Source organism: Anser cygnoides, chromosome 3 (assembly GCF_040182565.1).
Source record: "Anser cygnoides isolate HZ-2024a breed goose chromosome 3, Taihu_goose_T2T_genome, whole genome shotgun sequence".
In the NCBI taxonomy this organism is placed as follows: domain Eukaryota; kingdom Metazoa; phylum Chordata; class Aves; order Anseriformes; family Anatidae; genus Anser; species Anser cygnoides.
The window spans coordinates 85,857,974-86,002,152 of record NC_089875.1 but is presented as its reverse complement, the minus strand read 5'-3'; the positions used below and the strand labels follow the sequence as shown (position 1 = coordinate 86,002,152).

The window sequence follows — 144,179 nt, the reverse complement described above, 5'->3', positions numbered from 1 at the left end:
AGCTTTGCACACCCTATACAGGTCTATTGCCTTTTTTTTTCGTTTTTTCACTTGTCTGTAGTGTACCGAACTTCATTCATGGCAGTGCTTGGAAAAGAGTGGGAAACAAACAAACAAACAGAGTTGTCACACCAAAATTTCATTATCTAATTCAAAGCATTTCTGGGGCAGGAAGTGCTGTATGGCCAGAACAGGAGAGGCCACAACTGAAGGATAAAGGGAGGATGTGGTCCTCCCAGGTCTAAGTGGGTTGTTCAGATACAGTACAAACAGCCTGGAACTGGGGATTGGACCAAGGTGGACCAGGCAATGACATAAGGAGGACCAGGCAGAGGCAAAGCAACTCACAGCCTGCCACAGGCACTTACACAAAGCACCTGGAGTCCTTCTGGTTGAGTCCCTATCCCTGGTAGAGCAGCAGTCACAATACAGACCAATAAAACAGATCAACAGTCTGAAACCAGTTTGCAGGATGATTCACTCTGACCTTTTTTTTTCTTGCCTTTTCCTCAAGGTCTCACCACCTCTTAGAAGCTCTCCTCCCATGCAGGAGGTCAGTCCTTGCCTGGCTGGGAGAAAATAGCTCATGGTGTATGTCTCAATACATGAATTGAAGGAGGACCTCAAATTTGGATCGAGCCCACAGGATCTTAGATTATCTGAACTGAATACATGCTCAGGTTTCACACAGCAAGCCCCCCAGCTGCGTGTTCATCTCTCCTGGGAACAATCCAATTCAATACAAAAGTGAAGATGAATAAGATGAATTCCAAAATGATTCACAATGAAGTGTTTCATTCGTTCTGAACAAAGAGTTTTCAGAACTCTTTTTTCCCATGGGGAAGGGGAGAAGAGGTATTTCAGCTTTCTATCCCCACTCAGGGTGGAAGCAAGCACTGAAACATTTCCCCAGAAATATAATGGGTGGGATGTTTTTTTGTTGTTTTTTTTTTTTTTTTCCAGCTCTGATTTTCTATTTGTAGGTGAGAAAGAAGGTGGGAGAAGGGCAGAAGACAGATATGGTGATGGGAAATGGAAAAGAATTGAAAAGGATTGGGTTAGCATTGTCCATCCAGTTTGAACTATAGACTTTGCCATGAACTTTTACAAACTAAAACATTACAGATGTGTACAGTGCATGCACCTACACAAGCAGAAGAGATCTCTTGCTAGATTTTTCTTCCCTTTTTCCTATCAGCACCAAAAATGTGAGTTTTGCCCCTAGTCAGAGGCCTGAACTCCTGTTCTGATGAGCATTCTTCAGTGCAATTCAGAAAAAGTTCTTTTTTTGTCACTGGCCCCATTACCTAATGCTTTGCAGCCCTGCCCAATAAAGATTTATTCATCTCATATGTTCCTGGTTGTGACCTTATGTTCAGCCGCAGTTGGACGACTCCACACTCCAGGGCTCTCATCTCGGCGTTCCCAACCCAGGAGCTGCTGCGCCTGGGAAGACCAGCCTGCAAAGCCTCACCGGGCAATAAATCCAGCCTTGAAGGCCCAACCTTTTTAAATCAAGCATTCAGCCTCATCGGTTTTGTTACTGCATTAATACCACCCCGAGGAAAACCAAGAATAAGAGTCCAGTATATTTCCAATATGTTACTTTACTGGCAAGTTTTGTACTGAGTTCTGTCTGAATATTTCATTTCTTAACTTTTCTTTGAATCCTCTTTCTCAAGGTGCTGTTTATGAAGAATGTCCCTGAATTAGCTTCTGTACTGAAAATAGGAGCCCACCGTGAGGGTTTACATGACTGAAGTCAGCACTGTGCTCAGCTCTCCCCTCATCCAGACTTGTTTCACAAGTTTTCTGCAGTTAAAACTTATTCTTCCACAAGCTACATGCAGCTATGCAGTTCAGAAAAGTGAATCAAAAGTTTTCTTTCAGACTATTACCCTCTTTCCCTACCCCCTGCTGTCCAGAAGTCCATAGTTTCTGGGACAGTCCAATTAAAAAAAAGTGAGCATCCCCCCTCCCAAAACATGTTTCTCTTAATTCGTTCAGTATTGAGTCTCTCACTCCAGCTGAGCCCAACATTTCTTTCCTGCTGAATCCCCCTGGCAATTCCTGTGCTGAGTGCTAACAGCGGTGCTACTTTCTCTGCTAAGGGAAACTCTGAATAACAGAGGAGGGGCTCTTGTAAATAGGCAAAAAAAAAAGGTAAAACATTCACTGCTGGTACTTCCTAGAAAAAGTAGTGTTTCAGTATTACAAGAGCAGTCCAGAGCTATGCACCTTCTAATAGTTATTTAACAATGATCAGAAGATCTTTGGTCTTAATTACAGCTAAATTTTCCCACTCCCTGTGCTGACAGTGACATTGAAATTCTGCCAGATTAATGGCCTTTTCCTACTTGTATGGTCACTTATGGCTAATTTGTCACCATCCATGAGGCTTTGTTCATGCATTTACACAACAAAATGAACTGGGCTTTAACCAGACAAGGTAAGAGATTTAGTTAATAAAAAATAATGAAGGATATTTCTGAGACACTCTGGTGAACTCAGCACTTGAACCTTTCAACATTCATTTACCCAAGAGAGCATTTGATGAGATCTACTGATTTTCAGTAATTAGTTCACTCAGTGTATTTCTTTTTCATATATTTGACCATTTGTAATGAGAACTAAGACACCAAGCACGTAATGAAAAAAAGCTGTCAGTATTACAGCAGTGGTTTTGACGGTGGTGCTAATAAGTTATTTTATCTGCACTTATTCACTGTGGACTTTTCAAAGGATCTATCTCTTGCTCTTGGCTTAAGTAACAGAAAGTTGTGGTTGATGTACTGCTGATATGTGAAAAATACTTTTCACTGATTTGAGGAGGATCACATGTGAAACTGGAATCACTGTGTTTCTTCAGGAATCAAAAGTTGACAATAATATTGAGCCTTGCCTTTACCTTTTTGCAGTGAGAGAGAAATCAGCTGCATTTGACCTAAAAACCTCAGGCCTAATTTTGAATAACTACAGAAAAACAGTTTTTAACAGGATCGCATTTCACTGTTTCAGACAAATGTGAATTCCTTTCCCTTTGCGTGGATTTCTCTAAGCAGGGAAATCCAATTCCCTCTGGATTCTTCCCCTCTGAGTGAAGGATGAGACTGAGTCATCCTCCGTTTGTTTGTCTTTGATGACGAATATTACTCGCAACTTCCAAACAATGTCAGCAACAAAAACAGGGCATCTGGGGCTTGGTTCATTTATGCTTAAACCCTTCCAAAACATTACATAGAAAATATGCATATGCTTAATTTTAAACACCTGAATAACTCCATTGGCCTTAACTGAAATATTTCTGACATTAACATTTGCTGGATTAAGAACTTCGTATTTATTAAAGCTGTGCCCCATTTGCAATAGGAATATGGTGCTGGTGCAGCTGTGCCATTCCTGGCAGTGAAACACGCTTAATAATTTATTTGTTTAGACATATTCTTCTGGGAGCACCGTGACATTCATGATCTAACACAACTACTTAGGCTGCAGGTGCCACTTATGTCCAGATAGATAGCTCTTTGGTGAGGCCATGCATCATGATTCCCCTGCAGAGAGCACTACAAAGGTGATTCCTTGTCAGACTTGCCTTTGAAAACTGCTAATTCCATTCATTCACCTGTGAATGCAAAATGCAAGGTGTGTGATGGAAACTGATGGAAAGCATAGCACACACTGCCGTAAGCAGTCTGAGATCTAGTCTAAGATCTAGTCTGGAATTCTTTGTCTTCTTCAGAGGTAAAAGCATGGTTTAGTATAAAGCAGTGGCAAAAGCACAGGGCTGCAACTCCTATTTACCTATCTCAATTAAAGGCAAATAATTCTCTAGCAGACTGCAAAAATCTGCACACAGAAAATATAAATATTCATGTATTACAGTTACTGTTGTCAGTCTTTTCTCCTTGCCATCTTTTTCCCTGCTCTGCAATGACAGAGGAGTTCTGTTGAGCCAGGCTCTTCTTACAACAGACAGGATGAAATTGTTTCCTTGGTTAGACAGCTCACCCTTGAGGTATGCTCAAATATATCCTCTTTTGCACATCTATGCTGCAGCTTCCAATTAGGGAGGCAATATAAGCAGCAAGCAGCAGCAGGGGAGAGAATAAGATGTTCTTTCTCTCCAGATAGAAAATCCCATGCTGACAAAAAAGTTAGGATTCAGCAGCTCAGAAAGTTTCTTTGCTTTCTTGTGCATTCATGTGAGAGAATTCACATACGTGTACACTCCTTTCCTGAAGGTTGGAACTGTAGCTCTCAGACCTTGAACTATTCAGAGAGCTGGAAATGTTTGTCTGATCCTCTGCAGTAACAGTTTATGGAGAAAAGCTCTTTTCTCCCAAGAATATTCTCATCTGGAAATGCAAGACAGCCTCTTCTCCATCTGATAGTGGTTTTCCACTGAATTCTGTCTGGGCAAAATAACTAAGCAAATCCTGCTGTTATTTCTACTTGCTGCTGAATGTTGATCTTTTGAAGTCATTCCTAATGCAATATAAGATGAGAACAAATAAATTATTTTTTTTAATAGGGACAAAATAAATACACTCCAAAAAAAGATTATTTCCAAGTTGCTGCTCATCATCACCAAAGTCTGAGATGGTCTGATAGTGAGGAGGCATCACCAAGCAATAAACACCTCAGGTTAGATAACCCAGAAAAACTCTATCTCAGCTGAGATCCTAAACAAAGCCTTTGAGCAAATCTTTGGGAAAATCCCCAGGGACACTCCCTTCCCCATAGTCTGTGGCGTTGTTTTGCTGTTGTTGCTGTTTTTTTATTTTTTTGAGAATAAAATGCTGACTTGATTATTTTCGGGCTTGATATTATACTGCCACAATGTTCTTACATTTGCAACAGATTGAAATGTTTTAATGATATACCTGGTGTTTATCTGGAAGCAGAGAGGCTAAGCACCACCCAGCTCAGTCCAGCATGAAGGCTGAAGCAGGTTTGTGTTAATTTTGAGCTCTTCATGCTGCCTTTGCATTTACTTAGTTTTTCTTTAACTTTTGGCTTTATAGCCTCAAAGTAACTTCAGTCAAAATAGCTGAACTTTGCCAGGTTTCAGGTCAAAAATATGTCAAAAGTAGAGTTTTACGTGATTTCCACCCAACAGTAAATCCCTCCCTGTATCTGATATTCAGCCTAAGCTCACTTGAAAAGTTTTAGGTTTTGCAGGGTACGTTTCTCACAGCTCTACGTTGAAGAAAGCTGGAATGTTATACTGCTCTCAGAGGGCTTCATCCAAATCCCAGCTAATTTGATGGGCGTCTTCAAGACTATCAGGAGAGGTGGATCAAGGAAAAGATTTTGCTGATCTGCAGAATCAGATTTTCAAACAGCGTGCACAGAACAGTGCCAGACAGAACAATAAAACAAGATAAAAGTGTTTTTTTTTCACTTGCTAGTTTCAAGTAGCAAACATTGAGGGCAAAGTTCCTGGGAAACACCTCATGAAACACATTTCTTCTTCTACACTCATTACTGCAATAAACATCATTTTAGAGTCACAGCAATAAACATTTTGTTGAGACTCTTTAAAACGGACAATTTTGCACCCTCAAAGATAGTGAATCCCAAAACAAGATTGACACCTCCAGATACATGCTTCTTGCCTGCAAGTATGCACTCTGGCATATTCTGGAAAAGCAGCAGCATACAGCTTGCCTCACTAGTGCCTCATTATATTTTTCTAATATCTAAAGGACACAAGTTCAGCACCAGCTATGAGGGATACAGGCAAGGATATTTCTGGAGCGTCTTGTTTAAAATCATACAGGGGTAGTCCACAAAGAGATTTAGACCCCTAAGAGTCTCAGCACCACAGTTCAAGTACTACCTACCTTCAGGCATGTCCTAAGACCCTTCCACTACAACACATTTCATGAAGAAAAAAGGAAATCACTTAGTTTATTTCTTTTCCTTTTCCTTTCCTGTATTTCCTTGCCTTTTCCTTCACAGCTGTTATTCAAAGGCCATCAAAACAAAAGTAGCTCAATACTAAGTTATTTTTCACCCTATTTTATAAGAACTTTATGCAGCATCACTTTTATTTATTATGCAAAGCAGATTAAAAAAAAAAAGTGAAGAAATTGCATTGAAAACAATGCAAAACAGAAAACAAAGTTTACACCAGTCCTTGTTTAAATGTTTTCTAACATAACACCTCATACTGCAAGCTCCCTGGTACCCTATCTGTATGCTTGATCACTGGAGACAAAGATTCTCCTCCAAGGAAGAGGAAATTCCAGGTTTCTCATCACCCATTGTGTCCTACAAGAAGAACGACAGACCTGATGTCAACCTGATGGTAATTTCTGGGTAGACACATGGTCTGTTAAGCTGCATTCATTTCCTGATACTTACAGGCTTAACAAAGAAGAAAGCCTGCTACACTGCTTGAAAATGAGGTCCTGTGGGTCAGTTCTGAAAAACCACAAACATACCAACATATAGAAAATATTACTAACCTCTGTTTAAACAGGGCTATCTTGGCAGGTTGTTACGCAACTTTTCCAAAAGTATGTTAGATATTGGCAGACACTGAGAAATATCATCCAAGTCCTTTTCTCTCTCTCACACTCTTTTTCTTCTTTCTTTAATAGTCTGTCAATTTGGTGTCCTGGAGAGAGAAAAAAAATGTTCCATGAAGAAATCACTTTGAAGCTTAATTTTTCACTGCCAAAAAACTTGGGACACTCGTTTTTTCCAGTCTTTCTCTAACTCTTGTTATCACTACTGCTGACTCATCTCCTGATGCTGAAGGAAAAACAGTTTTATGGGAACATGAAGAGGTCACAACTGAATTATTCTGGCTTTTATAAATGGCTCTGCAAATCATTCTCCACATTGCTATGAGACAGATTTTCATAATTTCTGGGTCAAAGCTTGTGCTTCAGAGCAGGGGGATGCCCAGAGTGGTGGTGAAGTGTGCAGTCTTACCTCTTGGGCACAAAGACCACTTCTTACCCAGCTTCAGTGAACTATTGCTCTCCTGCACACTGTTGGAGCAGTACCACACAGGAATCTCATTCAGCTTTCCCCAGTAGGGGAAAAATAAATAATAAATAAATAAATAAATAATCTCTCACCTCCCCTGTAAATGCTTACAAGGTGCAGTAAATCAGGACTGATTCCTCAAGAAGCTTCTGGAGAATATAAAGGCTCTACTCTACTCTACCTCTAAAACTTGCATGGGGATTTTTATTTTTAAGTGTGTTTGTTTGTTTGTGTATAGAAACAAATCATTGAATTACTTCTCCCTTCTTCATAAAATCCCTTGTGCTTTTCACACATATAAGTACACCAATATACTTGAAAGCAAGTTAAATAATCCCAATAAATACTATTGCAGTGAGTTTCACCTGCACTTGCTATCTACAAATCTTTCATACATAAGTTATGAAATTAGCACTTTTAGCAGAGGTTATTTGTAAATTCTTCTAGCAAAAAGATGCTTGGAAATTATGCTGTCTGTGAATAGTTCACTGTACATGTTTCCAATGACTTTGTATATAATTACATACCATTAATCAGTCAGATGGTTGTACGTCTGCTCTCTTTTCAGAGGCAGAACACTGTGTAATGAGAATATGAATATGATATGCATATCAGCCTATGCAGCTGAACATAGCATTGACCGGGGCATATCTGTAAGAGTTTCTGCTTTTTTCAAGATTTTTCAAGATTATTAAACAAGTGTGTGTGTGTGTGTGTGTGTGTGTGTGTGTATGTGTTTGTAAAGATGGCAGAGATAGGCCAGTAACAGACATAAAACTGAAAAATCACTTCTGGCTTTCAAGAACCACTCTGAGATATTTTCCATACTGAGAAATACACTTTACAAGCCATGATGCATATGTGAGCTAATAGACTGTTTGGTTATTCCTCATCTGGTGAAATTAAAGAGCATCTCATAGACTGCATGTTAAAATGAGTCTCCAGTTATTTTTAAGCAGAATGATAGTCTTAGTAGAAGAGGGTAAGCTTGCTTCCTCTCATGAAATAGGTTTGCCTTGCAGTACTCATACTCATCAGACAAGATATCCAACAAGCAGACTGAGCAAGCAATGCATCCACTGGACTGCTGCATTACAGGAGCATGGTACCAGCATGAAGACAAAGGCCACTGCTGCTGCACGTTGAGCATGATACCATCCTGGGGCAAGTGTGCCATATTCCCATCACTTCCTGCATTAACACCTTCAAGCACGGCAGACAGAGGAAGGCTGCCCATGTTCGATGTCTACATAGGTTTCAGGCATGAGATAGCTGCTAAATGTTTACCATTACCACAAAGAAGGTTGTTCAGGGCAGAGCAGAAGACAAATTTCAGCTGCTTAGGAAGTCAAAGTCTAGGGTGCCAACATTCAAATCATCTCCAGTTTTATGCTGCAACTGAGAGGTATTGAGGTTTGCAGTGTTGGAGGTAAGAACCTTCATCTCTCCTCAGTCCTTGAAATAGATGCCCTCTTCTTTGGATCAAATTCTTGGTGAAGTTTGTTCCTTCTCAATTGGTTATTTGGAATTGCCACCGAAATTTGCTGTTGAAAGGCTGGAATAAGCTTAATAAAAAAAACAAAAAAAAAAAAAAAAAAAAAAAAAAAAAACAAGAATAAATCTTCTTGGGACGTGAGGGTTGAAATTATTGTTAGCATCATCTGCTTCTGAACATTTTCAGTCCTAGAATTCATGAGAGTAGTGATAAAATATAGCTAATGTCTGACAATCCCTATTTCAACAGTGAAATTCACAGACAAATAAACATGCTTCTAAGTACTATAGCTTGATTTGCTTTGTAAGCATGTACCTTCTTTATCCCTGCACATGGAAATGGCTTTCATAGGAAATTTAAGATAAATAGAAGAGAAACTTCAGTATAGACATGTGGTGTTCATCAAGGAGAACTTCCAAATCAGCAGGAGTTCTCCATAGTTGGAAACCTTCACCATACCATCATTATCTGCTCATTAGGAACCCTCCAGCATCCATGGCTGAAAGCCAGTAACCCCCTTGCCTGCCAGTTTGACCAACAACACTTTTAGGACTTGAGTTCCCAGAACTTGATAACATCGGAGAAAATAAATAAATAAATAAATAAATGAACCTCTAATGATGATTACTTGCTTACCTGTATTCCCAGGCCTGAGTCTATAGCTGGTTACTCATTGAGTTGCTATTAATATGTCAAATCAGCATAGCAATCACAGTCAAAAAAAATAATTAATGATGGCAATAATAGTTTTTGTTGACCATGAACCTGTACAGAAACAAAGGTTACATTTACCTTCTCCCATGAGATGGGTACACACTTTGCCACTTAAAATATCCAGTGATATGCAGTCTCCTTAAGCAGGGATGGCTTGTTTTGAATCTAGTCAGGATAAGCAGTAGCACCTCTACAAGAGATCACTGTATGTCTTCTGTCTTATCTGTAGAAAACATGAGGGAAAAATGACTTCTCTTTCTCATATGTAACATTACACAGAATCGTCAAATGCCCTGTAAAGAAATAAAAGTGTCACTGGTTCATAACATTACTTCAGAGCATCTTTATTTCTAATAAAAACCAGTGTGTCCTTCTGATATACTTATCCATTCCTGTATGTTTCTGAAATCTTTTGCTGTCTTGCCCTGATGTTTTGGCTTAATTTTCTTGTTCTTTCTTTTTTTTTTTTTTTTTTCTGACTATACTAGCTCCTGTCCATTTTCAATTAGTTGTTTTCTGTGTCCATACTGAAAAGCTGTAATGATTTTTTTTTCTATTACATTCCTTTCCTAGTTTGCACATTGGGTATATTTACATTAATCTCGTAGAGGTTTCATACATTGCAATCCTCCATGTGATGCAGTCTGAGTTATGGGATACCTGACGGGCCTCTACAGAACTGGGAGACATGCTATAGATGGCAATTTCACTAGTCATTGAGAGAGAAGCATTCCATGGCCCTGTTGTGTGAAACAGGTTTGGATGTGCCAGGTGACATCCTGGCTCTGAGGAGGGTGTTTGTTGCAGAGCTACAATTTCTCCATTTATCTCCTCTCACCACAACTCTGTCTTGAAAGTCACAGAGTGAACTCTTCCATTCTCTAAAACACCACATTTTCTAATGTCATTTCAGAGCGTGGTGAATCCCTTGTTTCCTGAGGCCATGGAATGACCCCTGTTGTATACACCAAGCCAGTCCTTGTGCCTGGACCAGTTTGCCTTTGTACCACTACAGTGAGTCTGCATCCAGAGCTCCTTCCAAGGATAGTTACTCTATTTGCATCCTGCACAGCATCCTGACCGCTAATCTATAGCTCCCTGTCGTAGAAACATCTCTAAAGGCCCCTTTCACAGAAAGTTGCCAGGAGACAGCTCTTTCCAACCATCTACAACTATGAGGAGATTTTCTCTCCACCTTTGATTTTTTTTTTCCTAGTCAACATATTGTAGTTTGTTCCCAGCACAGGTAAACCCTGACCTAAAGCAGATTCAAGAAGTCCAAAGGAAGTGGATTTGTAAATATAATAACAGCTCCATACCTGCTAGGGGATTTCACTGCAAGCCCACAGAAAATGCTGTGAAAGCTTCCAAGATTGATTTCTATCCTGTTTTTTTTCCCAGTTTCCATTTCTCTCACTCTGATAATATTCATTATCCAATAGGAATTCTTCCTGTGGTATTATTTTTAAATTAATTTTACAGGCTACCTGTATCATTTGTGTGTATAAGGAAAATCCCAAAATCTGTAAAGCTGTTTGTAACTTTTGGCAACAAAATAGTGTTCTTCCATGTTTATAACATATAGCCAGCTATACCTAATTCCTGAAGAAATTAAGCTTGAAAGAAGCTTTGATATCAATACATTTCCATTTGAAATACTCCTTTGAGCATTTCAAAGCCCGTGGACATTATGGTGATAACTTACAATATGTTCATGAATATGTTCATGAAGATTTTAACCCAGGATGTCAATACCAGAGAAGCTTGCTAGGATAAATAACAATGAACTTAATACCAAACAAAGGTTGTTATCACTTTCCCTTTCAAGTTTTGATAGCTAAAGGACACAAGCAAAGTGATTGTGTCACAGCCCCAGGCATATGGGTTTCCCTTGTCTAGTTACCTTGCTAATGAGACAAATTAAAAATGGTAAAAAACATGTCAGAACTTAGCTTTTTGTTTGAGCAATGTTCACTCCCACGGACATAACAGCTATTTCCCATTTCAAAAGTCATTAGCATGATCCTTTGGAAGAAAATTCAAAACCTTTCAGCATCTGAAACTAATTAATGCTGTGACTGAGCTGTGGCAGGGTGTAAAGAAAAATCTCTCTGCAATTGCTCATTTGTACTCAAAATAACCTTCGCTACTTGTGTATATCTTTACTGTCAGTGGGAAACTGAAACACTGATCGCAGAAAAGTAATTGCCATTTATAGTCCAGCAGAGCAACAGATATACCTACACCAAAACCGTTTCTATTCATATGGATCCCTGTTCATGCTTTCTGTTGGTTTGCAAGGCAGAAGACTCAAACATGGATATCTTGGCGACATGAACTTGGCAACTTGGGGCCGTTTTGAATACACAGGAAGTCCACAAACCTTTACTATGTCACGTCTCTAAGAGAAGACAGTAGGGGAACAGTACAGTCTGTTAATGAAGATTGAGGCTTGATTTCAAAGCATGCTAGTGTCCATGATTGTGAGCATGACACTTAAATTTTCAGTGTTTTTTGTTCTCTTGCTCCATGCTAAACACTCATATTGCCCACTTCACAGATCTTTTTTGAAGATTAGTTGATTTTGATTTCTACCATGTTCAGCTACTACAGTCAAAAAGGCATCAGGGGAGATTATATATATATATCATTATGTTTGTAATCTTTAGTCTAAGCTAGTTAAATAAAACCAAATATATTTATGCCCCTTATTAAGGAGTTGACCACAGCACTTATAAAGGAGCAGTATTTTCATGAAGAAGTTCAGCTGACTGTATTAGAACTTCCTCCATAATTAGCTTGTTCACCTTCATTGAGGATATTATTGATATCTTCTAGAACGAATGACAACCTGTGGTGCAGGCTTTGCACATGCATAACTCTGTGAAAACTCCCAATACTGATATACACAGCACACCATCAAAAGTACATGTCAAAAGAGCAAGAGATAAGTTATTCCTTTGAGATGATAAATAGCAATGCAGTTTATTTGAAAATGTCTACATTTGGATAGTCTCATATTTCCCTTTTCAAAGATAGAGGTTTTATTTCTCCAGGTTCTGTGAGGTTTTTTTTCCAAATGTCAGGAGAAAATTTGTTAAACATCTCATTCTCTTTCATTTTTACTCCATTTATTATTTATAAAACAATGAATCACTAAAACTTGGATTTATCAAGGACTATAGTTCATTTTTTTGCTATGAGACATCATTTAAAGGTCAATTATGGACTTTGCATTTGCTCATGCACTTAATTTGCCTGATGCAGTGCCAGTTTTTGAAGAACTCACTTATACATGCCTTTCTTACATTTCATCTGGAACTAACACCAGAAAAAAAAAAAAAAAGAAAAAAAAAAAGAGGATAAAATAAAATTGTTGAAATAAATGGCCTGCATTTGTCTTTAATGGAAAAGGCTAACTAAGGTAAGAAAGATTAGATTTGTGACTAAATGACACAATTAATGCTTAAGAGAAGTGAGATGCTGATTCTGCCAGATCCTTAGAATCAAATGGTGAAATTAGGTGCTTCTCTACTGATTCAAACAAGCATTTATCTATTCACACAAATGGAAAATTTGTCTCTGAGATTGCAGGTGCATCTGGCTAGCAAAGATTCAGATTAAACTGCCTTCTCAGGAGTTGGCACATGTTGGTATGTTATATAAGGAAAAGTAAACTCAGTGCTCTCTTAGGTGCAAGAATATTCATGTGGATAAAAAACGTCATTTCAAAAGGATATTAAGCTGACAGAAACAGGCCTGGAAAGGGTGTTCATTTGCAGTTCTCAAGGACAGTCTCTGAAGTTGTGATTATGACACCAAATACATTTGGTGACCTTGCTAGACAAACTACATGTGTTCAGATGACTGAGTAGGGAATCAAGGAAACATGGTGAGTTCACATGGCTTTGGGTGGTTATTTTTTGGTAGGTGAAAGAAGAGAAGGGTAAAAAAAAAAAAAAAAAAAAAAAAAACCTCAGGATCAGTTACCAAATGTATTATATGATAAGCAGAAAAAGAAAGCATTTTTTTTCTATGCCTTCCTAAAAAGATAATGTTCACTGTGGGATACAGAACAAAGTGCCTGAAGTATAAGGACACTGAGAATGTTTTCTACAGTGTTTAGAAAGCAGAGAGTTTATCAATAAGATTTATAAGATGAAGTGATATACCAGCTTTTTCAGAAAGAAAAAGAAAAATAATCAGAAATATCTTTTTTTTCCCCCTGCTGTGCCATTATCTTTAAATATAGTGTTTTCTCACAAGTAATATATGCTATACTGAGAGCTTGCCTGCAATCCATTACATGACAATGGGGAAACCTCCTGGCATACTTCATTCTTAGATATCAAACTGAAATCACTAAAAAGCAGTATGTAGAACTTCATATAAAAAGCATCCACCCTTAATTTGCATATATTAGTTTGGATTAAATTCTAGCAATGCATGACCATATACTTCCTTCATTATCTTACTGGAGAAACAACCTTTGAAAGATTTAGAGCAAAAGCAAGCTGGGTCAGCTGGAAAGTTCATGTCAGTGTGGATGCATTTTCCCAGGGCTCTTCTCTCCACATCAGCTCCACAACAAGAATCCAAGCTTTGTTTAAAGACCAGGTCTTAACATGCAAATCATCTCATAAGGTTGGCCTAAGAAATTTCCTGTCTCCAAAACCAGTATCACTACTGTCACCTTTGCTGTGATGTGATATGGCATTTTCAGCTCAGCAGAAAACAGTTGCCAGGGCCAGAGATATAACTTCTATTGCATATCTAAAAGTAACATTTATTGTACTTACATTTACTACACACTCACACTAAAATAGAAGGATATAAAAGAAGACCAGCAAGCATACAAAGTCATTTATCTCATAGAATGTGGGAAATGAGTTAAAATTTCAAATTAAAAAACAAACAAACAAACAAAAACCTGCTAATTCTGAAAGACATTCAGATGTTATAGGTGATGCAAAACCATGCAGATCTTAAATGGCCTCATTAGAGATCCCTCCTCCTGCTCCCTTCCTCCCCTTTTCTTAAAATGATTCAAGTACAAAGTAAAAACAAATCTAGCAGCTATGTTTTCATGTGCCAATTAACATTCGTAGTTACTGTGAGCAAAACCAGACCAAATGTACCTGGGAACCAAACTTACACTGCAGTAACCTGAGCACTCAAGAATGCTTTTGCAAATCTTTTCACTTGACAAGTTACTTTGTTAAAGTAACTTTTACTATTGCGTTATGTTAATCTGAATTAGAATTCCTGAGATGCCTTTAAATTCTTATTGTATTGTTAGCATCAGATTAAGATTTTTATAGGGATCCTTCAGAAAAACCTGCTGTCCACTCACTACTGCCTTCTTTTTCTTTGCTTCTCACCTGCAGATAAGTTCTAGTGGCACACTGTCTTATTATATTGTGGATCAATCCTAACTAAAACTTGGCTTTAAAAGAATCAAATTCTACTGCAAGTTTGTAGATTTATTGCTGCTACAAATGTGGTACATATCTGGGTTTCCAACACCTCCACATGAAGACATCTGAATCAAGGAGTCTCAGTCAGGACCCTTCTCAGACTTTAACTTCTATGGGAAAGCTTACAGAATTTACTGCAGATAAATCTGTTCTCCAGCATTTACAATCACAGGCACAAAAGCTACACCTTCTGCTACCGAACAAGACTGCTATAAAAAGAGTGGTATCATTTAACAAGCATTGCTCCCTTTGGAGAGCATGAAAAGTGTAATGGTTTTGAAAACCTGCTGTAAGCACATGGACATTCAATGGCCATGTTTGAAAATTTGGGTCTTCATTTTTATTTGCAGCCATAACACTTGTAAATTCTTTATTCCTCCAGCTGCTGAAAACACGTTATATAAACCAAACTCTGGCACTTGCTAACTGTGTGGAAGGAAGGCATATATGCCCCGAGACTGCCGCAAGCCTGGTCTTCACTGCCTCTCCTGGAACTGCCTGGCAAGCTGCAGAGAAGGCTTTTGGAGGAGATCTTGGAAGAGATGTCCCTCTGCTGAGCATGGAGAAGGGAGAGCTGAACTCCAGCTTGTTATCTCCACTTCTTACCACTTCTGAAGTGATTTATGCTTCAGAAGTGATAAGAAAGATAACAACTGCTTTTGATCTCTCAATGGGAGGCTAGATCTAGAGGTTATAAACAGGCACTAAACAGGATATGAGTTATTGTACATGAATGAATTAGTGCCCCTTACTAGGAAGACAAATTTGTTCAGGACATATTCCCATATAGATGGTTATTTTGGTAGAACAGGCCTCAGCAGTCAGCAGTCGGGATCTAACAACCAGGAAGATACTGAGGAGCACTACGTGTCCATGTCCAGGCACAGGCAAGATAGCTCTGTGGAAATGGATTTAAGAAAGGGCAGTAAATGCAAAATTTAATAAATAAATAAATAAGGAACACCAGGTTCAGAAAAGCTAGAGGCTCCTATGTCACCTTCAACGCACTTTATAACTGGGACATTATCATCTTGTGTATGTTTGTGCAGATATTAGTTTTGAAGAGAGAAGAATCCTGATTCACCACTGCCATTCAGCCACACGTGATACATCTGAGATCTGAGAAGTCAAAACAGGTGAAAGCTGTTTTCAATAACACTGAGACAAAACCACCACACAATCCTCAACCTGTGAGATACTTATCTGCCACACGCTCCTGATTATCATTGGCTGCATGTGCACAGTATCTCAAAGGATCAGATCAAAGAACAAAGCTAGAAGCATTGATTGTGAGTCTAACTGCCGACTATTTTTGTGCTCTGTGCAGCCAGCTAATTTACTCTATGCACTTCAATTAACCGAGCCAAACAGCCTTTGCCAGATAACCGCAAATATGATTTCTGTCTAATTGAGCAAGTATCACTTGCAATTCATTCTTGATTATAAATCCGAAATGAGGCTCCCAAACCTGTTTTCATACAAATTCATGTGAAAAGCAAAGTCTCCAATGAGCTTCAAATTATACAGTCCTGATTTGCACCTCTCAATTTACATTTCCTTTAATTTAGGGATGATATTGCCTGGGAGTTTGTTCCCACATCCAAAATGGAAGAAGGAAATGCATAAGCAATAATTCATCTTCAATGACAGATGCAATTTTTATAGAGCAAACACTGCTTTATTTGCTTTAGACAGCATATAAAAAGCAAGAGAATTCTCTAAAGGAGATGTCATATCTTTTTTTGGACTCACTGTAGTGTCTAGATAATAGGTACCTTTTGAAGCACAAGAACACTTCTTCAGGTGTGCCCAAAATATTTATCCCTTTTTCCCTAATCTGTCACTAGTGGTCCCTGAACATACACATGTAAAGAACAGGTTCCAAAGTCACAGAACTAGCACAGACCATTGCAGGTGGCTGGTACCCAGGACTCAGAAGGCAGTGGGGCAGACGATGAGATGTTTGTCATTCAGATCCCATGGACAGTGAGATTTCTTTAGACCTCACAACTCAGGCAGTAACGCCTCAACTATAAATCATAGTAGACCTCTTGATTAAGGTGAATGCCATACTAGAGGTTATGATTTTTCCAACTGGTGTTGAAAAATAAGTTTAACACACTCTTGGCTTAGCCAGAACCAAGCTGGTTTCTAAAACAATTTGACCTGTCAGCGTTGCAGTGGCTGAAAGAATTAGTGTAGCTGGGCTGCAATAACCCTGCTAGCAGCTCTCATCCACTCATCTAAGCACAGAAAGCCCTTTAAATACATTTGTGGGGGTTCTTCAGCGTTTTTATTAAAAGGGAAATAAAAAGGGAAAATGTCAATAGGACACTTTGTGGAAACGTGCTGTTTAATTATAAAATACCTCATGCTGAGAAGGCACACAAAAGGAATAATTTCAATTCAGGTAAAACAGAAGAGCATTTCTAAACCCAAACACACAATATTCATTAACTGCAGTCAAACATAAGCCATGACTAGGCAAGAAAAAAATATCAACTTTGGACATTATGCAGAGTATTTCAAAAGAACAAGAATTCAGCATCTAGAAGGAATTTATTTACACCAGATGTTACAGATGAATTTCAGCCTTGCAAGAGAAGATGGATGCTCTCCAAGTGCTCAAACGTCAGTGATGTTTTTTGAGGTGTGACCAGAGTGTGGGAATCACAAGGAAAAAAAAAAAAAAATCACCACCACCAACCACCTACTGCACATCTTTTTTTCCTGGAAGTGTAGATCACGACTGTAAAAAACTTAGCTGAATATTTTACATTTAGACATGTCTTGTAAGTGAAAATACCAAGCTGAACCCTAAAACTTTATCAGTGTAAACCATTATCACACTAAGAAATATTTCTATCAGCATTACATTATATATGTGGGCATAGAATGAAATAAATACACCAGACATCTCAGACCCCCATGGTCTGAGATACCCTGTACTTACTAATTGTAGGCAGAACTCTGAATCTTCTTTTAGTTTGCCACAAATACCATTAGTCTAAAACATTTTAAATGGAAGAAAAACCCTGGTACAATAAAGCTCTGTTCAACATGAGCATCTCTCAGATGATAGCACTGGTGCATACACCCTTCGTCAAGAAGAGCTGCTCTGCTAAAATTAGAGTTACAAAGGAAAAAGGATAGTGGGAAGATGATGAAAAATGTCAATTCTCCTGATACTATTTTCTCTCCTTTAGCTGTCTGGAGAGGAACTTGGTTGTCTGAAAGGGAAAAAAAAATCCTCTCTGTATTATTGGAGACAGTGAATGGATACACGTGTAGCCAGTGCACTGTGTTCTCCCTTGATAGCCCCAAACTAGAAAAAAATCAACCAATAAACTCCATTTAGTAGCTGCTAAAAGCATGTTTTTTTTTTCTTCTACTTCTTCTTTTGTAAGTAAACACAAACTATAACTTTATTCTCTGCCTTGTAAACCATATGAACCATATGTTTTGTTAAACATGAGGAGCCTGATTCAATTCTTCTGGGCTCCATGGATGTTTTTCAACTAACTTGCTTTGACAGGAGTTGGATAGTAGAAAACTCGTTGGACCTCTGGCATAACCATCACTTTTTTAATTGACTAGCAAAGACTTTTCCATATACACACACAAAAAAAAAAAATCTTCAGAACTGTTCAAGAATACACTAGGTACAAAAGAAAAAAATCCTGAAAGGGTATTTATAGTAAAATTTAGGTTAGCTACATTTTATGTTCACTAAGCTGTTGCCCTGGAGGATTTTAAGCACAAAAGCCTGCAAAGAGATTTAAGGGACTTAAGTGTTTAGAGAGAAGGCAAAATCACACTAATATATCAGAAGTAGGTTTTTGTGAAGCCTTCTATCTTCGACTTAAGTTGCAGTCTGCTCAAGGCCAGCAAAAGGGAACACAATGCTTCAAAGAAAAAGAAAAAAAAGAAAAAGAAAAAGAAAAAGAAAAAGAAAAAGAAAAAGAAAAAGAAAAAAAAGAAAAAGAAAAAGAAAAAGAAAAAGAAAAAGAAAAAGAAAAAGAAAAAGAAAAAGAAAAAGAAAAAGAAAAAGAAAAAGAAAAAGAAAAAGAAAAAGAAAAAGAAAAAGAAAAAGAAAAAGAAAAGAAAAAGAAAAAGAAAAAGAAAAAGAAAGAAAAGGAAAAAGAAAAAGAAAAAGAAAAAGAAAAAGAAAAAGAAAAAGAAAAAGAAAAAGAAAAAGAAAAAGAAAAAGAAAAAGAAAAAGAAAAAGAAAAAGAAAAAGAAAAAGAAAAAGAAAAAGAAAAAGAAAAAGAAAAAGAAAAAGAAAAAGAAAAAGAAAAAGAAAAAGAAAAAGAAAAAGAAAAAGAAAAAAAAGAAAAAAGAAAGTCATTATTTGCTATTAAAATGAGCACAAGATGGTGAAACCAAGCTGTGTCTCAGATTACAACTGTAGTTTGTTATGTTTGTTATACGGTCACTAGGCTAGCATTTGAGTGTCAACAAACTGCTGACCGCTCATAAAAATATTCTATTTAGCAACAGTTTTGCTCATACTGTATAACAGATTTGCTGTATTTTCTCTTCCTTTCACTTTATTGCAAAGGATATTTATACCGAAATAGAAAGCTTATTTCTGAGGAGTTCATCTGTTCCCTCTGGCATTTCCACCCCTGTTATCAGAAACAGATGATCAAGACCTGAGATGGAGTATCAGCTGAGAGAGCTGATAAACTCTGCTGGAGCAAAAGGCTTTGCACGTGATTCAGAACAGAATATTCTCTCCGGAGGACTAATGGACCAAGACTTCTGTACGCTGCCCTAAGTTTGCCTTTAATTTAACAAGTAATCTGTCAGCTCCACCTGTATGTATATGTAATGTGTGTGTACATACACACAAATTTTCTAATCCATATGCGCACCACATGTAGTCATTTCTTATTATCAATACTAATAATAAAAATAACAAGGACATGTTTGGGTTATTGTCACTGTCATTAATCCTGCCACAGTGTAAGGAAAAAGGCTACTCAGATCTATCTCAAATTAGTTGTACAGTGGATTTGCCTTTGTCCATTGCGTGCACTCCCCACCCCACCACAGTCATCTTCCACTGAGTTACCTTTGACAGCCACATCTGTTTGTATTCTTTTGATTTTACGTGCTGGTGCTGCTAACCAGAAGCCTGGCAATAAAATGGATAACACCTGATTACAAATACATGTCAATAGCAATCTCCATAGGATACCTCACCATCTACTTGCTGTCTGCCTGTCATGAAAATAACGGGAGTTGTAGGTTCTGAAATGATAATTACATTGTCATAAATTGTCTTCTTGCAGAAATGCTTATCTAATTTTAAAAGATACTGAAGGTACAATCAAAGTAGCTGGACACCTCCTGAACAAATTCAGATGCATATTTTAAAACAAAGAAACGTCTGATTTTGATTGTCACTGAGAAACTGAAGTAAGGCAACACAGAGAAGATATCCTCAAGCCAATGTAAAGCAAGCTTAGTTGGAAGTCTGCTATTACACTAATTTAAATTGCAACTGCAGAATGACATAGACCATTGGAAGAGTTTTTGCTATAAAAACCCAGACCCAAGTTCTCAGATATCAGGGACTGCTGCACAGAACAACCCAGAGCAGTTAGATTATGGGTAACAGCTGGATTACTGATGAAAAAAAAAAAAAAGTCTAATTTCACAAACTTGCCAAAACCAAAAACTCCCACTGATGTCTCATTTTCTAAAGTCAGTAGTGATTCATCACGGATATTTGACCCACAGTTTTTGCCCTTTTAAGCTTGAAAATTGCCTGCTGCAGCCACTATCTTAGCACAACAGCCCAGTTGCCTAGAAGAAAGGATTAAGGGCTGCATTGATTTCCAGAAATACAGAATCCAGCAGGGAAAAAGCACTACTGAAAACAAGGAAAGCAAAGGCCAGACTAAAATTTGTTGATTTTATGTATGTTTGGCAATGTTTTGTGGTATTTTCTGTTGAAATCAGCTACATTTCACCAGTGACAGAAGTTGATAAAAATATAAAAACAACCACTGGAAACCCAAATACACCAATAGTATGTGGCACTATAGTAATAGTAGCCAACTTGGTCAATAATGTTATCAATACCATGACTAAAAAATAATAATAATTAAAAAAAAAAAAGAACTTCTTGAGCAAAGGAGGTTCACCAAACCTGACTTTTTTTTTCTGCAAAGAGAATAAGAATCATCCTTTTTGGGACAAACTCTGAAGATCCCATTTCTTATTCTACCTCATTCAAAGGACCAGAAACTTACTAAAGAGCACTGTAAGCTGAAGCCCAGCATGGACCAGTAGCAGGCCCAGCTAGCTGCAATGGCTAGAAAAGAGCCATGAAAGTAAGAGACTGCTTCAGACTGGAGGGAGCTGCATGGGCTCCAGAAAGCCTCATCCTTTTTTATCTGTTAAAATCCTCTGAGGCAGCCAACAGGCTCCAAGGGATACTAATTTGAGCAGAAACAACTGACTGCTCCAGCAGAGCTCCACAGCCTTATGAGGAGGTCAGCACACTCTAGGTGAGGGAAAAGGAACAGCACAGAAGTTAATCAGGCTTCACAAATTGCACTATAGCTTTTCTGCATTCTTCCTCCTTCAGTAAAAATCTGCTCAGTTATGGTCTTTTATTTCTCTCAGTGCTGGCAAAAGGTAATGTGCTGCTCCTGGGAAGCCAAGCCTGTCTGATTTTATAGCAAAGGCTTTGGGATGAAGTAAGTGAGCTGCAGTAGTTTATGTTTTTTTAATTAAACTGCCTGTAAAGCAGAGCTCTGCCCTGCCATTCAGTGCTTGGGAGAGGGTTACATCTTGTCTTTATCTTTGCATTTTAACAGTTTTCACCAAACAGGCAATTGCTTCTGCTACTTTCTCAGTAAAACTAATGGAGGTTTACACAACTAAAACAGAATACAAAATTTCAACAACACGGTGCTTAGCATATCATTGCTTACTCCTGATGTATTTGTGGGAAAATAATGGAAATCTAGCATGAGATCTAAAGTTACACAGATGTGGTGTGGAGGCCTGAGCACTGGGATTCAAACAGGGATGTGACCCCGAGGGAGACCGTCAGAAGCCTGTTCTGAGAAGATAGGGATACTGTGTTGGAGCTATGACACATGTGATGACAAATTTCAGGGTCACCAGAGAATCTGACTCAGTTATCACATCTGTCATGCTTGTATGGGATCCAGCAAAACAGATTAGCACTTGCAAACTAGTTGCTAGATATGTAGGTGGGCAGCAGATTACAGTTGCCACCTTAGAATAAGTTTCATCTTTGGAGGATAATTTTTATTCTCAAATTACATATGCATAATGCCTGAAGTGTAAACTGTGCTGGTCCTGCCATATAAAAACCGTGCAACTGCATTGCTAACACTCTCTCTTACGAATGCATCGCTATAGTCTAGGATTAAGCAACACCAAAAGAAGACGACGGATGTACCAAACAACAGTCACTGGATAACATGGTCTTCTTCCATCATCTCAAGACGTGATCTACTCCCGAAAGGTCAGATGGTTCAAGTCTCCAAGGAAAACATGAGAAGAGGTGTGGGTGACTTAATGTGTATGACTTTTCCTTCTGAGTAATGGTTCTTCAGTGGTTCTTTCAAAAAGAACAGTCGTTGAGCTGATGTCAACAGAAGTTGACCATCATGCCCTAAGGCAGAGATGGGGAAACTTCTTGGTCTTTGTGGTTGTAATTGTTAACAGACCAGTTCCCGTTCTGGTGACTCCAGGGCAATACTCTGTCACTGGTGTGAGTGGTTTGCCATGTCTGAGGAGGAGTCCAACCTGTGCAGCAGGTCCAGTGCCTTTCAGAAGGTCATTGCAAATTTTCTAAACAAGCTTACTGCTATTTAGTGGTGCAGTTACGCTCAAGGAGAAGAAGGCAAGTGCTGCACAGCACTTTCCTTCAAGGAAAGGAAACCATGGAAAGAAAGTGCAGAAATTTTGGAAGTAAAGGAAAGTAGTTCTATATAGAGTTTCTTCACGAAGCCTCTTTAAGCAAAGATGCAAGTGAGTCTGACCTGTACCTCACTAAAACTAGCAAGATGCTTTCAAGTAAACATATTGATCAAAGGCTACAACTACACAGGAAAATAGAGCAGAATGGCATTTTCTGGTCCAGAATAAACACTTTAGTGTGGCTCACATCCTTCTCTCATACCCCATCTCCCTCTCTTTATCCCCACAAAAGACAATCCCTGTCCAAGCTGCTCATCAGGAATAATCCTGGGCCATGCTGTGCCTGAACCTCATCAAACCACTACATGGACACACACCCATTGCCATTGACCAAAACCATGTCTGGGAGCATGCTAGCAGTTGAATGCACTCAGGACAGTGTCCTAATTTGTGCCCTGCCCTAGCCCTCCTCTCATATGCTCATATGGCCATAAACAGATAAATAAATAAATAAATAAATAAATAAATAAAAGGATAAGAGCCTCGTGAAGACTGAATATGTCAGTCCTCACTTCTCATTATTAGATGTCAAAAATGTACTGCTGTCTGCCCTGCAGGAGCATCTAGTCCATTCATTTAGAAGCTGTGTTAATGTGGAATGAGATTATTAAAACAAAATGACATTTTCACACATTAAAAACTTCGAGGATAAATAAAATTCTACTCAGCACATACATCATGTAGAAAAAAACATTTCAAAATGTGCAGTTGGACAAAAGACCTTTTGTGGACATAGATTAAGCATGGGCTCCTGCTTCTGTGGAACTGTATAGCATGGATCACTGTGGTTACATACACAAATCTAAGCTTACTGGGCAGCATCTTTAACCGGCTGTTTGAGCTATATGAGAAAAAAAAATACAGAAAGCATAGTTCTAGAAATTACATATATTATCCTACAATGATAAGCTCTGTTTTGAATTTTCATCTTTTTCTATGGGAATAGAAAGGAAAGACAAGAACTGTGAAGACAAAGCAGAACTGGAGTTTCCATTTCCATGACACTTTATAAATGCTGCCATTCCATAGGGTGACTTTTTATAAACTGCTTTGAAAGGAAAACCTTCAAAACAAATGTAGTAGCCATGTTCCAAGCAGAGGAAGCAAGGAGTCTTCAAGGTATATTTTAGGTTTACAGCTCTCTCTTTGGTACAACTCACAGCTTCTCCCTGCTTACCCCCCTCCTTTTTTTTCTTTTCTTTTTTTTTTTTTTTTTTAACAGAACTATCAGTTTGAGGTTCTTTGGTTCTTGGTTTGATTTTTCCTTCTAAAGCTCTCTCATGACACAGTAATATTACCTTTCTATTCCTTCGTTAGCAGTTTTGAAAAGCATATGACAGTTACAAAAATTGACAGACATTAAACCTGACACTGGGGAAAAAAAAATTTGAAGACTGATGTCAAGATGAAGTAAATTTTCAGGGCAGAAGGAGTGTCTGCTACCGTGCATAATTTACCATGACCTGCTGTTTCGGCACTGTTTCATTGTTTGCATTTGCTCAGCTGTGTTTGATCTCTTATCACAGCTGGCTATCAGCCTGCTGCAGCTGCTCCTTCTTGACCTTTTGCTTGAAATATATTTTCCTCCCCAAACGTGCTAGAACACACAGGGCTGAGCTGTGCTTCCTTGAGAATGATGAATTGCATTGGTAAGGCCTTCAGTACCTGCAAGTAAGATCATTTCTTAAGCAATGTGCAACCAGAGCACAGAGGGAAAGAGGTATGATCTACCCTTTCTTACAGTCTGTGAGTATACTGGTGGAACTGATGAATTATATTAGACTAAATACTTGTGTGTTGACATTTTATAATATATCTATATATTAGAACTATATTTAAGGCTATATTGTTGAAGAAGAGAAGTACAACTATCATGCTATCCTTACAATCAGTACAGTAAACTCCCATAAATATTCAATGGGTCTCCAACCCTTAGACTCAATAACAAAAGAAAAATTTGAAAGAGGATCCTGTGGCTATACTAGACCTGTGAGGATCAATTATTTCCTCTTCTGCAAATAATCTAATTCCTAATTTTCTTCTTGCTGGCTCTGAGATTGCTACACAGCATCTAAGGCAGAAGAAATCTAGCAGACCAAATACACAGTTCTCTAGATTTTCTTTACCCAAACTGGTGGGACTGCGAGGGGTCATTCATGTCATTGTAGTGTTGTCTGGAGAGCAGTAAAGCAGATGACAGAGGCTATTGGAAGCAAACAAAGCAGAACACCACTTCTGCCGGAGTTACAACCATTTTTCCCTTGGATTTCTCCTGACCTTCTTCATGTCCTGTGAGTGAGAACCCATGACCACATTCACTGTATCCCTGATCTCTACCAGATGCAGCAGAGACTGAGGAAATAAGTAGCTCATCGTCTTGTAATTGTTTTTTTTTTTTTTTTAAACAAGGTTAAACATGCAATTTAGGTTTTTAGTTCCTACCCATGGAAAACAAATATTTTGCGTATAGCTGGGACCAAGCTAGGCAGTCACTCTAGCAAACAGATCTACAAATCTCAATCTCCCTTGGCATTTCCAAGTCAGGCAGGGAATACAAAAGGCCCAAGCTCAGCATGTTTGCAGCTGTGAACAGGTACAAAGCGAGTTCACGTTACAACACTTCAGCCCATGAACTGCATGTAGCTGTGTGCATTTGTGAGGGAGGGAGCAGGCAAGGAGTGAACATCTTTCCATGCCAGCATGGAAGAGCAGCAGAACTACCAGCCATTGCCTTGGGGGGTTTTGAGGATTACCTTGTTTGTGCGTTTAGCTAATAGGCCTGCCTTCCACACTCAGGAGTTTCTCCAGGGCTGAACTCAGTGTTGAAGACTTTTCTCCAGAGTCAAGGGGCTGGACAAGAGACCGGCAAGAGCCCTGGACTTCCCGCATAACCCACCTTATCCACTGGGGCCACCGAGCAACCCCAGTGTAATGACCACCCTGCCCAGCTGCAGGCACTGCTTGCACGTACCTCTGCCACTCTCTGCCAAGCTTCACAAAGCCTACATTTCACCAGCTTCATCTAGGGTGAGACTTAATGTCCCACAAAGTTCAGGCTGTGTGATGTTCAGATTGCAGCTTTTCTGTCTATAAAATGGAGGGGCAAGTAATGACTGTCTGGAGAAACCCAGGAAGCAGATACTGGAAAACAAGTGGTAAGCACGATGCTGACACAGGGCCTATGGGAACGCAGTATTTCCCACCAGATGATTAATTAGCCACAGCCTAGTAGGATGGAGGAAAAGGAATTTGGACTGCAATACTGATGGGGTCACCTCCTTCTTTCTTCTCCTCACACTGGCTGTCTCTTCCCTTTCTGCCTGCCACGAAGGCTCTTTCCCCCCTGGTGAATGCATGGCAGCTCACGGCTGATGCCTTCAGAAATTTTCTTTTTTTGTCATCAAGCTCAAATCAGCTCTGCTCTTTTTGTTACAGCTGGAATCCCCCTCAAGGACACAGTGCAACCGATGGAAACATTGAGATTTCTCTCTTTGGGAGACAGAATAATAATCTGCTCTGTAAACAGCAGTCACTAATCTGAGCATTACCAGCAGCTAAAACCAAAACTCGGGTCAAGTCTGCTGAGGGTGCTGCAACATTTCCCATTTTGTACTCCAGAGGGGAACTAACGCAGGCCAGTATAGCCCTGCTTGTTTCCAGGCTCCTCGGTTTAGAAGGCTCCTAAAGTGACTCAGTGGCCAGTCTAGCCATAAACCAATAACTCATAAACCACACCAAGAATTTTGGCATGAGCACCAAAGAACACACACATGTGTGCTGCGTGCACACATCTGTATTTTGTAACTGAGACACCGTTAGCTGGGGAACAAATGTTAAATGTCAAATACTGCCTCAATTCCAAAAGCAGAAATTGCTGTGACTTGTAGCAGCCTCTGCCACCATAATAACCATGCTGGAGAGCTCCTGCTAACTTACCCATGCAACAAAAGACCACTCACATGAGGGAGGAACAAGATGTAGATCCCAGTCATGTCCCTATCAGGCAGTCCAAGAGCAGGCCCACTACATGCTTGTGGGGCCAGGCTGGGGCTATAGTAGCCACAGCCCAGACCCTTTTGCCACCAGCCAGTCCATGGGCAAGGGGCCATCCGCAGCCAGGCCAGGAAATCCCATCAGCAAGTGATGTGGGGGACAGGGACATACCTGCAGGACCACTCAGGGGAGGCCAAGGATGATAGCCCTAGCTGAAAGGCAGCTCTCTGGGGAAGGAGAGGGAGCTGCTGAGGTGTCCTCAGCTATCATCAACCCCCAGCTCTTTAATGATGCCCACACAAAGCCTTTGCAGCTTTTAGGGAGTGGTTCCAAACTTTCTCTGTTTGGCAGTTTTTTTCACTGTTTTCTATGCTAGGTATATTCCAAGCGTTTTGAAATAATTGCACGCTGTCTAGCCCAGGTCACCAGGCAGCAGGAATAGCAGATGCTCAGCTTCGAACTCACTTTAGCAGTAAGCGCCTGTTGTGATTTAACCCGGCACCCAGCTAAGCACCCCATAGCCCTTTGCTCATTTCCTCAGGGGAGAGGCTTGGGGGGGGGGGGGGGGGGGGGGGGGGAAGAAAAAAAAAAGTAAAACTCATGGTCTGAGGTAAAGACAGTTTAATAGAAAAGGAAATAAATAAATAAATAAATAAAAAATAACACAAAACAAGTGATGCACAATGAAATTTTTCACCACCAGCCAACCAATGCCCAGCCAGTTCCCAAGCAATGGCAGCCCCCCAGCCCAACTCCCCAATTTTTATTCTTTGCCATGACATCATATGTTAGGAAATATTTCTTTGGCTAGTTTGGGTCAGCTGTCCTGGTTGTGTTCCCTCCAGCTTCTGGTGCACCCCACGCTTACTTGCTGTCAAGGCACTGTGAGGAGCCAAAAAGTTCTCAATTCAGTGTAAGCACTGCTCAGCAACAACTAAAACATTGCTGTGTTATCAACATTATTTTCCTCCTAAATCCAAAACATAGCACCATACCAGCCAATATGAAGTAAATTAACTCCATCCCAGGTGAAAACAGCTTTTCAACTCATAGCTGTGAAGACAGACTCTGCCATATACAGGTTTCTTTTGTAGAAAATTGAAATGCAAATATCACAACTTGTACTTTTTCTTGATTTCACTTTTCCATGGACAGCTAGCTACCACAGTAGAAGAAGCAAATATTATGCTGCAGCACTAGAGAACCATAGTTTTATGGGCGCAGAGGAGCAAGTGACCACTGAATCCAGACAGCAACCTACATATATTTCACTTCTGTTGACTCAATCACTGGTAATCTGGTCTTGCTGTTTAACCATTCCCCTAAATATTAGGTTACTAATGAACTTGTGTCTCTTCAGTGATTGCAAAACACTGATGACGGAGATATTAGAAGTCACTGTTATTCCACATTTCTCACAGTTTCCACAATTTGCTCGAGATCACACTAGAAATCTGTGCTGAGAACAGAAGAAAAATTCAAATTCTCATGCTATCAGTCTTTCAGATTACTCAAAAGTAAATATAAAGATAAACAGGGAGAAGTGAGCCAAGTTTTGAGGGAGGGAGAAGGTGAGGGGGTGGGTTATTCAAGCTTTTGCTTTTGAGTATTCTGACTGTAATTCAGCAAGACAGCTAAGCACATTACAGAACAGCAATATGAGGCTACATATATGCTGAGAATTAAATGCAGCCATAAAGAGTTTCCAAAACTAGAAGACATAACACTATAACTCCAACAAACAATGAAATGCAGGAAGCAAAAATGCATTTTATGATTCAGTTTTTTTTTTCCTGTCAGCATCCCAGGAGGAAGAGGCAAGACTAAGGAATGTGGGAAAGATGAAGTGCTAAAGCATCCTTAGAAAGAGGGGTTTGTCTTTAAAGAAAAAATGTGTATCTTCTCAAATAAAATAAATAGATAACACAGCTTTATCACTCCAACATTACCCTGTAGACATTTCTTGATCATTTAAGTTAAATGTAATTTTCTGAAAAGCACAAAGGTCTACATGGCTGGGAGACTGGGAGACAAAAGCATTTTTAGTTATACAGGAGACCTAGTTTAAGATGAATGTTAAAAAAATAAATCCATCTTAGAAAGAGTAAAGTGTTTTTTGTTTGTTTGTTTAAATAATCTATTTGAAAATATCTAACCTGCTACACAAAGTTAAATTTTTAGACCAGTAAATCACAGGGAGTGGGTTTTTTTAAGGAATTTCTACAGGAAATTCAAAGCAAAGGCCATATGCCACTAAGAACATTATGAGTTTCCTGGCATTAGCTTGGCTGTTGCCAACAGACAAGCTTATAAATGCTGCTATTGCAAACGAGTTGGATTGAAAGCAACTCATTTCTCCAAGACAATAAAGTCTCTCCAGCATAATAGATAAGAGCAAGGTCTCTTGCTCAACGTGCAGACCTATATATGTTCTTGTCCAAGTGGTGGGCTGGAAATCTCAAGCTATCAGTTTGCTCCATTCCAAAACCCCATAAAGTTCCAAGAAATCTCACTGGAGCTCTAACTCACAAACAGAATCCCCAAGCAGAATAGAGGAGAATTTGGAATTTCCTTTGCCAACATATGTAACATCACTTTATTCTGTAGCTAACATGGCCTGCTTTCCTATTGGCAGTATGTACAGACAGTAAGACAACACAAAAGATTACAGAAAAGCATTTTTTTTTCCTTTGATTAAACAATGCTTGACTTACTTCCTTTTCTGAAGCCAAATAAATAACAGTTAGTAGCAATGACCATGATGGAGCTCTGTTGAGCCCCCAGTCACATTTTTTTTTAAAGGTACTGATTGCACAAGAGAACAATATCACAAAAATTATACATAAACATGCTGGAAAAAAAAATCCAACTTTTCTCTTACGAAAACAATCAACATCATGGATGCTTTATTTCTGCCTACATTTAGTTATTTCCCCCTTATTTATTCTTCAAATTTTTGAGTGTAGTTTAGATTTTACGTAAAATGTTAGGAATAACAGGTAGGTAGAGATTCTGCCCTTTCTTACAGAAAGACGTACAACAGATTCACAAAAAAAATCTTCCTTGAATTTTGAGCAGAGACTTGAGTTTTCTGTAGACCTCCATCATGTTGGAGCAATTCATCCATCATGTCCTGGCTTGTGCATGGATAGAGAACTATGGCTGCAAGAGCTCACAAGGGGAAGAGGTGAAATGTGACTGCTCACAGACAAACACTGAGCAGTTTTGTCCCTGAAAGAGCTGTCTGGGAAGAAGGGCAACACTGAACATAGTGCATTAGGCCTTCATATTAACTATGCATTGCTCATAGTTCTTCCTGCCACACAGTGGCTAGGTTCATCTGAGGAAAATATACAAATTTACCTGTCTTCAAAACTTACGTGGTGATTACTTATGGAATATCTGGACCACTTGCTATCAGTTACATATATCTCATATATCTTGCATGACCTCCATGAACTAGGTAATGCTTTTATACTCATCCCACAAAAAAAAAAAAAAAAAAAAAAAAAAAAAAAAACACTCCTAGTTCCTCTGTAGCCATAGCATTGCAATCCTCAGCTTGGGCAAAATATTAACTAGTCATGTTTAAAGCATACCTCAAATTCCTGTAGGAAACCTGAGAGTAGAACAGGGAAATCAACTCGTTTCATCCAGATCTCAGGGTAGTTCTTCAGCCATCAGGCCTTCCTGACTGTTTCTCTGAGTTTAAAAACTAGTTTGATTATATGACAAAGTCTACCACGAAAGCCCTTCACTTCATTTTCTGTATCCACACAGGGGATGGAATACATTTGACTAAACCAACTTTCTCAACCACTTTAAACTAGGATAACTCCCAAGAACATAGAACTGTCTTCAGAGTCCATCCCAATAAACTCAGCCCCAAATAGAGTGGATTGAGGTATCATAGAATCATTAAGGTTGGAAGAGACCTCCAAGATCAGCTGGTCCAACCATCCCCCTACCACCAATGTCACCCACTAAACCCTGTCCCTAAGCACCACGTCCAACCTTTCCTTGAACACCCCCAGGGACGGTGACTCCACCACCTCCCTGGGCAACCCGTCCCAGTGCCTGACTGCTCTTTCTGAGAAGAAATGTCTCCTCATTTCTAACCTGAAAATACATCATGTTACTGACAGTAAGAGCTAACTTTGTCTCCAGATGAAGTTATTGCATGTGGATAGCCATATGAACATCTGTAATGAATTTCAGGAGCCTGTGAACAAGAAGACTGTACACAGTTCACCAGGAAACTGCTGTGCAGTGGGCACCATCGATAGTCAGAAGAGGCGACTGCAGCCCAGCACACAGCTAAGGTTACACACATGGATGGAGCTGTTGAATTGAGTGGTTGCATTCGAATGTTTATCTATTTAATGTTCAAGTGGGTGCGGGCCAGAACAAGAACAAACAGTGAAATCCTGATGTGTTGTAATCAACAACAAAGGTCCCACTGAAGTCAACACTGTAAGCATGCCACCTGTATTAGCAACAGTTACACTTGTTAATGCCTGCAGGTTTGGGGTGATGTCTTTTGCACTACTGTTCCAGTCTGTGCCAGCAATACCAAGTAGGGGCTTCGTTTCATTACTTAATTAATTCTTTTTCAGTGAACTGATGCAACTGAGGAACGCAATATAGGTTATTATATGTAGCTGAAGTGGAGGAACTGTCCAGGGATTTTCTGTAGTCCTGCAGCAAGTAATGCAAGTTATACTAAAGAACTCCTCCATTAGGTACTCTGCATTATCTTATGTTTGCCACAGGCTTATAGTATACACATGACCTGTCTCAGTGACTCAGATGCTCACTGTTAACTTACATTAATGTTATGTACACTGGCAGAAGGTAGATCTCTCCCCTTGTACATAAAGGTGCCATCTGTCACTCTGCCCATCAGCTACATGCTGACAAATACCCTAGGTACAACAACCATTTTACGGGAGGGGGTCAGAGGACTTTTTAAAGTGTCACAGAAGAGTAACAGGAACAGCCAGGGAACACAGCAGGTCCATCAAGTCCAATAAAGAGCCTTCAGCATGTGACTCCTCAGTGACCATATTTGTTCTTCTCTTACTTATTCTCTATAATGAATTGTGTCACAAATCTACTTTCTGAATCCAGTGAGGCTCCAATATTTCTATCTGCTGGGCAAGGCATTCTTCCAGCTACAAAACAAGCAATGATGCAGTTGCTAATTAACCACAACTCTCCAAGCCAGCTAGCCATTAGTGTGCAAACAGCATGCAGCTGGCTTGTCTGCAGCCTCACGAACAGACACAACAAGGTATCATGTTCTGGTAGTCCATATTCTGCATTCGGGGACATCCCTACAGATTTTCAGCTCAAAATGCATTCCAGACATTGGCTGAGTAGCCAAGGAAAGCAGAGCTTCACAGAGCTGATGTTCCTTGTTCACTTGATTTATTTTACACACATGCATGCATAAGAAAATCAGCAGATAATAACTCCAACCATATCCCTGTTCATCTGCAGTCAAGAAAAAAAAAAAAAGATGGATTTAAGTATCACATGAAATTTTTCCACTGGAGCAATCTTCATCATACCTCCACAAGCAAAAGATCTGCTCAAAATGACAGTGCTGGAAGCTTAGAACAGATGCAATCCAAACAGCACAACACTGCATAGATAATAATCTCCTAAACTTACACATTTTCTAATAAAAAATAAACCCTTTTTCCATCATCAGACCCACTCATCTTTTAAATAATTTGAATAATTAACCAGGAATGAGAATGGCCATCAGCAGTTAATGCTTCAGAATAACTAACCAATCTAAAATCTAAGCCCATGTTTTCTGATGTTTGAAACTTTCTGACAATTCCAGCTTTGGAATAAAAAAAATATTTTTCATGTTCTGCAGAAACAGAAAAATCCATGCATCTCACACTTATTCCTGCCACATGATTTGTCAAACATTTAGGAATCATTTGATCTCTGTGTTTCCTTCCAAAGAGGAATGGGATCTTCAAAGCAGCACAGGCAACCTTATGCTTAAGTAGCATTACTAGAGGTATGTAGTCATAAACAGGATGATCTAGTACAAACTATGATACCAGTGCTAGACGCATTAAAAGAACATATCTATAACTCCTGTGAAAATGTTGTCCCATGATAGGCTCAGTTGTCCTCTCAATTTCCATTTCTCCCCAGTGGCACTGGGGATCTCAGGGAGCACACAGCACAACCTCTCACGGCCCCAAATGATGACCACGCTGCTCAATCCATTTCTGCTCTGTGGACATACTCCCTGTTTAATCTGCTGATTCCTGTTCTGACACACAGTAGCAGTTCGCTTCAAACTACATCTCAGTGCTGCAGAGTCTACAAAGCATGGTGGTATATCAACATAAATCAGCAGAGATATGCTGATAGTTGTTAAGAATTACAGCCAGCATCTGAACTCACAAAAATTCAGCAATCCACACACAAACAACAGCAATATTTCCTAGTTTTATGTTTTCTTAAGTTAATGAAGAGAGATTTGTTTCCACAACAGGTGCTGAAGCTCCACAAAGTATTATTTGCCCTTCTTTTCAAAGCATTATTTTTGTCAATGGAAATTACTCAGAATGCAGTAAAACGTGTTTTTCTAACAAAGCCCAAATCCTGCTTCTTGCGCCAACATGAACTTTCCAATGGTGGACAATAAAGTTACCCTTTAGACTAGAGAAAATGTTTTTTAGGCCTTTCTTTTAATCATAAAACAGTGCTAAATAAATATAGAGAGAGACCCAATAAATATATAGAGAGATACTCATTATGGTTTGGTTTATGGGTAACACAAACATTCCTTAATGATCTCAGTTTGATTTTGTGTAAAGCCTGGTACATGCTGAAAAGTTTTCCCTGGTTCACTAATCCCAATCAAGTACTGGCTGAATGTCATTAAACTAGATCACTCCCACCTTTCTCAGTCCTTTCAAAGAATCAGCTACAGATCAAGCTAGTTAAACAGAGCTAAAATAAATGAATATATAAATAAAATAAAACATAAGACGACTGCTTGCTGGCCTGTACATTTTTAAAGCTGTGAAATAGTTATTTCATGGTTCATACAGTGATAGTGTTTTTATTACTAGTGTATCTGCCTCTACTCTGTTTTCCTCTAACTGCATCATCCCAGGTCTGCACTAGATTTTTTTACCACTTTGTACTGCAGGGTGTGGATGGGACGATCTATTTCTTTTTTAAGTGACAAAATCATAATGACTTTTCAGTCATATCATGAGCGGGAAAGGTCATTCAGTTATGCATTGCTTTGTTTGTACTTGCAGCGCTGTGAAGTTCTGCCAGCAAAATTGTTCTGCTGTCATCATAAACTATGTTTACATTAGATGAGTTCAGCATTCAGGTTACAGACGGAGATGTTCTAATGAGACTAGGAGGCCATTAAATTTTTTTCTTCCAAATGAATGGCTGCACTGTTTTTAAACAGAAATTTCCTTCTCTTCAAATGGATTCATTGCAGAGCATTTTCCCATATTACAATGTTAGACTTCATCCCAACAAGGAATAAAATCCTATGTATATTTTGTTCATACAACTTCACAAAGAAAGACATATGAAGTTATGTTATTATTTTTTTAAAGTTCAAAATCCTAAGAAACAAGCAAAGTCATAGGAAGTCTCTAGCAGTAGAAAGGACCAACAGAGAGGACCAGAAACAACTTTTTTTAATGCACAAATATCACCATTACTAATTAAAAGGCAAAGAAAATTATTCATATATAGTTGACAGCCATTGAATATATAATTGTTACAATTCTTTAGGAAGAAAAAAAAATAATAATAAAAAAATATATCTCAATAGGAAGTGTGTCATATTAATGCAATTGTCTCAAACTTCACTGCCACCAAAGCTCACTGCTCCTAGTGGAACTGGAAAAGGCAGGACAAACACAGCTTTTGCACCACAATAAAAAATGGTGGTTAAACAAAAATGGTGTGTCATCTGCCACAGGCTGAATGAAATCTTTTACACAGATGCCAACTCTGGCCTGGATTTCTAGCCTTTAAATTGTTTGACTTGTGTTTTAAAAATATGTACTTAGATGCAGACTGATGCAACAGTGGGAAGAAGAGATTCTACCTGAATAAACACCCACAAGGACCTCTGAAATGACAAACGTTTGAAAACTCCATAGAAAATCTAATTATCCAAAAGTTATGGCTTCAGTTGGACTCCAAGTTATGCTAAGCCAATTCAGCAGTAATCATGGTGGCAAACCAAGTCTTGCCTTTTGCAGCCATTTGCAACGACTCCTGATAGTATTTTTGTTACTGCTAGGCTTTTTGACAGAATGGGTAAAGTTCTCCAAACATCACCAGAAAAGTCATGGGTGCAAGTTTTCCGAGAATTTAGTGCTGAATTTGGGCTGAGATAGGTGCCCACGTGATATGTGATGTATAGCACTACATGTCATAGTCATTCACAAATGCCGTACGGTAGAATCTTGGCCCTGACAGAATCCCACCTACACTTCACAGGTTCACTGCACAAATGGTTAAGTACGCCTTCTGTATTCTTTCAGAAATTACACATATGGATCCCACCTACCAGTTATTGTGATGCATAACTCCAAACACATGAAGATTTCCTTAAACACGATATTATGAAATAGGCATCTAATCTAGGACAGGCCACATGAGGAGTGTTCAGAATTTGGACCAAGTTACCTTGGAAATTTCAGGACAGTAGATGTCCTTCAAAACAGGTAAGAGATGCTCTACAAAGGCTATATCCATTTCCAAGTTTGTCTATCCTGCCTGCCATGTTTGATTTACCAAGATATTCTAAAGACCAAGACGCCACCAGTTTCAGAACCATTCAGCCTCCAGAATGGAGCTCCTTGTCATCTTTGATGCAATGTAACATTGCCTGTCAGTGCTGCTCTGTCGTCAGACAGAGAGGGACACTCACCAATTAGGCAGGCAGGTTTTATGTCTTGGATACTGGTAGGAAAACTAGGTGGCTGAAGGAAGTCTATCCCTGGCTCCTGAAAAACATGTTAAAGAACTCTCCATTTATGGCAGACATTTTTTCAGAATAGAGCTAAATCTAGGCAAAAGTTTTAAGAGATATGTTGTGTAAATTACTGAAATTATCTTGAAAACATCATGATCATAAGAAAGGCCACATAAATGAAAAATAATATACTAATTAGCTAACGCAACTGAACTTTAAGCTCTCTAGGACCATACTCACCACAGTTGCATTGATTGGCAGCATCATCTGCCCTAAGAGTAAAAGCAGGATCAGTCTTCCAAGTTTGTGGACTCAGGTGAGAGATGGAATATATTCTATAACAAATATCTTGTAACATTTCCAGTAATTGTTTCTGAATAATTTTCAAAGAATAAGATTATTTTTTTTTGTAAGTGTATTCAGTTTTGCTGCAGACTTGCTAAGTATGTTGGAAGAATACAGAGGTATTCAAGTCAAAATGGGAACAATCTTAAAACAATAAGAGTGAATAAATAAGAATAAGAATAAATAAGAATAAATAAGACCTACTCATTGGAAAAAAAAATAAAAAATCCAAATGACCGAAAGGGTCTGATAAATCAAACAGTTTACTGCTTGAAAGAGAATTTTAGAGTCTTATTCGCGCTAAATTTTTCAATGCCCAGTTAGCCATTACTTCATCAAAATTACAAGTGGAAGAATTACTGGTGTTTTCAAACTGTCTTCAGTTTTCCTGGTAATTTTTGTTTGCTTTTTAATGCTAATATGGCGTTGGAACATTCTATATTTGAGTTAGTGGCTCACGACATTAGACATAGCACTAAAGGACTAAAAAGTGTCACAGATATCTCACAGCACACTTTATTAGCAATGCCCAGTAAAATATCTTTTGCATTTGAAATTCATCACTTCCTAAAGAACCTAATAAAAATGGTAAGTTTAGAGATGCCTATAGCAATGTGGGCTGTACACAAGCCTGTTCTTCCACACATCACTTCACAGTGCTGCTATTAACATTCATGAGTAGTAAAGCTGGCTGGTAGGGAGCTAAGCATTGGCTGTCAGCTCGTCATGTTGAATCAGTCACTGCTGATATGAGCTTGTGAATAATGCAGTATTAAAGTGAGCACTTCTGCAGATAATGACAAAACATCAAAACAACAGTAAGGTCATTATTGAGTGTAAAGCATGAGACTCATTTCACAGTGTGTTTTATTTAATAACACTGACAGTGAATAGGGCCTTTTAAAACCAATAAAAATAACTGTGCCATCTGGATATGAGGCATTATAAAACTCTAGCCTTGCAGGTGAAAGAGGAAGAGAGAGAGTTAGATTTGCTGAGATCATTGCACTGCTGCTCTGAATGCTACACCAGACGAGTTATTTGGTTTCATCTAAGGGAGACCTAATGTTCAGGGTGAACATATAGAGAACACGATTACTGAAAGTCCTCCTCAAGTGCTATATTTTGTATTCCATTAATTATTTCTATTCCACTGAAAGTCTTATTTTTTTTTGCCTCAATTTAGAGAGATTCCTGAATGTCTGTTTGAAAGACAGAGGTAGAGCCATAAACTATGTTTATGAAAACATAGTTTATGAAAAAGGTGTAAGACTACCAAGTATGAGATATCTTTGATGGGGAAAAAAGAACATAAAAACATCTCCATCTGTATGTGATGTTACCAACTGTTGAATACTAAACTACATGGAAAAGGAGATTAGAAGATGTTATCTATACATCTGCCAATCACACAGCTTTCCCCAGGCTCTACTATTTTTTGTTTACATGCAAAGATTATTTTTCTTTCAGTACTCATTCCACTAACATTATCAGCAATAATGTTGGTCTGTAAGGTAATTTATCATTGCACACTCACCCACCTGCAGAGCACCCACTCCATGCACACACATTTTCCCACAGAGTACCAAATCTGATATGGAAATAAAAGGGATTCCCAAATTATGTGACAAAAGAAAGGAATGAAGTTTAAAGAAATCTAAGAGATGTGTGTTGTGCAGGAAGAAATGTTCTCAAAGCATGTTTACCACATTAATCAAGTCTTTCCATGTGGGAGGACAAATTCTCTCCCATAAAATACGAAGCTCTTCTTGGGGCTTTTCTCTCTAAGCAGTAGAAATCCTACAGTGATTTCATGTAGAGAGTTTGATGGCTTGGTACTGCATGAACTTCATCAAGATTAATCTGACTCCAAACCACGTAATGTTCTTTCAGTACTCATTTGCCCAGAATGTTGTGGTGAGGAAAGAAATTTTTGATGCCTAGCTTGATTGAATATCAGCCTTTCATCTGACAATTGACAAGGCACTGAAAATAAACCATGGTTAATAAATACAAAAATGTAGTTTATGAACATGACCATTGTAGGTGGGTATGACTCAGTATCTTCACTTTTTCAGAAATGCAAACTTTGATAGAAGCCTACACAAATGACTGGCAGGTTATTTCCTTCTTGATGCAAATAAAAGAGCTGGACAAGAAACCAGTTATTAGACCCTTAAGTGGTAGGGATTACAGATAGTCTCAGAGCTGTGGATCTCTTAGCAACCCCAGGGAGCTGATGGGAGCTTTAGACACAGCCCTTCTCCGTGGAATATATTCTTAGTCTGTAATTTATGGCTTTGCAATGTGGTTTGCTATAAATTAACACATGACACAGAACATTCAGAAAATATGGCTTTGCTTTCAGACCCAACCTTGACTATTCCTGCCCAGAGCTAGTGATGAGGGTGCTAGGTACATCATGACAGGGATATGACCTACAAGCCAAAGGCGATCCATTCTTTCCTGGGACCTTCCCTGTCCAATCCATGTTTCTGAGAAACACAGACAGCAGATGCTGAGAGGATGCTTCTTGTTTGCTCGAGACCTCAGCATGGGATGAATTGGCATAAACATAAACAAAAGATGTTGTCACTCCATTTGGCAATAAAAGCTAAGAAGAAACATTCCTCCCCCAGACATTCAAACTGCTCCACATGCTCTTAGTGGCAAGCTGAGTGGCTGCAAACCCCTTGCCCAGTCAGAGAGCCGCTGAGCAGGGGAACAGCCATGACTTTCCATGGCTTCCAGCTGCTACCCTATGCTCTGACATTTCTGGAGAAGGTGCACAATTTATGAAATAATAACTCTAGGTATTATGCAGAGAGTAAGGTTGTTTTCAAGAGCAACTACCATCAGTCTCTGCACATACCGCAAAAACACTTTGATCCTCGTTCTATGTGACTGCCTCAGACTTAGTAAAACCACTTTGGTTATATCGAATGAACATGAGCATCTTAAACATACCTGCTGAGGTGCTAGAGATGAGAGATATAAGATGTAACATGCAGAAAAGCAGCGAGGAGGAAGCAATGAGGGACCTTTGAAAACTGCAGCATATTTTCTGTCTATAAAACACATTTCTGAAAATAAAACAAAGATGAAGCATTTCATGCAACACTGTGACAAGAAATTGTAAAAGAAAAGACACTGCATTGGAAAGAGGAAAAAAATAGAGCAGGAAGAAAGAGGAGGGAGCACAGCAGAACTCTTTTTTGCAAGAATCTGTAAGAGGTTTAGATTCCAGAGGTAATGCTCATGGTCAGGTTAAAACAGAAATAGATGCAAAATGTATTCAGACTTTGTTCATCCACAATGATCAAAATTATGCTAGCTTTCCTTCCAAGAGTTATTAATAGCTGTTAATACACAGGGTCTTACCTCTGCGCAAGGCTTGTACAGATACCCACATCTTAACCACCGTCTGAATCTTTCCTCTGCTGATTTAGAGGATAGAGCTATGGAAAAACATTTGTAAGAATTAAGCCTGTACCTTTTACAGGCATTAACTAGAGTGGTGATTTCTGAGGTGCATGTCTGCGTGTGGGGGGGCAGGGAGTAATGGGAGCACATAGCAAAAAGCCCTTGTTCTGGGCTGGCTTGGCTGATCCAGTTTCTATTCCAGTTTCCAGACCAAGAACACACTGCTTGTTCGTGGTCTGTGGACAGCTGACTGGTTAAAGGCTTTTTTGGCTCGCCTCCTCATTTCCACTTGCTAAATTGCCGTATGCAGCAGTTATGCTATGGCAGGAACTTTTACTTTTGGCATTTCAGAAATGTCTAGCCTTCAGCTTTCTTGTTTGTCTCAGTACTTCCCTGTGTCAACAACTGGGGTAACTTCAAGACACGTGGTATAGCCAGGATTAACAGAGAAACAGTCCTAAAGCACTGTGAACTGGTAGGCCAAGAAGTAAATGTGATCCATTTACTGGTATGAAAAATATCCCTGCTTAACCATTATGCCTTTGAGGCAACCTTGCTTAAAAGAAGAGGACCCCTAAAAGAAAATTCTGCTTTCTCAGTCCTATTGGTGTGTGTCAGAGGTGCTGGCACAGGGAGACTCAGACCCTTCACCAGATCCATGCTCCAGCCCCTGACCCTTCTTCACCTTATACAGAGGTTTACCTCCAAGTTCACTGCCTAGACTCAGTAGAAGCTCCTGACCCAGAGGTCTGCTTAAATCTCCTCACAAGAGCAGAGGGCACAAACAATGTGATGGGGCACCATAGGAAACTTCATCATGTAACCCTCCACACAGACACCTTGATCAGACAAATCAGGCAATAAATAAATCTCTCCAGAGTTTTCAACTAGCATTACTCTAACAATAGAGGGGGGGGAAAAAATTAGGGCTGCAAAGCACAGACACAGGAGATGCTCTTAATGGTAAAATGTAAGTACTGGAGGTATCTGGAGTGAGAAGAAAAGATATCTGAAGGCAGAACAGAAGCTTTCCTCAAGATGGAGAAGGTTCCTTTTAGAGTAGCTTTTGCCTTTTTTTCCAAATTGTTTTCTGTTGTGCATGTTGTTTAGCTCTCCCTGTTATTCACAAACTTGCCTTGTCCGTAGGCCAGCACAACATGCAGCTGTACAGTAAGGTCTAAATGCCCTCTCTGTACTGCACTGTGACTGTTCCTTCACCCCCTTTGAGATCAAGCACAAGTGGATCACATAACGTGGGGCTAATACTAGTTGTACTTGTAAAAACCAAACCTATAACACCAATGCATACAGGTGCTACATACTGGACAGTTCTTGCTACGGTCTCTAGCTGGAACAATCTCCAAATAAAACGATGTGTTCCTTCAGTACCTTCTCAGCTTTGCTCTTGCTTTTCTCATGAAATATTAATTTATTTCCCTCGTGTAGATTTCATTTCTTTTCATTTCCATAATAATATTTCAAAGGAAGAAGTGAACCAGGCTACAGTTACTTTGACTGAGCTAACCATAAATGCTACCAAGTACAAAAAACTTCAGGAAACCATCACCACAAGAAATGAAGTTACAGTAAAAATATCACAATAAAGTGTGATTGGGACTAAATCACTGTGTTTATATATATATATATATTTTCTCTTTTTTTGATTGTTTTCATGCAAAGGTCGCCAGAAAGTCAACTATGATGTCCTGTAAGCATAAACTCTGAAAGACCTCACGATTTCTTACCAAAACAGTATCATACCCTGTGTTTTTCTTGGGGAAGGTTTATTTAATCTGAAACACACAGTTACAATTCCTAATTAAGAGGCTGGGCACTCCAGGGCACTTTTCACAACATGGTTTATTTTCTGCTTCTGTAGATGATTTGACACAAAAGAAGGTGTTAACAAGGTGTCTAGTAATTAATACTCTGTAACTGAGGGAGTTGGGGGTGGTATATGAAAAAGGTCAGGGCTAAAGAGATCATGCAGTAAACTATGTAAAACAGAGCAGATGCATTCTGTTGTTTGCATCAACCTCCTTTACTTTTCCATATGCACTTCCACATTCATATTGTTATTGAACATTTCCACTAAAAGCCAGGTACTTGCATTCTACACTTTTGCATCAGATTCCCAAGATAAAAGCATCCGTCTCTCTCTACAGTCACCAGATTTTCCAAATCACAATCACCCTTTTTAGGAATATAATGGGTTTTAAAAATGAGTGTTTTACATAAATTCACACAGGCATAGTAGTGTTAGTACATTATTTTCATTGAGACAACACCAAGCTCTAGCTGCTTTGAATGGCACTTCCAGTGCATAGATGCATATTAAAAGCCACTTGCTGAAATAAATTGAAATAATCATAATAATTCCTGATTACGCTTAAAGAAAAGCAGTTTCAGAGCAGTAAAAATTGGTAGGCCAGTCAAATCTTGTTATTCAACCATGACACATTGGATTTATGTTTTGATGTCTATTAGTTCTTTAATTGTTTTCCCCTCAAGCATATATTTGTGGAGGTTTGATAGCTCTCTAGGGTTGTTATCAATTACTCTAAAATAATTTGTCCTAAAAAAATTGTCAGTGTTCTTAATAAGCGGTGAGTCTGAATGCCTAGCTGCATGATTCATGAATATCAACTGTTATTAAAACTCCTCACAAAAAATACTAAAAGTTCATTGTAGTAATAACAATCTTTAATGCAGAAGCTTTTCTCATAATAACTATCTTTATGCAAAAGTCTCTGTTTCATACAGATGTCTGCACAGGCAGAAAGTTCTTCCTTTTGGGGAGGATTTTGGCCATGATTTCAGGCTTACTGCTAATCAGGAGGGTATCTGCACGAGAAATTGAATAAATGGTTTGGGTTTGTACCTCTCCCACTTTATCCTGAGGTTGGCTTAATTACACCTGCCTTAATCCAGCCTGTTTTTAAAGACTTCAGTGATTAAGACAGCCTTGCAAAGTCATGGCAAGACTTCACCATCCTTGCTATTATAATGATTTTACCACTGTTTAACCATGGTCCTTCATGCTCCAGCATATTTATTCCTATTTCACCATGGACATCAATGAGAGGTGTTGCTTTTCCCACAGTGCAGTATATTCCCGTTGCCCATTACCATTCAAAGAAAATGTTGAGGTTAAACTACTTCAATATCTCCACCCTTTCCCCAGTTGTGAAATCTTCAACACCTGAAATAATTCTTGATAGCCAACATGTCCATCTCAGCCAGAGAAACTCCACGGAAAAGCAAGTCCAGCCAACTTCCACCATTTTGCTGCGGAGGCATAGCAGGAGGTGCTCCAAAAGCCCCGTGTGCTACCTGAATGTAGCAGGTGCTCTGTGTGGGTGCTCCTGTGCAGAGCCAGGGGTTGGACCTGATGATCCTTGTGGGACCCTTCCAACTGGGGAGATTTTAAGATTCTATGAATTATCCCCCAATGTCATATGCAAACACACTGAACAGATAGAGAATAATTAATAAAACAGCGATGACAGGAAACAAAAGCATTACAGGATCTGACTCCAGCCTCCACCTAAATCACAAACAAAACCTTAATATGAGCCTTGCTGATAACCAACACAGCTTCACTAGTGCGCCTTTCATTTCCCTGTTGCAGTCTGCTGTGATCCTCAATTTCTTCTTGGACCAGGAAAAAAAAATAAAAAAAAAAAAAAAAAAAAAATAGCGTCTCTGACCTCCTCTGGAGTATCCCATTGTACAGAAGAAAGCTACACCTTGCAGTCAGGCCCAGAAGAAGAGAAAACCCAGCAGAGACCTTCTGAACTACTTGTTTCTGCACACCAGAATGGCCAGGCACCATTTCTGAGACAGAAATATGCTGTTGTGCTTCCCATAACAATTTTAACATATGCTCCTCCAGTATCAGCTCATAAAATCCTGGCTCTCCTTTCTCCAAAATTATGTCAGTTCGTACAAGAATCAGGATGCAGGAATCAGTCTTGGTGCTGGCAATTTTCTAATAGAAGTTGCTGAAAGATTGTTTTAGTTTCCTGGGCTGGCAGGGTTCCTCTATTGATTCACGTTATCTCAATTAAATGTCTTTGACTTCTCTTAATTTCATTTCACGTAAACTTAATTAAGTTACTAAAACCATTAGCACTAACTACTGAAAACATATGTGTGAGATAGTATAGTAAAGGGATAGTAAAGGGTATGAGGGAAGGGGGATTGCCAGGTGGATGTACTTCTGAAATGGCTTTGACTGTCCAGTGTGCTGGATTGTCATCAGCAAAATACTGTGGGAACAGAAAATTGCTTCCAAGACATGTCCAACTGCAGTTGTACAGACCTCTACAGAGGACAGAATAGATAGCAAAATTTAATCCAGTTTCTAAATTGTGTTAAAAAAAAAAAAAAAAAAAAAAAAAACAAAAACAAAACAAAACACCTTTAATATGGGCTAAAATGGGGGGGAGGAGAATTGCTTTAGAAAAAAGCTGGCATATGATTTTGGCTTCACAATGGATCAAAGCTAGAAATACAGCTAGATACAACATTGCAGAAGTCCCAGAAACACTCATGAAATCAGACATTATGAATACTGCAAAGGCATATGTAAATAAAATATAACCAATGAGAATCTGGTAGCAGATCTGATAATTGCTACCGAGCAGATGAACTTTACAGGGAAAATGTTTAATAAGTAAGTTTTCCCTAGCTAATGGCAGACACTATGAAACTGCAGAAAGAGGAGATAAAAAGAGAGGGGGAGGCAAACACAGTGGAAGAAGGAGCAGCAGTTTAAAAATGCTGCTACACAACACCAGATCATTTAAATAAACCAGGAGATAGCAGGGGGTAAGGGAGGGGAACCCTGGGATTTCTCCAAAAGCAGTTTAAATCCACAAAAAATGGCATGCATGAAAGACTTTTTTGAACAGTGTAATCAAGAAGCTGAAGGAACCACACAATAATATTTCACCAAGCTACATGAAATGGCTGACTCATGTAATTACCCAGTTTTCAGAGATGAACAGATGGCATTAGTAACAGAAATGGAAAAGGCAGTAGCTGAAATGAAAGCACAGAAAGCTCATCCAAACTCTACCAAACACCAGAGTATCAAGCCAGCTTGATAAACAAGCTTACATGCAAACACAAGCCACAAATCAAACAGAGGCAGAGACAATACACTGAGGAGGAGGCAGCAAGCAAATGAAAATAAACTAGCATGGAAAATAAATTGGCACTCACTCAGTACCAAATGTACGAGATACAAAGAGAGCACAAGAAGAAAACCAGTGATGCTCTTGCTCTAAAGAAACCTTAATGAGAATAATCTTTACACAGAGTCATTCTGTAAAGGGTTTCAAAAAAAAAAAAAAAAAGTCAGTGACTTAGAAATTTCTCAAGTAGGATAATGCAAAAATAAAAGGTAAAGGTTTGTCAGCCCCAAATAAAGAAAATAAAAAATTAAAAAATAAAAAATGAAAACAGCAGCAAATGAATCAGAAGGCAAAGAGAGAAAAATGGCATGCTGAAACCTGTACCAAATAGTGTATATTAAAATTGCACAACAAGACGCTAAAGGGATCTTCAGACAACTACTAGACACGTCAAAAGGTAAAATGATTGAGATTTCATAAAGGGTGGAGGAGAAGTCAAACCTTCCAACAAAAACAAAGTGCATATATTAACTTGCACTAAACTTAATATAAGACAAATAAAAGACAAAGGCAAGATGGTGAGTCAGTCACAAATTCAGAAGTGAAAGATTTGTTGCTCATCAACCCTGAAGAAGTAAAAGTGCTACTGTGGGTACCCGTCCTGAGCGTTATCAGTGCAATAATCACCCGGGTTTTCAAGCTCTCTGATACTCAAAGACGTCCAAGCACATTCTCCACCTGTGACAACAAATGGAGTAATCTTCTACAAGATACTACCTCAGCATGCTGCAACTTGCGTATTGAAAGGAGATGGAAGCCAGCTACCACATCCTGAAAAATAAGGCGGTGAGTGAAAAGGCAACGAGCACGCAGCGTGAAGTCAGCCCGGCAGAGCAGAAGTACCGCGCCACTAAGAGGCAGCGACTTGCTGGCTTGCACCTCCGTTTCCTTATCAACTGATGATCAAGAAATACATGAACATTTTGAAACAACTGCCTGCTTGAGGAAAGCTTTGCCAGAATTTTAAAAACTACCACATAAGGAGCATAGCCGGTGGAAGAAAGGTTGGGTTTTGTTGTTTTTGTGTTGTTGTTTTCATTGTTTTCTCATTTAGTTGATTACTGGGTTTGGGCGGAAGGGCAGGAGGGGGTGGTAGGAGGGGTTGTTTGTTTGTTGTGGGTTTTTAGTTGTTTTTAACAAAAATACCACAAACAAAACAAGTACTTCACTAAAGGAGCTGAGAGGTACCTAGCTGACTGCTGAGACTGAGCGGCCCTGCTATATGAAAATGCATCAACTGAGCAAGAACATGAAACTCTCAATCAAAAAGAAAGCACCAACCATCCCACTTCAGTAAGAGTTTTAAGGCTGGTGCCGGAAGGAAACAGGAAAATAAAGCAGAGGTATCCATGTGCTTGTATTCATCGCTCTGTCTGGCTGACCCTGCAGGGGAAGGAAGCCTTGTCTGTTCCCATAAACACATGAACTGTAGGGACACACTGAGCCACCTTGAAAGCATTACGTAAAAGGTAGAGTAGATCATCGAGAACAGAAGTATCGTAAAAAGAGACACTGTCCTGAAAAACCAGAGTTACCAAATTGTAATGAGGCCGTGGGGATGGAGTGGGCATGGTACTTGCAGAAGTCAAGCTAAGTGGCAAAGAGAGAGTGACAACTCATAGCACCAGCAGCAGGTCGGGGGTGGGGGGGAAATGAAGTGGGATTTTGCAGCACTATGGATTCATTTTCTGTCTCTCTCTGACATTTGAACTTCACAAACCTTAAGCTTTAGCTTCTCTCCCCATGAACTGTTCAACAAGGCTAAAAGGAATTTAACATCCAGCAACTGAAATTAATCACCATGAGACTGTCAGCAGTAAAGTCCAAAGAGATGCTATTAAAAATTAGAAATATTTAGACAAGATGGGAACCAAAATGCTAATTCCACAGTCTCTTGGATGTGAGCATACTGCATTACAAACATCCAACCCTGAGCATAGCGATGTGACTTTTAATGAGTTAATTAAAGAAATATTAAATATCTATTCATAAAATCTTCCTCCTTCCAGAATGGGCTTTGATTAATTAGTTTTCAATAAACAAAAGATCATCAGCTTTTATTCTATGATAAATCTTTTAACTGCAGTGAGTTCACAGTCTCCTCTGCTACCCACTGCATCCCCTCTAGCTGCTCTGAGCTCTCAGTAGTGTCTGCAGAATGAAAACATGCAGCAGCTCCTTTCTCTTCCCAAATGTCAGAACTGACAAAATGAAACAGAATGACATCACCAGTGGTTTACACCTGCTCCCATTATCCTTCCTGAAAATCAGTGTACAAGTAATAACGCAAGGCATAACTCAATCCCACTCCTACTTAAGCTAGCCAATTTTTTTTTTCCTTCAGCTGAAAGGGGAGGAGACTCTTCATATGCCAATACACAACCCCTAACCAGAGCAGATATCTCTCACTCATTTCTCATCTGTAATTTCATTTGGGGTGAGAAGGCTGACTAACAGCTTCCAGTATCTCACAAATAGCAAAAGCCTTTTGATACTACCTGTAGTGGCTCTAAGGATGCCCACTACACTCCAATGGCATTTCTAGTAGTGGTTCAGCTTGCAGCAGGTAGAGATCTCAACTGGAAATTTCCTGATAGATTTACGTGTATGTGTGTGTTCCCACACATATGCTCATGCATGAAAATAATGCAGCTGAGCTACAGGAACACAGTATCATACAAACAAGGACCGAAAAGTTTATTCATTAGGAAGGTAACACTATAGCAGGAGGGAAATATTTGGTTGTTATCCAGTTAAGAGCAGAAAAGAAGTCCATTACCTCATGAAGGCTGTGTAACTTCCACTTCCAAGCCTCCTGTTCGTGTTCTGCCCAAGCACTGAGGGCCACTGCACAAGTGCAGAAACACTTCAGCATTCTGCAAGGTTTGAGAGCATTGGCACAAATTTATGCATGGAAACATAAAAACTCTATTGCGTTACACCACCACTGCACAAAACAACAACAAAAAACATTAGGTTTGTGATGTTGTGATGGAGATGGTCTCCACTGCACTCAGGGCAGAAACTGCCCCTTTTGATTTCTTTGCCTTCCTCCAGCAAGAATCAGCAAGCACCTCCTGTATTGCAGATTGAAAGCATCAGAGCTTTCAGAAGAAAACTACTAAGCCACAAATTGACAGAGCTAATTTGAAATATCCAGCACTGCAGACACCGCACCAAGGCTATCAGCTCTAGAGTGACAAGGAGAAAGGCAGCTTTGAGAGCCAGGAGGTAGTTACACTGCCTCTGATCCTGTAAGTTTTTGCTTCTTTGTTTTCATAAAGGCTTTCCTCTGCTTAGTGTAAATGTCACTCTATATAGCTCCTTTATTTTTTATTTTTTTAATCTCATCCCCTTAACGAGCTAAATTTTTGATCTTCAAAGCAGGAGACTTCGTTATGCTTTAAGTATATGATGAATGAAAGCACATCCCAGGAGAAATTAAATCCAGCTTCTGAGCCGTATGCAGTTGGACATTACTGAAATTGAAGTGGTAATTTCGGTTTCTGAACAATGTAAAAATCGCACAGTTTGATGACAGGTATGCAGGGAAGACTTTCCTACTGGAACATTAGGAAACTTTGGGTACTGTTTATGTCCACTCTTTAATTACAAAAATAACAGAAATAATAAATTTAACAAATCACATACACATTTCATCATTGCCATCAAAGTCTTGCAACTTCTGCAGCAACAACTGGTGCACTTTTGACATATCCAGTAGCCTTCACAGAACAAGTTTGCTCTGCAGCATGTCACATAAATCATCACATCTCCTTTTCCACCAAAGATTTAGCAGAACTGTGATTTAGTTATTGCTGCTCGTTGTAAAGCTGCAAAGGAGGAGGGAGAAAAGGACTGAGTAAATCCTAGAATTAGTGTTTCTAGGAAAGGAGAGGTTGGAGTTTGTAAGATGAGAATGAACATGGGACAGCATAAACAATTGCAGCTTGCAATTCACACAGAGTTTTCAGAAACCCAGCCAAAACCTCCTTTTTGATGCCATCAGCCAGCAGAGCGCCCTGGGAGTGCAGTATCCACCCCGTCTGCTTGCATCGCCGCCCAGCCCTTGAGGCTGCTCTGAAACTTCACACAGATCCAGTGACATAACGTGCTTTGAAAAGTAACCAAATACTAGTTTTTTTTGCCTCAAATAATGAAATCAGGCTTATGATTTTACATTTGTATCATTTTGTCATTTCCCTCCCCATTAACATTTTCAACCCCAGCTTAATTTTTAGTAATCATTTTGATTTTTTTGCTTAAAAAAAAAAAAGGAAATTCAGATCAGACTTACTAGATTTTCTAACAGAGAACTTAGAGACTCACGAGGTATCTCTCTCTACTAGATACTTCTATACGGTCACCAGGAAGCCACAGAGGACACAAACTCGGTTTTTGCCCCTGCAGCTTGCCCTCAGTGATGTCGTCGACAGCCCCTCCAGGCAGGCGACACGGGCCTTACATCTCGATGCCTTCCCCCCAGGAAATCATCCCCACCAGTCCCTCCAGTTGTGCTTCCCTGCTTCAAGTGAAATCACCACGCTAAAACCGCCTGATAGTAATCATCATGGGCTTGCCAAGTGTTTCTTTTACGAGAGTATTAGTTTACAAGATCAGAGAGCTGCAGCTTGACCAGCTTGCAAAGGGTGCGCGGCTCCGTCAGGCAGGAAGCAGCAGGAGCTGCCCAGGTCAAGCAGCCCAGACAAGCACTTTCTGGCAGCAGATCCCCTCGCTTTGTGAAGTGCAGAGATGTTTGTGAAGTGCAGAGATAAAGCTCAGATGAAAAGGTTCGCTACCAATTTATGTATATTAAGAAAAATAAAGTCTGCTGTTTTAGTGCCTGCACTATCAAATGAAAAGATTACTCGGTACATAAAGATGGAGATAACAGATAACGTACTAACTCTGTTTGCTGAAGCAGTGCAATAATTTGATTTTACAAGTGCAAACAAATCAGACAAAGAGCTCTGGTTATGCACGCACACATGCACACACATCCTCCATCAGCCCTGATGCTATCGGCCATTTGTGCAATACATTGACAAAGATGGGATCCTGAAAACCCTGCTGTGTTCACAGCCTTACAGCTTCATTTCATCTTCACGGCATGCTTGAATGTGGGCAGCGTATATTGTAAACATCTTAAAATATACACAGTTGGAAAAGAACTGGGATTATATATTTCTAGAATAGAAATAGAAGAACTAGGATTATATATATATATTTATATATATATATATATATATTTCCCCTTCCATTGCAATAAAGATAGCATTTAAAAGGCAGGATAAACAGAACAATCCTTAAATGTGCATAAGGAAAACAAGACACCTTTGTGCTTAATACAGTCTTTGTGTTTGTTTTTGTTTGTTGATTTTGTCTCTTTTTTTTTTGCTAGGTTGTTCCAGGCATCGTGTCAGCAGATGGCACGAGCACAGTTCTCTCAATGAACTGTGCCACAGTCGGTGACATTTAGCAGAAGAGAGGTAGCGCCTGCTTCACAACAAACCTATAGACAGGAAATAACCCTAAGAGCTCGCTCGGTCATCCTGCAAGACAGCAACAGCTGATGAATCATTATGTCTGTAGAGAAGTGAGACGGAGCAAGTTGCTCGTATTCGCAGTGCAGTTCTCATGAACTCTTCACCTAGTGTAGAGATTATGGACAGACTCACAAAGCAGATACAGCTCCTGTGCTTAAAGCAAAGGGCGCCTGGCGTTCTCCCACCTAGAACAGCATAACCCACAAAACAGGCAGCTGTTTCCCTGGGGTCAGGGTTTACTGGATGAAGAGTGGACATGACATATTCCTGCAGAATTACAGGATGGTGAAATGATTAGGTTAAGGCTCATCTGCTTAAATGCCACTTCAGTCGGAGGAGACGTAGTTCTGTAAATGACTTAGCACCAAAAGAAAACAGTGCCTTCTGGGTTGTTGTATTCTCCGTATCTTCCTAGAATAAACTTTCAAGGAATAGGAAGAAAGAAAATGGCAGGATCAACAGAGAACCATAAAGTCACTTCTGGTTCAATTTTCCTTGCTTACTATTTTATCCGAAAACATCTCATGAAAATTATTATTTTTTGTATGAGGAGAGAAAAGTAGCCAACTCTTGGTTTCCTCCTAGCTGTACATTATTATTTCAGGGAAAACACTGTGGACCTGCTAAAGTGTGCTCTTATATAAACTTGCTTTTTGTGTGGTTGCTGGTTTTGATCAGTTTTTGACATGTGATGTACCATGCAATCAAAATTATAACAAAAAACAATCAGGTTTCTAACAGTGTTATTCCCATTGCTATCTGAGAAGCTTATGTAAGAACTGGAAAAATTGGCCTGCAATGTTTTTTAAAGGTATGCATTTTAAAGAAATTCTATAGACCAATAGAGTTCATTTAAACCAAGACTGAACTCAGAGAATTCCTTTGCTATATCAAAAACAAAAGCGTTATCATATAAAACATATATTGCAATTGTGAATTTATCAGCCTTCTACAATTAATAAGTGCTTTTGAAAGGTTAGATACCTAAAATGACACTACAAGAATAATTCCAGAAGGAACGTAAGTATTCAAAGCTACTTTAACCTAGAAAGCAGGTAATGGCGGGGGGGGGGCAATATATATGTATATATACACACACACACACACAAGATGACAGTGGAATGTGTTTTTTGCTAGGCACGGTTTCTTGCAGCTGCTGTATGAAAAGCTGCTGCTTCTAGGTAGCAAGATGAATAAGAGCCAGAAGGAGCCATTCAAGAATCGATGGTAATTACTGCTTCAAATCTAATCTTCCAGTTTTACATCAGCGAACAGACAGGCTGTTCCACCACCTACACCCAGCACAGGTGCAGGCACCCAGCTTCCTATGGGAATCACCATTGCGACACTCAAAGACGCTTTTCTAAGACGGTTTACACTGAAAGACTAACTTGAATGTATCAACAGATCCTGCCTGTTAATATTCCTTCAAGAGCATACATAGAAATACTATCTATATAGCTCTCACCGGGTTTGAAGCAGTTGCAGGCAAAGAAATGCATTAACAATGAACTTTCGGGTTTCACCATACTAGCCCATGGTCAGAAAGATTTCTGTCTTCCAGCACAAAACTGGTCAGCTATTCTGGGTCATTTCCCTCTCAGCATTTCTGAGGTTTGCCACAGCTAGACCCCAGACAGGAGGAACTCACTTTTTGAATACCTCATCCGCATCTCACTTGCCCAGGGTCAAGGGCATTGGATTTTGCAGAGGAAAGAATTTTCCCTTAATTTAACAGGCTCCTTGACGGAGTTTTAGCTTTGCTAACCAGTTCCCTGTTACTGCAAAGGTCTTTGTAATGGTAGCACCTCAATCTTGCCCATCCTCAGATGGTATCACCCAAGTCAAACCTTCAGGATTGAAGTTGCTTCATTCCAGTATAAATCTTTTATATTTAGAACAAGATCTAGTCATTCAGTGATGTATTCTGACTTAAATTGTACGCATTGGAGGAAGCATTTCTTCAGGCAACATTGTGAGTTCAATTTGAAATCACGTTCTCCAATTCCTTAGCAATAATGGAACAAAAAATGAACTTTTCAAGTTGAGCACAAAGTCACTTTTTATCATTTCCCTATTCCAACTGTTTAAAAAAGGGGGGGGGACAAAACCATTTAAAGTCCCAAAATATTTAAAGTACCACCATAATTTCACTTTTCCCGCAGAAAGCTTTGCTAGAGCCTTTGTAAAGAAATTTATGAATTTGTACCTAAAATTTCTTGTTGTTACTTGTAAATAAAGACTTACCCATCTCATGGGCTGAGGGGGTGTGTAAAAATTAGGTTTAAATGCATACGTTAAGAGGGTATTATCCAGACTTGTAACACAAGTGAGATTAGTAATTTTCTCTTAATGCTCTTCTTTGAAAAATTGCAAAAATCAGTCTTTACACAGAGATTCCATTCAACAAAACTCTAGTCAATTTATTCACTAGAAATAGCCTCTCTTCCTAGGGAACAAAGGCTCAGAAGGGTTCTTCAATTGACTGAAGTCACCTACTTTTCCTGCATTTTCATTTCAATACACAATGGAGAACAGTTATACATTTCAAAAGTGCCTTGACACAGACTTTAATAAGTGCTGAAGACACTGCAGTAGTATTAGAATATTAGATGCTTAGATGTAATTTTGTCTCAATTTTAAAGTATTTTGAAGTTCTACTTTTCCTTACATTTTTTAAAAAGCAACTGAGGTTTGAGATAATGAACGATGGAGGAGAAAAGTGTTTACCTGTACTCAAGAAACTCAAGAAAGTTGTTTTGTTGTTTTGAAGGTTTGTTTTTGAAATATAGGAACTATTTCATAAGAAGGCTTCTGCCAACTTTTCTTGAGCCAACTAGCTATAAGGTCTCTCCTGGAAATTATACACCAACACACTACATATATGCACACTGTTTTCACAGTAAACTTTCACATGGTGCCTTATGTTCATTAGGACCTGGGAATTCCACCCTTGACTTAGCAACAAGTTTTGATAGAGATGCTGTTCTGATGCAAGCTAAAGGAGTTATCATGCTCAGAAATGACTAGATGTTATTAGAGCTAATGAAAGATGGAGTTCGTGTTTAACATTACAAGAAAAACCACAAACTTAGGCATCTGAGCTAGAAAATGCCAGATATTTGTTGCTGAAAACCTAGCACATGCACTAGGTCATTTATTTTCTGGTTACTCTTCCCTCAACCCTGAACATTCTCCTCATGTAGACTGGATGCAAGAGAGCAGTTGCACAGACAACTAAAATGTGATGTTTCTTTATATGCAAGCTTCGGGCATGGATACCTGTCAATAATTTCAACTAGGACTTCAGCCTGTCATTTTCTGCTTTATGTAAAAACAGTTTTATCAAGGTAAAACACCTAGGAAATGTCCCTGTGGGATTTTGTTTTTAATTTGTCTAGGAAAAATAACTAGAAGAAATCAAACTGTGAATATTCATTCACTTGACATGTATAAAATCTGTAACCAGATTAATGGTTCTACTTATTTCCTCCTTATATACGACATACTTATTTCTTTGGCCTTAAGAATTCTGATAGACTAGAACAAAAAAATAGGATTGCCAAAAAAGATTGTGACATCAAATTTTCAAAGATCATATGAAAATCCATTTAGAGAAGAAGCCAGCGTAACGTCCACAGGCACATTTACACAGATCATTACAATCAGACACCCACCTACATATTGAATGAATTGAGCAGCACATCTCAGCACATTTCACTAGATGAATACAGATCCAGTGCTATATATCAAACAGGTATAAATAGAATAGAGTTTTAGAAGTCTTAAAATACCCCCTGAATATTTTTTCAGAAGACATCTGGTAAAATACCTCTCATGGTGAGCTTGCACAAACTGGAGAGAGCCCAGCAAAGGACCACAACGATGACTGGGGCAGCTGACACATGAGGAGAGACTCAAAGAGCAGGGACTGTTTAGCCCGGAGAAGAGAAAGTTCAGAGGGATCTTAATGTGTATAAATAACTGATGGGGAGGGACAGGGAAGAAAATGGAGAAACTCTTCTCAAAGTTGGCCAGTGACGTAAGAAGAAACAAAAAACACTGACTGCAATACAGGAAGCTCTGTTGACATGTGAAAGGGCCTTTTTACCGTGAGGATGGTCAAACATAAGACAGGTTACCCAGAGAGCTTGTGGAGTCTCCGTTGCTGGAGAAATTCAAAGCCTGATTGGTCACGGCCCTGGGAAATCTGCTCTAGCTGGGCCTGCTTGGGCAGGGGACATCAGACTGGGCAATCTCCAGAGGTTCCGCTCAGTCTTGATGATGATGTGATTATAATGTCTATACAAAAAAATAATACACCTACATCACATTAATCCCAGGAAATGATATTGGTTTTAGATGAAAGCAAAGTATGCAACTGAGAATTTAAAGTTCTACCACTTCCACAGAAAGACATTTTTATCTGTTGAGGTACCAGATTTTTGTTTGGGCTTTCATGTGTACCGTATAAGCTAACCCCAAAGTGAACCAGTGAGTTCTTTATACAGTGACTACTTTATACTTGAGAACAAATTGGGTTCATATCTGGAAAAGGCCGGTGCTTTTATAGCTATTTCTCACAGTACATAAGCTTTCTTTTAATTCAGGATAGTTTCAGCAGGCCCTACGGCACTGCACTGCATCAAGCAAAGCACTTAACGAAAGTATCCTCATCAGTATATCAAATGAATCAGCAGCAGAATTTAAAACAGAACATCTACATCTTCTGTTTTCTGTGTAGCTCCACAACACCTATAGTTCTTGTTTCACACCTAGAAGAAACTTTTATATTATTCTGTAGGTACCTAAAGCATTGATTATACATAAACAGCACAAAAAAGTATATTAACTTTGTGTAAATCAAGAATTTATGGTTTATTGCATTTGTTTACAACTTCCATGGGGGATTTTTGGTGTAGCTTAACCTGAAACCATTAGACATATCTACACAGCTTTTTTCACGACTCAACTCTTATCACACAGTGATCAATTCTCTTCATTCATCTTCTGTAGCTCTCAATTCCAGTTTTCCAGAGTTCATGAGTACTGACACTATTGAAAAAGTGGAAGTTCAAACACACCTATACAAACAAACTAGACAGAATATTGTAGGTAAGGCTATCCTTTTTTTTTTTGTTTTTCTTTATATATATAAATTTGTTTAAACCAGGCACAGAGAACTTCAGAAAACACAATACTGAAAGCCACCTATGATACTCTTCGCAGGTTAGGAGTTTGCAAATTCCACAATCAAGCATTCATCCCCATAGCTTTAACAATGAACATATAGATCTTGTACTTCCTCAGCACTTCAAGTGAATTGTACCTTAAACACAGTGGTGCTAAAACTGTACCATATTTACCAGAATAAGACTATAGATGAGCTAATTAAGTGCCACCATGTTGCATTCAACTGTGTACTTTACTTCACAACAGAACTGACTGCTCTAAGGCCAGTCTCACAACAAGTGAAAAAAAACATGCACAACTGAACTGAGAGCAGGCAATGGTTGGGCACTTAGGTACAGCATAGAGGTTCGTTGTGGAGCATAACAGTAAAAAGTACTGGTCACGGCAGTAAGAGAACCAGTACTTACATACAGAAGTTAAGGAAAAACTGCATTATCAAACTGTACTTTTACATTAAGTTCAAGCACAAACTTTTTATCATATTCCCAATTTGCCAGAATGCTCTGAAGAACATAACCCCCCCAAAAAACTTTAAAGATGTATAATCCTGCACAATCAATTCCACATTAAATCACAAAATAAGCACTCGCTTTTCAGCCACCTGTGAATTTAACAAAAAACCCTTACAATTTAAATTAGCAAATGCATTTCCAATCTACAGCTTCATGTGACACTACTAGTAATAGGCCTTGTTAAAGAAATTCTCTCAAAACATACATACAATATATACTGTGGGTAAAGGACACAGTGAACAAATTACTTCCATTTTCTCTACCAAATACCTACTGATTATGTGCAATTTTTAATGCTGATGTTAAAAGTTACATGATTTGTGTTCTTCCAGTCCCATTCTAATCGGAAAAGAATTAGGATTTCAGAAGTGCACATATAATATGGACTGTGAACAGTACAAATTAGTGCTTGTTCCACATAGGTGTTGCCATAGGTCCCTGCGGAGCCCTTTCAACAGTCACAAATTCATCAGGGTTGTCAAAAGCTTCATAGTGCATCAATAAATCTTGAATAGCACACTCCTCAATCTGGAAGGAAAAAAAAAAATGTATTTCAGTGCCAGAGCCACATTTATACCAGTAATTACAGCACAGTTACAAACAGATTTTTGGGGCCCTGAGTATGTCTGCTACAGACCTCATCAAGAGGAAGTAATATTAGATGAGGTCTTCACACAACTGGAAGAAGCCTCGTGTTTGCAAGCCCTGGTCCTCATGGGAAACTTAAGCCACCCTAATATCTGCTCTTACGGCAAACACAGCAGGGCACAAACAGTCCAGAAGGTTTGCATTGGTGACAACTTCCTAATACAGGTGATCAGCCAATGAAGTCGATCAAAGTGGTGGATCTCAGACTCACAAACAAGGAAGGACTGTTCAGAGATGGTAAAGTCAAGGGCAGCCTTGGCTGCAGTGACCCTAAGACAGTAGACTTCAGGATCTCAAGAGAAGTGACCATGACAAATAGCAGAATCACAACCCTAGACCTTCAAGAGAACAGATGATGATCTGATGAAGGATCTGCTTGGAAAAGAAATCATAAAAAATGGCCCTTGAAAGAAGAGGAGTCCAGAAAAGCTGTTTGATTTTAAGGTCACTGCTTCTAAGCTCAAGAATGGTCTATGTCAATGAACAGAAAGTCAAACAAAAATGGAAGGAGGGCTGCATCAATAACAAAGAGCTCCTTAAAAAAATCAATCACAAAAAGGAAACATATACAAGGTGGAAGCAGAGAAGTGGCCCAGAAGAAAAACACAGACACTAAGCGCGCAGGAACAGATTTAGTAAAGCCAAAGCCCAGATGGAGCTGAATCTGGGAAGTGACATGAAGCTAAGAGAGCTGCAGTTGCTAAACACGGAGAAGAGAAAACTCAGGGAGATCTCAGCAATGTGTGTAAACAGCTGATGGGAGAGTAAAGAAGACTGAGCAAGACATCTCAGTGGTGTCCAGTGACAGCCTGAAACACAGAAAATTGCAAACTTTTTTTTTTAAACTGTAAGAGTGGTTGGATACTGGAACAGGCTTCCCAGTGAGGCTGTGGAGTCTCCATCCATCATTGGAGATACTCAAAAGCTGTCAGGGAAAAGTCAAGTAACATTCTCTAGCTGATCCTGCTCTGAGCAGGGACTTGGACTAGGCAATTAACGGAGATTCCAGCCTCCACCAGTTTGTGATCCTGTGGACTTCTGGATATCAGTTGTGGGCTCAATAGCCAATTTGACTTTAATATAGACCTGCCTTATCAAACAGTGATGTAAAGCTATTATTAAATTATATTTAATATCATTATATAAATGATACTGAATGTATCAATACATAATTAGTCCTAAAAACTCATCTCTGAAACAACTAGTGGAAAATCCTTGTGTACCCAACCACAGTAACTTAGCACTTTACCTGGATCAAAGCCAAAGGTTTCTCTCTGCTCCTAATAAGAGCAGCTTCTTGCTGGAGCTCTTCTTCTACAATAGCTGCAAACATGACAGGTGCCATCACAGGAGAGTTAGTTGGTGATGTTGCTAACCAAGGACTGCAAAAAAAAAAAAAAGCAAGTGATATTATGAGGCAACATCAGGAACAAGGTTAGCACAACACACAGAAAAACTCCAGAGTTTATGCCTTACTTATGATTCTCCAGTGGTGGAGAATCCAGAACACGGTCTTCCAGACTTGGGCTACTTCTAGCTGTGCATCTGGAAAAAGGCAGGAAAGAAAAGTAAAGTAAAAGTCACTGACAAAGCAATCTCCTAAATCATAATGAATTACAAAGTCAAAGTAGCCAATTACAATTTATTTATTTTTTTCTCCATAAGATAGGCATTGGGAAGTAATGCTGAGTTTGTCTTTAAATGTGACACTGTGACTAGTAGGGACACTTTGATACTCATTTCTGACTACCAGAACTTAACAGATTTTCAGCTTGAGCATTAAGTCTGGCATTTCCCAACTTTTGAGCATTTGAATGTGTTTTTTTGTTTTTATTTTTTTTAACCTGGAAAATAGTCAACTGAATTATACACTAACAGCGTTTAGTATAGATCTGTTTGCAATTCACATGGAAAGAGAATGTCTTCAAGATATAAAAACCCCTGTATTCAAATCAAAACATTAAAAGAGCCAGTACTATGAAAGCACTAGCAAATTATTTCCTGAAGTGTAAGACCAGAAATTATGGACTTTCAGTATGTACCCTGCAAACACCTCCTATATTCATTAAGGACAGCATACAACTAGAATTAATGGAATTGAAAAAACAAATCCTATCCTGAAATACCAATAAGGAGTTCCCGACAAGAAGACATTTTATTCCTTCATAAAATGTTAACCTGTCTACAAAAGGAAATCACATTTGGTATATTTTATGCCTTAAGAGACAAGTATTTGTATCAAAAAAATCCTACATCAGTAAGATGAGAGAAACTTATCCTTGTTATTTAAAATCTATCTTTGGCAACATGTGCAACTTCCAGAACTCTAATAAAGTGTTATAGCATAATATGAAATGCTAGCAGACTTTTTTTCTGAATTATTCTATGGCACTGAAGTACTCTAATGGTGTTGGTATTTTAATAAATCAGTCTCAATTTTCTTTAAGGCTTTGGTAATCCTTTGAAAGTGGCCACAAACTCTTGGAAAAGAGGAAACATCTATAGAAAGCTATCTAATAAGAGAATTCCAGTAACTGCTAAGTTCTCTGCCGGGAATTTTTTCCCCAGAACAAAACTCCAAGGACAACAAGAACCACGATTCCTACTGCTAAGCAATGAGAGCAGGATGTCAAAAAAGCTGAAAGACATCCATCACCAGAAGTGACATTTAAATAAACCATGCCCAGATTTTTGTCACAAAAGCTAATTTTGCCCACCAAACAGCCAAATACTCAATAAACAGAATGAACACAAACGTTAACATCTGCCAAGGCACAACACTGGACTTCAGAAGAGGATCTCTGCAGTGTCACTCCCATGAATCAAACCCAGCAGATCTACCTTCTGCCAGCTCATATTGCTTCTGTGTTTCCACTGGAAAAGTACAGTTCATATGAGCCAAGATGATCACTTGCCTCCATTTTCAGTAATACTGATTGTATCAGACTCTAGCAAGACAGCCAGTGAGACACTGTATGGAGAGGAAGCCAAAAAGGTGTGGTTCTTTCCAAACTGAGTGTTTCTGGATAACCACTGTTCCAGAACTTTGAAGGAACTGACACAAGAAATAAGAGCTGCATGGCAAGAGAGGTCAAATCTGCTTTATCAGTCTCCACACTGAGTATCTATAGAGCCGCAGTTCATTTAGTTTGACATTATTAATTTGCAATTCTTTTTTCCATGAGGATTGAAGAATAGATGGGGGGGAAAAAAGGTAGAAAAACAGTATCTTGTATTTTTTTTTCCCATTTTATCTTTGGTAAAAGAAAACTAAGGGCAGGATAGACAATCCTACTTTCTTCAATAAAGGTATCAGGTCACGCCAGGTAAGTGTGATAAACCAATATGGGAATTCTGTAAGACACTAAGTGCCACATAATCATTAGATTTAATTTTTTTTTTCCTTGATGAATGTCTTCTACCTCTCCTCCCTAGCTAATTTCTTACTCACTTTACAGCTGGGTTAATCATTATTTAAAAAAATAAGTTAACTAAAATAAATCTTACCATAAATTAATGTTGGTGAATGCAATAAGCAGCAATGCTCAAACCAACAAAATTGATAGTAACTATTAATTTAGCAAAGAATAATATAAACGGAGTGTCTGTGAAACAAAGAAAATTCAGAAGTACAAACAAGAGACTGTGTGAAGTGCAGCTATTTAAGCTAGGAATTTTTCAGCTTGAAGAGAAAGAAGAATCCAGGGTATACTGATCATGAATCAGAAGTATGTGGCTGGGAAAAAACAATCTTGACTCAGAAGTATGCTGGACAAGTTTCCATTTGAAACAGATATTTCTGCCACCATATACCACACAGGATGAATATTACTTGAAAGAGCTTTCAGTTTTTGCCTTCGAGATTCAATGGAGAATAATCTAAATTTTCATAGATGCAGAGAAGGAAAAACTGGTATTGAATTTTCCACCGATCATTTTCTGAGAGACTACAAGTTATCTCTAACCTTGCAAAGAAAAAAAAATGAGAGGGAATATGACTGCACTTCACAGACAGGACGTGGACTGATTGCTGATCTTCAGAACAGCTTCCTCCAGACACCAAACCAATCATTCCAATGTGCCTGAAGGCAAGCAAGTATGGCAAAAGGTTGGCATGAATTAGCAGGCAACTCTAGACTGAGTTCAGATACAAGTGGGACAACAGTCAAAGCGGGGACAGACTACACAGGAGGAAGATGGAAACATTACTTCACTGTATAAGGACAGAGTTTTAAGAGCCAAAAGCTCAGCTGGAGCTGAAACAACCTGTAGATATGCAGGGCAAAGAGAAGTGCTTCTACAGTAACAGGAAGAAAAAACAACCAATTAACCACAGAGGTTTCATGATGACTACAAACAGCTAAATGTTATAATACCGACTTTTCAAGAAGACGGATGTGGGGAACTACAGACTGATCAGTCTCACCTTTATCTCCAGGAACGTTGTAGAGTAAATTGTTCCTCAAGTCATTTCTGAGCACATGAGACCAGATGGTGAGTGGGAAGAACCCACATGAATTTATCACCAATGGCAAATTATCTGGAAACCTGCTTTCTATGAAAGGGTGACTGGCTCTGGACACAACCAGAGAGCAGATGATATCATTATCTTTCTTTTTTGCTTTTGCAAACCAAATAGTTATACACAGTCTTCATGTAATTTGCATCCTTGCAATCAGTTTGAAAAATATGGACTGGGTAAACGTACTACGAGATGTGTGGAAAATGGGCTGGGACTGCAAGGCTCAAAGGGTTCTGGATCAGCTATATGAAGTCCAACTGGAAACCAATTACTAGTGGTGGTCCACAGGGATTAATACTGGAACCAGTACTGTTTCATGTCTTCAGTCATCTGGATGGAAGGATGGCGTGCACTCTTAGCGAGCCCACGGATGGATAGGGACAGGCTGAGGATGCATGCAGCAGTCCATGTGCTGAATGCCAGGCTGCCCTTCAGAAGGGCCTCAAGAGGCTAAAAAAATGGGCAAACGAGGACTGATGAAATTCAAAGGCAAAAGTAAATTTACGTACTTGGAAGAGAATATCCCCATAGAGCAGCACAGGACAGGGGCTATCTGGCTAGAAAAGGCTAACTCTGCAGAAAAGGACCTGTGAAGTCTGGACAGGCAGCCAGGTAAATATGAACCAGTACATGCCCTTGCAGCAAAGACGACCAACGGCATACTGGGCTAGCAAAAGCACAGCCATACAGTCAAAGGAAATGATTCTTCCCCTCTGTGCTCTATTTATGAGGTTACAGAGTATCATATCTATTCTGGGGCTCCTCAATACAAGAAAGATGTTGGCATGCTGGAAAAAGTCCAGGGGAGAGTTACCAAAATTAGGGACACGTGGCAGGAAACAGCTGAAAGAACTGTTTGCTCAATCCTAGGAGAAGGTGGCAAAGGGGAGATCTCATTGCCGCCTTCAACTACCTCACTGGAGGGTTGAAGAAAGATGCAAGAATCTTCTTAGAGGTGCACAGAGGCAGAATAAGAGACAATAGATACAGGCTGCAAAATGAGAAGTCCCAGTAAGATGTAAGGAAAAAAACACCACCATGGGGATGATTACAATTATGTTGCCTAGAAAGGTTGGGGTATCTACATTCTTGGAAGTACCACAAGTCAACTGGGCCAGGCCCTGAGCAACGTGATCTAGCCAGACATATTTTGAGCAGGAGGCTGGACTACAGAATCTAAATTGTTCTATGTTTTCAACATAGGGGACTGCTTTTGTCTGAGGTCTAGATAAATCAGCTTCCAGCTTTTGCTACAGATCATATAAATAATACAAGAATAAAAACTAGGAAAGAATCAAAGAAGAGGAAGGACAGAACAGGAAAAGATGATGATTTTCTCCTTGCCAGTTCATTTAATTAAGCGCATGTTTGTACAGCTTACTGAATGCCTTTATTCTGGTGTCATCTCTACTTTCTCTCTTTTTCCACCCGCTCTAATAATGCTCACCTTCCTGAACATTGACAATAATCTGCATCTATCCAGCCCATTTGAATGATACTCTCTCCTTTCCACTCATAATCCACAGAACTCACAGCACTACTATGAACGAGTCCAAATAGACTGCTGTACTTAACCAGTCTGTTATGAGTATAAGGAGTTTTTCTCCAGAGTGAGAAAAACAAAACACACAAGCTTCCATTAACTGCCATTCACAGTTCCAGTATCACAGCACACTCTAGTGATCAATTAACTGACAAGTTTAAGTACCTGTGTTGTCTACCTCAATTTAAGTAGGGCTTTAAAATGTAGGAAGCAGTCCAGATATTTTGAAGCTGTTTACACATATGTACATCTGTGTTTCTTGCTAGAAAGAAGCTTATTCCAGATATTAAATCAACTGCAGATATTTCAACATGCTAGATTAATTCCTCAGCTGGCACCAAAATGACTAGGAGAAATGGAACAGAGGGGAAACGGGAAGTGAGGATATACAGAAAAATGGAGAAAAACCCTAAAAACATAAAACTTGGAAACCTGGAAGTCTCGAAAATTAAAGACTGATGCAGAGATGTAAGTGGCTCTGCATGGAAACAAACCAGCCAAGTATCGGTACTGAACCAGCCTGATTAACTCAGCTGGCTGAACTTGCTGTGACTCCTGCACAGCCACCGACATGTCCCAACACTCGACTTCTCAGTGTTTCTTGAGGATTTGTTCACTTGAAACCATGTCAGGTCTGGTGCCTCTGTGACCTAATGACTGCTCTCAGGAAAAGAGCACAGAGGCTGGTCTCCTGCAGAACCTCTTGGGTTTTGCTGTACCATATCACTCATGCACTAGTTATTAGCTCAATATTAGCCAAGCCAAAACTAGGCCATTCCCATGCGAAGCCAGAGAGACATGTTTCCACTAAGACTCTTCACTGCTCCCTGGAGTAACACAGTGAAGACAACCCAGGCTGCCACAACAAAGTTAAGTCATGTCAGGCCTATGTTTTTAGCTTGCATTATGAGCTACATACACACAGCTGCACAGCATAGCTCCCAAGGCTGAGCTGTCCCTGGAAACAACAGTGATCTGCCTCTGGACCCCATCCAGTTCACATCTCCACATTCATGACATTGTTCATCTACAGAAAATTTCTGGATTGCAGAAACTGGAAGGAGACAGTGTATGGAAGCACATTTATACAACCCCCCGAAAATCTCAAAATCTCATCCAGTGACTTAAGAGGTTTCAGTTTAATTACTACACAGTTAATCCAGGAAAAAAAAAAAGACAAAGCAGAAACAGTAGCTGTGCAGCATCAGTAAGTCTGACATCAAGAAAGAGATGAGAATTACTTATGCTCTACACACATTCAATTTCCTTTTCTTAAAAAGGAAGAGGAAAGGATGCGGATAATTAATCTTCAGTGAAACAGTTCTTGAATGCCATTGGCAGAAGTCAGAGCCTGCTGTGACAAGAACTGTACAATCAAAGAATAAGATTACCTCAAAGTAGAAACGCAATTCCTAACTTTCAGATGGATGAGCTAGTCACCTAGGCTTTTTATACCTAACAGAGAGAAATAAGCATCTTCAGAGACGATTCAAAACAACCTGAAATAGCTCTGGAAGTGCCCTTTTTTCCAACTGATGATAGTCAGTCATCTAGGCTCCCACTAGCTTAATGTATCATTTTCAGACAATGAACGTATTATGCCTGGATTCAGCTCAAAGAATCCAGTTTGCGAGCCTGCAGACGGGCCAGACTGCACAGACTAGACAGAGCAAAGCAAAAGGAAATGAAGTGACTTTATGGAGATCATAGACCACATGTGACAAAACTAGCAATGGCATCCGGTGCAAGTTCCCTTATCACCACCCCATGCCATCTTCCATGGGATGAAAAGCTTTACCATTTTGCTAGCAATTAAACTTATCCTGCATCTCCACTCACCACAGTAACCTCAGCTTTATCCCTGTTTCTGAAGCACACCCCTCCATTACACACACTCTCCAAAGCCCTCCTCTCTCCCACCAATACTTTTATATACATACAGATGTGCATGTATTTTGTTTGTAGTCCTAAGTGTTTGTGTACATGTCCATACATACAGACACAAACACTTCGAACAAAATATTAGCAGCAGCATTAAATTCCTTTAGTCTATTTTAAGTTTCCAATTCATAATATTTCATTCATAAAATCCTATTGACATTAAAACCATTAGAATCATTAGAAGAGTGCTTAAAGGATTTTAAAAATATGACAATTTGATCCTTTCATATTGCAGCAAAAGTTTAAATAGGTTATTGTGGTTCTTGTATAAAGAGTTGTTCTCAATTAGGAAAAAAACTTACTTTATGGTGTTTTGGACCAGTGAATCCTCAGTTCCTTTATATCCAGCCCTTTTGATACCAGTACCAGGTGAATTATTCACACTCAGACATTTTTCTTCTTCCATTACAAGATCACGGAATGACTTCGGCAAAGCAGCACGTGATGAAGATGACCTTTTAAATAAATACATAAATACATACACACATACACATATAAAGTGATGTATCTTAGCTTCTGTATCTAGCCCTTATGCCTGCTAGACCTCATCCACTAAAACGTCACTTTGGATCAAACAGGTAAACATCAGATAAGTTCATTACTCTGAGGTACTTAAGCATTTTGGACTTTTGCAGAATTAACAGACAGCTGTCAAACAGAACCAAGATACTGAACAAGTTACTTGGAAAAATCCCTTAACCTAACGTGAAATTCACGAAATTCATGCGCTTCATTTTCTTTTACTTGCATAAGCATAATGTACACTGCTACTGAACTAGAGCCTGCATATCATCTTTCAAAAATAAAGTTTCATGAAAATACAGCACTTTAAAGTTATAGCTACTCTTAATGCTTTCTGATCCAAAGATTTATTTACAGAAATCAAGGTACTTACCCTCGGTTTCATCCCTCCCCATTAAGGCTTAGATTTAATTCTACATATGTTCTTACATTTAACTTTACTAACCAGAGCAGTCCCATTCATTTCAAACAACTATTCACAGTAATATCAAAAACATGAAATACATTTTAGAACTGATCTGCTCATCATCTACTCAAAGAAATAACAGATTAATTACAAGATTAGTTATAAATACCATTGAAGTAGAACAAGCTATCTATACGATGCTAATTAATTGTGCAACTACTGTAAGAAGGGAAGCATTTGATGTCAAAGATGTTTGAACTACACCAATGTGGTATATAAATTAAGAAAACAAACATTAGGCAATTAAAATGTTACAACAAAAGCACCTGAATGCTATATATGATATCTAAACCACACTAGACTACCCAGCAGTATTTTTTTTTTTCCTATTGCATAAGCAGCACATATGCCATACATTTTATACATAGACATATAAAGCAGAATGGGAACCACCAAATAGGACTCAGAGCCATTCCCCACATCCTCTATTTGTACTACCAGCTGGCATCCAAGAATCCGGGCAAGCGTTTGACCAGAAGTTCCCAAAACTTACTATACTGGCTAGGCAAATGGTTACCTTGGGATATGCTGTCACAGAAGCCTCCTCTGATACTATCTATCTAAATAGCCTACCTACCTATCTTCATGAAAATTCTGTACTGCAATCAGATCCACTTCCAACACTGCACCAAAAAAAGCACACCACCACCACAAAAACACAACCCAACTGTGTCATTCTCAGATTGTGATTCTATCCAAAACAATGCAGATGGCTTAAAATGGTTTGGCTTAAAAACTCTTATGCATTTTCCCAACAGTAACAGCCCTAAGTTTAAGCTTGTTCTTCCTGATAAAATTAATTAGATAGAAATGACAGTGTAACATTAAAAAAAAAATCCTTAAAAAAAGCTTCTCTAAGTTGTAACTGCAAAACTTCAAAGCATGAAATTCCAAAACAGCTGATGTTTCAGAGTAAGCTGAAATACTGACAAACTGAATACCTAGACATTAAAATAGAGAAGTATTGTATATATCAATTCTGAAGAGAAAGTTTCCATTCTTGAAAAGCCATAGGCTCTCCCATCTCCCCCTACATTTCCACCATTCTTTGGAGAAGGTAGCACAGCGGTAGCATAGCTTCACTCCCCCCCCAAACTATGAAACGGTAGGTTACTTTTGGCAGAAAAGATAGGGCATGGTAGAAGATATACTGTGCCTTTTAGTCAACGAAAAAAGAGCCGGAAGGTCCCACACCCTTCTGGCAAGCGTTCTCACTGCGCATCCAAGATGAGTATCTCATTTCATTGGAACACAAGTTCTATGGCTTTGACTATACTGCATGCACGGAAATCTCACTCCATTGCCAGACACACTCTAACAGCCCATTGTGAATTTACAGAATAGAACTTTGCAAATATGGTGTTAGCGCAGATCAGTAACACCCTTCTATTTCATGTACAAAAACCACTTCGAACAACTAGCAGGGGCAATCAAATAATTGCTGGCTTGCCTGAAGCAGCTTAAAGTTTCTTCAACAAATGCTCTTTTTCGGCAGCTAGGCATACATTAAAATATTCATATACCTCCCACTGGTTCTTTGCTTGAGCTCGAGCTAGCGGCATTTTCCAGCTCAGCAGCCAGGGGAACACTGCTGAGGAACATACAAAATCGTGTGTGGTGACCACATGAGCATTAGACCAGATTCCATCCTCCTGAAGTAGATGCTGGCCTTTCCACTTCAGATTATTTGCATAACACAGTAGAGCCCAGCTACTTTCAAAACCTGCTAAATCAGAACCTTAGTGTTTTCTGGAGAGAGTTATCTGATATACTCAAAAATCAGTCCATATTTGCTTTTTAATTGTAAGGAACAGTTCATGGGCAGTTGGTAGCTTAAAACTGAACAACACAATAAGTAAAGAATTATCTACAGGAGAGTAAATGAATAGTGCTAGTAGCTTACTCAGATGTCAGACAAATGAAGTTACATTCCATATTTTGATACACCTTTTATCAGAGCTTCTCTTAATACTATTGCCTGTATTCAGAAGTAAATAATTTAACTATAGGCCACCTATCTCGTGCTTTAGTTCATTGGCACAAACACTTCTAAGGTCATTTATCTTACACTGAAAAACAGGCCTTCAGGAACACAAACTTCTGAAGAAATTCAGGTAACTCTGTAAGTCACTCGATGTCCTCCAACACCTACTTCAGATTTTGTATCTAAAAAGCTGTGTATGAAGGGAAGAAGAGAAAGACAGACGCCCATACAAACATCAGCACGGACATCCCCCAAGTCACCCACCGGATGGTGCACAAGAGCATCATTTCCCTGGTGCTGCCACACTGAGTCACTGATGGGTACAAATGTGGTAGGTTTCTAAGAACACAAACTGGTGTGTAAGTGAGCCCGAGCGATTTGTGTTTCTAAGACTGCATGCATCGTCACTGTAGATGTTGGGTTACACTCGCTGTTTATGCATAATTGTAACATTAGCAGTAAGATTAAGAATAGTAGCTAAAATACTATTGTAGTAACGTAACTCTGTATGTTGGACACTGGAAATATACACAATTTATTTTTTAATTATAATCAACACGTGATAAACAGATGCCTACAGAGGAGACTTTGTCAGAATCACTACCTGAAGGACACTTCATGCCACAATACCTTGAATCTACCACACAACAGCCCATTTCAGATCAGACTGATGCGATCCTTGAAAGGCCCTATAAAATACTAATGCCCTTTAACCGTAAGTCTGAATGTACTGATTGGTGTCGCTAGAGAAGCGAAGCTTGTTCTGGTGCCATAACTGCAAGTACGATACTATTTTTAGAACCACTTATCTGTTTTAAAGTGCATGTTTTTGAGATGATTACAACATGCTCTCAAATTTTTCCTGTGAGTTACTGATAAATATTTTGTAATCCCAGCTCTACTCTACTGCTATTTATGTTCTGGAATATTTTTGTTATTACTGTCGTCTTAAACTAAGGTAACAGCATACCAACAGACCTGTGTGGAATCTCTAATAAATCTAAGGACACTCCAAAATCAAGGTGGTGATCATATTAACATCTGTGCAAGAAAGATGTGATAAATACATGAAATGGAACAGAGGACACAAGAAGTTCTAGATGTTACTTTAAGTTTATTTGACACAGGATAACTCTCAGGAAGCAACTACTGCCAGAAAGCAGCCTACCTTTTCCTCAGCCATCCCTTCATGTGATTTTTTTCTTCTCCTTACACTCATTAAATAGTTAACAGGCTACATGTCTGTTTTCAACTTACATAGCAAATAGGCAAAGATTCCAGCAGATGCATACTACTCTTATTTCTGAAAGGAGAAAGCAGTATATACAGAGGATCAAAGAAAAGAGTCCAAAGACACAAGAGGGAGGTGGCTCTAACTGTGGAAAGCATGTCTATCCTTTAAAAGACATGCTCCAATTTTACTTTGATATCTATTCAATATGAAACTACAACATAAGTGTCTAAAACAGCTAAACTGTCTAGGTAACAGTTCCTTTAAAACAAAAAAGGTTACAGCAAGCTTTGTTCCCACTGAGGCACAAACAGGTAAACTCTAGAGACAGCAAATGGCCTAAAATTCTTCTAGGTATTCTGTATAACAAGTACAGAAGCAAGTTGCAATGAAAAACTAGACCTTCTTGAATGGGGAAAAGCAGGAGAACCATTCAACATTTGCCTCCACATAAAAGCATGCACATAAGCATTTATTCTGTAGTAATTAAACACACCAAATTCACAAAGCTTATGGCTACTTGTTCAGTTATGCCTCTGCATCCTCTGCATCATACAACACTAATTCTAACCGTGAAAAAGAAATCGTGAATCAGGCTAGCTGTAATTGTTCACTGCTGTAAACTCAGTTTGTTGAACAGATTATAAACCATTCTTGTTTGATATACTGATATTTACTTGAACATTTAAATTGTGTTTAAAATGACTTTTAATGCTGATTACACACATTATACCTCCTCCCACTTTAAGAGTCCTTAATAGCAGCATCCATCACTCCCTTGCTCTACTCCAAAATCTGTTTAGCCTTTTCCCCCAGGAAGAACAAACTTTTTTTTCCTGACAAAGAAAAACAGCATTGCTAATGGTTATTAATAACCTCTTCCTGACTAAGTTTCAGAGCTTGTGTTCTACCTCTTTCTATACGTCACTTTGATAACATCTGCAAATACCACAGCACACGCAGGCAAGAGCCAGATGGGATGCAGCCCTCTGACTCATTATAGCAACCACTGCATTTCTCTGCCCCATTCAAGTTTCTAGATTACTACCAAATGTAGATACAAATAACATTAATCTTTTTAATGAACAGAATCTAGGTCATTTTTATTTAAGAAACTGCTTTTAAGACACTAATGTAAAAATCCTCTAAAAACCAGAAGCGATATTTGACTCGTAACATACCACACGTTCCCCAGTTTTGCAACTTTTGTAGGTGTGGGTGGTGCAGTTATTAGTGGAGTAGGCTCCGTGCTGGTAGTTACTGAACCGTTATCTTTTGCTGCCAAGGCAATCATTTTCCTTTGCTTCTGAGAAAGCTTGATTCCATGAGAAGCCATTCTGCTGTAAATTGATATTGCAAATAAAGACGTAAGATCAGTGTCCTTTCAGATGACTTGTCTTTAAAATTGCGTATTAAACTGAGAAATTTCTTTCCTAGACCAAAATACTTTATCCAGTATGGTGACAATGGGCAGAGGGTGGACAGGGGGGTTGGTTGGATGGGGAGCAAAAGGAGGATCAGTAAGCATCAAGAGTGACGGAAAGAAAAGCACTATAAAATGACTCCTCATACCAATTCCTATAAAAGAAAATATAGGGTAGGAATAATTCTGAGAGAGATCCTCCACCAGATTAAGACTATTTTTGAGACTTTTCAGACTGACAGAAATTTAGTTCCCTTAAACCAAAAATATTCTTGTATTAAGAAAATGTACACAACAGAATACAGCCATTTTTTCCTATGTGTAGTAATTTGTTTTCTAAGTCATTTGGATTCTTCATTCTCAGATGTTTGGTTCACAGCTTCTGAATCAACCTAAACATCAATCCTTTACTTGGCTCAAAGAAAAACAAAATAAGACCACAACAAATAGTTTCTTCCAATTTACCATAAGCATATATTACTGACTGCGTACTACATTTCTCTCCTGTGATACAAAGAACTTGATCAAAAGGCTCCAGGACTCTTTTCCTAGCTCTCCTTTACAAGAATGTCACACTTTAAAGGTCATGCAAGTCAACTCCAGTTCTCTTCCATACATCACCATGTAATAAATGCCTGTTTTAATTCTCTCACTATGTCTTTCAGGTGCTTCTCAGAGCAAGAACCACCCTTGACTAAGAATTGCCAGTATCAACATATTGATATGTTGAGGTGATGGGGGACAGAATATAACGGAAAGAATGTGAGACGAGATAAAACTTCAGGATCAGTTACAATATAGTCCACAAGTAATTTCCTAAGTGCTATGTACAACAGTTAATTCTTTTTGGTTGAAAATAGTAAAGTTCAGCAGAACAAACCAATTATTTAAGACAGCAACTTCCCAGCACTTCCTTGCTTTCTTGCTTTTCATTTCAAAAGCTAGGACGTTTTCACCGTAGTTGACCAAGCAAGACTACAGTGAAAATAAGGGGATAAATTTTGAATGATAAAAACACAAACAAAAAAACACTATAATGAACCATAATAAGTAAACAAAGTCTTTCAAAAAAGAAAGGACATCTTTTCTCCTACTCGTTTTCAACTCTGAATTGCCAGAACCACTAAGTAAATTCATAATGGCCTAGTCTATCACACTTTTCTTTTATAGATTTTGGTTTTTTACCAACCTTGAATTTGTCTTTGGCATGGTTCCACATTTCTGCATATTTTCTTCAATTTCCATGATAGTTCTTAGATCCATAGCAGGAGGGCTGGCAGGACTAAATGAAAAATAAAAAGTTACCTTACAAGGCACTCATTTTTACTTACATTCCACAGTTCCAACCTTCACTGAAATCCTCTAAATCATACATAAGATTGGTAACCAGATGTATAATTGATGTCTGTTTCCTCAATTATGGCAAACCTCAAATACAATGTTTCTGACAAAACTTTTATAAATATATACATATTTAAGAACATACTATAAAAATACTCTCAAAACTCATTATACTATGAAACAGAAAGATGTGAACTGTGATTACTTTAAAAAAATTAGGAACCTAAATCCAGGATACTTATTTAGTAGCCAACTTCTCATGTTAAGTATTAGAGGAGCATTGTTCACAGCTTCTTCACACAGGCTGAAATATCCTTCTTTGAAGAACTTGTTTAAAAATATTTCACATGGCACAGAACCTTCTTTGCCAGTTAAAGCTCTGTACAAACACCAGCTACACTGTCAAACTTCGGGAATCTTTTTTTTCTTGTAAATTGCCTACTTTTAAACTTCCATCGAAATAAACATGAATCGAATCCAGACATTTCCAAGATGTAAAACTATGAATTAAAACCTATGTATTCGAAGATATTTGTAAATTAACTACATTTAAAGACAGACCCTGAAATCAGACATAAGCAGCACTTTCTCTCTACATAAAACCAACTGCCATGGACTAAGCAGTGAATTAACCAGTAGGAAGTCACACCAAACCCTGTCATCACTGCTCCTTAGCAGTGCTTCAACCAAATATGCTACGCTATTAATCCTTAAAACGCTCAACAGAACAGTGCTGCCTGCCTTTTTTGGATATCGTGTGCTAGCAATACTAGAAAAAGCAAACGAGTGCAAGGGAAACCCATAAAGGTACAGGAATATAACACCAAAGTCCTTTGGCTTTATTTGTTCCCTTTTCGTGTAACTCTCTAAAAAATATCCCAGAAAAATTGTAAGGCAGAAAATGGAGCGGGTACTTCTTCCAACTAGTCTGAACACTAAAGATTCGGTTGGAGGATGTGTCGCCCTCTCTGCACAGACTACGTGACAAGACAAAAGTCGAGACCTAATGGACCCTGCAGGCTGAATCATATACTTCAGAGCTGGGATTTTTAATTTCTACAGCTTTATCACCTGCATTCACAAAGCTCATCAGACACAACCAACAGAGGCTGGGAAAACTCTGGCAAGTTATCACTGTATGATTCCCTAAATCCTTGACCCTCTTCCCTCATCAGCCTGTACTGACAACTGTCAGAGTCAGGACATAAAGCAAGATGGAACTTCAGCCCATTAGAGTACTGCTGCTCTTTCACATGTAGATACTACTACAGATAAAAAATATCATATTCAATTATTTTATTACAGTACCAGTTAAAGCTGAGGTGTTGATTTTCACAGACCATTTAAGTTTAAAGGAATGGCTTAAAAACGCCAAAGCACAATAGTGCTTCCAATGGCTGCAAGCATCATCTGATTCCACAGAATATGGCCACGTATTTTACAAAAGGTTAATGAAGCAGGCCTCTTCAAAATAAGACTGCACAAGTCCAGACTGGTAAGACTTTAAAAAGTTATCAATAGCTTTTCTCAAAGAAAAATTCTCAAAGAATGCATTTTTAATGCACATCAAGTAACTTATGATCATTTTGAGGATCAATGAACTTTGCAGACTGAATAGCATTCGCCAGCACATGAAGAATACTGACTGTAACTTAGGTAGGTACAACAACTATTACTCCACCTGAAACTGGTTGCTACCCAATTGGGAGAGGTTGCAGAGTTGGTTTTGGAACTGGGAATGAACTGTGGAACAGACTGTACCAATGCTGACGATCCCCTGTATGACTTCATCTCCTTGTTAGGTTGAGAAGCTTTCATAGGCTGACTACATGCTTTGTCTTTCATCTAAAAGAGACAAAAAAACGTTGCATAAATATTCTCCAAATATTCTCAAAATTTTTCCCCTCAGAAAAAAAAGTGAACCCCTGCTCAGACTATTATTTGTAATCCCCCCTTATTTTTTGCTTCACACTTCACCCTGAATCATTTAAGTCCAAACATGCATCTTGTTAATGGAAAATTTACTCTGAGATGTTCACTTCTAAAGCTCTAACACTTAATGTAGGCAGAAATACCTCAAAATTATTTTTCTTTGCCAGTTAAGCAAAAGTCTCTCCGTCTTAAGGACGACAGCTTCTCAGAAACACTCCAAAGATGCAAACCCTGCTTTTGATGGATTAGATAAACATAAAAATAAATTGCTAGGAACAAACAGATCCAACCTCAGTCTTCTCTGGATGAAATCCTTTTGTGAAGTCAGGGGACTGCAAGTCTCTGGGGCTACCCACTCCTGCATAACTACCTTCAGAGTCAGAGGTTAGGAGTTCTGGAAGCGATTCTACGGAGTTAGTTTTATCCAGCTTTATGGAGCCTAAGAAATAAGAACAGGAAGTAAAACTATTATATCATGAGAGCAGGACTAAACAATGCTTAAAAAAGCAAAGCAAAAATTATTAGCTACATAGCATGGGTACAAAATAACTAATTTGTTACACTAAAGCGTCCATTAGCTTTGTTTTTTACAAAAGCCATGCTTTTACAGAAAACTTTGCACACAAGCTTAAGATGACAACCATCGCTTTAAACAACTTAGTCTTAGGAATTCACCATTCAAATTCAACTGTGGTGTTTGCTAGAAAACAAATCTTTGCAAGGTTTAATGGTTGAAGTATAAAAATTGCATTGCATGTTAAACTTTATGCTCTGTTTTTATATCTGAAAGGAAACACTTTCCCACTGACCTGTAGAGGCTGGACTCTGAATAATGTCTGATAGATTATATCCCCCAGAACTGTCAGAGCGTTTCCGTGGCTTCTTTTTTGCCTTAGTTTTTGCTCTTTTGAAAAGGGCTTCCCTGTTAAAAACAAAAAATTACAAGATGGATTAAACCATGAAGGAAATCTAGTCTCAGAAGTATCAATGTCAAGTTTTTCAGGCAACAGCCGTGGTTATGCTTTAAGTAGTAATAGTTGCTCCCATCAGCTGTCACTAGCTGTTTCCTCCTCCTCTGGCATTACCCTTGTTTATGCATTGGCATAAATATTTAGTAAATGATTCAGGGGGGAAAAATAGGAGGAAAAGAAAAAACCTCTCACGTAGATCTAGTCTCTGATCTGTTCCACTGCACAAACACTTCTGCTGAGACAGTGGAAGATACAGCAGCTGCATAGGCTGGCACTGCCACCTAGGTCAGATTAAGCTTGCTACACATCACAGCAACTGGCAGAAAGCAAAGTTGTTCCTTATGCCCAGCACAGATACTGACACCAAGTTAGCACTACCACTACAATAGAGTAGGTATGTGGTCATGTAACCACAATGTCACTTGTTCCTACATATCCTACAACATTAAGGATAGCGGAATCAAATAAAAGGACTCTTATTTTAACAAAACTACTAGAAATTCAGAATTAAATGAATCACAGCTACAGTACCTCGATTTCTTCTCTACCTTGGGGAGATAAATATATATGAACCTATTTATTCCTGCATCAATACTGTAACCTTAAAATATTTTTCCTTTTAAAAGAAAATTTCCCTATCCCCTAAAGGCTATCACATAGCCTGTAAAAAAGACTGAAAGGATGAAAAAAGGATGAAAGGCTTTAGGTCTAATAACAAAACAGCCTCTCAGTTCTTTTGATCTACCAGCTCTTATCTAAACTAGTTCACTTTAACACAACTTCACATTACCAAGTCATCACACCTAATTAATTTTTCATAGTTGTGAACACGTCACAGTCAATTTCTCCAGTTTAAAAACTGTACCAAAACAAGTAGCTGTAAGTTTATTTGCTCATCAGAAAAGAAGCATATTAAGTTAGCCTGACAAGACTCTACAAATCCTATTGGTCTCACCTCCCTGTCTTTACAAGTGTAAAAGCAGAATAACAGAAGTCCAGAAAGCTACCAAGAACAAGTTACCTGATCCACAATTGTTTGAATCACATTTTCTAACACTTCTTAAACATAGGCAGTTTGTTTTAATCACTCTTCAGCAGATACTACCAACAGATTAAAAACTCATGCTACAAAACTTGCTATTTCACATGACATTGTTAACATTAAGAAATGCAGATTAACAGTATTTTCCAAATATATAGTACATTAAAAATATGTATTTTTTTCTCCTAACTCAGTGAATTTCATAGTTTTTTCTCATACATACATAGGTGCTGCCACATATGCACAATGCCTAAACATTGTTTTCAATGCTCATTTTCCTACTTTTGCTGGACAGAATAGGACAGATAGAAGGGACCTACAAACATCATCAAGCCCAACTGCATGCCTGTTTCAGGGCTATCCAAAAGTTAAAGCATTATTAATGGGGGCATTATCCAAATGTTCCTTGAACACTGATTGACATGGGGCATTAACCACCTCTTCAGGAAAGCCTGTTCCAGAATTTGAGCACCCCTCACAGTAACAAAAATTCCCTTTCAATCTGTCTAGTCTGAACCTTCCCTGAAGCAGCTTTGTGCTGTTCCCATGCATCCTATCACTGATTCCCAGGGAGCAGAGACTGGCACTTCCCTCTCTCCTCCCCTGCTCAGCAGGCTGCCGAGAGCCACAAGGTCGCCCTTCAGCCTCCTTTTCTCCAGACCGGTCAACCCAAGTGTCCTCAGCCTCTCCTCATAGCACATGCCTTCCATCCCTTTTTACCATCTTTGCTGCTCTCATCTGGATGCTTTCAAGCACCTTAACATCCTTTTTATCCTGTGGAGCCCAGAACTACACATAATATTCCAGGAGAGGCCACACCAGTGCTAAATATAGCAGGAGGATTACCTCTTTTGACAGGGCACATAGCTGGCTCATGTTGAGCCTGCTGCCAACCACCACCCCCAGATCCCGTGCTGCTGAGCTGCTCTCCAGCCACTTGTCTCCCAGTCTGTACCTGTGTTCAGCACTGCTCTGTCAATCAGATAGGGAGGGGGGAAAGTGCTCCACTGCAATTTCACAACATTTTGTAATACTTAAGGGCACTGAGAAGTCTTTGAAATCTCCATTGCTCCTATTTCCTAATATATTTCAATTCTGAACCCAAATGGAGTCAGTCAGGCACCATACAAAGGGGTATAAATACCATATGTACCTCACTTAGTTACAAATGTTGATGTAAAACAGATACTTACTGAGAACTCTGTTCTGTATTAATTTCTTCCTTTAAAAAAACAAAGTTCTCTCCATCTTCAGGTTCAAAAGAACTCAAATCAGGTCCATCTGGATAGGGAGTAATTACCCTCCTGACCATAGCTGGAATCTGTAGTTGGAAAAGCTGTTAAAATCACTGCTCTTTAATTGCTTCCTAGTAAATACTTGATCTCTTGTGGAAGGACCAAAAATGACAGTTATTTAAAACACTTTTATAGATTAAGCAACTGATTATTTAACCAGTTTACAAACTTCAGTTACTTCTCTAAGCAGAATGGAAGAAGAATTCTTTCTTTTAAGTGATAGACTCAGAATGTATATACGTTTCAGCTGCCTCTAACTCCTGACAGAAGACATTTCATGTTTGCATTAACTCTCGTCCTTTACTTCCATACAGTTAAAGAATACAGGATTATAACGCACCTTGGTTTTCCCCTTATGCATGGAAGTTCAACTTTTACATTATTTTTCTCATTGCCCTTAAGATCTAATGAGAACACTGTACTTTTCACTGGTGAAAGTCTTATTTGTTTTCTTCTCCTTTCTTCTAAGGGATGTCCTTTTCCACAAATCTTCCTTAATTTTTCCCCACACAACAATTGTTAATTAAAGAACATTTAATGGATTTATAGGACTGTACTGTTGTAGCAATGGCTAGTAACTAAGGAAATATGAGCTCCATGAGAGTGGTAATAGCAGCAGCCAACCTTCATTTTTTGAGTCATACGTTCCACTTGCAACCTGTCAACTACAGACCCTGCAGGTATGTATTATCCACCTGTTCTCACTTTAAACCTGACCACCTTACACTCAAGTTGTTCAGCTTACCATTTTCCTGTAGTAAACAGAAAGATCCTTTACAACTTCATCACTTAAGACATCCAGAGTCCTTAAAAACAAACAAAAAACAAACATTGCTTTTTCAAGCTTTCAAGATAAGCTTAGCTTGAAAAAGATAAAAATAAAAATTACATTAATGAAAAGCTCAAATGAACGTCCTAAATAAATCTTAGATGCATTATTACACATCCATAGTAGTCACGCAAATGGAAGGAAGTATAAACTAGTTAATGCTCTTGTTATAAGGCAGGATTAAAACCCTAACCTTTCTAGACAGTCTACATTTCCTTAAAGCCACAGCCAACACAGACCTATGTAGTTAATTACAATGAACTGATTATTGCCTTACCTGTTTCTGCATAGATATGTGTCTGACACATATCTAACATCCAAGTCTAAGCAAATTCTTCTGTAAAGTTCAGCCACAATATCCTCTGACATTTATGCCAGAAAGTAATACTATAACAAGTTCTGCAACAAAATTCTATCACGCCTGCATGAATGGCTCTCCTTGCCCAAGGCTATAATTGCTAAGTTTTGTCTCAAGCCTACCAGATCAGAATTCTTGCTACCTATTAATGACTGGGTATGACTTCATATGTATGAAGATGTAAAGAGAAGTTTCTCCCCCTAATTCGGGCTTTTCATGCCAGATTGTAACATAGTTTTTTGTACTCAGAGTACGTACAGATAGATATATAATTAGCTTCTCTCTCCGTTTGGCAAAAATGAGCCTTCCTTTATAGGAACAGCATTCAGTTGCGCTTTAAGAACCTTATAGTTCTTGCAAAAACTGCCTTTTTGGAATATCTGAATTAAACAGCTAGTACACAAACACATAGGCATCTCTCCTCACCTTGCTTCAAGCAAAGCTGCCATATTGAGTCCTATGAACTGCAGGCAGGACAGTTTTAACTGTTCAGCATTATACGTTGCTGAGAACTCCAGCAGCTCAGCAGCATTCTTTAAAGTAACTGCAAAGAGAAAATACAACAAACTAAGTTCATAAAATCCCGAAGGCTGGAAAAGACCTCCAAGACATCTGGTCCAACCGTCCCCCTACCACCAATATCCCCCACTAAACCACTACCTTAAATAGAATCATGGAGAACAAGATAACATGTTACTATATCATGTAGCATTTTTTCGGACTTGTTGCACAGCAAAAACAAGTTAATTAAACATCAAGAAATATTTTTCCTTCCTAGAAAAAACACTAATACTCAAATAGTCATAAACTACAGCAAGCTCCACATAACTTCACAGCAGCTTGAATGCAAGGGCTACTTCACAGAAATATAAAGATCCTACCTACAGATACATTAATTTCAGTATATTGAAATTCAGTGGATCAAGGGGAAAAAGAAAGTTAAAACCAGCAATTTTCATACACACAGCACAAAACTCTTCATTAATCTCCAAATCTTCCTTTAGTTGGGAAAAAGAAAAAAAGCTGGGGGGAAGGTGAAGTCATCAAGAAATGACATGCAAAAATTGTATGCTGCCTTTGCATGTGAAGCTGAGCAACATCTAATGTTTTCTAGAAGAGACAGATCTTAATAGCCATATAGGAACACTACTGTGTCAACTAATCAGAAGACACAGGAGAACTCAATGCAAGGACAGAAATAGAAACACAACACAAATTTTGTCATGTTTTAAAGACAAGGAATCTGAATTTAATGAAGAGAACAGAAATTGGCAGAAATAAAGCTCTGATAAATTTGGTTTTTGTGATTTTTTTTTTAAATAATTAAAGATGGCGAAATGAAGAAAAGGAATAAAGAAAAGGAAGCTTAAAGAAATAATGATTATGCTAATCTAGAACCTTACCCAAACTAAAGAAGCAACAGTCATCACTGTGCAATTAATGGCAGAAGGTAACCAGAGCAAAGAAATATAAGTAATTCCATGCTGAGATAAAGATGAAAAGCCAACATCTAAAAAAGTATTTTAATCTTTGAGCCATTGTAATAGAAGTGTAAGAACTCACGTTTTTCTGCAATGGCTACTTCACACATTTCTTTTAGTCTGGATATAAGTAGCTGGTCTGCTACCACAAGAACGTTACATATGAATTCCACATTTTGAGAATCTGGAAAATAAAGCATCACATAAACAGTGGAGACAAATCATGAGCAACTGTAACACACAGAGCTTCAGCAAGATTTTAGCTGGAGACAAACGTACTGGCTCTGCCAATTCTGATGGGGGTTTTCACAACACAAGGAATAAAATAGAAAAGCATAAAAGGTGATTATTATATATTTTTTTTTTAAAGCTAAAGAAGGGAAAAGGGAAACTGGAGAGTCTGACAAACTGGGAAAAAAGGTACAACACAGCTTGGGGTAAACAGCCTCAAAATATAAAGACACACCAATTTGGATTTTCTACATAAAGCTTCAATGCAAGCATGGAATTTCTATTTTAAAAATAAAAAACATGCAGAAGCTGCAGTTGAGTTAAAAATATGTTACTGGCACCTTTTACTGCAAGAGCTTCATCTGTATACAGGTAATCTATAATTATCTGCAGTATGTCAGAATGGATCGGCATTTCCAGAGCAGAACAACAGGAAGCCTAAAATGCAAAAGGAGAGGAAAAAAAGGTAAAAGAAGTTAACTACTTAGAATAAAATAAATTAAGACAGTAATTATATTTAGCAAATCACTCAGGCTGTTCACATTTTCAACGTTAAACAATTATTTAAGCATTTGGACAAAATCTCTTCAAATTCTTAAAGAATTGATCGAAGCAGTACAATTAAAGTCTGTCCAAACTTCTAAATAACCAGGAAACTGCTCGGTGTTTTTCATCAATTCAAGGGTCTTCTCTAACAATCCTCTTTAATTACATTATTTTAAACACAACTGTTCAAAAGTAGAGAACTGAACTTCTTTCCTTTCAAGGCAGAACATCTAGTGAAATCACAAGTTATCATTTAAGAATAGAATTGTAAGGTTACATTTAGCATTTTCTGTGGGATTAACAGTAAAGAATCCTCATCAAACCCTTCATTTGAAGAACCATTGTAACCATTAAGGCAAAGCTTTCATATGAGCAAACATTAGCCATTAAATCATGTAATTGTCATTGTTCAAGTTTATTCAGTGTCACTGCTTAACAATTTCTATTTATTTCAGTCAGGGCTGAAACAAAGTTTCATACTAAAAGATTTATTTTGCTTAAAAACGCGTTACTGGTACTGACATATCTCCCATCCTAGGTTTAAAAAACTCTTACAGACATTAAGATTTTTATACAACATCTATAGCACTTGATTCACAAAATATTTACTTATGAATACAGTATGATTTAGATTTGCTTATGAAATAATAGACAACTGAATCTACATACAGCTGATACAGCCATCACCAACACAAATCAACACCTCAACACTTTTTTTTTTTTAATCACTCGTCTCCCTATGTTTCAGATATGTTTTCTCATGGATGACTGAGGCAGCACAGTAACTTAAATGATATGTAAAGTTCTGTTACTCAGCAAAAAGAGCTGCCAGTATTTCACCAGGTTCTTAGATTCAAGTATTGCCAAAAAGCTATGGAAAGTTGAGAAAACACTTGAACTTTGCTTCAGCTTTCAGTCTCTGAAAAATGCTCATCCATCTACGTCTTTCCACTCATCCACTAAAAATTATCAAGAGTATTCAGACACTTAAACAGAAGCATCTAGTGAAATCCCCATGTCCAGGAACAGCTGAGACACTGATACACACAACTAGCAAATAGAAACTAAGACACATAGAATACCAACACCTTTTGAAGCAGCATCTGGGGACTTCTGTGGAATAGCCTTCGATATACTCTATTCTATTAACAGGAGAAGTCAAATAGAGATTCTACACACTGACTTTCAGTTTTGCTGTACCTTTCACTCAGTACTTATGAAAAGCTACTCAATAATGCATACTACTTAATTTGTAAGATCTTTCATAGAAAAAATATGATAATACAACCAAAGGCATCAGTGTCTTATATGAACAGGCCAGCATCAACCTATGAACTAGCTCAAAATAAACTGCAAAGTAATAATTTGATCTCCTGTTATATATATTCTTACATTCATTATTCTCATATAATACAAAATCTCAGCAGTACAAATGTAATTTAACCAAACACGTTTTTTTCCTTGCAAATGGGAGCCAAGAACCCAGCCCTTCCCTTTCCCTATTATTTAAGACACATTAGTCTAGAAAAAAACTGAAAAGCTGTCACAAAACATACTACCACACATATTTATTGGCAAGCTTACCTCAATCCATGAGCTGCTTAACATGCTGTGAAAATAATCTGTAAAGAAAGGCATTTCAGTTCAAGATGCAATAAAAGTTCAGTTTTAAAGAAATATGTATTTAATATATATATACACACACATACCAAGTCTTGCACAAAGTACACACTTATGACACGGGAATTCCTTTCCATCTGAAGATTTCAGGGTCACATCACAGAGGTACGAGCTAGAAGACATTTAATAGGATCAGAACTGTGACTGTTCAGGAGACTGTCAATTGTATACTATACAAATACATTCTTACTTGAGCAAGTTAGGACTTCACATAAAATACATTTGAATTTTAATAATTTTAAATAAAATGAACCTAACAGTAAAGACATGATAGTTTTAAGGGAGAAGGGTTTTTTGGGCAAAGAAAAGGTTCACAAAAGGCAGTTATTCCATCTCAGGTTTTTCCTTCAAAACTTTGTCAAGTACTGTTTCAAACAGCTACGACCAAATAATTAATTATGGCTAATTTTAGTTAATCTCAAGTGGTCTATATTAAGTTAGTTATTTCTGTTAAATTAATACCTACTACAAGCTTTGGCAAAGCATTTTAAGAGTAAAGTAATCCAACTTCTTTTTAAAAAGTTACTTTTGCACAACATAGCTTTTATTAACTATATAAGCCAGCTATTCAAGCCAGTCATACCAAGGGAATTAAAGAACAATGAGCCCTTTTATAAGTGTAACGAACTTCTTCTACTGTAAGATATTCCAGAGATTTTTCTCCTTAGAAAAACACATCACACATTTGCTTATTTCCAAATCCATGTAATCTCAGTGTCATAGCAAGCATATTTGCAAGAAGTCAATCTGCTTTTGACTGGGCTACCCACAAAATCTCTCCTGGCATTAGTATTCTATGACAGTTAATCAATGGAACACATTAACATACAGGAGAAAGAAGCCAAAATATACTATATATAACCTATCCCAGATTATCGAAACACAGATCAGGGTATCTACAGAGAACTTCCAAATACCTGTTACCGTGAAGGGGACAAGGGTACACCAGAAGCTAAACACATGGCTAATCAAGCTTGGCATACACTTAACAGGCAATGAGATGACAGAAGAGGAAGATGGCAGAGCTGAGGAAAACTTAATTTTAAAAGTTTACCATTTCTTCTGATTAAACTTCAGTTTGTTCCCATTCTTCCTGTTGATAACATTAATTTTTCCATTTTCTAACCTGACTCCATCCAATCTGCAAATCATTAATATCAGTTATAAGTAATATAATTAGTATACAGTCCAAACTATTAAGAAAAACAGTTTCAAGAATTAATAGCACTTCAGCAGGCTAATATTGTAAATACGAAAAAGAATCAAAACAATTTTTCATAGAAAACTGCAAAGGGCCAGTTGTAAAATATAACTGACATTCTTTCTACACCTTAGCAATCTTATTTATCTTTAATGAACACTATACTTAAGGCCAAAGTCCAATATTGCACAGTCAAAAATCTAAGAGTTAATGTATTCTACTACCAGTCAGTTATCTGAACAAAGACAGTGGTGTGGAAAAGGCGTACATTTCAGCACAGGCTTTTTAACATTCTAATTTATGAAGAAGGCTTGTGAGTTGGAATGGTGAAGATGCAAGAGCGTTGCTGGTGGATTACGTAGCAATATACTTTCAATGAGAAAGTGTTTTACCATTACAATTTTACTTGGAAACTCAGTTTTAGCAGCAGCTTTACATCTTTGCTGATTAATTCTAGTGTTTGTGAAAAATACAGTGAAGACAACTGCCGTAAAACAGCTTATTACCTCCTCCGGAACGGAAAGACAAACGCAGGAAAGAGTAATATAATTCTACAGAGATATTTGATCTCATTTTCATTAGTTTCAACACTAAGAGTGCATCAGTTAAACAGGAATTTGGACAAATAAATAAATAAAATAAAGCAAAGTTATCCGTGGAAAAATAGGTAGACTATGGACCACAGCATAGAAATCCATCAATCCAAAACTCAATCAGATCAGCTGACTCTTACAAAAGAGATAATGTTTTATGAAAGTCATTTTTGAAAGTTGGGTCATTTGCAACAGATGCCAAGTCTTGGCCCTTAGAATTAGGGCCAAGAGTACATTTACATCACGTAAAACCTTACTGGAAAATGTTGCTTTAAGTACAGAATTGCACTAATGAAGTCTAATGCTGACATTATTCAAAAAAAGTCATGTATACTTTGTCTTAGGAAAGAACATCAGAACAAACTGATGTTGCTTCAAAGAGGTGACATAGTGTATGCTGTAAGCTTTTATACTTAAAAACATAAAAAAAGCAAAAAAGGCAGACTCAGCAACCCTAACTAGTCTTCAACTTTAATAACAAGCTAAATCAGCTTAAATAACATACCATGAAGAGCTTGCCAGAATATAAGTGTATTTCCTTTCACCTACCTTCCACTTAAATTGCTGAGTCCAAATTTTTTTGCAGTACTTTGCAGCATTTTTATGAGGTTAGATTCTTCACCAACAATTTTGCCTTTTTTAGACTTGTTCTTCTGTTTTTCATTTAGAATTTGCACTTGATTATTTCTGTAAATTTCAAATGCAGACTTTCTGTTAATATCTTCATCAAAACTCATTTTGTTCAGGTTAGAAATTAAAGTATTTTCATATTCTTCTGACTTTTCTTTATGCAGGATTTTTGGTTTATAACCATGAGTCAAAAGATCACAAGTATCAGTGTAAATGAATTGCAGAAGGTATGCAAACAGATCTGGATGAACTTTTTCTATTACATAAAGATCACATCCAACAGCATCTTCATCTTTACGGTAGACATCTGGAGTGTCTAGCTGATCATCACTGGAAACAAACAGCTTCTTGAAGAAGTCAGAGCGTACAGCCAAGATGTATTTGTGCAGAGGGTAAGTTCTTGTGCCAATCTGAAAAGTCACATCATGGATGCTGTCCATTTCATCTGTTTCATCTAGCAGCTTGCCAAAATCCTCTCCAAAACTTGATAATGACACACTTGGAATTTCATAGAGACTAGAAAAAAATGAATCCCATCAAAGAAAAGCCACTATTTACAATCCCACAAAATTTTACACAGCACGGTTAGCGAAGAGGATGAGGGTGTTCTCATTTGTTTTTTATTATTATATTTTCTTATGTTGCTGGACTACTCCATTTCATGTCCTATTCTTTACTAAAAGAACCAATAATATGCTACTTAGACTATTAAACCACATACGTAAAACCCACCATGTTTCAGAATACCAAAACCAGCATTTCATCTTTATAATTAAGCCCATATACATGTATTATCAGATCTCTCTCAGATCTCTCTCAATTTTCCAACAACAGGACAAATATTTACTGTATTTCACATTAGCTTTTTTCTTATTACTTTGAATTGTAATATCTACTCCTGTATTAGATGTATTAGAAACTATTACAGGAGTGCAAGGAACGTCATTCAGTAGTCTATTCATTTTTCCAAACAAAGATCCACTTTTCACTTTCATTTAGAAGTTGATTACTGAAGGGATGAATTTCTACAGTGCTTAGATCTGAGTGTATTAAGAACTTAAGAACTACATTGCAAATGCTTGCCTTAAACTCTTTATCTAAAATATCAACGCTACCTATCCTAATTACTCAAAGAACTCAGCTTATTCATTTGTATAACACGGCTGATTACTAACAAGTGCTATTCTCTGGCAATATAGATAACCACATATACTGTGACTTCTATATGAGCTGAAAATTAAGCTTTTTTGAAAAGCAGAACAATTTAATTGTTATCACATGCACAAACACACAGAGGAAGAAATACAGTCATTGGTATTTTAAATATACCTTGTTTTAGGATCTGACTGTAAAACAGCGAAGTTGCATCCATTAGGATCTGTAGCAACACTAACCGCTCGGTGGACAAAAGTAAGTTTCTGAAGTCGAATTCTTTCATACATGCTGTTTGTTTCAGATGAAGAAGGTGTTTCACATGAAGCATTCTGAGGGCTCGATACAAGTTCTGCTAAAAAAAGATGTGAAAAAGAACACGAGATGGTCAAACTAATTACAATGTGCAACTGATAAAAGAAGGCAAGATTTATGATTTCAAGTCCACTGATGCAGTCACTGATAAAGTCTGGACTACGCTGAAGATTTCAGCTCACATATCGACATGTTTATTAAAACTTTCAAAACAGTAATACATAGAAAGCTCTCATTCACTGCCAAGCAGTCAGAATGTCAACTAGGCATTCACCCAGTCAACAGATCTGGATTCTAAAGTTTCCTTAAAGATACCAAAGCCACAAAATGAACATTAATAAGCAGAAAGATCAGAGTGCCTACAGATATATACCAGCACCAGGACAAAGAATGCAAAAAGGTGTGTCTGGGAACTACTATATGATGTTGAATAAAGGAAAGTAATAACAGAGCAAAACTAGTATGCAACTCTGCAATGAGCAGCAGAAGAAAGATTTTTGCTGTCAAAAAATAAGTTAATTTCCGCATAAAATTAAAGATGGAATCTAGATATCAAATGAGGCAGAACTATAAAAAAAGATGTAAAGCTCAAATACAGCCCAGGGTGGGAGTAGATCCATTGCTATCTATAGATTTTTAAGACATCTAAATAAATAGAGACCGCAGTTTCAATTAAAATCCTGTCCTGTAGTAGAGGGGTATCTTCTTCACAGAAGTACAATCCATTAGGACCTATTCTCAGCAATATCAGAGAAGTGAATAAGGAAGAAATTGCTCTGGAGACCATACTACTTTCAGATAAGGGTCTGTGAACAAATATAAGGTTTCACTGACTGAGCAATGACAAGCAAGTACATGCTCCTTATTCAATGCCAGTTTTCTAGGACTGGTCATTTAACGTGTGACAAAATTGTTACGGTGGACCCTTGTACTACCACTGTGTTTTTAGAAGTACTCTTCTTCCTGGAAATCTCCACCTGAAGGTTAACCAAACTGTAAACCTTAGGATTACTGAGGAAAGAAAACAGTAGCAGTCAGCGTACCTACCATGGAGAAAAGAAATAACTTGACACACAGTACCATTAGATCAAGCAGAAGAAAACAAAAAGACTGTGAAAGTTTGATTAAACTATTTTATTGATTTAAAGTACTTCTAATTAGAAAGTCATAACTAACCTTTCTTTTCTGATGGTTTTTTCCCTTCTTCCAGCCACTTGCCAGTAAAGGCTTCACCATCCTGTGTGACAAACATCATTTCATTCCTATTTAAAGCAACATCGGACATGAAGACTTGCCGGCCATACACCCAACGACATTGCTTCATGGAATTGTTAGATGACTTCCAGCAAAACACCTGTAACATCAGTACCATTTTTTCAGAGAACGGGAAAACACCCATACGATATAAAGACAGTTAGTATTATACAACACAATACTTTTTAAACACAAGAACGTGCCACCTCAAAGTCACATATAAAAAGAGAATGACATCCTCTAAAGTCTTATCCTAAAACATTATGAGCATCTATTACGAAGAACCTACAAGTAAAATGGGGAAACCCTACTACGATATCTAATCCATTTGCCCACGAAGAGCATTTGAAAAGCTTCTCTGAATATTTAAACAACTTTGTAAGACTCATTTACAGGACAGCTTTTACTGCCATTTCAGTAAGGACAGCAAAAGGTAACAAGTCAAGTCAAGCAACAAGCTTAATCCAGTTCTTGATTTACGAGTTTGTTCCCCTGGTTTGCTTGTAAATTAGGTCAAATTCAAAGCTAACAGAGCAAAAACAAACCATTTCTTACTAATTGTTTGAAAAAAATCTTAATTTTCTCTGTAGCATCCAAGGTTCTGCAGTGGAGACTATAACCAAATATAAACATGAAAACATGCAATACAAACATGAAGGACTACAAGCATGAAAAAGAAGCGTGGCCAGTAGGCTGAGGGAGGTGATTCTATTCTCCCCCTCTACTCTGCTCTCATGAGACCCCACCTGGAGTCCTGCGTTCAGCTCTGGGGCCTCCAGCACAAGAAGGACATGGACCTATTAGAATGAGTACAGAGGAGGGCCACAAAGATGATCAAGGGTGTGGAGCACCTGTCCTACAAAAAGAGGGGCTGAGGGAGTTGGGGTTGTTCAGCCTGGAGAAAAGAAGGCTCTGGGGAGACCTTAGAACAACCTTCCAATACCTAAAGTTGGCCAACAGGAAAGCTGGGGAGGGACTCTCTGTCAGGGAGTGTAGGTTAGGACAAGGAGTAATGGCTTTAAACTAAAAGAGAGTAGATTCAGATTAGATATAAGGAAGAAATTCTTTACTCAGAGGGTGGCGAGGCACTGGCACAGGTTGCCCAGAGAAGCTGTGGATGCCCCATCCCTGGAGGTGCTCAAGGCTAGGCTGGATGGGGCTTTGAGCAACCTGGTCTGGTGGGAGATGTCCCTGCCCCTAGCAAGGGGTTGGGTCTGGATGATCTTTAAGGTCCCTTCCAACCCAAACCACTCAATGATTCTATGCACAGCAGGACCCCACACACAGCTGTACTGCGGATGTCTGTAAGAAGTGGGCACACAGCAACAATCCTGTGGAAAGTAAGCCCAGATGTGACATCAGTGGTGCTAAAGTTAGGCTTTCTTCTCATCCCATTGAAGGAGGTGCAAAGGTCTGTCAACACCTACATAAGGGACAAAGGAATTTGAGTGACCTGTTTCCTTTCCCCTCGCTTGTGCCTTGCAGAATCAGAGTGGTCCAACTGCTCTGCTCAAGCAGTGCCAACCACAGTAGGTTGCCCAGAACCATGTCCAGATGGCTTCTGAGCATATTCAAGGTGTGAGACTCCACAACCTGTCTGGACAACCTACATTCATGCTCGGTCACCCCAACAGTGAAAAACTTTCCTGATGTTCAGAGGGAACCTCCTTGTGTTTCAGTCTGTGCCTACTGCCTCTTGTCCTGTCATTGGACACCAATGAAAAGAGACTGGCTCTGTCTTCTTTGCACCCTCCCTTCAGTTATATCAACACATATATATGTGTATATATATACACACATACACACCTTCTGGTACGTATATATAGACATTGGTAAGATTCCCTAAGGCCTCTCTTCTCTTGGCTAAGAAACTCTCTTGAAGAAAGTACTAGACTAGGAAGTGTTAATTCAGGAAACGGAAGTACTAAGATCCCATGCCTCTCTTTACTCAATAATGCCTACATCACTAAATCGCAAATCCTAGCATTTGCCATCATTCAGCATGGAAAGTATGCCATGTAGGTTGACGCAGTTCCACTGATGCAGGAAGATAAGTAATTTCTCACTGCTGAAGTGGTATCCCAAAGATGCCAAAAGGATGCTACCAATAGTACAGATGCTAGAGGCCAAGCCTCATATGAGCAAACACTGAACTGGAAGTTTATCATCTCTGATACAACTAATGACCTAATAAACTGATAAGATCTGTTCAAATAAATGCAAGGAGATAAAGGAACATACACACACTGATCTCCATTTTGATGTACAAAGTGACTTTTTAACATTCCTTAAGGCAGAACCTCAGTAACAAAACATTTTCTGAAATGCCACTAGATGGCACTGAAAGCTTAGGTCTCCCAGTGAACAGACCTATGCTAGAAAAGGCTATTGAAGTACCCCATAAACTACTCCTCTATTAGAGAGCAAGGAAAGAAAACAATGAATCTTCCATAGTATTGCAGCTTTAAGAAAACAGAGAGTCTACATTTAGCTGTAAATCCTAAGCTATTTACCAGGTTTAGCTATAACTTTTCAGCAATACAAGGGACATTTCATTTACAGAACTGCTGCTTTTCAGCATATATTCCAGAGACTATTTCTGAGACTGTTTCTGGAGGGTGTATAAGTGACCAGGGAGGTGGGATAACAGGAGAGAAAAAACACCACGCATGCTATAGCCACTAGCAGGCAAAAGTAAAGGAGCTTCAACCTCCAATGAAAAAGCATTAGATGTTCACAGATTTAAAAGAGAACTACTGTACATTACTTTGGTAGTTTTTTTCTTAATAAATTGCATATTCTTTATGAATGATTTTGTACCATCAACTTAAAGTAGAACAGTAAAAATACAGTTACTTGCTTATTATTTCAGCATGCATTTTAAATCCTACCCAAGGTAAGTTTTATTTCAATTCTTAAATTGAAACACAGGCTCACCAAGCGTGCCCAAATGGTTTCGTTCTTACGAATCAGCTTATTTATGCAGCTTACTATATAATTACGATTTTAGGAACACAACTTACTCTTCCAGCTTCATCCAGTGCTAAAATACATATCTTCTGACCCCCATTTTCTTTAAGATGCTGGGTGTCTACCTTGTATTCCAAGCAGCCCCCATTAACCAGAACTTTTTTAAGGTTCAGCTGTCTGAAAGAACATAAAAGATTAAAGTAGTATTTCTTCATCATGTACAGATATTGCTCCTATGATGAAATGAGTTCTCTCAGAGAAACAATTTTTAAAAAGCTGAAGTAGTGACACTGAAAGGCTACTTAAGTTTAGTTATCCCGATGGTACAACTAAAAATTGCTAATAAAATACTATTAGTAGACTGCATTCTTTTGCTTTGTTTTTTTTTTAGTACGTCGCATCATATCCACACGTTCTTCACAAAATTCCATGAGTGAAAACGACTGTATGGTTTAGCTTTGATCTTAAGCATTACAAAAACTACAGTCTTAAGAGTTTCATTTAGCTGTTTGTATTAAAAGACCTATTCTATCCCAGTAAGCTGTTTCTCACTTTCTTTGGGGGCATTGTTTTTTAACCGATCAAACCCATGCAAGATAACACTTTTCAGTTTCCTAATACAGGAGTGTAGTAAATGGAGTTACATTTTTCCAAGTATCAGCACTGTTATTTAACATGTAGAAAATAAAGTATAAAATAACCCTTAAGCTAACACATGTATATGAACATTGCTACAATTTTAATTGTAGCTGAGAAGATATAACTGGGAGCTGTCAAAATTTGTTAATTACCTCTTCTGAACAGTTAATGCAAATTAAGTAAGAGAGAATGGGACCATATGATTTAATAGTAAATTATGAGTCAGAGGCCTAGTTTCTTCAGCAGGTTTTACATTCCGGTTTTAGCACATGGACCGGATGACTTCACAAGGTCACCCTTTCAAACCTAAATTACTCCGCATAGCGTGATATATCCACATGTTCTTTATGAAATACAGAGCCAGACTTACTGACTCAAAATCATAACAACATAACTAAATACAATAGCACACCTTCAGTGACTCTGCTAAGACAAATTTAAACAAACTGAGGTCAACAGATGAACAAAAAATACCAGTTTTAAAATTTTAAAACCTACAGCATGGAATATTTCTTGCTAATATGCTTTTTTAAACTTACTCGGTGTACTATGAGTGGATCTTAGCCTCATCTAATAATAAAAAAAAGGATGGCTCCAGTTGATATGTAAGAACTGCAAATGAAGAAAACTTGGTGAAACACTTTATTAGCACTACTTTATACACAAAAGTCTTCAAAATAGTTGCAAGCATAAGACTACAGTGAAATCTTCACCTCATAATTCATGACAAATTAGAAGAGTACCACATACTTTGAAGCCATCTTTTTGCACTGATAGTCTGCAAGCAGATATATATCTCCTCTTTCAGTGACGCATACTGTAGCACCATCACTTGCAGACACCAGGGACACAGAGATATCTTTATGGTGTAGAGCAGAAACTTGGCGAGGTGCAGTTACACATTTTTCACCATTAGGATCCAGCAGATAACCTAGAAAATACAACCCACCCCAAAAGCATTACTTCACATTCTACACATTGTTCATTTAAAGGACATTGTTATGCTACTCTGAAGAACCTTTAAGTTCTCTAAGACTTTCTCGGTAGTTAGATAATTCATCTTCAAAATAATAAGACAGGTAACAGATGCACCATACATACACGTGTTAGTTTACCACAAATACCAGAAAATATTCAAGATCTGATACAAATAATAAAGTAAGACATATTCTACAGGGCCAGCTATTTAATATGGTTAGACTCTACAGTCGTACTGCCTTTCATTCCAAAGATCATTTGTTTGATCATATTACAGTTCATGACACTAGAATTACTATCACACTGGCATAAACTATGGGTTATTCCAGCCACTGAAATAAACTAAGCAAGCTTGTAATACAAATTGCTGTAAGTGCACATAAGCACAAAGGCAGGGAGTTAATGTGAAAGAAAAGATAAGGTTGGGGTTGTAATGTAAGAACTCTGAAAACATAAAAATCAGGTCATTACTGCTCTGCTGCATTAAGAATCCTAAAACAAATAATCTATAAAAAGGTATACAGCATAATCCTGCTCTGTGTGCACTTATGTCTGCGCCACAGAGTGGATCAGGGTACAAAAATCCAGGAATAAGCAGCAGAGCTACCTCTAAAGATGAAAGCAGCCCTGTTCTGACAGTGTAGTGCAATGCCCAAACCTCCTATAGAGGGACAAGGTTTATTACCACAGGTCCACCACAGTTCCCAGCTGATAAAACTATACCACTTATGATACAAGTTACTGTCTCCATATGGTCCTGCACTGGGCCACGTGCATATCAGAAGAATCTCAACAGCACACAACCACAAAAAAATGTGATAGATGCATATACAAAAACGCATCAAAAAAGAACAAATATGCAGTAGTAAGATACTTCTCAGACAAAGACATTTTTTCACATGCCTTTTCAATCTTAAATAGGAACACAAAATGGTCTGAACCTGATGTCAGAAGCAACAAAGATTAACTAAGTACCATTAACTAAGTAGCAAGCTAGCTAAGTTTTGTATGCACAAATATACAGAACTGTTGAAGTGCAAAATCCAAACCAATATTGCAACATCTGTTTATTAGAAAAGACAAATGCAATTAAAATATCCCATTCGTACAATAAATTAGGAAATTCACTAGTTGGCAAAATATATATATATATTATTTTTTTTACATTTTCTTAATTTCAGAATAATATTGAATTAAGTGAAGATTCTGGTAATGGTGTTGAAAAAAATCTACATATGGGAAAGCATTTCACTTCAAAACGTTAGTACAGAAAAAGCTATCAGTAGCTTGTTTACAGTGCATGGGGGAAAAAAAATAGGCAGGATCAATAAATGCTAGTTTATGATTTATTAAGGACAGTATCAGTGAGACTTGGGGTAATCTGCAACACAAACAGTAACATTTTGTTTCCTGAATGTCTTCAGCAGCAGAACCACACCAGATATACAGAAGGGAAATGAATTATAAAGAATTCAAATACCAAAGCTAAATCAGACTAGCTCCCATTATCTCAAAATGCAAAAGTCATTGCCAGTAATGAAAAATATTCTTCAAAAGTAGTGTGAAAGGTTGAAATCACCAGATTGGAAGAGGAAAAAAAATGAGAAAGCTTTAACCAGGCTTCTGTTGGAAGAAGCAAACAACAGCTTTAGTATGAGTAACATCTTTTAATGGCTGGGTTTTACTTTCAGAACGCTTCTACCTTACCTAGTTGGCCGCCATTCAGCCCCATGGTATACACTGCTTCCTTAGTCCATAGCACTGTATGGAATCTGCCTGCAGCCACTCCAATCACCATTCTACCTTTCAGGTTTTTTGCCTGAACCTAAGCACAAATCCAAAGTACATCTTAATATTAAGCAGCGACGGGTAAATTTCACATGTACAAACTTCTGACAACATTTAACTCCCAAAGTCATTAAGAATACGGTATTGGTACAGTATCCATGTACAGTCTAGTAAGTCAGGATTATTTCAGAAGTTTGTCAAGTGGGACACTATTACATTTGTGACCAAAAAATATATTTTTTTCAAGTATCTCATTAGAACTAGAATCTAATCTTCTTAGGCTGTCTTCATATATAAGATGCCAAACAGGACTGCACAGCACACATGTAAGACAGGCAAAAACAACTCAGGTACTGCTGAAGCGTCAGTTAAAGTTTCAGCTTGTAAGCCCTAATGCCCTAAACACACTGCAGAACACTATAGTACTAATTCCACGTGTCAAACTTGGCTTGATATTCCAGATAATTCTTGATGATCAAGATCAAAGTAAATACCGTGGATAAACAGTTATCATTACACAACTGAAGAGCATCCCATTGTACCCCAAAACACTGCCCTGTTGCACTTTTGCCAGATATTATTCCCTACTTTTATAACACTGGCAGTACAATTTTTTAAACTCCAGATGAAACTTCTTTTCAATAAAAGGTGAAGTAATTCTTATTTCCTTTAAATATATATATATTGATTGAACATAGAAATATAGTGAAGTTGCAGATGTTTAACCTCTCCTGAAGCCTCATGGGTTCTCTTTGGTTATTTCTCCTCCCTGTTTCTTTTCTTTCCAAAGTACTACAATTCCAGAATCAGTGCTTCCACCAAAGGACACTAATGTCAAACTCTTAGAGATCCATCATTTGGTGATCCAAAAAGTTTTAAGATTATTAGTCTCAAGTAATATATACTTGTTATTCTTAGTCCATTTCAGCTACAGAACTGTTTGGGGGGAAAGGTTTTTCGAAATTGGAGCTTGTACTATGCTTGTTACTAAAAACTTTAGCACTTTCCAGGTTACAAACTGAGATGTAAATCAGGACATAGGTAAGTAAGCATTTAAGATTGAGATGTATGACAACAGAATCGAGATTTTATCTGAATTCCGATTCCACTCCACTGTCCTGAAAAGCTTTAAAAAGTTATTTATATAATCTTTATATTTCACTTTCTGTTAAAAGAAAAAATAATAATAAAAACCAAACTACACCACAAGTAAGTTTTTGGCTGATTTTTACCTGTCTGGGAACATTGCAATTAGCAGGAGGAGGAAGAATACCCAACTGATGGAAAGTATTTAGACCAAACGTGTAAACACATCCGTCTTCTGTTAAAACAACAGTATGATCCTTAGCTGCTGTTATCTGGGAGCACTGGTGGCCAGCTAAGCCTTCCACAAGCCTTGGAACCTAAACAAGAAAAAAAGTTTAATATTAATCATTGGCCACATAAGTAGTTACAGAAAGTCATGAAATATTGAAATACAGATGAAAGCCTACGTGAAAATACAATATACTCATTAACAAAATTACCACCTCCAATGCAATGAGACATATTACTTTCTTCGAGCTATGTGAAACACATCCTTTGCTATCAAGGGAGAGATTATTTTTAAACTACCTGCTCTGAAATCAGGGTGGGAACTATATCTTGAGGACAGGTAAAAATGTATTAACTGTTACATCTTTTGTTTTTCTTTTTAAATTACAATGAGCAACAGGCTTCTCCCTTCCACCCAAATACAGGATAATCCAAAGAAAATAACACAGAATAAGGAAGCAGTTCTGTATCTTCAACGCTTTATGCCCTCTACCAGGAATTCTCCTTTGACTGGGCAACATCCCATTTTTAAAACACCAGTTTGCATCCCTTTTGAAAAAAAAAAAAAGATTTTCTAGAACTGTGTTCTTTAAAAAGTGTGTTCAAAAGAGATCTCCAGTCTTGACCATAGCATCCAGCAACATAGTATCAAGTTCTGCCAGATGCCCAGTATTAGTAATTTTTAAAAATTAGAAGTACTGTGCTGTAAACACACTACCAGGTAAACAGGATAAAATACTGAAATCTGAATTGTATTGCCATCGTATCTGTCTTCTCAAACTTTGGTTTTGTATACTGCAACACTACTATTCAAATGAATTCACTTAATAGCTGTGCAAGTCTAACAAGAAGCAACCCTACCGTCACTACCAACTCCACAGTACTGCTTCTGCCAGTCTTGACACTCATCTGACAGCATCATAAACCTACTTAAGAAGCCAGCCCCACAGAAAACCATTTGCTTCCGCTTATCTGACATCATCTACCTTTTGATCCAACTTTACCCTAACCTGAAAGTTTCACCTCAGCATAAAGTTATCTTAAATTATAATACATTTAAATGTACGTTCTTCTACTCTTTGCCACATCACTTCTAGTACTGGAGCAGTTTTCTTCTGTTATTTGGTGGGAAAAGGGGATATTGTTTATTTAAAATCAACAGTAAATTGACTAAAAAAGTTTTAAGAGTACACTCACAGAAACTCTAATTCAGACTTCCTGTTTGATATCAAAGAAATATCATGCTAGACTACACACAAGACAGGATTAAGATACCAGGCATGTCTGTTCATCGCCATGACCCAAACGTCCTCCTTGTCCATGTCCACACGTATAAATTTGACCTTTGTGGGAAAGGAACACCGAGTGGAATTTGCAGAGTACCACCTGAAAGAAAAGGGATTAAAAAAAAAGGGCAGGGCAGGGGGAATACAGGACACATTAGTTTTCTTAGATAATCCCAAAACACCTGTGAAAACTACCTCACAAACAAGTTCAGCTTTATTAAAGATAACTTATCACAATACAGACAGAACTCATAACCATGAAACTGTATGCAATGCTGCAATACAGAATCTTTAACCCGAGGTTTAAATAACCTAAGCAGTGCTTTCAAAAATGCAAATAATCAAAGTTGTTACTATGATATCCTATTTAGCATGCTTTTATAATTATCTCATGTGAATGCTAACGAACTGAAGAAGAGAAATTGTAATTACTGAATAGATAAAAACACAGGGAAGAGGCACGATTACAGCCTCACACTGTTGGTCTCCTCAATTGCAAAACCTGCCCTGAAGTTAGTTCAGTTAGCCAACGTGAGTTTTTTCTATTACCGCTGTAACCAACACAAACCACCTCACAAGGAAAGGGAGAATTCAACTGAAAGTGAAATGCATCTGTTGCATGCATCTCCCTGACCTTTGCTTAGATAGCGAAGTTACAGCAGCTTGCCATACAGATCTGATGACTAGGCTGACCACAGTACAGAGTCCCCAGAACAGATTAAACTACAGTGTAGGCCACGGTATAGGAAAGTAGGCCCGGTTTATAAAAGAATTCCCATGATTTTAAGTGACAAAGGTACAGGACACCAAGATTTAGGCATACTTCTAGTTATTTCACTGTGTTACCTGTGTAGTAAACCTCTTTAAAAGCTAAGATTTAAGTGAGACAACAAACACTCTCAAATGTTATGATTTACCTTTTCACGAAAATATGGGTAAGATTCTAGTATTACAGCACAGGCACTACCAAATCAAGTCACAAGGAACACAAAATTCTTTAAATTTAGTATATATTGCCTTTACTTACTTGAAGAGTTTGTATTTATCAAAGGCACGGGCCCTGCAGGCTAGCAAAAGCCCAAAAGATTCAGTTTTAAGTGCAACAATACCAGCTCAGAATTGCTGAAAGAAACATTAAAACTGCTGCAGATTGTTTGCACTAAACGCTTGTTCATCTTCTACTGTAAACTATTCTTAAACAGAAGTCACAAGTTATTAGGAACAAACTACATTAACAGAAGTGCTGTAACAGCACAAGCTGCTTTCAACACAAGATGACCTTTAATTAAACACATACCAAACAAATTCACTATCCCACTTTAGTTCACTATGGGAGCTGCATAAGAGGTTAGAAACTTAGAAGTTACAGAAGCATCACGCTTCTGCGTTATTTTAGTGATCTATAAACCATATATCCAAGGTAAATCATCAATAACTATCAGAAAGCATTCTCCCCACCAAACACTGAGAGCCATAATTTCTTTGGGGGATATAGGGACATAAAGCAGCAAAAACATAATACAGCAGGCCAAGTCAAATATTCCCTGGCTGCTCTAAGCTGCTTGCCAGATCAATGGAGACTGCTTGCTGAGAAAAAAAATAGGAAGAAAAAAATGTAATAAAATAAAAATCAGACCAAACATTTTTTTCCTCTCTCTGTTTTCAAAAGTTGACATTTTTGATAGTTGTTTCCCCCTACACACCCCTCCAGGTTAACTGAGTAAGATGCCTACGTAATACTTCCAGAATACCTGTTTGATATAAACGCTGTTACGAGGAAAGAGGTCCACCAATTCAGGATGATGTTTACTCTGTTGACCGCCATGACCCAAAGTAAAATTTATATTGTTTCCCCAGGTGTAAACTTCTGTGGGATCTGCAATGAAAAATATTATCTCTGCAGCTTGTCAATATAGCAGTTTCATGCATAGTGAATTTGAAAAGTAACTCCTGCTGTTTCTATTAAAGATTTGAAGAGAAAATTTGTTTAAAAGATATATTCTTATGAAAAGTAAGATGCTACAACAACATACTTTGACTACAATGTATAGAAAACAATCACCATTATTCACACTTATTTTCCAGCTGCATAAAATGCAAGCTTTCTACAGCAGTAGATCTACTGTAGATGTTTTCAGAAGATCATTACTACCACCTTAGGTTACATATGCTTTTCTTTTTCAATTTAGTAAAAAGCCTTTCCCAGAAACTCTTACGCATAGAAGCCATAAGCACCTTCATTATCCTTTATTATTTTTTAAATAACCTCTCAGTTACAGTGACATCCGAACACCATTTTCTGATGAGTATGAAATTGAAATCAATGCACGTTCGATCATGTTGCACTACTATTATAAGAACTAAAGAATTTCACAACACATTGCAATGTAAAATTAATACATGAAACTCAGGATTTGCATATCCAAAACCACTTAAATTGAATGGAAAAAAACTGAAAAGGACTTTCAACGTACAACCACACTACATTTGGAGACATGGAGAAAAGGACATAGAAGAGGGGTACAAAAAGAATAAAATAGCATAAAAATAAGTAAAAAACACCGGAAAAACTTGTTTCCTGTCAAATAAAAGCTTGTGTGCTATGAGTTATTCTTACACAATCATTTCCTATTTCAAGTTACTATATTTAGAGTGACTGTAGCTAACATACCAAGTTATCTTACCTTAAAAGTACTCTGAAGCTTCAAGAACATATTCCCCCTCTTTTCACAAAAGACACAGAAGTGATGTAAACTACCCTACTGAATTCAAAGACATTGTCTTTGGTAACTTGATAGTCTCTCTGATAACTTGAATTGAGATAAAAATCGTGGAACGGCTTTGGAGATACCTCTGGAAACCATCTAGTCCAACCCCCCTTCTCAAACGCAGTCAGCTAGAGCTGGCTGCCCAGGACCACGTCCTTCTCAGGTTTTGAGTATCTCCAAGGTCCGAGTCTCCACAACGTCTCTGGGCAACCTATTAAATCACTTGCTCTCCCCATCTCCCCACCCCCACCCCACCCCCTTTAATTTTTTTTTTCTTTTAACCTCTAAGACAGCCATTATTTGTCCATTCAGGCTACATATGTGCATTTAGCATCTACCGCCAACGTTTTGCACCTGCTGTCTTACAACATCAGTGACACCACATCTTCAGGTATTTGATAACTTATACAGTCCTAATCAGAAACTGAAAATACTGTCTGTGCTGGTATATACATTAATATATTGTTAACATATATTTCCTTGTAAAATACAATTTAAGTTATTTGATTTCCTACCAGTTTTCTTGAACACCACATGGATTGGCCTGTCTTTCATCACAAGATCCAAGGCTGATAAGCCTTCTTTATCCTGAACATACAGACTAACACCATGCTGAAATAGAAGCAGAGAAGGGGAAGAGAAGAAAAGCTAAGGTTAACTCCACAGCTTGAAGAAACCCAGGTAAACATTTACAGAGCTAAATCAATCTTTAATTGAACTTTAATATTGATAAAAGAAAATCTTCAGAATATTTATGGTTAATTTTAAGTAGATCTGGGGAAAAAAATAACAAGACAAAACACCAATAGTTTAATTCTGTTCAGCTACACACATTTCATGTTGATTCATTAACTGAGAAATTACTGCATGAAAACTGATTGAGTAATAAGACAATCAGGGAAACACAGAGAAAACTCACTTGAAGGTAAAGCACTGCCATCTAGGAAGGGCAAGAAGCAACTATGTACCAAAACTGCATTTACTATCTTTGAAAAATACACTTTCTTCTACTGGCAAGTTTGGGTTTTTTTTGTTATTTAAAAAAAAGTTTTGACATGCTAGAGAAGTGAAAAGATGGAAAAAACCTACTATGACTTCGAAAACAAGCAGGGAACAGTAGTTCACAGTTGCTGAGAAAAAAGCAAGAGGACAAAAATAGCCAGACAAGATAGACAAGATGATTAACCTAGAGAAGATTTATTGGGGGGGGGGGGGGAATCTTATCAACAGGTATAAAAAAATACCTGATAATACCTGATAGGAGATGGGTGAAGAGGTATTATCAGTGGTACCCAGTGATAAGCCAAGTGGCAATGGGCACAAATTGAAATACAAGAAATCCCATTTAAACATCTAAAAAACATTTTTATTAGACTGGTGTTAGAACACCCGAATGCAGATGTTTGGACGAGACGATCACTCAGAGATCCCTTTATAGCTCAGCTATTTCATAATTATATTCTATAATCCCTTCCTGTCATTGCTATAATACCTTAAGAATACTTGCTCTTAATAACACAGTACAGCAGAGAGACTTTGGTTAAGGAACTGGAAGGTAGAGCACTCTCTATGACTCATCCTGCTTCTTAGAGACTTATCAACAGAGCCACCAATCATAAAAACCTCACTCATTTATGCAACTGATAGAAAAGTAGAATACATTTGGAGAAACCAGCATAGATCTCATATAAGCAAGCATCAAAAATGCAGACATACGTTAGAGGATGGAATACCTTTTCAAATATCACATACAGTTTTGAGTTTTCTTAAGAACAGAATCACAATTCTCGTAAAAACATTTGTTTTGAAAAGAAAACCTCTTCACTATGTAGGAGTATAGCACATGAAACATGTATTTATCAGTTATGAGAACCTCAAGAATAACTACTGGAGCCACAGCTATTTTGGTTAAACTGCTTGTTGAAAGCAGAGAGTTTAACACTTAAAATTCCAATGACTAGCCATTTGTAAAAGGCTAAACTCAAAATGGAAAAATCTCAGCCTTAACACGTTTACTTTAAGTCACCCTGAACCAAATATTTCATTATCTCACATGGTTAAAGGGAGCCTGGACCTCTCAACCACATGTAGCTCTTCCTGTTGCTGTACTTGGGGTAGGAGGAACAGAAGGAAGAGCAAGCAAAAATTAAAAAAAAAAAAGCTTGCTAAAAAGCAGGGAAGAAACAGCAACTGCAAGAAAGGAAGGAAGGGAACTAAGTGAAAGCCCTGGTTAAACCATAAATGAAATGGGGATTCACTTAATAAAATGTTGTGCATCTTGAACTGCTTCTCTCTCAAACCTAAGATCCATTGCTAATTGCTACTCCATCCAAGCTCATATTATTTTACGCTCTCTAAAAATACTAATTGGTATAATTACTAGCGGGTCTATTTTTGCAACGTCTTTAGTCTGACATCAAGTTCATTCTGTACTTTTCAGATCCTAACGCCAATACTGTTCGTACAAACCAGTCTTTAAGAAAGTCTACAATTGATCAAGGAGCCTGACTCAGTGCTGATTTCTGTATGGGCAAAGACAGACGCCTGTGATAAATACAAAGACAAGTTTCAAGTAAATCAGTGCACTGTGATCTAAACATAAACTAAGTCTCAAGAGGCTTTCCATCAAGTTTAAAAATCTACTTTTCTAGAAATGATACAACTCTAAAAATTGTAGATACCAAGGAAAATGGCAGCTGCAAATTACTCACCTTCAGTAATGACAAAACACAATCAATGTACCCATAAAATATACTTCTGTGCAAAGCTGTCCATCCAGATTCCTTGTCTTTTGCCGATAGATCTACTCCTTTTGTCTCAGCCAACCAATCTAGCACACCTTTTTTGCCACAAGATGAAGCAAGATGTAGAACATTTCTACCAAAGGCATCCTTTATAGTTGCAGCATTGTAGCAGTAAGAAGAGAGAAAGGCTTTGATCTGGCCTTCACTTCCTCTGGTTACTACAGAGATTACATCCAGAGCATGCTGTAGAGATCGACACTTTGAAGTGCAGTCTGGCATGAGAGAATTCATCTTCACTTCGGAGGCTGCTCCTCTCCTTAAGGGGAACAACCATCAAGTATATCAAGGCACTCCAATTCAGTATACAACACAGTGCCTTCAAAAAGCTGTAATTCCAAGGACGTAAATCCAGTTTTATTGAGCTGCCATTAGAAAACTTATGTTTGGCACTTGATCCAAATAAATATTTATAAATATATATTTTAAGAAGTCTTATTTCACCATCATATATAACAAATATTGTTGTCCACAGAAATTCCAAAGAGAACTACCTCACGTGTGGGGAGGGGGTTTCCCCCTCCACACACCCTTATTCTTCTAAAACTCCATAATTGCAAGGGAGACCTGAAAGAGAACAAAACAGAACAGATCAGTCAACTGAAAATCTTTTCCCCATCAACTGTACCAAATTAAATGCACATCAAATTAGAGCTTACGAATACAAGAGCAACGTGGCACGGGTTAACTGACTCCTCATGCTACCTGAGCTTAAATGAGGCATTCAGCCAGTCTAAAAAGCCATGACTCCCTTCCCCACCCCATCCTCAGAAAATACCTCCTCCCTTCCTTTGACATAAGTCTTTGAGGCTACACAGTGAACTGCTGCAAAAAGTAACCTAAAGAACAACAACAACAAAAAAAAAAATCCTTTCCCAGCCTCCTTAGGACCCTAATAGTTTCCTAATTATATTATTACTTTGTGATCATAAAGCAAAGACTGAACTGAAGGACTGCTGGGAAAAACAATTAAACAAAAAAAACACAGGTGTTGAGTACATCTTGGCTGACAGAAGCTTTGTCAGTCCCACCCAGGCAGAGGGAGTGACCACCACAGTTTCCTTTGGCAACTTCAGTGACGAATTATCCTCAGGTTGCCTTCCCTGGCTTGAACGTCCACCCATTTCCCCACAACGCAGGCTTCTCTCCACCACTCCCAGAGCTACTGACAAAGGTGAGAGGGAAGACAGCAAGAAAGCAAAGAAAAGCAGCTAGTACAAGAGACATGAATTCAGACTGCTGCAGTCATGCAAGGCAAAGGTCGAAAGCTCCTGGAACTGGCAGGAAGAAATGATGGTCTAGGTTGGATGGGGATGGGGCACATATCCGTGCATACTTATACATGTATACTTTAATACGCAGATATTATGGATATGCTTACTGTATTTTAGCATATCTATCCTTCTTTGGCATATACTTTATGAAATGTAAGCAAGGCCTGACAGAAGCACTTATCTAGCCTATTAAAAATGTACAGGTATATTCAGAGTGTTACAGCTCACAAACTCGAGAGAATAAATATTACACATAAAACCATCTAAAGTAGAAAAAGTGAAGTATACACATCACCAATGCATTGCATAAAGCAAACTGCTATTCAGTCCCAAAACACTTCACACTAACATTTCAAGCATAAGCATCAAACTGAGTTGAGGAGTGTGAAATCACATCAAACTCCTTGATGGTTTTGCTCGCTATTCAAACTGCAGTCTAAAATCGTTCTACCAGTGAGTAAAATATTCCAAAAGAAGTCAGACAATGCTACCATGAAAGATGGATAAATAAAACTAAAAATGTTAACAAATCCTCAAAAAAAAAAACTGCTATCATTCCAGCTCAGCAGTCAACGTAGACCTGCATAAGTATAGCCATGCATGCTCCACTCCTTGCCCTCTCCCCAAAAGCCTGTCGATGTCAGCTTCCTTTGTTCTCAGGCACGGAACATATAACAACATTTTGCTACTGCCTCTACCTGCAAAGATACTTCAAGGAAAAAATGACTGTTTGGAAGAAAAATCAGAAATCCCAGTCCTCCTCCTGTTTCAAGAATTATCATTGATTGCCACACAGTTTAAAGCGATCAGTGTGAACCAAATGGTAGTGATGCAATCTAAACTTTTGAGAGAATAAACAAACCAATAAATAACCCACAGTTCTAATCCAAGGGCATTTAAACATCTCATGACAAAGCCTCCAACAATTATTTTTCCTCCTCATTCAGAAGGGATTAAATACTTGGATTGGAAATCTACAGATCACAGTTGTTCACTAGGTACTTTCAAAAACAATTTAAGAGCAGTGGAGAAAAACAGTCTTTATTCCCTATAATTTAGTCCCTCATCTGTCTGGGAGCAACATTCAGAAATGTTTCTGACTTTTAGATTGCCATTGCATCACACATTCTTCTAAACAGCAGTCATTCTAAAACTTATTTGGACATCTATAGAAAAAACATCAGAAGTGCTATTATTATCTTCAAACCACTTTGTCGTATTTCATCAATACTCCACTAGGCAATAAAATCATGCTGTGGAAGAAGTAGGAATTTTACTTCATGCCTTGTGAAGTGCATATTACGTATTATTAATTTTTAAGACATTGCTAGTAGTGCTACAAAGAAAAGTAAACATAAAAAGCACAAAGAAAAATTCCTCAGGGACGTCATAAATAAAGTTGAGTAGTCTGTTAGGCCCAGTGGTACGAAATGGCACCACCACCCAAGGCAGCAGCCCTGCCATGCCCCACAGCATACCTTCCCTCGGCAAATACTCATCTATTTACAACACTGAACTGCACGGGTAAAGGGTACAAGAGAACGTACATCCTGGTTCCAAAAACGTGCCATTACAAGAAAGGAACAGATGGGCAAGAGAAAAACTGCTTCTTTAAAACACCTGAGCTCTAGCCTAAGGGACCAAACACCAAAACACTGTGGACAACAAACCAATTATCAAAAGGATGAAAAGTCTGCAAATAGACAGAAATACAACCCTGCCTACCTCACACGAATTCCATTATGGTGATACTTACTGCAGCTACATGAAACATGACTCTGCTGAATTACTTTTTTGTAAGTCATCCTAACCCAGCCCTCCTTTTCTATAAACATTGCAACACCAGGTACTATATTTGTACATTGATACATGCACCTTGCCTTTCGAGACAGATGGCTGTCACTCAAGGTTTCAACACTCCACAATAATGACACACCAATAACAGTCACGTTATTACAATATCTGAAAGGAGCTGATAATCAGATCTTGCTATTTTGAAGTACAAACTAGGTCCTTAAGTGAAACCTTTCAACTTTAAAATTGTGAAGCGATGCTCATGTCTGCGTGAAAATCTTGCAATTGCTGTCAAAATGCTTAGTTCTATTATACGATGTCTCAGCTTAATGATCAGCACCTAAAACAAGCTCAGGATGGGTACAGCACCAGCAGATATTTCTATAGACGTTTCATCATTATCTAAATTCATGTAATAACACTAGTGTCTTCCTAACACTGCAGTTATTGAAAGGCAAATATGTTAAGTAAGATTAACACCCTTTAAACATTTTTATGATACAATGGGTTGGAATTCAAGTTCTTCTTAATTAGCATTTTCATTATAGAAAAAAAGTTGACACAAAATGGAGGAATTGGAACTATACTCAGACTATCTCGAAGATGTCTTTATTTCAGCATTAAGTGGTTTTCTGCATTTTCCCCCAAGAGACACGAGCTACTTAGTACAATATTCACAGCCCAAGAAGACTTAAAAAGATTACCACCAAGCTGGAGGCAATTGCAAAGCAGGAAAAAAGCCTTTGTGGTATCTGGCCTCCTGGAACTGAGACCTCCTACTTGGCTCTTTCCCTAGAGAGGGCCAAGCACCACCACTCCTCAGCTGCCAGCCTCCCTCCAAGCAGAGCTGCTTTAAAGGAATGTTTTCTCTTTACATGCTACCAAGTATAAGGGCTATGGATAGAGAGGAGCCCTCTGACTTTACGGAGTCAGAATTCCTCCAGCAGGAGAAGTCTCTACCTACTATGCTGTCCCAAATTTCTGTTTCTTTCAAGGAGTTACTGCAAATAGGCAGAAATTTGTCACTCTTATGAAGTCTAAGCTCAAAGCTGTCACATCTCTCTCAAGTATGAAACTAAGATCCTATACATCTGTCAGAGTAAGCTAAGAAATCCTTTAACAACCAAGGATGACAATGGTACATGTCTTTTCCTGCAACCATCAGAGTGCATCTTGAGATTCTGTTCAATGTTTGGAACAATAAACAAAGCAGGCAGAAGCAACTTCCCACTGGAGAGTTCTAGAAGTCTCGCAGCACATCAAAGCTGCTTCCAAGGGATTGCTGGTGGGGTCTTCTAGTCCAAGGGTTCTGTTGAGCTTTCTGATTATCTGAGATGCTTCCCAGAAGAGATAAAAATATATAATCAATTATATTCTGGTAATATGAAATCTCAAAACAATAAAGCCAGAAGAAAGAGGTGCCAGCATAGAGGCAGCCTTAGGAACTCCCGATCCGTTTCCTGGTCACTGTCTTCAGAAGCCAAATCCAGCAATGGCAGAGCGTATCCAACAACATTTTTGTGATGTCTAGAACACTGACAGTCAGCACAGAGAGATCACGAGCTAATGGACGAAGGAAAATACCAGACTGTTCACAGCCACTTCTGTACGATCTTATTCTCCATTAACACTTTCCTTTCTTTTTTTCTAAAAAGTGTTTCCACACACACCTGGCTTAAAAGTACAGGGGTGCTCTCAGAAGAGAAGGATAACCAACACCTAGCTGGCATTTGCCACAAACAGACACTGAAAGTGCCAGCCTGGGAGGTGCACACACATTTGATACTGGAATTCATGTCTACAGTATTTCAGATTCTTCCTGAGGACAGCCTATTATACCAAACAATCAGAAATTATGTCTACAAGAAAAAGTATTGTATCTAGCAAAATCTGGCTAACACGGATGTGGACACCATACCAAAGCAGTGGCCAACTGCTGGGTAGTTTTTTTTGTTGTTGTTCCCAACAGCACAAAAGACAATGGCCCTGGCACAGAAGTAAAAGAGAAAACAAGAAGAGATTCCGGCAGGGAGAATTCAATGCTCCATGAGGACAGACTGCTGGGCTTGCATCTCCCATGTGCACTGCATTACAGTAACTCAACTGCTGAAAGAGCAATATGGCTTTGAAACCCAGCTTCTGGACGCTTTAATAAGAACATATTTCTTGAAACCTTATTTAATCATTAAATTAACATAACCTGTCCTCATCCCATTCACTGTTCTGTTTTCTTTTTTCTTTTTAATTTATTTTTAAGTGGTATTGATTTTTTTTCTAACTAACAATTGCATCCAGGATGCACTTGGTGAAAAGTTACCTGATGTTGGGCTCTCCAACAATCAAAGTGTGTAACGGTTTCTATTTTTCATAAAAGAAAGAAGACTAGAGTTTTCTTTGTCAATACTAATATCCCTCTTTTTTTTATTAGTGTAAATAACATTGCTTCTAAGGAGATGCAAAATTCATTCACTCTTTCTTTTGACAGTAAGTTGACAGAAGCTTAAACAAAGACTTATGACTAGCAACATCAAACTTCAATATGGTAAATCCAACCTTCTAAGTGTACTGTGAGTTCTTAAAAGATTTCCAGGGTGTTTTTTTGCTTTTGTTTTGGTTTTTGAACCTGCGTACTGACATTTAATAATATTCTCCAAGTTAGTCCATTCACAGTGGTTTCATAACATCACAGAAGACCTGTAGACATAACAGCATGGGAAATCTGAAAACTTTACTAATCAAGTAATCTGCTTTGTGAAGTAATCATAAAAAAAGATTACAGCTTACGGAATTGAAGACCTGGTTGTTTGCTAGCATGTTACTGATTTTCCAGGATCTTCTGATGACTGAAGTCTTACTTAAAGACATTAATACATGTTAGAGTAGCAGTTTAGAGTCTGCCAAAAGGGACTAGCAAATTGAAGCTAGGTGGTAATGCAGTAATGTAGCACTGACGTTAAGCAATGTACCCTCAAAGATGCATAGCAAGAAGCCACTGAAGACAGATGAATTCCTAGATAAATAACAGCAAACACACCCTTGAGCTATAAGCAGCACATTGACCAAGGCTTTAAAGAAGAGTGAGATTACTACTAATTCCTACTCAGAAGATTACATCTCCATAAAGCATTTAACCTGTTCAGAAATCCTCTGCACATTTGCTGGAAGTCTGAACACATCAATCAAGATTATTAAACCCCTTGAACAATATTATTTGAATATATGGGGGGGGGGGGGGGGGGGCTGGTTTGTGGTGTCTGAGTATCAAAAAAGGGGAAATTAAGAAATTTAAGCTAGATACCATCTCCAGGTGATTTGGAAACAAGATGGTCCCAAATAGAATCCTAAAAACATAGTTTTCTCGACAATTTTAATGGGGCATTGCATACAAGACGTGGAAAGTAATGGTTCTGCTCTTCTCAATACACAAAGCAGCAGGTAGAATTCTGCCTCTAGTTCAGATATTAAATTTTAAAAGAAGCAGGTAAGTGGAAGACGACTGTGGAAAGAGCAATTAGGATTCAAACCGTTTACAAAACAACCCGTGAGTACAGCCTGAACAAACAGGATCTGTTTTATCCCTCAGCTGTGTTTTCTACAGACCACAGTCTTCAAACAGGAAGGTTATTTACAAAAAGAACAAATATAAATCTGTTACCCCTGACAGTGGAGTAAGTACTCATTCATTCAAATTTCATAGATTAAAATTATGTCAGGAATCACTTTCAAAAGATACGCTGATCGCAAATGAGGCTACCCAAAGGTATTCTCAAAATGGACTAGACAAGCAACCTTGCAAATTTTAAATAGATGTCACCTGTCTAGAAGTAAAGCTACAGACAAAATTCAACTGAATTTATAAAACAACAGGTTCTACTATGCCTGCTATGCTCCCTTAGCTGTGGCATATCCAAGCTGCTGCATTTACTAGGCTGGGGCTTCTCTACTATCACTTAGAAACCCTGCAGCTGGTGGCCTTTAGATGTCCTCCAGACTTTCTGCAACTTCTGCCTTTGCAGTGAGGATGGCAGGATCCTTATCGGGATGAGACAATCAGTGATTCAGCCTTTTGACATAACTTCTTTCTTTAAGAGAATACCAACAACTCTAGCCCATTTGCTCCCAAGACTGCTAACAAACATTCTGAATTGAAGGCAGACAGTCTGTCAAACAAGCATCAAAGTATCACTGAGAGCTAAATTCAGCTGCAACACCTCAGAGAAGTTCAGCTTATCAGAAATAACAAGGTATCTCTGTTAACAGCTCATGAACAGGAAACTGTGAAATACCGTGCTTTGCTTTTCTGGAAACAGTGAAAACTACATAGTTTAATAGCATTAGCAAAAAATTAAAACGTAGAGAAAATGGTAACACAGAAGCACAGCTACAGACTTTTCCACAATACACTGGGATCCTGCTCTAGACTTTAAGTTTATCTGTCTTTCAGTAAAAGTGAAGAGTAACGAACCAAGAGTGCCTTCTAGAATTTCACTGTACTTAAAGCTCCATGAGATAAACAAATCAACTCTTAAACTTAGCAGACTTTTCTGTATGAACTCGGAACTTTTAGTGAAGTGTTGTTAAAAAGTACCCACATCAGATGTTCCTGTGTGCTTTTATATTTACTTTTTGTAAGCCCCAAGCTGTGGTCCCTGAAGACAGACAACTACATTGACCACGTCAGCAAGGAAAGGGCCGGACGCCGGAGATCAGGTGGCCGGCCCCAACAAGGCCACGCACAGACTTTTTTTTGACCCAACTAGGCGATTTCAACTCTCCGGCGCTCAACGCTGCAGCTCGGCAGCAACACCGTGAGCTGCTACCAGAGGCAGCAGGCAAACACCCCCGGGAGGGCCAGACACAGCAAAGGCTTCCCGGGAACCTCCAGCTAAGGAGAGCGGAGGCTGCCACCAGCGCCTGACGCGTCTCTCAGAGCCGGCCCCAGACTTTGGGGGGCGGCAGGGGGGTCGGTGGCCGCTTTAATAGCCACGTAGCGCGGCAGCGAGCACCGCCCGGCTCCCCGGCTGTCCCAGCGGAGCCCCCCCCGTTGTCCCCGTCCCGGTCCCGGTCCCCCCGGACACACCGGCGGCCCGCCCCTTACCAGTCGCTAGATGAATGGACTCGGCCGGGCAGGGCGGGAGGCGCGCTGGGCAGCGCGGGGGCTCATCCTCAGTGACGCCGGGGCAGGGCCAGGCCGCTACGGGTACCGCGGCACCTCAGCAGGAGGCGGCGGCCGGTGCCAGCGGAGCAGCGAGCGGCGAACGAACAGCGGCCGCCGCACCCCTGAAGAAGCAAGCAGCCGATTGGCCGAGGCGCCGCCGTAGCTCGCGCGCTGATTGGCTGCGACTCACGCCGCGGCCACGCCCGCCCGCGGCGGAGCCCGGATTGAGTGACAGGTAGGGTGGAAGGGGGCGGGGCCTGCGCGTCACGGCAGTGGAGGGACGCCGTGAGGCGCGCAAGGGTTAAAACAAAATGGCGGCCGCGCTACCACGGGGGGGCGCGCAAGGGTTAAAACAAAATGGCGGCCGGGGGTGTAGCAAGCGCGTCGTGTACTGAGTCCGGGAAAGGGCTGCCGGGAAGGAGCGAGTGAAGGAAAAACGTTTGAGGTGGTTCAGGGGGTTTTCCTGTCAGTTTTCATGGGAAAAGGAAAATTGTGGCCACGCAGCTAGAAGTGGTGGCTGCGATATCGTGAAACACTATCAATTGGTAGAATGAAACAGGCAAAGGACACAGGCCCCTGCCTAACAAAAATGTTAAAACCATCTCGGAAGAATTATTATCAACATCTGAGGCTGTCCCAAAGGAACAAAAGGTGAAGAGATGCAGCTTGCCTGGCTGTGAGCAAAGTTTCTGACAGGGCAGCGCCCCTCTGGGAGGTCTCAAGCAGAAATCATTAAGTAACCCATCTGCAGGTCTCTAGGAAATCAAGAAGTAAGAGAAAGCATCCAGAAGGCTTTATCGAGACAGATTGTCTCAAGCCAATGAAATTTCTCACTATGGCACTGCAAGTGGTCTAATTTACACGATGCAACTTGATTTTTGTGAGGCTTTTGACACCAACCCACAGGGCAGTCTTGTAAGCAAGCTCGTTAAGTGCACACGGATTTGACAAATAAATCTTGCAAAGTAATTACCTATGGTTCACTTAGTGGGTGTCTGAAGCAAACTCCAGTTCTACGTTTTAAATATATTTTTTGGATGATGCAATAGGAGGTGCAAATTACAGTTTAATCTGGAATAGGATTCGGATTTTGCATTGTTGGGTGGGAAGCTAGGAACCAGAACAAGTAGTACCCAGTGTAAAATAGAAAAAAAAAATACCACTTTTTCCAAAATAGAAAGGAAAGACAGGCTGTATTAATGTTTATGCCAATGGCCAGAATTTCTCTCTGTTTATTTAAAGCTACAATTTTATCACCAGAGTAGTGAAAGCATTAAGGAGTTTAAAACAACCTAGCTATTTTTTAAACACAAAACATTTGAAGTTGAAAAAAAAAAAAAAAGTGTATTCTTCAGCAGCAGTTTAATTTGGGGAAAATTGACTAGAAGTTGTGTGTAGGTGAATCACAGGCATTTTTTACTCAGGCCATCTGCCCCAGTTAATGTGAACTCTGCAGTCAGCCTTCTGTATTTCACTGTACAAAGGTTCAGTTTGCCAGCAGTCATTCCTCTTTGTAACTAAACCAGCATACTGTGTGAAGTTTATTTATGCATTTTTTTCCTAGTGATAGCTTCTTTCTGCTTCAGTCATGAACATGTCTCAGAGTTGGCCTTGCTACAAGTATGCTGCCAGCTGGCCTACAAACAGTAATGACCATCTGGGGAGATAAGAAGGTCCAAATACAGCTGAAGTCAGCCATAAACAATGCTTTGTTGTACAATAATAAATTCAAGTGAATAGCTTGGGCAGGCATCCTTTGGAGAGGTAAACAGCACAGTGGAAAGATCAAGGGGCTTAAAAGAGAACAAGGCCCAAGACAACAGTGGTAAGTTCTATATGAGAAAAATAATTTCTAACATGCTGGAGTGCCTTTAGGTGCTTACTCTTTCACACAGCTCAAAATACAACTGTAAAGAATAGAAAACTGTGGGGGATACAGAAAACTTTGAAAATAATTATGAGTCATGAATAGGACCTGATGTAGTCCATTGGGTCAGACAAAACCTTGGCAGAATAACCACCAGTCTTTTAGCAACGGGTTTCAATGCAAAAGTTTGATCTCCTCTGCAGGAGTTTTAATATTTTGGTAGAAAGGCAGGATATTAACTACTTTGCCTATTGTTTATTGTTGAGGCTTTTCTACTTGTCTTCAGCTCAAAGGCCAGCAGTAGAAATTCCTTCTATCTTGCATCACCTCTGCAAGAGCAGCCAACTAATGAATGCCATTCACAGTATCAGGATGATGTAGTTTGATTTGCAGAGATATGTTGAGGCGATAAAATAACTTGTAATAAAACAAAAAAAGGCTAACTTGAACCTCTGTTTAAATTACTGTTTTTGTCAGTTTTGTTTTTGTTTTTCAGCAATGGAAAATTACAACATATTTGTGGAAATTATACTATTTTAAGCCTTTCAGAAGGCTTAATCTCCAAACAGTGGAGATGAAAAGACTGTAGCAAAACCCTGAAGAGTCTTTCCTAAGTGGATGATCCAATATCAAGATTTTTGGGTTCTTGAAGCATGTAGTACGTGTCTGAGAGTTTGGAACTGTTCATCTTTTTTTTTTTTTTTTCAGTCTATGGTGGAAAGGTCTGAATTATCACAAATAAATATGTAATTGTTGTATAGGAAAAAATGTGTCTCTAACCATTGCTGTTACCTTTTATAGTAAGAATAGATTTGTAGCCAAAAATTCCTCAGAAATGGAAAGAGCAACACTTAAAAAACAGTATACTTACCCATCTCCATAATTTGCAGAGGAACAACAGTTTTGAGAGTCTTAATTAGCCTCCAGAGTGTATTTTTTGTGTTAGTATGCATCTCAGTTCATTGACTGTTGAAGGAGCTATAGATTGACTGTGCTCCAAATGTGTATACTCATTTAAGGTAAGGGGAGATTAACCTAGGCTATAGGGCAGACATTATCCCATTAGGCAGCTTTCCGGCAATCCATGAATCCTTTCGATCCATCCAGAACAGTCTGCAGAAATACTGAGTTCTGTGCCTTGTCTGCTGTGCCAAGCTTAGGTCAATGGAGGAATTAGGGGAGAAGGTGTAAGTCATCGTAAAGAAAAAATGTACTCTGCACTTTGTGCTATCTCTGTAACAATCTCATAACAGATTATTGAAATTGATTCTGAATGTTGAAAAAAGATAGTAATTACTTTTATCAGCCAGTAATCCAAAAGTTCAGACTATATATCAAAAATGAACATAATTAATCTCTTTCCTTTTCAGCTACACTAAGAGTCTGGTGATGGATTTCTGCCTTCAAATTTCTATTTATGTGCCTCAGATGGCCTAATTATTACCAGTGTCCTCTGGAGCCTTGAGTAATAATTCTTATTGGCAGCAGTAATACTCTCCGCTGGAAAAAAAAAAATCAACTCTAGGCTTATCTTCTGCTGATACTAAATAAGTTTCCAACGATCTTTTTGTTTTATGAACTTGAAAAGAGCAGAAGAATATAAAATATTTGGAAATTTGTATTACAAAGCTAACAGAGGAAGATTCACTATAGCACCCCTTAGCAGGTAAAGCTTGTGCTTTGCAATGCAAAAAATAAACTATTTATCAGATAGCCACACACTCAAAAAAGCTATTTTTATTACCACTAAGGGATCTCCAAATACATAAACAAAAATGCATTTTGCTTTAGGAAACCCTATTAAATCAGAGAGACAGGTTTACTGAATTCTATATACCAATAGCGTCTGAGAAAATGTGAAGTCTGAGGATAAAATAGCACGGAAAGGAGGATGGTGATGTGTGGAGACTCCCTGAAGTCTACTCAGTCTGCTTCAGAGCTTCCCTGTGAAGGTAAAGTAGGAAATGAATGTGCAAGGAGTATCAAGGAGCTTTCACTCAACAAGCTTCAGGAAAGCATTTTCTTCACCTCGCAAGACTGGGAACTCCAATGTAGCCAAGGCGTGTCAGATACTCTGACATCTCTTTAACGCGTGAGATCTCCAGAGTGTCAAATTAGACCCTGACAGCATTTCTGATATCCAAGGTATATTTTATGTTACTATGCTAGTTCAGAGACACAGAAAGAATAGTTAGTCACGAGCAATACAAGCTGTGTTCAATAAGAAAGCAGTCCCACCTTTGTACAGCATTGCAGAGAATGCACAGGGAATGAAATCCCCACAGCCAGTAGACACACCTTTGCACTTACCTTGCAGTGCCATCTACAGTCTAAAAACTCGTCTGGCACACAGATGATACCACAGTATTATTTGGTTAGCAGCTCAGAGTTAGCAGAGTAATTCTGCAACAAAACTTGAGAGCACTGCTGTTTTGTTCGTACTCAGAGCTCACTGAGTGTCCAAGGACTTAAGGCACTTGTCTTGAGCTAATCTCAGCTGTGCCAGTGGCACACTGAGTATTGTGTCAGATACTGGGGGCATGTTCATAATTCCTCATTCCCAGCACGGTCTGTCTCCATACAAAATCTGAGAGAGAATAGGCTCCTCAGCTAGGACTGCTCAAAATAGGAATTTAACTTACCCGCTTTAAATTGTCCCTTGTATGAGACAGTTTCTGACCATTGACTCAGTGCAAAATAGGGTGGAATGTGATTTTGTTTGTCCAAAATTGTGTTGAAACCTGTGAATGAAAGGCTGTATATGAAATAATAAACATTTCATTACTTACAATTTGAGATTCACTTTTGCTTTAGCGTATGACGAAAGTACAAATGAAAATGCAGGCAAACTATAAAAGGCATGAGTAGAGTTTCTTTTTCTACAGTTTTTAAAATAAAGCTGTGCCAAAATTGGGGTGGGGAGAGAAGGAGCTGTTAAAAAAGTTATTTCCTCTCAAGTAATTCCAACTTACCCAGCTATCATCTAGGACCACTTTAAAAAGGTCATGCACATGTACATTTATATTTCAGGCAATGTATCAGGAAATATATAGAATATACACATATACATTTTAAAAAGAAATGCTTTATTGATTTTTTGTTATAGATTTAAATTGATTATAGCAATTTTGATACGTCTGATTTTTCTGCTGCGGATTCTAACTACAAAACCAAGCAGCAGCGTATTTATGAACCACTGCTTTACAGTGCATAAATATACACTGTGCTTTTTTATCACCACAGAACCGTGGCTATAGTCTTTAAGGTTACTGAAAATTTATGAGTATTTTTTTCATCATGAAAAATTCAGTTACATATACTACTGAATGGTCATTGTGTTTGGTACAGTCTTTGGCCACTAGATGCCATTGTCGAGACACATTTGCTTTCCTTTCATCCTGCTTCTCCATAGTCAGGAAAACCAAACCATGTATATACATATATATATGTATATATATATATACATATATATATATTTGTTAGCAGCATTTTGGAAAGCCTTGTTCTTAAAACAAGAATTGAAGAAACTCAATTTTCTAGTGAATATGGGATAGTTTCCTGAACAAGAACCAGGGAATATTCTTTTGAGACTACTGCAAGTAAACGAGTTCATTTTGTATTTAGCCACTTTAAATAGTTGTGGTACCATTTAGAGCCAGTGAATTCACTTCACCTAATCACAACCTATTCAAATATTACAGATTCAAAAACAGGGAGAGAAGGTGAGATTTCCATTTAATGTTAGTTCTTCCCTAGCTTTTGCCAAGGTCCATTTGTCTGGGAAGATGCACCTTCCTCACTTGGGTGAGAAGCCCCCATTCCTTCTCATATGACAGAAGGCTAATAACCAGCAGCCAGGGGAAAAGGAAAGGAGCCCATAAACTGGACTGTTCTTCTCCCTTCTTTTCCCAGCAGGGAAGAAAATAAGAATTTTCCCATTATCCTGCAGGTATTGCATGGAGTAGGACTCCATCCAGCTACCTGATGGGGACTAAAGCAAATCTGCAATCCTGTTTCTAGACCTTGGAAACTGCAAATGCCCCTTAGTCATGTGAAGTTCTGAATCAAAATGTGTCAACACATTCCCACGTTTGTTTGGTCTAGTGGTTATCTGAACAGCTATCCACATGCTAAATATTACTCAGCTCTTGATGAGGTGCACTGCAGGCAGCGGGATCGCTTACAGCCTCGGGAGGGCCGGCAGAGCAGAAGCCTGACCTGAAGTGCAGACAGGGAAACAGTCACCCTGTGCTTTAATTCTGATCCCATTCTGAGCAAGCACAGTGCTGTTTTAATAAGGCAAATAAAAGGACTTATGCTCAAAATCTCTAAGTGGCAGTTTAATGAAAGTTAACTTCGAAGAGTGAAATAAAAGGTGTAGTATTTCAAATTTTAAAAGATGCTAAAAATGCAGAGGCATTCATTCATTCTTCATTTTAAAAGTCTTTTTATTTTTATTTTTTTAAGACTTTTAAATATATCTGTGCATACATCCTCCCTTACTGTTGTTGCTTGAGAGTTTGGTCAGAAGTCAATTGCTTCCAGAACATGTGTCCGCTACTTCTTGAAAAACAGTCTAATCAGCTTGTTGCCTTTTAAAACCTTTTTTTAAACAGAATAAACCTGTGGGGGAAGATTACATGCAAGAGCAAATTAAGTTTTTACCAAACCAGTAAGCACTTGCTCAGGTCAGTGAAGATGTTGTAGACCCACATCACAAGACCTACACTGCATCCTGAAGTGATGAATATTTCAAAAATACTCTCCTTTTCAACCCAAAGTAGACCAAATCTTGTTTTCACCAGAGCCTCAGAAACCTAATTTAGCACAACAGAGCAAACTGCAGCACGGACACGGGAGTGAGCATCTAGGGCAGAGGGCAGGATGGAGAGGCAGGAGAAGAAAACCTCAGGGACCTGCCCTGCTCCCAGGGAGCACCTGCGGCTCCCACTGCATGGCCCGGCTGGGTCCTGACACTTGCTTTATCTCAAGGAAGGGACAGTAGAAGCAGTGGGAAGTGTTATTTTTCCTTTTTTTTTTTTCACTCCTAATAGTCATACTTATTTGTTTGCCAGGTAGCCTTCCTCTCTCAGCTCTATTTTTGTAGAAAACAATACGAAGGAAGAAATAAAGATCATTTTTCATGTCGAAGCTCATTAAGCAAATTTGATTCAGCTCTCCTCCCTCCCCCAAAAAATAAATATATATTAGGAAAGGAGCAATGTAACTCGGGAGCCAGTTTTCCCCTGTACTTCAGTAACATCCTTAATGAGCTGACCTGTGAGAAATTATTTTTGTACACCTTTTGGTTCCCTTAGTGAAGAGTTCTCAGCAATGTCTCACCTCAGCATTGTCTTATGTCTTGGCTCAGCTATGCAGCAGCACAACAAAACCTTTATTATGTCCTTACCAATGCAGGCATATTTTAGCCTAAGTGGCATTATGCTGTCCTTCCACCAAAGCACTTGAAAAGAAAAGGCTGGGGCAAAAGATACTCAAAGGTGGTATTGGGAGCTCAGAGTCACATTAAGGAATATTCAAGTGATTGGTGTTGCACTGCTGTGAAAGGGATGAGACACAATACAAGATTTTTGTAATAAACAGGCCCAAATAGATGGGGTTTAATGATAACGCGTAGTGTGTGATGATTCACTATTTACTCTGTAGGACATTGCTGTTACAAGCCTTCCTCTGGGTCCTTTACTTTCTGCATCCTGCTTTTATGTGACTTAAAGCTTCGTGCTCAGCCTTTTCCAGCCTGAGCAGATTACAGCCAGGTTTTTCTCAACTCCTGACAAAAAGCCCTGTGTTACCAGTGCAGACAATATCCTTGCACAACTGTGTGTTCCCGGTACCAAAGCTGGCATGGCTTTATGCAAAAGCCAGGCTGAAGGAGAGGAAAACAACAGAAATTATAAAAGCTGTTTCTTCTGAAAAAATAGGAAGGTTAATCTGTCTGCTCCAGTCTCTTTACGGAATGTCTCCCTTTAGCAGCTAGTAAATCTCTGATCTGGGACTCAGCTGCTTCTCACATGAAAATGGCATATGCCACTGAATCTTCAGATGCCTCAGCACCTACAGATATTTTAAACTCATAAGCACTCGCAAAAAGTCATGTCCAGATGGTATAAGACTTAAACATAGTTTCTCTCTCACGCTGGGACGTGATTATCTCCTGTCTTGCTCTTTATATTGCTTGTACTGCTTGTACCTTAAAATTTATACCTCTGTAAAACATTGCCATTTGGGGAAGGTGACACTACACGCACACCTGTAAGTGGCTGCATAGGATATGAAGTAGGAGAAAATTAGGTCTTCGTATCCCATCTGTCCTGCAGGAGGAAAAAACAATCTAGAGAGAAAAGGAGAATAGGAATTGCCAGCCAACTAGGACAGCGGGAGATAAACAAAACTATTATTCTCCCATCACTCAAGGAAGCAGAAAAAAGCAATCTGTAGTGAACCCAGACACTTCTTTTACGATTGCTTTTCACAGATCCCAAGATGTAAGTATTTCATGAAAGAAAGTCCATTAAAATGTTTTCCGGAGTTTTCTTCCTGAAAGCATATGAACCAACGTGATCCCCTTTCCTTCAGCAGAGTGCTAGGTCACTCTCGCAGGCAGCAGTGATTCATTCTATAGCATGCTTACATGGCATTTAATCAGTCTTTATCTGTGGACAGCAAGCACAGCAATGCCTATTCCAATATAGCAGAAACACTAGGCATCTGCCTCATGCACCTGAAAAACTGGTAGGGAGCTAATTTCTTCTCTCAGCACTAGAGAGAATAGTCCCAGTGCCTCTGTCGAGCTGCAGGAGAAGTACTGAAAGGATTCTGAGTAAGGAACCGGGCTGCCAGCTGCCCATGCTGCCTGCATGGGGAGGGAGGAGAGCAAAGGAAGGGGACAAGACAGCCTCTTGTGAGGCTGAGCTGCTGGGAAAAGCTCAGGTCTGTGACCCTCTCACATGCCTAATTGGTCTTTTTTACCAGTATGTGTAGTACTCATGCAGCAGTACTCATTTATAGTGTTTGTACGTATTTCAGATGTCCATATATACAGTTTATAATCTAATCGTATACACAAATGCTACACCAGCCACCAAACAAACAGAACTGGCTCAATGTACTGTCACCCACCAATGTGTGACAGCTATGGCCCCTGCTAAAGCTTTTTCACCTCGAAATACTTTCTTGTTTTCCCCCTGCCCCCCCCAAATATATCAATATTTTAAGTCTTCAAGATAAACACATAAACTTTAATACACCTTATGAAGGATGTAGATAGAAAATGAAAGGAAAAGAAAAAATTGCACAAGTTTATAACTGTCAGCTTTTCCAAAATGTAAGCTTTGAAGCCATCCTGGGAGAAGTGGTGCTGATAGTTAAGAAAAAAAAAAAAAAGATTCAACTGTGTTCACATATCTATTGATTGCTATGAAACATTAATACTTAATGCATCTTTTATATTGTCTAGAGGCTGCTCTTTATGGTCAGTTAAAGAAAACACTGGATATCTCCAGGATGCTCTCCACATTGCCGCAGAAGCTTTTCAACAGCTGACGAGTTTCTTTGTCAGTGCATGGAGAGTATCAGAGAGCTGTAGGAGTTGTAGACACATTCAGAATACCAAAATACCGAAAATGAGAAACTTCAGTAATAAAATGGTATGATCTAACGGTATGATCTAAGCAATACTATCTGATGAACAGGTTTAGTAAGGCTCCCACGAAAGTCCAGAAGTGGAAGGGAGAAACTCATAAGGGACAGGCATGGTTTAAAAGAGTTCAGCATTAGCCTGACTCTGCTTGCATTGAAATCACTGCCTTGCAGAGGAACAATGTATGGTAGATGTTTTTTTCTTGTTGTTGTTTTGCTTTGTTTTGTTTTGTTTGTTTTGTTTTGTTTTTGAAAGCAGCACCTTTAATCTTTTCTTATTCATTGCCTTTTTTCCTACAGGAAGGTTTTCTTGTGGGGTGACAGGCAAGTAGAAATATTCTAGTTGATACAAATGCCAACACAGGTCTGATCTTTCTGTCTCTGTGTAGGTACTACCCAATGGCATGCAGCCCACTTCATGGGACACAGCTAGGAACTGAAATGTAACATATGTGGCAGTTTGAAATGTAGTCAAGCAACTTAATTTTAAACCCATTCTGACCTAGCAGAGTTATTTCCTTTCCATAATTATGTCCATCGGAACTGTAACAGGAGCTGTATCTCATATTGAAGAAATGCTACTTTAGCAAAAATGAACATGATAAAAACTACGTCATCAAAAATGAAAAATATTCAAAGATATTAAATTTTCAGTAAGAAACAGGTGAATAAGGTATCTTATTTGACATGCTTACAGAAAAAAAAAAATTGCAATCCATTCCTATAAAAGTGGTTGGTCCCATAATACAAACACAGTCCAAGCAATCTGGCATGCAACAGAAATGAAAGCAGCTGTAGCAGGTCAATAGGGAATAAACAGTATAGAAAACAAAAGAAGACAGTGTAAGAGATGTACTTTAAATAAAATGAAAAGTTCTGGTTGATTTAAAAACTACAGAATGAGATCACTTCACTGATTGCCAAGGCTCTTTGACAGTGCGTGAAACAGCCCAACATAGCTTGTAGATGGGAAAACAACATTTCCATGTTTCACAACAAGACCAGTTTCAGGCAGGCAAATGTCACTGCCAGTGAGAAAGTGTTTACTGCAAAAAGGCACCTGTGAAGTGCCTGAGGCTACTGGCTAAGATACCCATATTGCAAAGGCTTTCTATTACAGACCTCCTCTCTTCCACATAGGATTGAGGTGTATGTGGACCCATTCTCCTTTAAAATGAGGAGGGCTTTATCCATGAGAAAGGTTTGTACCAATCCAAAAATATAAATGAGTCTGAATGTGTAAATATAAGACAGGCTAGTTTTCCCAAACCAGAAACGTTTTATTACTGCAGGTAGACAAGCCAACCACTGAGATGTAGAAAGTCAATAGTGGGCTTAACTAAAAATTCTCCTCGCAAAATTCACTTGACATCTTTGCCTAAAAAAAAAAAAAGTTTCAGCCTTTAGCAAACATAATGCAAACACAGAAAAGATGATTTGTTCAAATCTTCCCCAAACTTTGAGGTAATATTATGTTTTCAATTAATTGAATTAAAAACTAGTTCTCTTCCCCATCCAGCTAAAGATCTGCACTATACACGATTAAGATTTACCTGGCCATGACTAGCTCTCTTGCCTTCTGAAGTTCAACATCTGACCTTCTCACACACTCAGTATTCCTTTCTACAAATTATTTTTATTTTCAAATTAAATAATTCAAGCACTTTTTTTTTTTTCTGTCTCATATATGAAGCTGTCATTAAAAAGTAAGTCCAGGATACATTCTCCCCATTCATGTTTCACTGTTAAAGGATTAAAGGCATTGCCTAAACAATGAATAAACCTTCTTGAAGACCACATTTGATGAGGTAAGGCATGAGATTTAGTAACGTAACCCAATTTATATTTTTTTTCTGCATTATAGGCTGGATAGTAAAATTTAAGCAACAACAAAAAATGCTGGTTCTATTTTTTTCCCTATCCCCAAGGGAGATATTTTAATATTATATGTAGCATATTAATTTCTTAAGTAGTGCTATTCTATTATCAAGAAACTGCAACCAGTATAAATCTGCTTTGTAGAGGTGCTGACTGTGAATATCGGGATGGAAGTATCTCTGTAACCTAGAAATAGTTAGAAGTCTTAAAAAGTGCCATGCCTCAAGAATTTATCTACTTACAATGAATAAATTAAACTCCTGGAACCACAAGGTTAACATTTGCTAAGGTGAGGGTTTTGTTTGTTTGTTTGTTTGTTTTTCTATTTTCTGTGTGAATTCATATTCACACAAAATCAGAATCTGAATTCATGTTATGATGGCTTATTCATTAGAATATTATCATTTATCCAGAAGAAAGCAAACAAAAGGCCTTAACTGAGGAAGAAATAATGAGAAGAGTCAACATGTTCTAGAGAAAGCAGAAAAGGAAAAGAAAGAGAGAAAGAGAGAAAGAGAGAGAGAGAGAGAGAAAGAGAGAGAGAAAGAGAGAGAGAGAGGAAAGAAAGAAAGAAAGAAAGAAAGAAAGAAAGAAAGAAAGAAAGAAAGAAAGAAAGAAAGAAAGAAAGAAAGAAAGAAAGAAAGAAAGAAAGAAAGAAAGAAAGAGAAAGAAAGAAAGAAAGAAAGAAGGAGATAAAATGATTGTGCTAGCTTTCAATGTTCCGTATCCTCACCAGTGTAAACGTGGCAACTATAAAACCTGGGAATTACTTCATCCAGTCTGAATTGAAAAACTATTTAATTCTGAGCCTGCAATGTGAGCAATTGTGTAATTAGATGAAAACATTTCTACAGAGCTCCTGCTCCCATTAAAAACATCTGCAGTGTCACATTACCTGTGGCATTCGTGACTCCACAGTGTTGTCTGTCTCATGCACATTTGGTTAAGATGCCAGTTCAAGCTTTTCCTGAGAGATTTTCTACATATGTTTTCCTTCTCTACTTACACGGACTCATTTTATACACTGGTCGACACCTTTAAAAAGTAATCACATGCCATCCCAGACAAACGTGTAAGTAGGTAATGTTCCATCAGCAGGCATCACACAGCCAGGGTTTATTTGTCTTCCAGAGAGACTTAGGAGACCACTAATGAGATGCTGAGAGTTAGGGCAAAGCACAAAATCTTCAGTGACCCACCTGTTTTGGGGGAACTGTTACTGCTTTACCAAGGCACTAAAATCCTTGACTCATGAAAGTGTGGTGTGTTCTCTGGTAAGGCGGCACCACGTTGTCACTGGGAGTGTGATTTTATGAGTACCCATCCCTGAAAATGCTGCTGTTTGTTCAGACTACAAGATAAAAGTGATTAAAAGCACCTCTATGTGGGGGTAAAGGATGGCACTTAAAGTCAAGCTGTGATCTGGAATACTTTCCCAGGACACTGCACGTACCCAAGTAAAGGAGTCAGCAGAGGCTATGCCTGGCCCTGTGTGGGAAGGGATGGAAGGAACAGCTGAACACCCTGGTGGGAAGCTGAGAGGCACTCAGTGCTCTCTTTCCACCCGATGGCTGGACTCATACAGTCTTTTATTTCAGAGAACTGCCAGAACTTGATGGAAGCATGATACTCAAGACACACAAAGCTCTGATCCCCAATTAATCCTTCTACCAGGAACAACCGATTGAGATCCCAAAGACTGGTGACCATTTTGAACTCACGGAACAGCAGTACGAAGAGAGTGATCCCAAAGTGCTGCTTCTCACACGGCCAGGTAAGAAGAGCTTATGGTGCAGTGAAACCACGCTAATCAAACAAAAGTCAGAAACATAAATGAAGCAGCCTCCATCTTTACCGTACCTTTCAGTGTAAGGGTAGAGATACCTGAATTAGCTCAAAACAGGTCAACTGAGATACTTAGAGCTCTCACCGCAGCCCCAAAGATCAGCCTCTGGCAGTGGGCATCGTGTACTTGGTTTTCCACTGGGTGGCTCCACTGGGTTTGAGGTACACAACTGTATTCTTTCCTGAAGGAACAGCACAAGAATACAGGCTTTTGAAGCAGGTCTAGCCAACACCAGAGCTCCTAGCAGCGTCAAATGAAATTTTGTCCAAGGCCACTCTTTTTTCTCCTGCATTTTTCCAGCTATTGAATTTGCCTTTGTTCTCCTGTGAGCCTGAACTGTGACTTGGCAATGTGAGACTGGCAAAGTGAAGGCATTTTTCACTCTGATACTGGATGCTGGACAAAATACCAGCTGACTGGAGATTCAGCTGTCATAGCATATAAAAGCTACCTTTATGTTATGTAGAAGCAATAGAATATTTTTTTTTAATACATTTTTTTTTTTTTGAGTTTCAGTTGGAAACACAGTGAAGAACAAATGAATGCATCCTGGTCCTTTTTCTTCTGCCTCATCTGCTTCTGGCTTGCAGCAGTTGTTTGAAGATACATGAGTCTGCAGTTTGCCTAAGCATGTTGGAAAGGATGAATTGACTGGAAGGAATAAATGAAATACTGAAAGTGTGAAAAAGTGAGCAGGCTGCTTTTCTGTGAATGTAGAATTGTAGGCAAAAAAAAAAAAAAAAAAAAGAAAAAAAAAGTTTTACTTGTAGCCTCAATAATGCCAAAGTATTATGCAGTTTCTATTCACTAGAATATGAACATATAAATGTAACAAGCCATGTCCCTGCATTTTTGCAAATACTAAGAACTGGCTTTTTCACAGTAAATAGTAAATTCTGAAAATGTTTGCCATTCAAGACAGAATTGGCAGCCTAATACCTGACCCCAGCTTAAATGAACCCAAGACCTCCCCACCCAGTGTGATCAATCCCCAGTTATGGTAATAACCATCAGCAGCAGATTTATATTAAAAGCAATAAAACATTTCCTGCACTGAAAACTTCAGTGGGATCTTTTTCTCAGTATGACCTAAAGATGATTTAGCCCTGTTAACAACTGCTTCCTGGCCATTTTCCCTGGCACCACATTAATTTTAAAATGTCATGTTTATTTACTTGATATCATCATCCTGAACTTCAGAATAATTTTACCTAGCTGTAAAAGAAACAACTATTGTCAGCTTGGATCTAATTTTGTGCCATAAATCTCTCCAAGCAGAAAAGCCTGAGCAAGAATGTCTTTCCTACATTGCCTACACCACCACCTTTGGAGGCTCAGACAGGCCAGCACTTGTTACAATGCCAACTCTGCTGTGTTTTAAGTGATGCATCTTTTTTTTATTATTTTATATTTTTTCAACATCACATCATAAAAAATAGTTTCATTCAGCATTTAAAAACATCTTGTAGAAGCAGATTTTTCCCAGTTATGGGAACTCCATGTATGCTCATGTTGCCTTGAGATTAGAAGCAGATGGAAGCTGTTTTTTCAGTTCTTTTACCTTTCTGGGGTATGAACAGTAGGAAAAGGGACGTGGGGAATGATAGCCCTAGTCTGTACTGTAGACTGTGACTGTTCTGTCCCAAATATCGGTCAGAGCAGTCTCAGTTATATTCCGCTCTCCTCAATCCTCATGAAATAAATTGTAGGTATACATGGTTCACCCTAATACTACTCTTCAATGTGTTCCATGTCCATACCACAGTTCCATTTAGGTCATCTGCATCCAAAGAAGGGAAAAGGCTTCAGAAAGCCATTTTACCCGTTAGGGCACATTTACCCTGTGAATATGGCACAAGGAGGTCCTAATAAAACAAAGAAACAACACAGAAACTTTATATGCAGCACTTACGTGGTGTGTGTTCCCAAGAGTTTACTCAACAATATCAAGCATACACTGTGGTGCTGAAATGCATTGATAGCCACGTATAGATCAAAATCTAAAATGAATGGGCTTGGCATTAAGGCGTCTGTTGAATTTAAAGAGCTGGAAGTTTTAAATTCATTAATAAATATTAGTTAATAAATGTATGCAGGTGAACGAAGAATTTCATAACTACAAATGGTCAAAAAAAAAATTAAAAAATCTCCCAGAAACATGTTCAAATAGTTTTTCTTGTCATGTTAGTTACATGGCAGGGAAAGACAGATGAAAAATATTTTTTTTAATGTTTTCTGTTTCTCTTCCTGTTTAAAAATTAAAAAAAAAAAAATTATAATTTTGCCCGTTATTTTCATGTCTCTCCCTTTATTTGGCCACAGACTATAATTGAATTAATTAGATACACTGCTACACTTCCATTTTTTTTTATTCTTTTTGATCCCTCCTGAGATCAAAATCTTTCAGAGCTTGAAACTGAAAAAAAAAATGTTGTAGAATTTTAACTGATTTACTTTTTTCTAAACATCCACAATATTAAGTGATTCATGGAAGAACCCTACAACTCAAAGCAAATGAGTTATAAAGTAGGTATGTGGTTTATTTCGGCGCCGGGCACATGTGGGATAGCTCCCAAAGGCATGCGCATCCCAACGCGGCAACTTGCCTTGGTTATATGCAGTAAAGAGTTACATATGCATGAAGTTTCCCAGTATGTCTATACATATGCATAACCTATCCCCACTTCCTATTAAAATTAGTTCCAAGAAGTCATTTCCATAAACTCTTCCTGTCTGCGCTTGCGCAGTGCCTTCTGGTGGTGGTCGCCAGGGGTCGTAGGGATGAAGGCTGATAACTCTTCTTCATCACCACTAGTTGACCTCCTGCCTTTGTGCAGACTCAGCTGCTCCTTGGCTCTTGTCCAAACCACAGGGTCGGTTTCAGCTGGTTTTTGAGACAGGTTCCCCGTTTTGGGCAGGAACCATCCTTTGTGAGGGGCCCCAAGACTCCTTGTTTCAGTTAATTTGCACAGTAGTAAACAAAGACATTCAGCAACATCTATTTTAATGCGATTAAGCAAACCGCCATTCTTCCATTCCTGGCTTCAATAATAATAATTGTTTTATTTAGAAATCATTACTGTGATTAAGCAAGCCCCCATTCTTCTATCCCTGGCTTCATAAGGATGCACAATTTTGTTTTGAAATTTCAGATTAAAAGAGAAGCTCTGGCCTGGGAAGTACTGAGGAGTTCACGTTTGCATGGAATTTACAGTCTTTCTTCAGCAATCTGTGCTGGCCACCATAAAAGGCAAAATGCTGAACTAAGTGGACTCTTGCTCAAACCCAGAGCAAGACTTTGTCTCTTTATCTGGGACTGAAGGTTTTTTTCTAGTTTATATTCATGAATAATAAACCTAATGGGGCAGACCTCAAACCATTTATGACATCAGGCTCATAATTATAACTGAATTTCTAATGTAAAATGCATGTGATACCCATAAAAGATATTAAAATTGTTCAGTAAGTGCAGTAAAATTAACTTTCAACGGCTAGCTGGTGATGACACACATCAGGTTCATTATTGCATTAAATCCATATAACTACTGTATTTTAAGCAGGCAAATTTGGACAGAGAAAGATGATGTATTTTGATCCTGATATTCATTTTATCAGAAAGAGAGTGACAGAATAGACATGTAATAGACTCTACATGTAATTGCAGAGGACATTGTGATTCTTGGCCACGTCACAGCAGTAGACAAAGGGAAAATTAAGGATATGCATTCCTCTCAAAACATTCAGTTACTGCGTAATCTTTCTATTTCTTACCATAGCGGACTTAAAGACAGATGGTAGACTTCCAAGGGATAAAAAGATTGGACCTAAGTAAGAGGTTCTTGGATTGAAGCAATTGTGAGAAATTGCACAACATTTTTAAGTGTTGACAACCATGATCTAAGGGAAAGAGATTCCCAAAGCTGTAAGAAGTGGTCAGGAAAAGTCCCAGATTTGCCTTTCATACATCAAGACTTACCTACACACACCTGCTGTTGTGGTCTTCAAGACTCTTTCCCAGCATGGCAGAAAAACAGGTATGTACTACAGTCATGTCTTCACTGGTTTATTCAACTGAGTATAGCACAGAGATTGTATTATTAATTCTGAAGTACTTTAATTAATTAAGGTAAAATACCACTAGCACAGTGTGCTAGGAGACAACTCTATAATGTAGGCAACCTTATTTTATACCAAGCATGCAGTTTTCTTTTCTGCATTTTATCCCATCATCTCTGGCCACCTTGAATAACTACCTATAAGCAACTCCCTTCTTCACTCAGTTTTACATTCTGCTTCCAGAGATATTTTCTATGGCCTTTTGCTTGTGCAAGCTTTTTAAAGTTAATTTAGTCTTTCCACATAAGTCAGTATACGTCTAGCCTCTGAATCACTTTTACTGCTCTTTTCTTTCTTTCTTCACCCTATCTTGTCATTTTTTCTAGTCCGAGGATGCCAGAATGGAATGCAGTATTTCAGGTGGAGTCACTGGTGCTAGAGGGAAGGGAAAGTATCATCTTCCTCCCTTGCTGTCTGAATGCACTATACAAACAAAGAGTGAAAAAACAAGTGTCTGCCTGGTCCCTCTCATCCCCTTCCAGTTCCTAAATATACATTCCTTTTCTAACACAGGAGGCGTAGAAACCCCTACGATGCGAGGAGTTGAGATAAAGCAGGAGAGGGCTGGGAAGGCAAAGCAAAAGAGTTCAGTAGACGAGGAACTTACACACCTCAAGAGCTTAGAGATCTCACAGTGGCCAGAGACAGGTCGCAAAGGATCAATGTTCACAGAGGAAAAGAGGTCGGGAACTGATTCACCAGGCTTTTTAATCTTGCATACTTGCATACAGATATGATTTTTCAGTCGTGCTTGTCACTAAGGAGAGGCGAGTCCTAACCAGGCAGCCAGGCTGCCCTTTACATTCACCTTGCCAGAGCACAGACAGCAACACAACGCAGAAGACAGTGGGGAATCAAACCCCCTATGTTCCCAAACCTGATGAGCCTCTTCTATGCCATTTTTTGTTACTGATCCCCAGAAAACCAGGGCAAATGGGGGGAAAACTGCAGCACCCCGCAGCTGTGAAAACATGGGCCTGCACAGCCATGTTTTCCTGCCCTGTGTTTCTTGCCCACAGGTGGGAAGCGAGTGGGCCCAGAGGAATGCTTTGGCCTTGATTCCTTGCAGACTGGGGCTCTGCTTCTCAGAGCCAGGAGGGATCGGGGTTCAGCTCTCCTTTCCTGTCCCTGGATGCAAATGCCCTCACCTATGCCATCTTCCAGTCTCCTAGATATCAGCAGCAGATGGGAGCTGGAGCCCAGCACCTCGACCCAACCAGGTGCCTCCCTCGCATACCGTAACCGTGACAAAATTGCAAGTTGGCCCAAGGAATGTGATTTTGAGCTCTCAGTGTCTGCTGAGAGTGCTTGTGCACAGCAAGGCAGTCACTGCGGCACAGAGGGGCACTAATCCAGCCGACAATCTGCTCTGCCCACATCCCAGGTGGACACGACCAATACACCAACGTGCCAGCTGAAGCCTGCTCACATATGCCGTAACGAAAAAAATTACCGTTCTTAAATACGTATAGCAATATATCAAAGAAAGCTAGAAAGTAAACGACCTGCATCGTTCCCCAGTAAGGGAAGAATAAAGCAAGACTGAACGTTTACCCTGACCCGTTTAAGCATGTTGAATTCTCAGTTGTATTCGTCCGAACCTGGAAGAGGCTGCTCAGTCCTCTGCACATCAGAGCATGCAGAGCCAGAGCAGGACAGAGGGATGTGCACACAACGGCAGAGCTTGGATCCCAGTGAGTTCTCCTCCCAGGTGTCTTTTCCTAGTGAATACTTGACCCCAGCTCAGGCGGCCAGCTTCACTGACAGCAAGTCTCCATAGATTCCTACTCATTTGAGAAACAGGGTTTCATAATAAACCACTACTGGGAGTAGAGATGGGCTTTCTGGAAACTGAAAGGGTGAGCTGTGTCTCTATAGCTCTAAGAATTTTTGGTGTTGCATATATTCAGGTGAGGACACTTTGTCTGCTATCATCCCTTCCATCTCCACCTAAAGGAGAGTCTCCGGAATTCATAAGAATGCATTATTACAGATACTCAATTAACTTATCTTTTAAGACAAAAATGTTACTTATAGCTAGAATCTTTTTTTTTTCTGATAGCACCAGGAAAATTTAACATACGCTTTCACTATATTAAAAATCGACACTGTTTGTATTAGACTGACTTGTGGTTTCTTCAACACAAAAATGGACAGTATGTAAGAAAATACAAACATGGTTTTATCTTGTATAGTGATTTATGACTGAATGATTTCCACAGAGGAGCATAGATAATCGTAGGATTTATCTGCATTTATCATATAGACAGGGAAAACCAGAGTAGGTCAGCAGATCATTAGGGCAGGGTGTTTTTGTGACTGGAACTAAGTGCTAATTAAAAAATAACGCAAAGACTGAATTCTGTATTATTTCCATTTATATAAAAATCAATAACTACCATATAAATCTACCATATAAATTTAAGTGTACCTAAAAGGAAGACAAACAGAACATAAATGTTTATGTGTGTAGCATGTGAGTATGGAATAAAGCATTCACAAAAGAATTCAAGGTAGCAGTTGGTTGCTCAAGTATTTTTATGGCACCATTTTAAGTATTCTGATGATGTTTCTTCAAATGAAGCTGAGTCCCAAGGGAAACAGAAGGTGTCCTTTGGAGGACCTGCTGGATCTCTCCATGTGAGGAAGCAGATGGAACTTGCAGCTTGTTCTTCCTTTTTTATGGGAAGATATTTTGGTGAAAGAAAAGAATTCTGGTCCCTGTGCTATTGCTCATTTGGTGTATAAACTTTAGCACACCACAAACACCCTTCCAAGGCCACTTCCTATGAGTATCTTCAGGCACTGTTGAGGCAATGTGGAAACATTTCACAGAAGAGGCATAAATTTTCCTATCAGTTATTGCCAGTTCTCTCTACAACTCTCTGCACTCCTTTATGCAGGCATCACATCTTCAGGCTGGGGGAGCTGAAATGCTGGAGTACTGATTCTTTCTGTTAACAGAAGCTTCTCAGCCAACCCAGAGGAATAACAGACACAGGAACAATTTGCTTATGGTAAACTGTCTTCCAGTTTGAGTCTAGTCCAGACTGTGTCTTTTCAAATACTGTGTTTTAACTCAGGACAAAGTTTTGCATAAGCTTTATTCAAAAAAAAACAAGGAGATGAGATTCTATGGGCTGTGCAATGCAAATTCCCAAATCAATCAATTATAATATCCAAAACTGATCTAAAAATACATTTTTTTAATTATATTTTTTTCCTACTTCTCTTTCCTAGCACAGATAGCAAACACATCCAGGAAATCTACTCAATAAAACTGTACTTACCAGAAAGCAGTTTCCTTCTTGGAGTGCACATCGGAGAAAAGCTGTTTTATGTAAACGGGAAGAGAACAGAGCAGATTAACAAGTGTTTTTCTTCTTGCAAACATAAGCAGGGTTAGCAGATGCAGTTCAGCACTGGCTAATAGGAAAATCCTTGTTATTTATTATTTGCATTTCTGCAGCACTGACAAACATGGAACAAGGAGTTCCCTGCATGAAGAGCTAAGACTCTATACAGGGCAAGAGACGCAGCTGCATCTAGACGCTCATGAAGTGTCAGGAGAACAATTTTGGTCAGCACAGTATGATCTGTATTTTTGTTCTTTGCATTATTACATTAAAATTGACATTGTATCTGAACATTTTATCAAAAAAAAAAAAAAACAACAACAGTTATGGGTACATTCAGTTTTTCTATGCGTGACCTCAGAGTTGTTAATATTTTTAGTTAACTATTTTAAAGGCTATCTTCTTTTAGGAGACTCCTGGAAACTTCTTACTGGTCACTGAATTCCACTGTTGTCTAACAGGCCAACTTTATTTTTTTCCTTTAACTCTTCCAAGGAACTCTAATAGATTAGAGAAACGTGTCTTTCTCTTACAAAACGCAGGCTCTCTCTACCTATCCACTTCTCTAAGCTTTTTACTACAAGAGCCATTTGGATCTGGAACTCACATTCCCTTTAACAAACTAAAAACTCCTGCGGTGTAGTGCCACTGCTTTTCTAACCACACATCCAGGCAGCAACCTCCCAAACTTCTGGGACTGCTCGTGACTCCGAGACCCCATGTTGCATCTCTGTCACTTCTGCTGTTCCCTATTTCATTTTCCCTGTGACCTTCTCATCCAACACACCCCAGTCTGGTGGGACCCCCATGCCACCAGGGAAGAGCGGCCCCACAGACGGGGGGCTTTAACTGGTTGTTCCACAGATCCTGGGGATCCTGCTGGAGGAAGTCTGAAAGAAGACAAAAAAAACAAAGAATGGAGACGCCATGCAGGGAATCTAGCTGGCCAGGAAAGCAGAAGGAAGATAACTCTGACGTACAGGGGGAAAAAAAAAAAAAAAAGTGTTTCGCATGCGGGTGGGTATTGAGGCTTTTGCCTTACCACAGTAAAACTTTTATCTCAGTGTCAATCTGCCCATTTGCAGCTCCGGTTTATTCATTTGTTTTAGGGCCTCGAAAGGTCCCGCCAGCTTTATCTCCGTTTAGTTTTGCAGCTTGTTTGGGACATTTTGGTGGTGCTGCCCTTTTTTATTTCACTTTTCTCCCCACAAACGGTCTCCCCGGCAGGCATCGCCCCTTCCCCGCAGGAACCCCAACCCCTGCCCCTCGACGGCACGGGGCCGCGGGCCCCCCGGGCTCCCTCCTCCCGGCCGCGGCTTTGTGGCGAGGCTCGGGCGGCTCCTCCCCGCTGCCGAGGCGGGTACCGGGCTGCGGGTACCGGGCTGCGGGTACCGGGCTCCGGGTACCCTCCCGGGCACCTCCCGACTTCGCCGGGCCACGCCGCTTGTGGAGGCTCCGCTCGGCGGCCAGGTAAACCTCCGGCCGCACCACCACAGCCGGGGGGACCGCGGGGAGCGGGGCTCCGGGCGGGCCCCTCCGTGCCGGGGGGCCCCCGGGTCGGGCCGCCCCGCGGAGGGAGCGGGGCAGGGGAGCGGTGCCGGCGGGCTGGGGCTGGGCGAGCGGCGGTGCCGCCCGTGTGGGGCGGGCGCGGTGCCGGCTCCCCCCGGCCGGGGCGGCGGTTGGTTTCTCCTGGCAGCGGAGGCAGGGCCAGGCGCGGCGAGGGTGGGCGCGGAGTTGGCGGCGGGGCCGGGGGAGGCGGCGGCGGAGTTGGCTCCGGACGCGGCGGCAGGAGGTGAGGGACGGGGCTCCGGCACCGGGAGTCGGCGCGAACCGCGAGCGGGGAGCCCCGGGGCGGGCAGGTCGGGTACGGGGAGCCCCGGGACGGGGAGCCCCAAGACGGGCAGAGCCAAGACGGGGAGCCCCGGGGCGGGCAGCCCGGGGACGGGGAGCCCCAGGACGGGCAGCCGGGTCTCGTCCTGCGCTCCGCCGTGAGCCGTGAGCGGGCAGAGCCGCGGGGCCGGGGCCGGGGCCGGGGCCGGCCACGTGTCGGGGGCGGCGGGCGAGGCACAGGGCGGCGGGGGGCGTGCGGCTCCGCGCTGCCCTCTCGCTTTCCTTCTCCCGCCGCAGGTCCGCGGAGCGGAGCCGGCTTCGCCTCGCCTCTCCTCGCCGGCCGGAGCCGAATGCGCCCGGAGGGGAAGGTCCCGTCGCGGGCCGGGCCGCCGCCGCCCGCCGGTGCCGGAGCCGGAGCGATGTCGGGGCGCGAAGCCGAGCGCGGCGGGGCGCTGTGCCTGGGGCTGCTGCTGCACGTCCTGCTGGGCTGCGGCTCGGCGCAGCAGCCCGGCGGCTGCCCGGCCGGCTGCGAGTGCTCGGAGGCGGCCAAGACGGTGAAGTGCGTGAACGGCAACCTGACGGAGGTGCCGCCCGACCTGCCGCCCTACGTGCGCAACCTCTTCATCACCGGCAACCCGCTGCGCCGCCTGCCCGCCGGCGCCTTCGCCGCCCAGCGCCTGGCCGAGCTGGGCGCCCTCAACCTCAGCGGCAACCACCTGCGGGTCGTGGAGGCCGGCGCCCTCTCGGCCCTGCCCGCCCTGCGGCAGCTGGACCTCAGCGGCAACCCGCTGGCGTCCCTCAGCCCGCAGGCCTTCGGCGAGGGCGGCAGCCCGCTGGAGGAGCTGGCCCTCCGCGGGGCTCTGCGCGACCAGGGCGCGCTGCTGGGGCTGGCCGCCCTGCTGCAGGCCGGGGCCCTGCGCAACCTCAGCCGCCTGGAGCTGGCCGACAACGGGCTGCTGCTGCTGCCCGCCGGCATGTTCGGCGCGCTGCCCGCCCTGCGGCACCTGGACCTCAGCAACAACTCGCTGGTGGGGCTGCGGAACGTCTCCTTCCAGGGGCTGGGCCAGCTGCAGAGCCTCAACCTCAGCGACAACTCGCTGGGCGTGCTGAGGAACGGCACCCTGGCCCAGTGGCGCGGGCTGCCCGCCCTGCGGCGCATCGGCTTCGGCCGCAACGCCTGGGTCTGCGACTGCGCCATCGAGGACCTGGTGGCCTGGCTCAAGGAGAGCGACCAGGTAGAGGGCAAGGAGGCCCTGACCTGCGCCCACCCCGAGAAGATGCAGGGCAAAGCCCTGCTGAAGATCAACGCCTCTGACCTGAACTGTTCCGTGCCCGTAGACCTGCCTTCCCAGCTACAGACTTCCTACGTCTTCTTAGGGATAGTCTTGGCTCTCATCGGGGCCATCTTTCTCCTGGTTTTGTACTTGAACCGAAAAGGAATCAAAAAGTGGATGCACAACATCCGAGACGCCTGTAGGGATCACATGGAGGGATATCACTACAGATACGAGATCAATGCCGACCCCAGGTTAACAAACCTCAGCTCCAACTCGGATGTCTGACAGAGCGCCGCGGAAGCGGGGCAGCACACAGTAGCTATGCATGAAACGTAGACTGATGCTTTACCCTTGTGCTTGCTTCCCTCTCCCCAGAGAAATCTCAGACGTGCTTGCAACATGAGGGGGATATGCCTCCATGTGGTGTTCATTACCCTTCTCTCTTCGTTCTGAGATGCTGGGCAGCTGCGCATGGTGTTGGGCTGTATGTAAGAAACAAGCTGCTACTTCTCTTCCTCCTTACCTGTTTTCGTTGGTACTCATGGGAAGCTTTTTCCAAGATCTCAAAAGAAAAAAAGGATTTTCTCTGTGACGCTCCAAAGCCACCAGAGTTTATATTATATATACATATATATATACATACACACACACATACCATTCAACAAAAGCTGCCTCAACTTTTTGGGAAAAAAGATTACGATCTTCTGTGCCAGTTTTGGTCTTGTATATCTGAATTGTGATGACAATGATTCCATTTCATAGACTTACACTGAATCTCAGAAAAACAAAGAAACTCCTTTTAACAAGTCCTCTGTAACAACGAAGGAAATCAAATAGTGAGCATGCACAAATACTTTGTAGTTTTACATGTTAGGAAATTTACAATCTCAGTAAGTCTCTTAGTATTTTATACTAAGTTATTTTTGATTGCAGTTTACCTGAAAAGACGTTTTTTTTTCTATATAAGCTGCATCTAAACTCCGTCTGAACCATTAAATTCAATAAACAGTCTTACAAGAACTTGTGTTGAAGTTTGCTGTTTAATGAGAAATGTATGGACATCTAAGAATGTTAATAACTTTAGAGTCTCTGGAGTAATAGCCTTATGGTAGTAATCTGAATAAAATTTTGTATGAACATGTAACTTAGAGACATAAATATTTATGACAATTTTGTGAAATAGGCTTTAAGAATTACACTGATCAACGACGAGAGTAGTTCCACTTGGCACAAAAGCCCCAGTCTGCTCTCCCTAAACAACTGCAAAACGTCGAGACAGATGCTAGTGTCTATCTAGCTGGGAAGGTACGAGCTAATAGAATTTACATAAGCTCTTCTCTACCAAATTTAAAAACATTCAAATTAAATTGCAGAGTTTGCAAGCTAAAGAAAATTGTACCGGAATGGAGTTGTTTGTTATAAAAGATATGCTTGCAGGTCCTGAACTAAATTAAATGCAGCTCAGTCGTGTAGTCAGTGAGCTTCAGACTTGTAAGTCAGTGCAGTACTTAGTAAATTAAGTTCTTACTGTTTGATTTTAAACTCTTGGTGCGATTCTGTAGTGACTACACTGAGTAACTCGATGGAACTTTGCATTTATCTTAAGACTTCTAACAGGTACATTTAAGTATTGTGTAATTTCTCATGCTTATTACTTGCTTGGGAATGCATTTTCATGTAAATATATGAAGCATGCAAAGAAAAACTTCAGAAATGCATCATTTACTAACTAATTCTGAAGGCATATCGAAAGGTTAGCAAGAACCTTCCAATGGCCGTCAGTAATTAATGCACTTTTCCTAATACATTCTTAGATTTTTAATGAAAAAAAAAATACACCGAATGTGAAAATGTAATGTAAATTGGTATCTGTCAGTATATTGGTGGAGCTTTTTCCATGGTCACTGTTAATGGAAGCTCGTAAGCATCTCTAAATTTTATGAATTAGCAGCAAATTTCCTTCATTTTCAAAAATGACAGTTTTGTCATAGATATATGCCTTCGGTAAGAGCTCATAAATATAAAATAGTCCTTAAGGAATCAGAAGAAATATAATCTGTCTGGGGCATCAGTATTATTCAAATGCATTTTTCTCTCCTTGTAAGTTCAGACATTGTCAAAACAAGTAGCACAAGTTGGTTTAGACTAATTTTCTATTTCTTTAAATGGGCTTTATTCAATACCAGCAATTTTTTTAATGTGCTTTTGTACATTTGCCCTCAAAAGTAAAAAAGAACATTAAGTACAATCAATATTTTGATAAATCAGTGTATTCTACAATTAATATGTGTTCAACAGTAGCCTATTTCTCCTGCTGTATTTAAATGTATGAGCAGTACCTGAATAACAGCATATGAATTTAAGTTTGTGGATTCTTAAAAGCAAACTGCTGGCCTGAATGTTCTCTGCACATATTTTAAGAATAGTGTAAAAAGCCCGGTGTGAATAATTATTACTGTGCAACTATGCAAACTGTTCATACTTAGCATACGTTCAATAGTTTATGTAACAAGGTAGAGTTTACAATAGCTATGCAGTGTGCGGTGTTGTATTGGTCATTTTGGAGATTATCAATTTACAATCATCTATACAGTGCCAAGAGGAGAGGAGTGTCATCGTTGCTTAAGATGCTTCTCTAATGTTATAGGTAAAATATGTACAAAGACATTTCTTGGGCAATTTCTTGTTTGTTTTTTTAACAGATGCTTTCAAGTAACTGCAGTGAAAACCTACGATCCGTAGTGTGTTAATGTAACAGACATGCATTTATAGAACCGTGTAAGGATGGGCAACGACTTGAATCACAGTCTGTCACCACTGGACTGAGTATTTGTATAGTGAGCAAGTGTAACTCTTGTACCACACCTATTATTCTAAAGATTATTATTATTTTTGTATCATGGAACCTCATTGTAATAGACTTTAATTAGAGACCTGGTGATGGAGACTTTAAAATATTTTTTCCATTTGCTTGTATGTGCGTTTGTTAGGATATAACATTTAGCATGTGTGAATATTGTGATGGATGACATTCTCTTACAGTGTTTGACCGACAGTGAATGCTTTGGTGTTTTGTACAATGCATTTGGTCTTAAATCCCCTTCTATAACCAGTGCTTGAAATTTGTTTTCCTTTCCTATTACGAAATAGTTACAGTGGTACTCAGAAGACATTTAAAAAGTAGCTCCCAAAGTGCTTCAGAGCTTGGTTAAAAACTGTTCAATTTAAAATAGCGTTAGTTTAAAGGTTCTTCTGAAGCATATTTTATTCTTCTTTGACACCTGAAACTTCAATTGATTACTATTTCCAGAGCAGCTTAATTAGCCAGGCTGTTTTATTCATTCATTCTTCAATAAAACACGTGCAGTACTAAATGCCTCTAAAATGTGTTTTGTATACATAAAACCCCAAAGTTCTGCATGACACAGTTGTCATTGATGTTTCATGGAAATCGGAAAGGAGTGGGCAAATCTGAAGGGAAGGCAACACAGCTAAGAAGCAAGAACGATGGATTATCCAAGGGTCAGCTGCTCTCTTAAAACTAGTTTTAGTAGTAATGAGCTTGAAACTTTCTTAGAGAAGTAACACAAGGAACTGAAGTTGTTTTAATGTATCTTCCGTAAATATTTTCTATATGTCCTGTTGCCAAGTAAGAAACAGAAAATTCCTAAATGTTTCTTTACCCAAGGTAGCTCAGTGTTAGATCACCTGACGTTTTTTACTCTCAGCAAGCCATAATATTCCCAATAATTTTTACATCCAAAAAGTACTTTGAATCTTTGTGCAACTGCTTTAAATCTTTTTATTCTGGGTAATTTACCTTTTAAGAACTAGTGGCAATCCCCGGCGACGTGGCAGCTCATGAAGCCGCCTGTTCAGACCCATATACAGTTGTTGACTGAGATGTCACTGAAGACAGGCATGACAAAATATTCGCAAGATGACTGTGCCAAGATCCCAACTCTCATTATTCTACCAGCATTTTCCCTGTGGTATACTCTGCTCTTTGTGCATCTACATAATTTCTTTTTTTTGCCTCATTTTCCCAAGAAATCCATTAAAAGGAGTATCATGAATCTGCGCAGGTGGAGAAATCAGTCTGACTGCACCTGTATTTATGGTTTTGCATCTTCATTTCCCTTTACGTCTTAGCATGAAAAAGAGCCTTTGTCGAGGTGGACAGAGTGATAATCTGATATGCTCTTTTTCTTTAGCAGCTGAATGTTCAAGAAGAACCATTCATTCTCAGCATATGATGAAGGAAAATAGCATTTGGTAAGAAAAACATTTCAGTTTCAAGCTTCCAAATGGCATTAATATTCTTCAAGAGACAGTTGAAGGGAGAAGCTTATAAAGGAAAGAGAGATATCAGCACTGAAAATCAGAACGCTTATCGACAGGAAAAATCCGCATCTTTTATGTTATGGTCATGGTTTATGGGTATGGCTCTAATTTCTTCCTGTTGCTATAAATAGAGTTTTTGCTAACAGGTGGAGTCACGTCCTATAATATTTGCAATGCAGGTGGTTTTGGGGGTTGTAATAGAAGATTGAATTTAATTCAGTTTGCTGATTTAATAATGACTAAATGAGGCCCACAGCTCCGTGCTCTGTTTTTATAAATGTGCTGCTTGCTAGTTGCAAAGCCCTTGACTTAAATGAAAGCCCACCAAGGCAGAGGGAAGGACAGTCTGTTTGGGGAGTGTGACATTTACTGGATATTTCACACATGCTTAAAGAAGAGAAACAAACCATGTGGGTGGCAAGGGTCCTTTGCTGAAGCAGAATTAAATGCATTTCTCTGGTTTCTTGAGTCAATTTAGCAGTAGCAGAAAAGTGGTGCCTTGTACTGACACAACAAACCAAACAGCACTCCTCTCCCAGCTTGGAGGAAAAAAAAATCACAAGCTTTTCAAAGTGGAAATATAGGTCTGCAGTATAAGTATGTCCTTAAAAAGGAATTTTGCTTTCTCAACAGTGTTACAATTTTCATGTCGTCGCATCCTTGGAAAACCTTGCTATGCCAGAAGTCATCTGTAGTTTAGGCAAAGCTTGAAATCAGGCCTTGCATTCCCAATCTTATCCTAAATAGAAATAGGGAACTATTAAGAGAATTAAAATGGTACTTTAGACACTATTTGTATTTCAGTTAGTAATCTAATAGTTGCAATTACTTATATTTTTCAAAGTATTCATTAGATAGCTTTTCCTTTCTGATGACAGACTAACAAAATAACAGAACAGATTCGTGTTTTCCTGTAATTATGCATGAAAGCATCTGAATAAATTAGCAATGTTGTTTCAGTGCATACAGTGATGGAAAGTTTAGAAATCCATCTAGTGTTCTAGAATGTTTCGTTATCCTAGACGTTTTAGATATGCAAGAAACTGTTGTATTTCAGATTGAACTTTTACTTCATAATTAAAAAATGATACCTCAATAAAATAAAATGTCTATCAGATTGCTTATTAATGATATGTGTTCTCAGCGTTGATTTAATTATTGTAAGTCCTCGTAGATATTGAGGTCTTTGCTAAGTGTCATTGTTTTCTCTATAGGTCAAAGTGATTATTGCACTATGAATTTGCATGACACGATAGTGAAATAGCAGCTTCCATCTAGGTAGTATGATTACTTTCTTTAGAAAGAAATTTTGTCAGTGAATTTAAGGGATTGTGATTTAATTATTTTTGTTATTTTTGAACATGATTTGGTAGCTTTTTCTTTTTAGTATATGCATTACTGATTTTCAAGTTCATTTTAGATTCTAAATTTAACGGTAATGGATTTTTGAGTTTTTAATGACTAGATCAAATTGTGTATTTTGAAGTCTTCAAATGTCTATTTACATAGTGAAATATAGAGGCACTCTTACTGGTGGCATGCATTTTCTTACTGTGATGGAAGTATTAAAGAAAAGTGTTGCTGAAATAGAGAATGAATGAATGAAAACAGAGAATGAATAGAGAATTTCAGAGAAAAAAAAGCATTCTGTTGGCAAACTATTTTGTTCTTACAACTTCTTTTAATGTAAGTACTTGGACTGTGACTATGTGGAAATTCAAGGGGGCAGATGTCATTTCATCTTGTCATAGATAGCTATTGCAGATGTCTGAAATTTTAGCAGGACAGAGCAATTTCTGGGGGCTGTCCCAGCAGTATACCTGATGACTTGGTTAGCCGTGTATTTAAGCTGCATGCTGTTGCTGTTTTTTCACATTCTTAGGGACACCAAACAGGGGAGGATGTTCAGTTTTACCAGGAATGAGCTGATCTATCCTAGATTTTATCTTCAGGCTGATTTGTCTTAGTATCTGTCCACAGCCTACTTTAGCTACTCTGTTTGTTTCAGTATAAATTTTGTCTGTGGCATACCCTGCGGTAGCTTTGCATGAAATCGTGGGCATTTATGCAATAAAGAACTCATTTGTCAAATTGACATTATCAAATGTCACATAGACATTTTAACAGAATCCAGGGTATACTTCATGCTGGCAATGTAAGAGCACTGAGTAACAGCAGTAAAATATCAAAATAATAAAAAATACCATTCCTTTCAAGAGTGCTGTAAGTGATCGTGGACTGACACCACTTTGGGGCATTTGAAAAATCTAAGCTTGTTTTGAAGAAAGAAAAAGAAGTACTGTATTGACAATTGTTTTTTCATCCTCAGGTAGGTGTCTTCACTCATTCTCTTTAACAGCTTAAGAACAAATAGTAGCCAAATCCTGTAGATAAAAAAATGAGTCCGTTTAAGCCAGTGGCGTTACCTGGTGCTTTTGTTTCCCTGTTTTCAGGAATGGGTGTTTTTGTTAGCCTGGAGGAGATCGAGAGAGCTCTTAAACGTCAGAAACAAGAATTCTCATTATACATATATATATACATATATATACATATACATGCATGCATATTTTTCATATATAAATACATATATGATGTAAATCGAGGAGACTGAGGAGGAGCAAAGTCTGAGCCACACCAATCTCTTCAGTGTTTTCTGTTGGCTAGGTTAGGTGCCTAATTTTCCCCACACATTGCAAAGGGGATCAAAGTGTCCACGTGGAGCAAGTATGCCCCTGACAAGCACTGGGGATTTACACTAGCACTGGCACTGAAGTTGGCACAGATTGCTGCTAAGCAGCCAAGGTTTTACTAAAGCATTTTCTAAAGAGATTGGGGATCAGCTTTCAAAGTAGTTTAAGGGGCTTCATTTTCAAAAGCAGTTGGAACACCTTTCGGAAAATCACGTAGTTGTTCGATTGTTTCTTTCAGGTGAATTGAACTAAACATGGAAAAAAAAAATCAGTGTGAAAATGCATGTATCTGGTATACACTCGAGAGATGTTATAAATACATGTAAGAGATTTTCAAATCCCCCAGTCTTTGATCTTTATTGCTTCTTGGATTAATTGAGATCTCCATAACACCTCTATTCAGAATATCCTCTCTCTTCTCCAGCTCACTTATTTAATCATCTGTGATCCAAATACCCTTTTTTCCGTCACCTCTGTATTGTGCCAAGCTTGATTACTTTGCCTCGGTAAGCAACGATACAATTCCTATGAAACAAGTCAAATAAAATAAAGAACATCAAATATTGAAGGTTTGTCACTAAGTTAGTAGGTGATATCTGTTGTTAGACTTGCACATGGGTTTTCTCTTTTCCTGTCTGCCCCTTTCTATTTGGTTTTCCAGCATACCAGAAAACTTCTGTGGAAGCCCAGAGGCAAAAGAAGATTTTAGTTTGAGAAAGTAGTCTAGAAAAAAAATGCAGAAACAGTGCTCAAACTTTTCTGACACCCGGGATAGTAAAATGGCACCAAAAATAGCTCCACTAACGCAGTCTTCATTTGTCAGAAACCCTACGGATGCAGAAAGAAACGGAGTGCTGAATTTGCGGTATGGGTGTGTGTGCTGTTTTAAGTGGATCAGGAGACTTCTAGCACGATAGCTTACTGCAGCTCGGATCCAGCGTCTCCTCCCCAAAACCCCCTACAATCCCCCATAAGCTCCAAGAGGGCTCAGATGAGTTTGGGACAGGCGTTCAGCAGATCGTGGCACTCTGTTTATATTAATAATCACACATGAAGACACTTTTTTCAGGCACATAAAGAAACACATCCTCGTGCTTGTCAATGTTAACGGAAACAAACTAGCTGGCATAAGCCTGGTTTTGTCTGTAAATACAAAAAAAAATGCTCTAAATTTGAATTTAGAAGGAACAGATGTCTTTCAGCAAGCTCAAGTGTAAATTCAGCAGGATTTCCAATTTAATCCAGGATATGATGACACTGAAATTTATTGCAAACAGAAGAATGACTTGTTTCTCCTGGTAGCTATGCAGGCTATGCCTTCCCACGGAGTAGTGCAAGGTGTTTTATTCCATAGGTTTCCAGGGAGACAGTCACAATCCAGTAGGGGTTACTGTTGTTCTTAATAAAGCACTCTAGATTTTGTAGTTTTAGCAATTTTTCTGATGAAAATCACAGAGATAGCAGATAGCATTTGATAAATGACAATGAGTAACATGAATTGATTTGACCTATTTCAAACACATAATGCTGTGGTGCGCCAGCTTAGAGCAGATGATACTGGTGCTTCCACCAGCTAAATCATTGTTTTAACCACTAAGAAAAAAACTCAAAACTGAGTACTAGTCACTACAAAAAGTCCCCCTCATTTAGCAGTTGATACAGCATATAGGATATCCGAAATATTTTTGATACGGGGCAAAGCACCTTCTTCGTGGCAGCAATTCTAGGTTTGTTCATATACAAATTGTCCAATACTTCACAGAAAACTATGTTTGCTTTTTGATTCAGAAGGAAAATAGGAGCAAACAACACTGCAAAAATCAAAATCAAAAAACAACAAAAGTGAAATTAACAGATAAAAAAGTGTCTCATCTTCAAATAATAATAGTTACCGGTTGCATTAGTGATGAGAATTCAAGAAAATTTTGTCATAGAAATATGTTTTTCTTCATTATACATTGGACATCGTAAACACTGACATGTGCTGAGGCAGTGTGCAGTGCCAGGAGCCACGTGTATGGTGCAGAGGAGCTGCTGAGGGCCCTCCCAGTCCTATTTTCCATTATTCTGCCATGCGGAGGGGAGAAGTAGAAAAGAGAAGATCTTTGACAGAACAAACTGTTTAAGAGAGAAACGTGGCAGAGCCAAAAACCTCGTGTAATGTCAGCTGAATGACGTGGCAATGGTAAAGATTCTGCAGCAGAGGTACAGTTTCTTTCAGAAGTTTCAGGTTATTTAGGTTTATTCAGAGTATTATTGGAGCCACAGCTAGTTCACATATCAACATTTAATCCAGCACAGCAGCAAATATCGATACCAAGATGTATATACATTAAAAATGTATAAATGCTATACATTTTCTTTCCCTTATCTTTGTGCTGTACTCTGTGCCTTCCAGCAATGCCTTAAGCAGTTGTTCCCTCCTTCCCTCCCGAGGGGAGCATGTACCCTGTCTGAGGGACAGCGTCTGCACTGCCTTGCCTCATGTTTTGGAGAGAAGCAAATTAAAGCACCTTGTACTTAAAGCAGAAGGTTGATTAGTTTTGTATATTTCCTAAATCCTGGAGGTGTTATCCTTTCCAAATGATATTTGCAATATCCGAAGTAATATCCCTTGGAACGCCTGCTGCTTGGAGAGTTTTGTCTCCTGTGCAAAAAGCCTTTTGTCTGCAAAGAAAAAGTTGTTTAAGACACTTTCTTCTCCACTTTGATTTAGTCCTAAATGTTCATCTTTCCAAAGGAATATAATAGTCTTAAAATTTTCTTTTGCATCATGAAGTAGAACATAAGCTATGCATAAATTTGGCGAGGCCCACAGGAAAATAGTTGTTTAGAAGCAGTGAAAAAATACGGAGCAAAAATCATACCAACTAAATAAGGTCTTAAATTGCATTGGAGTAAACAACCCCACTCCCCCCGCATCCTGCTTAAGCGCGCACCGCCGCAGACATCCCTGCTGCTCCTTGGAACAGCAGCAGCACTCCAAGCAGCACCCTGGTGGTAGGATCAAGCCAGCTCTCAGGACAAACTCTTTCAACAGCAAAACATGACTTTTGCTTCAGATTTAGGTCCTTTCTGAGGGTTTCCTACAGTGCTGAGCCTTGTGATATGCCAGGCCATATCCAGAGCGCTCAGGTGTGGGTGCCATCATCTCCTGCAGGCTGCATCCCCCTCTCCTCCCACCGTACAAAACCACTCTCCCGACCTGCCAAATCCTTATCTCGGGATGTAGGAGACAGGAACTCTCTAACCCAAAACTGCCAGTCAGCCTCTTCTCCCCTCGTTTTATTGCTGGTGCCGTGGTATTGCTCACAGAGGGCTTCCTCCCGCCTGTGACTGCAGCTTCTCACAGCAGACTGCACTGACCGAGCCTGCCTTGTTCTGGGGGAGCAGTGTCCCACCATCCAGATACAAAGGGCATGAACTTCATCCCCTTGCCTCCCTGGACACGCAACATTGGAACCTCAGGGTTGCTCTAGTGTTCTTCTGCATCAGCCAAAACTCAGCATGTGCTGATCCGAGCTTTGCAGTCTCTTTAGGTGTATGAG

The 144,179-nt window shown here is 39.2% G+C and overlaps 2 protein-coding genes and 1 long non-coding RNA gene across 5 annotated transcripts; 2 read left to right on the top strand and 1 right to left on the bottom strand.

The window, feature by feature from the left end:
* Nucleotides 1-55,010: 55,010 nt before the first annotated feature.
* Nucleotides 55,011-109,905, bottom strand: IBTK (inhibitor of Bruton tyrosine kinase). 3 transcript variants are annotated; one of them, XM_048079804.2, is made up of 29 exons: nucleotides 109,709-109,905; nucleotides 101,453-102,109; nucleotides 99,257-99,353; nucleotides 97,725-97,849; nucleotides 95,963-96,073; nucleotides 94,606-94,776; nucleotides 93,293-93,410; nucleotides 91,358-91,538; nucleotides 90,022-90,145; nucleotides 86,921-87,098; nucleotides 85,607-85,784; nucleotides 84,197-84,793; nucleotides 82,908-82,994; nucleotides 81,883-81,965; nucleotides 81,758-81,795; nucleotides 79,969-80,065; nucleotides 79,479-79,580; nucleotides 78,342-78,459; nucleotides 77,474-77,534; nucleotides 76,627-76,754; nucleotides 74,230-74,342; nucleotides 73,711-73,859; nucleotides 73,170-73,333; nucleotides 71,337-71,429; nucleotides 69,906-70,064; nucleotides 64,824-64,976; nucleotides 57,992-58,060; nucleotides 57,765-57,897; nucleotides 55,011-56,395 (listed from the first exon to the last, which is right to left on the bottom strand). In XM_048079804.2, the coding sequence occupies exons 2-29, from the start codon at nucleotides 101,774-101,776 to the stop codon at nucleotides 56,270-56,272; spliced, it is 4,077 nt and encodes a 1,358-aa protein (XP_047935761.1). In that variant the 5' UTR covers nucleotides 101,777-102,109; nucleotides 109,709-109,905; the 3' UTR covers nucleotides 55,011-56,269. The 3 variants fall into 3 exon arrangements, with proteins under 3 accessions (XP_047935761.1, XP_047935764.1, XP_047935763.1); XM_048079807.2 differs by having other exon boundaries at nucleotides 69,906-70,061; XM_048079806.2 differs by having other exon boundaries at nucleotides 85,607-85,781.
* Nucleotides 109,906-110,020: 115 nt separating this feature from the next.
* Nucleotides 110,021-127,047, top strand: LOC106035347 (uncharacterized). Its single transcript, XR_010830489.1, has 3 exons — nucleotides 110,021-111,593; nucleotides 122,771-122,946; nucleotides 123,535-127,047. It is a non-coding gene; the product is annotated as an uncharacterized lncRNA (long non-coding RNA).
* Nucleotides 127,048-131,977: 4,930 nt separating this feature from the next.
* Nucleotides 131,978-136,971, top strand: TPBG (trophoblast glycoprotein). Its single transcript, XM_013180058.3, has 2 exons — nucleotides 131,978-132,282; nucleotides 132,618-136,971. The coding sequence occupies exon 2, from the start codon at nucleotides 132,671-132,673 to the stop codon at nucleotides 133,880-133,882; it is 1,212 nt and encodes a 403-aa protein (XP_013035512.2). The 5' UTR covers nucleotides 131,978-132,282; nucleotides 132,618-132,670; the 3' UTR covers nucleotides 133,883-136,971.
* Nucleotides 136,972-144,179: the final 7,208 nt, after the last annotated feature.

Bases quoted from the DNA above. Each gene is read 5' to 3' on its own strand.
- IBTK (XM_048079804.2), bottom strand. From the start codon at position 101,776: ATGAATTCTCTCATGCCAGACTGCACTTCAAAGTGTCGATCTCTACAG. The intron at 85,785-86,920 runs GTTAGTTATGAC...ATCTTTTTTTAG, and splicing joins AAAACCATCAGAAAAGAAAG to CAGAACTTGTATCGAGCCCT. The intron at 56,396-57,764 runs GTAAAGTGCTAA...TTTTCCTTCCAG, and splicing joins AACCTTTGGCTTTGATCCAG to ATTGAGGAGTGTGCTATTCA.
- TPBG (XM_013180058.3), top strand. From the start codon at position 132,671: ATGCGCCCGGAGGGGAAGGTCCCGTCGCGGGCCGGGCCGCCGCCGCCC.